Source organism: Ricinus communis, chromosome 3, assembly GCF_019578655.1.
Source record: "Ricinus communis isolate WT05 ecotype wild-type chromosome 3, ASM1957865v1, whole genome shotgun sequence".
Lineage (NCBI taxonomy): Eukaryota > Viridiplantae > Streptophyta > Magnoliopsida > Malpighiales > Euphorbiaceae > Ricinus > Ricinus communis.
The window spans coordinates 23,060,251-23,204,429 of record NC_063258.1 but is presented as its reverse complement, the minus strand read 5'-3'; the positions used below and the strand labels follow the sequence as shown (position 1 = coordinate 23,204,429).

The 144,179-nt window shown below is 29.7% G+C and overlaps 15 protein-coding genes and 1 pseudogene across 21 annotated transcripts; 6 read left to right on the top strand and 10 right to left on the bottom strand.

Annotated features, from left to right (window-relative positions):
• Positions 1–6,293: 6,293 nt before the first annotated feature.
• LOC8280401 (cinnamoyl-CoA reductase-like SNL6) lies at positions 6,294–10,436 on the top strand. The gene is made up of 6 exons (XM_015727933.2): positions 6,294–6,673; positions 6,773–6,930; positions 7,027–7,215; positions 8,568–8,721; positions 8,896–9,088; positions 10,168–10,436. The coding sequence occupies exons 1-6, from the start codon at positions 6,550–6,552 to the stop codon at positions 10,253–10,255; spliced, it is 906 nt and encodes a 301-aa protein (XP_015583419.2). The 5' UTR covers positions 6,294–6,549; the 3' UTR covers positions 10,256–10,436.
• Positions 10,437–22,062: 11,626 nt separating this feature from the next.
• Positions 22,063–28,761, top strand: LOC8259388 (ent-kaurene synthase, chloroplastic). Of its 2 annotated transcripts, none has more exons than XM_048372103.1 (14): positions 22,063–22,248; positions 22,530–22,579; positions 23,398–23,686; positions 23,844–24,024; positions 24,292–24,494; positions 26,012–26,132; positions 26,242–26,339; positions 26,520–26,734; positions 26,826–26,935; positions 27,012–27,110; positions 27,194–27,409; positions 27,513–27,654; positions 27,744–27,989; positions 28,101–28,761. In XM_048372103.1, the coding sequence occupies exons 1-14, from the start codon at positions 22,068–22,070 to the stop codon at positions 28,401–28,403; spliced, it is 2,454 nt and encodes an 817-aa protein (XP_048228060.1). In that variant the 5' UTR covers positions 22,063–22,067; the 3' UTR covers positions 28,404–28,761. The 2 variants fall into 2 exon arrangements, with proteins under 2 accessions (XP_048228060.1, XP_048228061.1); XM_048372104.1 differs by having other exon boundaries at positions 22,527–22,579.
• A 5,036-nt stretch (positions 28,762–33,797) lies between these two features.
• On the top strand, positions 33,798–34,810 carry LOC8259387 (class I diterpene synthase 2, chloroplastic). Its single transcript, XM_015728527.1, has 4 exons — positions 33,798–33,908; positions 34,026–34,078; positions 34,399–34,626; positions 34,738–34,810. The coding sequence occupies exons 1-4, from the start codon at positions 33,798–33,800 to the stop codon at positions 34,808–34,810; spliced, it is 465 nt and encodes a 154-aa protein (XP_015584013.1).
• Positions 34,811–41,858: 7,048 nt separating this feature from the next.
• Positions 41,859–47,649, top strand: LOC8259343 (ent-kaurene synthase, chloroplastic). Of its 2 annotated transcripts, none has more exons than XM_002534411.4 (14): positions 41,859–41,997; positions 42,507–42,556; positions 43,423–43,711; positions 43,869–44,049; positions 44,326–44,528; positions 44,921–45,041; positions 45,153–45,250; positions 45,408–45,622; positions 45,715–45,824; positions 45,902–46,000; positions 46,084–46,299; positions 46,429–46,570; positions 46,674–46,919; positions 47,028–47,649. In XM_002534411.4, the coding sequence occupies exons 1-14, from the start codon at positions 41,922–41,924 to the stop codon at positions 47,328–47,330; spliced, it is 2,349 nt and encodes a 782-aa protein (XP_002534457.4). In that variant the 5' UTR covers positions 41,859–41,921; the 3' UTR covers positions 47,331–47,649. The 2 variants fall into 2 exon arrangements, with proteins under 2 accessions (XP_002534457.4, XP_048227987.1); XM_048372030.1 differs by having other exon boundaries at positions 42,504–42,556.
• Positions 46,500–53,030, bottom strand: LOC8259345 (5'-deoxynucleotidase HDDC2). Of its 4 annotated transcripts, XR_007215144.1 has the most exons (10): positions 52,679–53,024; positions 52,444–52,568; positions 52,314–52,351; positions 52,101–52,211; positions 51,937–52,016; positions 51,194–51,230; positions 50,767–50,808; positions 47,962–48,046; positions 46,828–46,957; positions 46,500–46,758 (listed from the first exon to the last, which is right to left on the bottom strand). XR_007215144.1 is itself a non-coding variant. In XM_015728506.3 (9 exons), exons 1-8 carry the CDS (start codon positions 52,961–52,963, stop codon positions 47,976–47,978), a joined length of 789 nt encoding a protein of 262 aa, XP_015583992.2. In that variant the 5' UTR covers positions 52,964–53,024; the 3' UTR covers positions 46,500–46,957; positions 47,962–47,975. The 4 variants fall into 4 exon arrangements, 3 of the variants coding, with proteins under 3 accessions (XP_015583992.2, XP_002534456.3, XP_048227988.1); XM_015728506.3 differs by having other exon boundaries at positions 46,500–46,957; XM_002534410.4 differs by lacking the exons at positions 46,500–46,758; positions 46,828–46,957 and having other exon boundaries at positions 47,800–48,046; positions 52,679–53,023.
• A 1,301-nt stretch (positions 53,031–54,331) lies between these two features.
• Positions 54,332–56,341, bottom strand: LOC8259344 (vinorine synthase). Its single transcript, XM_048371659.1, has one exon. It carries the CDS (start codon positions 56,033–56,035, stop codon positions 54,668–54,670), a length of 1,368 nt encoding a protein of 455 aa, XP_048227616.1. The 5' UTR covers positions 56,036–56,341; the 3' UTR covers positions 54,332–54,667.
• Positions 56,342–65,374: 9,033 nt separating this feature from the next.
• On the bottom strand, positions 65,375–67,130 carry LOC8277256 (UDP-glucuronate 4-epimerase 1). The gene has a single exon (XM_002528176.4). It carries the CDS (start codon positions 66,942–66,944, stop codon positions 65,643–65,645), a length of 1,302 nt encoding a protein of 433 aa, XP_002528222.2. The 5' UTR covers positions 66,945–67,130; the 3' UTR covers positions 65,375–65,642.
• A 5,193-nt stretch (positions 67,131–72,323) lies between these two features.
• LOC125369583 lies at positions 72,324–73,268 on the bottom strand. Its single transcript, XM_048372361.1, has one exon. The coding sequence runs from the start codon at positions 73,266–73,268 to the stop codon at positions 72,324–72,326; it is 945 nt and encodes a 314-aa protein (XP_048228318.1).
• Positions 73,269–95,370: 22,102 nt separating this feature from the next.
• LOC112536320 (secreted protein C) lies at positions 95,371–95,978 on the bottom strand. The gene has a single exon (XM_025158975.2). The coding sequence runs from the start codon at positions 95,885–95,887 to the stop codon at positions 95,543–95,545; it is 345 nt and encodes a 114-aa protein (XP_025014743.2). The 5' UTR covers positions 95,888–95,978; the 3' UTR covers positions 95,371–95,542.
• A 2,893-nt stretch (positions 95,979–98,871) lies between these two features.
• On the bottom strand, positions 98,872–99,690 carry LOC8277253 (cell wall protein IFF6). The gene has a single exon (XM_025158974.2). The coding sequence runs from the start codon at positions 99,593–99,595 to the stop codon at positions 99,146–99,148; it is 450 nt and encodes a 149-aa protein (XP_025014742.1). The 5' UTR covers positions 99,596–99,690; the 3' UTR covers positions 98,872–99,145.
• A 9,901-nt stretch (positions 99,691–109,591) lies between these two features.
• Positions 109,592–110,295, top strand: LOC125369582. The gene is made up of 2 exons (XM_048372360.1): positions 109,592–110,186; positions 110,255–110,295. Exons 1-2 carry the CDS (start codon positions 109,592–109,594, stop codon positions 110,293–110,295), a joined length of 636 nt encoding a protein of 211 aa, XP_048228317.1.
• A 4,538-nt stretch (positions 110,296–114,833) lies between these two features.
• LOC107261979 (glycine-rich cell wall structural protein 2-like) lies at positions 114,834–116,500 on the bottom strand. Its single transcript, XM_015724805.2, has 2 exons — positions 116,446–116,500; positions 114,834–115,099 (listed from the first exon to the last, which is right to left on the bottom strand). The coding sequence occupies exons 1-2, from the start codon at positions 116,498–116,500 to the stop codon at positions 114,834–114,836; spliced, it is 321 nt and encodes a 106-aa protein (XP_015580291.2).
• Positions 116,501–121,021: 4,521 nt separating this feature from the next.
• Positions 121,022–123,603, top strand: LOC8277251 (protein FLX-like 4). 2 transcript variants are annotated; one of them, XM_002528171.4, is made up of 4 exons: positions 121,022–121,169; positions 122,042–122,640; positions 122,753–122,892; positions 122,991–123,603. In XM_002528171.4, exons 2-4 carry the CDS (start codon positions 122,102–122,104, stop codon positions 123,248–123,250), a joined length of 939 nt encoding a protein of 312 aa, XP_002528217.2. In that variant the 5' UTR covers positions 121,022–121,169; positions 122,042–122,101; the 3' UTR covers positions 123,251–123,603. The 2 variants fall into 2 exon arrangements, with proteins under 2 accessions (XP_002528217.2, XP_048228184.1); XM_048372227.1 differs by having other exon boundaries at positions 121,103–121,169; positions 122,027–122,640.
• Positions 123,604–124,441: 838 nt separating this feature from the next.
• On the bottom strand, positions 124,442–126,158 carry LOC8277250 (tetraspanin-15). Its single transcript, XM_002528170.3, has 2 exons — positions 125,492–126,158; positions 124,442–124,926 (listed from the first exon to the last, which is right to left on the bottom strand). Exons 1-2 carry the CDS (start codon positions 126,089–126,091, stop codon positions 124,618–124,620), a joined length of 909 nt encoding a protein of 302 aa, XP_002528216.1. The 5' UTR covers positions 126,092–126,158; the 3' UTR covers positions 124,442–124,617.
• Positions 126,159–127,214: 1,056 nt separating this feature from the next.
• Positions 127,215–128,645, bottom strand: LOC8277249 (tetraspanin-15). Its single transcript, XM_002528169.4, is given in 2 exon segments — positions 127,215–127,822; positions 128,388–128,645. Coding segments are annotated over 2 exon segments (543 nt in total). The 5' UTR covers positions 128,622–128,645; the 3' UTR covers positions 127,215–127,513.
• On the bottom strand, positions 127,475–133,046 carry LOC125369581 (annotated as a pseudogene).
• Between the last annotated feature and the right edge of the window lie 11,133 nt (positions 133,047–144,179).

The following is a 144,179-nucleotide window of genomic DNA, read 5'->3' as shown; positions in this document are numbered from 1 at the left end:
CAGTAGAAAGTTGTTAATAACATTCTAACTAACTATAAACATTGTAAAGTATGGTTCCTTAGACCATAGATTTGACAAGGTCCTTTAGTTCGTCTATTCACATTGTTGTTGTAATTGCTTCGATAGAAGTTATTTACTGAAGGAGTAGGAGGCGTCGACAGCAAAAGGACTTGATTTGGTTGCTTTATGACCATATTAGCAATGGGTAGATCTTGCGTGCTCTTAAGAAGAATTTCATATGCGACAAGCTGGCTATGTAGCTCATGAAATGACACAAGATAGGGGCGAAAGTTGAGAGCAGTAATGATATTATGAAAATTGCTATTGATATTTCAATAGATTATTGCATTAAATTCAGCTGAGGAGAGACTTCTACCTGTTGCATCTAGTTCATCAGCTAGGCTTTTTGCACGTTGTAGATACTGCGAGGTAATGAGATCATTATTCTTTGGCTCTTACAAATTCAGTGTGAATATGAAGTTGTCGGTTTTGGGAAGCAAAACCAGATGTTGTGGTTAGAGCTTGCCAAACTTTAAAAGAGAATTTTAATCCAATGATGTAAGGAAATATTTCTTCAATTAAAGAAGACAATATCCAATAAAGTAGCATTTGGTCTTTCTTGAACCAAGTTTTAAATGCAGGGTTTGCAATTTTTAGTTCTAGATTTGTTGAAGGAATTGTTTTTGATGGTGCGTAGAGTTACCATCTATGAAATTGAGAAGACTTTGATAATTTAGAAGGGGAAGGAATTGAGCTTTCCAAGCAAGGTAATTTTTGGGAGTAAGTTTGATAGAAAAGGTTTGATGAGCTGAAGAGGAAACAGATGAAGTATTTGCTGCTAGAACAATTTAGGTATTCATGGTGCGTTGAAGGATGTGATCCCATGTAAAGAATAGAGAATGAGATTATTCTTTTTGTATTGTAAAATCAATGGTACATCAGAAGTATTTATAGATAAAAACAGGAGTTGTTTATAAGATAATGACAAATAATTGAACTAATCCTGACTGATAAATACATCTAAAAAATAAATATAAGAATTGATAATTACTATTGATTAATGATGATATTTGTTACAAAAATAATAATAAGATGAGATGCTATTTATCCCTTAACAAGCATGATGATTTAGAAAATAATGCCATCCTTTTGGTAGATACGAGGTCAAGCTTTGTGATCTGTAAATATAGACAATTAGATACTAGACCGATTCAAAAATTTATTACTTATATATAGGGATGATCATAGTTTGGTTAACTGAACTATTAGCCATTTTTAGAAACCTAATCATATATATCAAATTTTAAGTTCATTAACCCTAAATATAAATCGTTAGTATCGGTTAACCGGCGTTTACAGTACGATTAACCGAATTTTTTAAATTTAACCATATTAAATTTTATAAATTTTTTTAAAAGAATTTTTAATATTTTAGTATATTTTTCCTTTTTTCAATTAGTCAGTAAATTAATAATAATAATGATAATTATTTTTTAAATTAGACTTATTTCTTAATAAGAATTTTTTTATTAATTAATATATTAAATATATTTATATAAATTAATGCTAAAGTAATTTATTAATCAATATTTTAATTATATTTATATAAGTTAATACTAAATATATAATGAATATAAACATTACACATATATAACAATTAGAGTAAATATAATAATTATACATATTTATATTATATATGTTAAAAGTTATATATATATATATATATATATATATATATATTCGAACGGTTAACCGAACCGTCGATTATTTTATACAAAAAACTAAAAAAAAAGAAATTAGATATTTTTTTCATAATTCTTTTTAGAATTTTTTGGTTTTCGGTTTTGTTGTTTTAGAAATTTTTGTTTTTTTTTTGAGTTTTTAGAAAAAATAAAACCGAAACTGTCGGTTCGGTTAAGCTATTTTATCAGTTTAATTTTTCAATTTTGGACTGATTTTTCAGTTTGATAAGTTTTCTTTATCACCCGTACTTATATAGTAATCAACACATGACTTATCTGCATAAGTTCGACTCTAATTTTGGGATAATACTTGGAAGTTTGAAACTATTGCATCTTCCCACTTGATCATAAAATAGAAATAGATATCATTCTTTTGTCCTCAAATCTTCTACCATAAAGACTTGTATGAAAGTGAATTAGAAGCATTATAAAAGTTTTGATGTGCTGACATGCAAAAACATACAAATGCACGACTTGTCCATTACTACAAGGATTTGTGCATGATATGCAGTGATCAAAACTTTGACGAAAGTGACTGCTGCTCTGCTTAATGCTTGGAGCTGCAAAATGATTTCCAAGATGTTAAGTTTCCTAGAGCTTCACAGGGTTCTCAGTCTCCAACTATGTTAGTTTCAACTAAAGAGAAAATTGTCGATATGGTAGAATATGTAGATACAGGTCCAAAAACTCCCGCGCTTAATAAGAAGAAAAAATGTATGTCCAAAACCAGTCAAGTTCTGGTCACTTTAAAATGGCATGGGCCAAAAAGAAGGGGATGGCTAGTGCTCTACAGGATATGGCAACTGCAGCTTCATCATTATCAGATAAAAGGAAGGATGACAATATAAATTCTATTTCTCCACCATTCATCAATAGCAACGCCAACTCCACCCATATTTCTTTTCCACATTGTTTACAAGATTTTAAAATGATTTTGAATTTTTTTGAATAGTGGATAGCGATAGAGAGCCAGCAGTTGACAGTGACGGAAACATCATTTGTGGTGGATGGTTAAGATACGATGGTGGTGGCAATAGATTAAGGATGGTAGACATTACTAAGACTAGTTATGTTTAGAGAGAGAATCTAAGGTTGAAGAAGGTGTGAGACCCATCAAAATTGCCACATCAGCAATATATGACGTTATTAAGGATACAGATATAAGGAGGGGTCTAAATGGCATAATTTGTGTGATTTGCAAGTTATTTGCCCAGAATTAGTTTAGGGACAAATATGCGCCTAGGGTCAAACATTAAGGGCAAAAATTGCACTTTCTCCCTTATTTGTACTACTTTCCCTTTCACCTGTTAGGAAAATTTCAAATTTAATGTAATGTAAGTACCTAAGTTTTAGTCTAATTACAACTTAGACCTCAATCGTTTATATTATTCTATATACTTGAATTTCGTAAATGATTTTGACGAGAACCATTTAAGAATGAGGGCGGTTAGGATATCTGCAATTAAAATATATTTAAAATTTAAATTAAAATATACATACGTCTCAAATCCATTTAAATAATTTTTTTTTATTTTCTAAATTCATTTTAAATTCGAATAGAAATACTCAACTATTATCCAAATTCGACTATATGGATTTAATATAAAGTTTTTAAGTTCTGTTTTAAACATGAATTACTAAATATATGGTTGTAATGCACAAACAAAGTTAGAGACGAGCCAAATGAACTTAATTAACAAAAAGAGCCACCACTAACAACAAACAACTAAGAAATTTAAAGAAACCAAATAATAATTTGCAGACACTGAGAAGTGATAGTAATTTGATGGATTGAAGATCAGGCAAATCAGGTAAGAAATGCTTCCATCATCTGAGCTAGTGGAAAATCTGATTTCACAAATTGAGCAATGTTTGTCATCCAAGTAATTCTTTGAAAAAACTCTAAATCCCAAGTTCTTGAATTTATTCATTTGCTATAATTTATCGTCAAGTAGCTTATATTTATGTACTGCTTAAAACGAAAAATTCATTTTCCACTTAATACTTCATCTTTGGCTAGTTGCGATGGATTTGAAGTAATATATATATATATATATATATATATATATATTAAGTGTTTAAATCTGCTAATTTATATATATTCTAGTATCGCTTGCCGGTTTAAAGATTAAAATAATAATTTAACTTATTTCACACATGAAATGATCTAAATATCATTATTCTTCATTATTTAAATCTTTTAAAAAATATTTAAGTTAATTTACTATTTAAAATAAGATACATAAGCATTTTAATTTATAAAACCGGTTAGAGATGCTATATTATTAGCAATATTCAAACAAAATAGAAAAAAATAAAAAAGTTAAAATACTAAATTTGTAATCTTTTTAATATATAATTTATTTTCCACCTCTTATGACTTGAGCTTAAGATTTAAAAGAAATTCTTATTTGTACTATATGAATACATAACAATGAATATGAAAGTAATATATATATATATATATATATATATATAAAGCGTATATTACTTCAAGAGTTTTAATGAGCTACACACTCAGGATTCGAACTATTGAATATATGGCAACTCTCTATCCGTTTAATATATAGGTGAAGATATATATCTAGATTAGTCAAAAAGGTTTCTAAAACTTAAAAGGCCAAAATGAGCTTTTGTCCTACAATAAAATAAGAGCACATAGTTGTTGGATTGCCTACCTTAACTAGACGAATTAATAAATAACAGCCACACAAAGCTCCCCTAAGTCCTATTCTTATAGTTACTTGTTGGTAAACTAAAGCAGCAAAAGCTTCTCTTTCTTCTCTAGGAAACTTGTTACCTGTTTATTCCCTTACGCAGTCCTTTTTCTTTCTTGTAAATCTGTTTTATATTTCTTGCTTAGCGTTTATCATCTCATTAACATTATGTTCTAAAGCTGGATTAGGAATGATTCCATGTCAATGCTAATTAGTGCTTTCTTTTCTTCCATGCATGTTTTTCTTATTCTTTTTTCTTTTGTTTTTTTTTAATTATATACGTTGCTTGCCCTTCAATCCAAATTTTCCTAAGAATGCCTTGGACATTTCCTAACTCATGCAACAAAAAGGCAAGTTAAGTATCAGGTAATTGGGATGCAACCCAAATGGTCTCTCATGCCTTGAGAATTTTTAAAAAGAAATTGAAGTGTTATGATTATAAATTCAGTATAAGATAGATATTCGATTATTAAACTAATCATGACTAATTTAATCATGTTGTTCTAATTAAGTCCGTTAACAGAAAAAGAAAAATTTGTAATAGAAATTCCAAAAGAAAGTTTCATTGGTGTTCTGGCTGCAACAAACAACTGCTAAACCCTGAGGAAAACTAGGCGGCTGATTAGAGGAAATTGTCATGTAACAAATTGGCAAGTAATTGGCCTACAAGATATTGAAATCAGGAAGTGGGCACAAATGTCTCTTTCTTCTTTTATTGTTTGTTTGTTTTCTGCTGCACAAAATAAGCAGGGACCCAACCTTTCATAACGACAAACAAAATACTGAAAAAGGAAACTGAGGTTGGCGGATGATTGAAGGAGTTGCTGTTGCCCCATAGACAAGAACTCATTTCACAATGTTTTCGGCATGAGTTTTGTCCCCAATTATTACCCTTCCATAATTATTGACCAAACCCCACTCTCTTCTCCCTTTCCTTCAAGTTTCTCTAATTATTATTATTATTATTATGGCACAGTAGAGTTCATTTGGTTAGTATGTTGAAATAAAAATATTTGATTAAAAAAGAGTTATTCTAATGTTATAAATTAATATTGAAATCTTTTAATAATACTTTTCTAAATTAGCCCAATTAGATATAATACTTAGCTATTAATTAATAAATAAATAATATATTATTTTGTGTGTTACCAGTTTTTATCTATTGTTGTAATTTAATCATTGATATTTAGCTACGGTGAAATTTATCTATTTAATCTTAATTCATAAAAATAATTAAAAATTATATATAAATTTACCGATAATATAAAATTAATAAAAAGACATAAAATTATTAAACTAATCAAAATAATACTAATATTATACTCTAACAACACTCTAAAAATTTAATTACATATCATAACTATCCATTTTTTTCTCAAATAAAAAAAAAAATTTATTGTTTATCTTTTCAATGACATTTTTATATATACAAAATGTGGCTCCTACAACAAAATTTTATAAATCAAATTTTATTTTTATTAAAGCACTTTCAAAATAGTCTCCTCTTACAACTAAATTCACCCATTCATTAAGAGATTAATTTATCAGGCATTACCTACTTAGCAAAATGTAATGTACAGAAATGATACAAATAAAATTCACAAGTCAAAACACAAATAATGGAAAGCAAGTAATAAATTTTGAGATGGGCAAAGAGTCTTTGGACAAAAAAGAAAAACCTGAAAGAAATTAAAGGCGACTCGTTTTGGTTAATGGAAAAGTATATTAATTACGTGTAGAATTGCCACACACTCTTGACACATGCATGCTGAATTTTTGGCTAACTTATCTTCATTTATTTTTTCTTTTACTTCTATGTACATACATAGTTAATTTATTTGATAAAATATTATTTCAAGAACCCAAAATCCCCTTTTCAACCCAAAGATGGTGAGTGAGTGAGTAGATGGGAACGTTAATCAAAATAGTTCACCAACTCTTCTTTCTGCTACCACCCATCTATCTCACCTACAAAATTTTCTCTCTGCTACTATATACAGAAAGCTCATTAGACTATCATTTGCAAGAGAAGTAGCTAATAGTACCAAGAAACCAACAAAAGAAGATAGTCAATAGAAAAAGGTTCGAGAATGGATGATGAATCCCTGCCTTCAGTCTGTGTTCTTGATGCATCAACTTATGTGGGCTTTTGGATTCTCAAAGGACTATTGAGCAGAGGATACACAGTGCATGCAGCTGTTCAGAAAAACAATGGTAAGTTTGTTGCCGTCTTTATAAAATATCTCTTCTGTATGTGTTGCTATATAAATCTTGTGTTATTAATCAGTTTTCCTGATCTGGGTTTTCTTGCAGGGGAGACAGAGATAGAGAAGGAAATAAATGATATGGAGAAAGAAGAGGAGAGATTAGTTGTGTTCAGTGTAGATGTTTTGGACTACCAAAGCGTTCTTTTTGCTTTGAAGGGTTGCTCTGCTTCGTTCTGCTGTTTAGATAGTGCAGATGGATATGATGTAACTAATTAAGATAATTGGTTGATTATATATGATATGATATCACCTGTAATTATTGGGTTTCTAATCAATCATTTGGGTTCATGGTTTTTGCAGGATTTAATGGTAGATTTGGAAGTTAGAGGAGCAATTAATGTAGTGGAGGCATGTGCACAGACTGATAGTATAGAAAAGATTGTGTTCACTTCTTCTATAACGGCAGCAATTTGGAAAGAGAATATCTGTTTAGAAGCAGATGTAGATGAGAGGTCTTGGAGTAATCAAGAATTCTGCAGAAAACTGAAGGTAATTTGATTTATTCAACCTTAATTCTTTTTCTTTTCCTTAAACTTTCTGTTTTCATTTTATAAGGTTTATGGGGAAAGGGTAGTTTCTTGATTTTTTTTGGTAATTATTATTTATTTTTCCATTCTATACTATGTGTTTCTCTGATATTTAAAAATTTTATGTTTTTATTTTATAATTAATTTTAATGTAATAAATATACTATAAAGTACAATTTATATATTACATCAAAAATTAAGAGACAAATAATATAAAATCAAATTCGATTAACATTGTTCAACGTAAATTACGATGATGAAATTCTTAGTATAGAATTATAAAAAATATATATTTTAAATATTAAAGGATAATTAGTATAATATGGACAAATACAGGACTAAATAGTAATTATAATTTTTTTTAGTCTCAATTAACTGAATACATTCAGTAATCTAGTTTCTTTTTTTTCTTTTTGGCATAAATTTAGAGTCCATAAAGCATCAGCACTTCTATAATGAGAAATTCTTTCTAAAATATGCATTGATCTGACGATATGTATAAGATAAATTAAACTGTCTTTGTCAAAAGAAAAATAAAACTTTTATTTTTGAGAGATAAAGAAAAAAAGAAAATTTAAAGCACACGTATGCAACACAATTTTTCAAATGGCAATTATTATCTTTGTTAGCAAATACATCCTTTTAATTGTACATATAATATATATATATATATTTTGAATAGAACCTTAACACAGAGGGGTATACATTGTCAATAATTTTGAATTTTCCCACCCAGAAAAAATAATAATAATTAATTTTTTATTTCTTGCTATCACCATGTTATAGTGGCTTAATAAATGGAAATATATTAAATATAATATTGAGATAGTCAAAAGGTGTCTTTGAGTGGTAATTAATATATTGTTTGTCGACATACGGATGAAATAGTGACCGGGTTCATTGCAGAATCAATTATTATTGTTATTATTATATCTTATATTTCTTTTAGTGGTAATATATATATTTTTTTATAATATACAATCTTTTTCGAATTTAATCAGATTGATATCTTTTTTCTATTTAATATTGGGTTGTTCCTATTCAAGTTATTGCTTATGCTGTCCGCAGCCACCTTAATAGAAACTAATACAAGTGTCAATGTATTTGAGGAAAGTCTTATATATTTGAGTAAAGTTTTATATATTTGAGTAAAATCTTAAGCTTGACTAATTCTCCTTTCACTTATAACAGGAAAAAGATGTAAATGTTTCTCAATTAAAAAATATTAAGCTATGTAACAGATAATCTCTCTCATTCTTGTAGCATATAATAAATGTTACTGTTAATGGGTGTTGATGAATTATGAATTTGCAGTTGTGGTACGCCCTGGCAAAGACACAGTCTGAGCAGGCAGCTTGGGCTTTAGCCATGGACAGAATGGTTAACATGGTTTCCATTAATGCCGGACTAGTTTTGGGCCCTTCCGTCACTCAACAAAACCCTAGAACCACTATCTCTTATCTCAAAGGTATTGGACCATACCATAATGTGGGTAGTAAAAAGTTTGGAGCATTGATTTTAGACTAATGGGGCGTTTTATTTTTTAAAACATTAAATAAAAAACTAATTTTCAACAAATTCCAAACATAAAGTTGATTTTCAGACACTTTTGTGCTCAGAAATGTATGAAACTGTGAAACAGGAGCAGCTCAAATGTATGAAAATGGAGTGCTAGCATTTGTAGATGTGAATTTTCTAGTTGATGTTCATATTCGAGCTTTTGAGGACCGGTCTACATGCGGTCGATACTTTTGCTTCAACCAGATCGTGAATACTGAGCAAGAAGCTCTCAAACTTGCACAAAGCTTGAGCCCTTTAATATCTTTGCCACCAAGGTAAAATAATTTGAACTTTTTTCTGTTTTTCTTATTCATTTTGAGCCTATAATGTATCGAAAGATTTAAAAATGAGAGGAATCTGAATGGATCGTTAACAAATAAATTTTACTTTAAGCTTAAGAATTAGCATAATTTAAATCAAGTTAATAGATTTGTATGTTATTATAAACTCTTTTATATTATTTTATTTTATACACTCAATATGAAATCTTTCTTCACTCATCTTTAAGTACATCTCGTATTCAATATATTACATAGACCGAGTTAGTTCAAAGGATAATTTAAGCTCATCATTCTAGACTAGTAATATACAATATACAAAGTAAACGGATTTCAGAATAAATTTATTCTCAAGTTCTCATATAATATAATTTTTTTTTTAAATTTATTAGTGAAATCATATAAAAATTATTTTTAAAATATTTATTGATTAATTCTAATATTATATAAATCATCAATATAATTGATATTACTATTCTTTTAGAATTAGAAATTATTATATAATTAAAAATTAATTTATTAGTGAATATAACATGTAAAATTATTATTTTTTATAATTAGAGTCATTATCTAATTAGAAAACTAATTTATCAGTTAAAATAATATGATATCTTTTAGAATAATCATTACCTATTTAGAAAAGTAATCATTATCTAATTAGGAAGCTAATTTATTATTAATATGTTATTTTTAAATATTAGAATGAGTGTTTAATTAGGAATGTAACTTATTAATTAATAAATTAATAAAAAAATTATAAAATTATACATAAGCTTGAATCCCATGTGTCAAAAATAATAAACATGTTAAAATAAAAATTTTATGTGCCAAAAATTAAGTATACGTGTCAAAAAGAAATTAGATTTTAGAAATTAGTATATATATATAGATATAAATTATCACATGAAGTAATTACCGCATATAACATATAGTAATTAAAAAATTTGAGGAACTTTTCATAATTTTATTTCATTAATTAAATTTATATTATTTTGAATATATAATTTCATAATACAGAAGTGAATCCACATCGGTTATTTTATATTATGGATTATGATTAATTAAATAAAATGCAGATATGAACACCAAGGAAGGGAGGTCCATGCTGATAGGTTAAGGACCAAGAAGCTAAACAAGCTGGTCGAAGGAACTGCCTATTTGTAGAACCAGACACTTAATCTGATTTAGTATTTGGCTTTTGGCTTTTACTTATGAATATAATTGGATGTAAATATTTATCCTTTTGGTTCGGAATGTCTGGTTTTCTTCTGAAGCATGTCAGTTAAGGGTACTTATCCTTCCTTTTTGGAATGAAATAATCTCACAAATATAATATGTTAATGAATTTTTCTTTGTTCTTTTTGAATATCCATAAATATCAAAGAGAAAAAATAGCAAAATTTTAATTCATTAATCAAGCTGATATATGTAATCTAAGAATATATATTGTGTGTGTGTGTGTGTGTTGAGAAGAATTTTCAAATCTAACATTAATCATAAGGATCAAGAACGCAATTAAATCTCCTTAGGTATTTAGGTTTAATTTTTGGGACTGCATAGAAAATTGAGATTGATTTTATTAGTGGATGCTCTTATTACATGAAAAATGAGAATTATAAATTTTCTTTTTTATAAGTCATGTGAATAGAAATATAAGATATTAAAAATCACTCCAAATTAAACTAATGGGTCACTAGTAGGAATGACAATAGGTAAGCTATGGGTAGAATAATATTATACTTTTTTAGAGTATTTCTAACAAGCTCTTAATCATGGTCTTTAAAGAGTATATAAGAAAATTAGGCTTTTAAGAGATTCATTAATTCTTTTTTTATAAAATGATTTAAAAGCCACACTTTTTTAATATTAAGAAAAAATAAAATAATTTAAATATATTTTATTATTTTGCTTCCTACTTTCGTTAATTTTGTTAGAGAGTGCATCTTTTCTTCTTACTCATTTTTCTCCCTTCTTATTCTATTAATAAAAATTGATTATGGAATAAAATAAAAACATTATAGAAATATTACTCACGTATTTCAAGATAAATTAAAATAGAGAGTTAATTATTTATAATTTAACAAGAAATCATGTAAAAAGTATTGTTAGAGATGCTACTCATATCCAAAAATATATATGTCTATCCATAATAAATACTAAATCTTATTCCCAATACCATAGGATTTCGGATTACCCACAAATAATCAATTACCAAATAATTATTAAAACACAATAAAATTTCTATAAATTAATATTATTGTGCCTAAAAAGTATTATTATGCATAAAAAGTATTATTTTGTTATAGTGGTTATTTATTTACCATTGAGTATTTTATAAATTTATTAATTTTGAATTATTTATTTATGTATTTTTATCAAGATTTATGTACGGATTATAAATAAAACAAATCGTCAGAATTTAGTGTTTACATAAAATTTAAAAATCATTGTTTATATATAGAAAAATAATAGAAGTTATATATATATATGCTAAAAAAATTTATTATCTTATGTATTTAGCGAGACTATTAATTTAGTGCATTAATCCGAATCGGGATTAAAAGATTTTATTACGTAATGAGATTATTAATATATTGATCATTTATTTAACAAGATTTTAATGTGTATATAGAAACCTGAGTAAACTAAAACATTCATTATAATTTTATTTAGCTAAAATAATATATAATATATTCAAATAGATTATATTAAAATAATAAAATAAAATACTAGGATATTAAGATTTTGAATAATTAAATAATTTATTTAATTCCTTAAATAAAAAATATTTTAGATATTAAAAAATAATAAGTTTAATTATAAATTTTTTAAAATATCATGCATCAAACTTAAAGAAAAAAAACATTTCAGACAGAGTATACTATTCGCACCTTAATCATATACCCAAAACAGTTTTTTCAGGTATTGTTATCTTTACCTATCACCCACAGCATTTCTAGTCATTAAAAAGGTTTCTAATTGGGATTTTTGTAGTATCATTGCATAATAATTTTAAATTTTAAAATACATGTTATTCTCTCATTTTTTAAATATAAACACTTATAATACATTTCATTTATCCAACAATGAAGTCCTTATTTTAAAAAGCATCAATTATAAGTTTTTGGACAATTGAAAATGTAGTACTCCAATGTCGAATAATCCATTGTTTTTAATTTGTAAAACCTTTAGTATGTAAATTAAACTCTATATAAAAAATAAGTTTGACTCTCTAAAGCAACATTAAAAGTCTCTAGAATTGATACATTTTCTGAAAATTAATGAAATTAGAAAATTCAGATCTTAATGAATTTTTAGTTTCACAAGTTTCTCTCTAATTTAGTGTACATATCATACTGATAAAATTTTGAAATACTTTTAAAATAAGAAGAAACTAATATAACCCTTACTTAGGCTGCAGTTTGTTGCATTATATGTGAAAAGATAAGTGTTTGCTGACAAAAAATCAATTGAAAAATATTTTCCATGTTTACAAATCAAATGTATATGTTTCACTTATTTTGTTGACAGTTAAAAAACTGTATTGAAATATTATGAAATTAATCTCAATTTAATAAAATAATTATTAAAACATAATATTTTTATTTTATTTCTTAATTTATATCAATATATGTTAAGGTTTCAAAGAAAAATGTCCATTTTCAAGTCAAACTTTACTTGAAAGTAAGCTATGAGGCAATTTTTTTTTAAAACTACGTCACGCCGGTTTAATTTAGCAGAGTTGATGTATTAAATACCATTAATTATTTTCCAACAATAATGAACAACAAAGAAAAGTAACTGGAATTCTATAAGTCAAATCGTCAATTAGCTCAAAAATAGCATAACTCAAGTGCATAAAAACATGGTATCCTAACATCCTAATAATATACATCATCAGCGATAATCATTTAAGACATATCCAAAATTCACAAGAAAAAGAAAAAAACATACAGTTTACCTACCCCATATTTGAAAAACACACTGTATTTAGTGTAAAACGAAAGGGTACCCCGCATGGAAAGTACAAATAAGAGATGTTTTTGATAGTAGACCTAGGAATAGCCATTATATAAGTCAAAAATTAAAGTACAGTATACGTTCAAATAGTGAAACTTTAATGAGGAAATTTCATTGGAAAAGATGATTTTTTTTAAAAAAATTTACCACTCTCTTTTCAAAAATAATTTTATGATTTCTTTAAAAAAAACTTCTTTATAAAGTTCTTTTTATTTTTTTAAACAAGCTTGATAAAAAAATACTAAAAGTATAGATAAAAAAATACCGAAAAAATAACATTTAACTTGCATTACTGTGAAACCAATTAAATGAAGTAGATTTATCATTTTTATTTTTTTTCAATCTTTATGTTTGGTATCCATAAATTGAAAAATATTACACGTTTCTAATAGCAGCTTGTGTGTTTTGAAGGCATGAAAATATTTTAAAAAATATATCAAAATATAATTAAAAATATATAAATATATAATTAAAATAAAATCAAAAAAATTATTTAAAAGTATCAAGAAGAATAATAATTTTATATCTATAGTAGCTATTTGAACTTTTATAATATTGAAAAAGTGGATAGGAATGAAGGATGAATATGATGATGTTATAATTTTATTAAGAGAAATTATACTAAAAGAAAATAAATATTAATAAAATACCAAAAGAATACTATAATGCAGTTCTAAAAAAATCACATAATAAAAAAAATTTAGATTTTAAGTCATAAAAATAAATAAATAATTAATTAATTAATCAAGCTGATGTAAATTCATATCTAGCAATTTTTTGTTGTTGAGAACAATATTGATCTCTAACATTAAGTCTAAATGGATATTTCTATATTCATATTAAATATAAATAATGTTTTACAGACTAATTTTTAAATATATTAATGAACTAATTCATGAATTCAAAAAGATAAAATTTATCTAATTTAAACTCAATTTATTTATTAAATAATACGAATTTAAGTGAGTTTTATTAAGTAAAACTTTGAGTAGCCAATAAAAAATTTATTCATTTAGAGTAATTGTAATTTTAGTATCCATAGAATTTCACAATGTAAGTGGAAGATTTATAAACATTTTCATTTCACAGGTTATTTATAATTATATCTATTTATTATTTTTATTAAATATATGATATTTTTTATTTTTTTATTTATATTGTGTTATAATATTAAAAATATAAACATCGTCATTAAATTGATAATTATATTGACTCTTAGTCAAATATAGCAAGTGTTATTAATTTTTAATTTTTAGTAATATTATTTAAAAGCGTTGTTAAATCACTCTAATAATAGACCCTTTTGGAGTTATTTGGAGTTATTCAAGGCCTCAAAGCTAATGATATACCAGAAAGAACATGTTCTTGAGAAGTTAGAGGCATGGACAGGTTCTTTCTTGAAACAGCAAATGATTACAGGTGCTATTCAAGATTAGAGACTGCGTCAAGAGGTAATAGAATCCATCAAGAACTGATTGCTAATGCTTCTTTTCTTCATGGAGGTAATAGGAGCATTGTAAATTGCCAACCCATTTTAATACAATCTTAATTTGTCAATGGCATTACAGGTTAACCATGCTCTAAAATATCGTTACGACAGTTTGGATTTTCTCGAGAGCAGGTGGACTATTGAGCAAGAGAAAACAGACTCCGTTGAACTTCTTAAAACATCTTACAGGTAATATTTTCTTGATTTTAATGACTTTCACATCTCATACTGGCGAAAATTTAACACACTTCCTTTTCTTGCCATTCCAGGAGTCTCAATGACAATAGTAGTGATATATTGGCACTGGCAATCCGAGATTATAACATGTGTCAATCTTTATATCAAAAAGAATATAAAGATCTCGAGAGGTACATACTCATCTCCAGGCTAACCGTTATTTTAGGAAAAAAGGAAAGTGGAAGCTGATAATTGAACCTTGGACAAATATGCAGATGGGTTAAGGCCTGTAGATTCGATGAACTGAAATTTCCCAGAGTTCTACTACTCTACTGCTACTTCCCCAACACTGCAGTCCTCGTTGCGCCTGAATCGGTAGATGCTCGCCTCTCCATTACTAAGAATTGTGTTCTAGCTACTGTTATTGATGGCTTCTTTGATGTTGCTGGTTCTCAGGAAGAATTGGAAAACATGACTGTTATGCCACATCCCCCAGTTCATATCAAGTTGGAAACTATACCAAAGGTACAATAGAAGAACATTGTTCACAACATATGTCGGTCATTTACCACTACTGAGAATATCATGTTTATGCCAAACCGTGACTTTCAATGAGAGAGTCACATACAAAACATTGACAATATTTGTAGCGGCTATGTAAGTTGGCCTACTGGCCAATTTAATTAAAAGAAAAATGACACTGACTTTCGAGCAATGGAACAATAGGAGTGGAAGCCATTGGTTAAAGTTAAGAAATGCAACAACTTCAGGCATGTATAAATTTTGGTTAGAGTTAACATTGATATTTTGTAATAAAAGTAGGCTAAAGTTTTCATTTTACAGTTCTTAGGCCCCATAAACATCGCAAAAAGCTCAGGTTCCCAAAGAGATTCAAAGATCTCTACAACCTTAACATATTTTAACTAGACACACAAAATCTAGAAGTCATTGCCCAGAATAATCTTTTGAAGCTATTTTTGCACGTTCATATTCCAACATAAAATCAAATGGTCACAGATCAATTCAATTTCGTTAAGAGTATTAACAATCGTGTATTTTCTCATTCATGGAAAATAAATTTATATCTTATCGGTCCAAATTATGTATAGATATTTAGAGGTATTATAAAGCTTTAATGATATATTTCTATATAAAAAATAGTAAAAATATGTGTTTTTACCTCACTTAAGTTTAATTGTCTATTTTCAGAAATATTAGCAAAAAGAAGAACATATGGAGCTAAAAGAAACTTGTTGGGACATGTTCGTGTCAAGGCCCAAGATTAAGACGCATGAACTGTTAATTACAAGGCTCAAAGGATATTTTAATCATTTTGTATAATTATTAGGATTTATATTAAAAGTTATTTATGGGATAGTATTTGGTGGAGATTAAAATACTTAAAGTCTTATCTATTAGATAGACTTATATTAGTATACTTATATAAATCCCTGCAAAATCTAATTAAGGAGGAGGAGAGTTTTCTCCTACCTGCTCTCTACACATGTCCACCATTACTATCTTCATAATTCTCTACAGTTCTTCATAAACATTTAGTTTTAGTTTTCATTACTCTTTTTAGGATCTAAGAAACTTTTCAAGAAGTGGAGAGTGAAGACCATTTTTCTTCCTACTTGAAGAAATTCTTGATCTAGAGAGAGTTATTTTTCTATTTAATACCATATGATCATTGGGTTAAATATATTAGACTAGTTTTCATAAGTGTTTAGTTAGTCTTTTTACTTTTGTATGAACCTTGTTATTTATTTATTTAATGAATGAGTTCTTTATCTTCACATCTTTATTAGTTTCAATTATTATTGTTAGTTAACCATCATATTAATTTAGCAATAGTAATTGTTATGAAAATCTTTAAGTTAAAAGTATTAGAAACATCATCTTTACTTTAATCTATGTGGGTATAAGAAACCTAGGTTGCATCATTAGCTTGAGTATTTAGGAAAAAAGGCACATCACCATCTCATTCATTAGATCTAGGCTTAAAGTAAAACAAGGAGATTACTAAGTAAATGGCTAGACTAAATACTATTTTTAGCATATAGTTTTAAATCATAAGCATTTGCATTTGCATTGCATATTTATTTTTTAGTTACTTTACTTTACAAATATAATCATCTTAACATACTGATTTAGAGTGTTTAGATTTATTTTTATTATTTTTTGTTGATAATTAATCTTTATAATAAGTGGCCTCATAGTTTATTGAGAGATCGACCTCGTTGTGAACTTACCCTTATTATAAGAACGGTTCGTGCATTTGCGAGTACTAAAAAAGACGAGTTTTATCTAATTCCAACAACTAAATTATATATATATGCAAGGAAAATTTATCACGATTATCAAAAAAGAAACTGATTTTAATAATTAAGGAATATATAAAAAAATAACTAAAGGTAAAATGAAATATACAACAAGAATTTAATAACTTTGCAGGTCTACTGTGTAAACATACTTTATATACTCCACACATTTCTTTTAGCCGTCCCACGCCTTATCTCTAAAGTTTGTATCAAATTTTCACCCTTAAAAGATAAATTAATTTGATAAATAAATGTAGGAACAGTAATCAAGTTGAATGGTTCTATATGTTATTCGTCTTAATTTCCACAACTAAATAATTAAATTTCCACCAAAAAATAATAAGATAATTAGATGAATAAAATCAATAATAATCATCAAGTAAAAGTAAGATCAACATCATTACTTTTATTTTAGAGCAAGTTGATTATAAGCTATTTGAATGCCCAAAATCTATCAGATTATTCACCCCAAGTAACCAAACACTTTGATAAATAAATCCAGGAATAGTCACAAATATAAGTTAATTTTTCTGAATATAATAATGAAAAATGTACCTTATAAACGCTCATTCCAAACTTTTAAGTTATATATTTGAAAATGTTATTGTCAAAGCTAAAATTATTCAATTCTTTGTTGTTCACAGGGGTTAATGGTCAAGAATATTTAAATTTAATTTTTTTTAATTTTTTAATAAAAATAATCTGAATTATAAATTTAATAGGATAAAAATAAAATAGAAAAATATATGAACAGTAAATTGAACTGAACTGAAATGCGATTTCATAGTTCTTTTTTTCTTTTTCATATGTCCAACCGTTTCTCCAACATGCTCAACCTCGCTTGCAGCACGCTAAGCAAAACGGCACCGTATTGTTAGGTTAGCAAGGTCTTTTAATATAAAACGTGAAATTATCTAATGACACTCCTCTTAACATAAAGTCGATGTTTTAACATTAGGCGTAGAAAAAAAAATTATGGATGGGCGAAATGACCCTCCTTTTAATATAAATATTCTAAAAGACGATGTCGTTTAGGCGTTGATAATAATAATAAAAAAATCCTCTCACCTACCTCAGAACATTTTGCTTCTCTTACCCTCCTAAGATTTAGAATCGTTTGCCTTTTTTATATCCATTTTCTTCTCATCCTGCCATTCTTATAGAAAACCTATGCCTCACTACTACTTTGCCATTTCGTTCTCTCTTCTATCTAAAATATGTTTTCTCGCACTCCTAAAATCTAGAACCTTTTATATCCTCTATGTCTATTTTTAATCTCAAATCACCAACATTATAGAAGCCCTAGATCCTCACTGTTGATTTTGCATTTCGTTTGCTTTCTCTTACCTGTCTTCTATCGATGTCGTTCTAATATTTCTTGCATCTATTTCGTTACCTAGGGATTTCTTTTACCAACATTTTTTATTCTTAATGATTTTTTAAAGGAACCAAGAATTTCCATAGAGAATTGCAATGATTATGTAGTCTGTTTTGAAGATATGATTGCTTGTAGAAAAAGGAAAAACTTTTAATATTTTTGAGTGATTTGGATGCACAATCTTTCTATTTGTAGTAATCCGTGACTATGTTTTCAAAACTTCAAATAGTTTTCTTCTCTTTTAAAAGGGAAATAGAGGAGGCATGAAAGAGTTTAATCTCTTCTTTTTTTTGTCTTTATTGCTTTACAAGATTGTTTATGGATATGCAACAACTATTATTCACATTAAGCCAAGTAGTGATCATAAATTTTCGCCATTACAGTTAGTTTCTGGCCATGAGCCAAATATTTTCCATTTGAAAATTATTGGATGTGTTGTTTATGTTCCAATTGACCCCCACATCGCACAAAAATGAGACCTTATAGGAGATTGGAAATATATATTGGATATAAATCTCCATCTATAGTTAAATATCTTTAGTCATTAATGGGGGATGCCTTTACTGCGAGATTTAATGATTGTCATTCTAACGAGGCTTGTTTCCTAAGTTGGGGGGAGAGAACAAGCAATTAGAGAAATAATTTTTTTGGAATGAGCCATAATTAAATCATCTTGATAATGTGAAGTAGAAGTTTAAAGGATCATTGATTTGCAAAGTATAGTAAACCAATTGCCAGATACATTTTGTGATCCAAAAAAAGTTACTAAATTTCATATACAAGCTGAAAATACTCCAGCTAAAATTAATGTCCCAGTAGGACAACAAGTTAATATTATAGCAAATGAGTCCATGACACGCCAGAAACATGGTACGCCACCCGATTACAAGGATAAAAATCCAAGAAAGAATAGAAAAGAAAAGAAACTAAGTGATAATCCTAAAATTGATGTTCCTGAAGAGTCTATAACAAAACATATAGTAGAACAAATAACCCCAGAAGACGTTCAAGTGCCTGAAGATGATGAAAACAATGAGATAGCAATCGACTATGTCACTTTAGGTAAGAGATGAAATCAAAGTGAAACTGTTGTCGATAATATATTTGCATATGCAGTAGCAATTGATATTGCAAAAGAAAGTGAGGAAATTGAACCTAAGTCTATCATTGAATGTCGACAAAGAAATGATTTGCCTAAATGGAAAGATGCAATCCAGGCAGAATCAAACACATTAAAAAACACAAAATCTTTGGGCCCATTGTTTTAACACTTGATGATATTAAGCTAGGAGGCTATAAATGGATTTTTATGCATAAACGCAATGAGAAAATGAGATTGTGAGATACAAAATACGACTTGTAGCATAAGGATTCTCACAAAGACTTAACATTGATTATGAAGAAACTTATTTCCTAGTGGTGGATGCAATTAAATTTTAGTTTTTTAATTAGCTTGGCAAGTTTAGAACAATTTCAAATGCATCTTATTATAGCTTATTTATATGGATCATTTGATAATGATATTTATATGATAGTTCCTGAGGGACGAGAAAAGCTTGAAGCATGTAGCTCAAAACCATGAGAAATGTATTCAATTAAGCTACAAAAATTCTTGTATGGATTGAAATAATCTGGACGAATGTGGTATAATCGCCTAAGTGAATATCTTTTGAATGAATGATATACTAACAATTCAATTTGTCCACGTGTTTTTATTAAGAAAATAAATTCTAGTTTTATTATAATTGCAGTATATGTTGATGGTTTAAACATCATTGGGACTCCTGAAGAGTTGATAGAAACAATAAATTATTTTAAGAAATAAATTTAAAATGAAAGAGTTAGGATGAACAAAATTTTATCTCGGCCTGCATATCAGACACTTATTTGGAAGGATTTTTATTCATCAGTCAACTTATATTGAAGAGATATTGAAACATTTAAATATAGATAAATCACATTTAATAAGTTCTCCTATAATTGTTAGACACTTGGATATGAAAAAGGACAACTTTCGTCTTTGAGAAGATGGTGAAGAAATATTTGATCAAAAAGTACCATATTTTAGTGCTATTGGAGCATTAATATATCTTACTAATTGTACAAGACCTGATATAGCATTTTCTATGAATTTGCTAGTAAGATATAGTTCCTCACCAACTCGAAGACATTGGAATTGTGTGAAATAAGTTTTCCGTTATTTACATGGTAAATCATATATGGGCTTATCTTATCCACAAGACTCTAAGTCAGAATTAATTGGGTATGCAGATGTTGGATAATTATCTGATCCACATAAAGCTCGATTACAAATGGGTTACTTGTTTACATATGGTGGTACTACTATATCTTAGCATTCTACTAAGCAAACTCTAACTGCCAGATCATCTAATCATGCTGAAATATTGGTAATGTACGAGGCTAGTAGATAATACATATGGTTGAGATCTATAATCCAACATATCAAAGAAATATGTAATCTCCCATTTGATAAGGAAAGCTCAACAGTGCAATATGAAGATAATGTTGCTTGTATTGCTAAACTCAAAGGATGATATATTAAAGGAGATAGAACCAAGCAGATTTCGCCAAAATTCTCTTTCACTCATGAGCTTCAAAAGAAAGGTGTTTTAGATGTTCATCAAATTCAATCTATTGATAGTTTGGCAGATTTGTTTACAAAAGCGCTCCTTACAACAACATTTGAGAAATTGGTGAACAAAATTGGCATGCGCCGACTAAGAGAAGTCATGTTTTCATGAGAGGAAGATTTGATGCACTGTACTCTTTTTTCCTTAGCTTAAGTTTTATCCCATTAGATTTTCCTAGCAAGGTTTTTAACGAAGCAATATTATAGTGCAAACTTCTACATAAATAATGTATTTTTTTTTTCTTTACTAAGATTTTTTTTCATGGGATTTTTTTTAGTAAGATTTATCGAGGCTTATTCATTGCAATGGACATTCAAAAGGAAATGTTATGATAATATTAAAGTGTTTGAGTTATATTGGATGTCTATCATTAATGTCTATAGATAGATTTCCTTATGTAAATAGAAGTCAATTTCTGTAATCCTTTACACCTATAAATAGATGTTACAATTAATGGAATAATATAAAAAAATTACTCTCTCTCTTCTTTTTATTTTCTCTCTTTTTATTTTTTTTGTTTATAATACTTTTTATTTTTTTATTATTATTTAATTCATTTACTATTTCAGCTTTTTTTAATTCTGACGGTCACGAATTTCAAAACTAAACACAATTGACCAAATTACTTTTTTAATTCTTAGAATGAGTCTTGAAATTATCCCAGTTAAAAAGTATTGAACTTCAATCAGAGTAATTATTATTATTATAAAGAATAAGAAGAAGCATGATTTCAGGAGCCATTCTTGTCCATAACATCTTTCACAGTCTACTGACTGATTTTTTGCTATATATATACATTATAATTTGATGATGGAATTCTTTAATTTGAATCTTCTACATTAACAGCAGAAGATTCAAATTAATTGTGTTAAATAATAAACTGAAGGATGGCGGCCACGACCAATTTTATTTTATAATTTTGACCGCTCACAAGTGCCAAATGTCTCTGTGTGTGTGTATATTTCTATATCTATATATCTATCTATCTTCCTTGTTCTTTTATCTCTCTTTTCAGTTGTCTACAACTTCACATAATCATTCAGTCATGTTACTCATCGCCATAAACACTGTTAGACTTCCCTGTTACAGCCAAAACATGCAAACCAAAATTCCATATTCAGGTTAGATTTTGGTTTGTCTTAAAACTAAATTAAGTTTATTTTCGTCAGTGATTGTACCTTTGTATCTCTCACCAAGTGTGCATGCATTGAATATCTTTCGTCCTAATGTTAATTTGAACTGCAAGTAATTCTTTTTCCTGGTCTTAAATGAGTTTTCTGTATTTTCTTCTCAAGCAGCCATTCTTTGTGTTAAACATCAGTATAACTAAACTATAACTTCTATTTTCTTTTTCTCTCTTTGATTGACAAAATTGTATCCGTGTGATTTCCTCTCAAAGCAGGCATTCGTTCAAAATTGCTACCACGTCCAAGTGTTGATAAAGTTTCTCTCGTAAGTTTCTCACTGTCAAGAATGCTTTTTTTTTTTTTTTTTATCAATAATTATTACAAATAGATTTAATTGCCAAAAAAGTTCTATACTTTGCACTGTTATCAAATTTAGCATGGACTGTTCAAATTTTTAATTTTACTATCAAATTTTGACATTGATTTCAATTTTAACCTCCGGTGAAATTATCAATAAAATTTATTGACATGGCATAAAGTCTGGCAACAGCAATAAAAAAGAGGAATTCAGTCAATACCCTCACTATTAAAATATTATTGTTTAAACACATAAGATTAATGAAACTCTAAAATTAAAAAAAAAAATATTTATGTACTTAAATAATTATATTTTAATAATGGAATAAATCAACAATTCTAATATTGACTAGGTTCTTTTTTATCATTGTCGGAGTTCACTCCAAGCTAGTAAATTTGACAGATAATTTTAATAAATACTAAAATTGAAATCAATGTTAAAGTAATGATGTTAAAATTGAAAATTTAAAAACTACATATTAGATTTAATATCAGAATTTTTTGACAATTAAGCCTTATAAATATGTGCAGAAAAATCGAACTTAAGATTTAGTTCAAATAGATATTATTATAAAATTAAACATGCGGTTAGTCGAAGGTGTTAATACTCATAATAGGTACCAATCAAGTATATTCACATTAGGAAGAACTTTTTCAAAATGAATAACTAACCTTAGTCTATACAGTGAAAATAAAGCTAAATTTAGATTTCGTTGATAAAAATTAATTATATTTCTATAAGAAAAAAAATGATATATATATGTATAATCGGAGTGAACCTTACAGAATGAAGAAAAGAAATTTATAACAAGAAGCAAGCTTCTTGAGAAAGCTAGGCTATCAGTTTCTTCCTATGATACTGCATGGGTGGCTATGGTTCCTTCTAAAGAATCAAGAGAGAAGCCAATGTTTCCAGAATGCTTGGAATGGGTTATGAAGAATCAACATCCTGATGGATCATGGTGCTCTAATTACCCAGGGCATCCCCTGCTTGTAAAGGACTCTCTCTCTTCTACTTTGGCTTGTGTGCTTGCCCTTCATAAATGGCAACTCGGGGATTCACTTGTCCAAAGAGGTAATCACTTCCACAATTATCTCAGTCATTTGACCATAGCTACATTAGACCTAAATCATAATTTTTCAAACAGATTAGCCTAAAACATGACTTAATTAATATTGTGAGCGACTCAATCTATTACATACTCGTAATTTTTCTTCCCATGATGATGTAGGACTAGAATATATTGAGGCCAATTGCTGGGCTGCTACCGATGAAAAACAACTCACACCAATTGGGTTTGATATTATATTTCCTGCCATGATCGAACTTGCATTGCAAAATGGATTAGAGCTTCCTTTGGACTCATCTTTGCTTGATGGATTGCAGCTAAAGCGAGACACTGAAGTTACAAGGTCTTCTTTTTAACTCCTATATTTTCTAGGAATAAAAGCCAATTCGGCACTTAAACTTTTCATAGAGAGTCAGATTCATTGAATATTAATTTTTATGGAAAATAAATATATGATTTGTAATTACATAATATAATGATGTAAGTATGTATCCAAAAGAAAAAAAGAGAGAGAGAAATTATTTATACAATAAACTCATTCTACTAGTGGAATTATTAATTAATTTGAACCCAAATATATTGGGAAATTGATAAATAAAATCGTATATAGATGTGATCTGAAAGCAACAAAAGCCTATCTGCTAGAAGGAATGGGAGGGAACTTTGAGTGGGAAGAGATAATCAAACATGGAAGAAGAAGTAATGGGTCCTTTTCCAATTCACCGTCAGCAACTGCAGCTGCTCTCTTCCACAACCACAACCAACCATGTTACAATTATCTCAGCTCCCTTTTGATGCAATATGATAATGCAGGTAATTGTTATTATTATTCTTAGAGATTCCACTTCAGAAAAAAAAGATAATATAAACAAATTATAAGAATTAAAATTCAATCAATCAAGTTTTTATTATAGTTATTTTGATTGTAGTTGGATTCGAACACGATTCTATTAGTGAGTATTATCTTTTGAATTTTAAAAATTATTTTAAAAAATATATATATGATAGATTGATGATATTTTTGTAAATAGGTTTGAGAAAAATAATTTATAATTTTCTTTAAATAAATATATTAAATAAGAAAGTTAAACATACTTTTCAACACTAGCAACAAACTTCAACACATTTTATATTCGAATTTTATCCAATTAAAGAATGATGTTCTTATCTTTACGTGCCACAGTCATTTGGGAGAGGGTAATAAACTGATTCAAATGGGGCCAAGGACTTTTTTTGGTGGCTTCTGGTGTTTGGATATAGAAATTAGCAGAATAGTGGGGCACGTTGTTGATTTTTATTATTTAACTATTTGTTTATACATTTTTATTATAATTTATATATAAGTTATAAATAAAAATAATAATATAGTCAACAGTTAGTTAGTGTGCATATACATAGAATTTAAAAGTTAATATTTATATACATAAATAGCACAGATTATACAAATATAGGATAAATAAATTTATTATTTTATGCATTAAGTAAGGTTATTTATTTAATATATTGGTAGAGTCGGAATCAAAAAAATTTATTATTTAACTGAGGATTTATTTATCAAGATTTCAATATATATAATAAAAATCTAAGTAAACTAAAACATTAAAAAAATTATTTCTTAACTTATAAATTCATTTAACTAAAACTATATATAATATATTCAGATAAGTTATATCAAAATAAAAAAAAATTAATAAAATGGTAAATAATTATATAATTTATTTAATTTTCTAAATATGGTATAGATAATTAAAATTAGTAAGTTTAATTATAAAATTTTTAATATTATGTATCCAATTTAAAAAGAAATAATATGGGTAGGATATAGATACAGATATGAATATGAGTATAGGTGGGACAATATAGTATTTGTACCCTATTCATACCTAATATGATTTTTTCAAATATGGATTACCAATGCTCCAGTGGGTGTCCATAAATTACTATTCGTATCCTACAATTGTTGGAAAGAAAAAAATTTAAATAAATTTTTTAGAGTCACCACGTGGTTATATAATTATTTTAAAAATATAAAAATAAATACCGAGTCAAATATAATTTAATTATTACATTGCTAATTCACTAACACAATTTTTTTTTTAATTAGATAGTCTATCATGTGATCATAGGCAAAGTTAATTTCATAGTGAACAGGTCTATCGAGAATCTTTTCACTAATACTCGTCTCTGGAATATTTACAGCGATACATTTTGCTGACTAAACTGAAAGTGTTTAAAAGTAACAAAAATTTACTAACATACAACTGAGTTATTAGTAGAAATTTGTAAAATATGTTTAGCTAAACTAATTGGTTATTTTCAATGGTTTCCAGTTCCCACGGTCCATCCATTAGAGATATACAATCAGCTTCGTACAATTGACAATTTCCAGAAGTTTGGACTTGATAGATATTGTAGAAATGAAATTGAAAATGCTTTGGATAACATATACAGGTACTTACAGTATCTTTCATAAAGGAATTCGACTGTTTTTTCTTTCACCACTGTTATTGGGTCTCTAGCTACTGCAATTTGAGCAGAATTTTATCTTTTTCATTGGCAGATATTGGATGCTGAGAGATGAAGAGATTTGTTTAGACATTAACTGTTGTGCACTGGGATTTCGTTTATTGCGAATGAACGGATATGATATTTCTTCCGGTAAAAACCTGACGCTTAATGTCGAAAATTAAGAGATTTCTCCACTTCAAATATAGTGATTTATTTCCCATTTTGTAGAAAATATTCCTCAATCTCTCTAACACTGAGATAAATATACAATTCAAAAATACAACAGGTATTACATTTCTAATAGCTTTTCCCCGCAAATCTTTGGTGCAGAGGCATTGTCACAATTCTCAGAAGAAAAACATTACTTCAGTTCAGTGAGTCCACAATTCAAAAATACAAACACAATCTTGGAGTTATTCAAGGCCTCAAAGATAATGATATACCAAAAAGAACCTGTTCTTGAGAAGTTAGAAGCATGGACAGGTTCTTTCTTGAAACAGCAAATGCTTACAGGCGCTATTCAAGATCAGAGACTACGTGAAGAGGTAAGGCAATAGATCTACAATGGGAGTGAAGCAAAGCAATATACATTACCAAACTACTTTACATTTTTCTGTTTGATAAATGACATTTCAGGTGGATCATGTTCTAAAATATCGTTACGACAGTTTAGATTTTCTTGAGAGCAGGTGGACAATCGAGCAACAGAAAACAGACACCGTTCAGCTTCTGAAAACGTCTTATAGGTAAAATTTCTCAAACTTTTATGACTTTCTCATCTCATCTTGAGGAATAATCTAATAGTTCTTTTGGCCATCTCAGGAGTCTCAATGACGACAATAAAAATATATTGGCACTGGCAATCCAAGATTACAACATGTGTCAATCTTTATATCAAGAAGAATACAAAGATCTTGAGAGGTAGAAACTTCATCTCCAGGCTCATGAATATTCTTGAAAATAAATAAAAACGAAAGATGATAATCATCTTTGCAAATACGCAGATGGATCAAGGATTGCCGATTCGATGAGCTGAAATTCGCTAGGATTCGTTTACTCAATTGCTGCTACGCCAACACTGCAATCCTCGTCGCGCCTGAACTGGCAGAAGCTCGCATCTCCATTGCTAAAAATTGTGTCATGGCTACTGTTTTTGATGACTTTTTTGATATTGCCGGTTCTCAGGAAGAATTGGGAAACCTAATTCAGTTGGTTGAGAGGTCCTCTGACTTTTTTCATTTGCTAAAGAAAAAAATTCAGGATTTGCGTTCCTAGCTTCCCCATTTTCATGATGCTACATTTTCCACTATGTAATGCTCACAGGTGGGGAGAAACTTCATCTGTCGGCTTCTATTCTAAACATGTTGAGATCATTTTTTCAGCATTGGAAGACATGATTAAAGAGCTTGATGCCATTGCATTCAAATATCATGGAAGAAGTGTCGAACGCCACTTAGTCCAAATCGTGAGTTTTGAAACAAATTGCTGACAACTAACTTACCACATATATTTCAACGTCCAGAACCTAACAATGAGTGTTAATGTTAATTGTAGTGGCATGATTTACTGAAGTCTATGATGAAAGAGGCTGAATGGGCTCGAGGAAATGTGATACCACCACTAGATGAATACATGGAAAATGCTTACATTTCGTTTGCCTTGGGACCTATCTGTCACATAACGACCTACTTTCTTGGGACAACACTGCCTGAGAAAGTGATGGCCGGGCCAGAAATCTATAATCTCTTTAAGCATGTCAGCTTGGTTGGACGACTTCTCAATGATCTGATATCTCTCAAGGTAGGATTCTCATACCTAGAAAATAGTTCCTTCCTATTGCCTGTGAATGAACTTGTCCTTTCCCTTTAGTAATCCAATATTTATACAAACTAAACTAGTGTAAATTTGTAGATAGAGCGTGAACAAGGTAAATACAACAGCGTACATCTACGTGTACTTCATAGTCAAGGGACCGTGACAGAAGAAGAAGCCATTGAAGAGACAAAAAAAGAAATTGAAAAGTATAGGAAAGAAATGCTACGGCTTGTGGTGCAAAAGAAAGAAATTTCACTTCCAAAACCTTTCAGGGATTTTTTTTGGAGGTTCTGCAATTTACTGCACTACTTTTACATGGACAATGATGGATACTCGAATCCAAAAACTAAGATGGCTAATGATGCAAAGGCAGTTCTCTGGGAACCAATCACTCCATAATTCTTAAATCAGCAAAAGTAGCAAGTTGATACTTGTCCGGTGTTTGTCTTGGGTTTATAGACTCACTCTCAGTTTAACTTTTTATCCCTGCACTTCACCTGCCTTATGTTCAAAGCAGGAAAAATAATTTTTTTTTGTGAGCAGCAGTAAGATTGCAATTACCTTTTTTTTTTTTATATATATATTTTGAAACATCAAATATGACTAAAAACAATTTTCTTTTAATTTCTTATAATCAATATATTCAAGAGGAATACTCTTCTCATCAGCAATGCCAATCAGAACCTATGGATATTTAGGATTCATTAAGTAATTGGAAAGTACATATAGAAATTCGAATCAATTTTGATTTCAATATTGAAAGTATCTAAGTTAGACAATCTATATAATCCAGGAAATGAGAACCAACATTTGAAAGATACCCAAGAAAGTTGAACAAAATTTTCAAGGCCTTATTTTAGGCTCTTTTTTCTTCTTGATGCTATTTATAAGGACCATGCTTTGCCCACTTCAGTCTGAAACTTTCCTGCACGGATTTGAACAAAATTTAATAAAGAGGGCAGTAAGGCTACCCTTCCTTCCACAGAATTTAAACGCGAGCTGTTGGTATTTCTCATTACTGATGCTAATACATAAAAACAGATTGAGTTGAAACATTCACTAGCTCGTCTGGAGGAAACTTGTGGTTCACCTGCATATCCAACCCTATAGCTCATCATCGTATGAAGAAAACTAAAGGAACAACTGAATTTCCATTTTTATGCCTGTTATGCCACATTCCCCAGTTCATATCAAGTTGGAAACTATACCAAAGGTACATTGTTGATAACATATGTCAGTCATTTACCAGTACTGAAAATATCATGTTTAGGCCGAACCATGACTTTAAATAAGAGATTCGCATGCAAAACGTTGATAATATTTGCGGCCGCTATTTAAGTTGGTCTACTGACCAATTTAATTAAAGAAGAAATTAGAAATTTGGTGTTTTTTTGTTTTTTTCTAATTTGGTATCCCAATTATTTTATTTTTTTCAATTAAGTGTTTAAACCTGCTAAAAGGTTCAATATATTATCTCTAGCCGGTTTTATATGTTAAAGTGTTTTTAACTTATTTTGAATAGTAACATTCTCTTAAAATAATACTATATTTCTTTTTTTCTTCTTTTATTTTTATTTTTATCCATTTTAATTACTACTAAATTTGTTTACCTTACTTTTCCACCCCCGCTTTAGGTTGATGTTGATGTTGCTTCCGGCACGTGCTTAATTATTACTTAACATTTATCTGCCCTTATAAGTATATGGTATTTCTTTTGGTATACATATATCTAGAATTAATCTAGAACATGCCCAGTAGGATTCTTATGGGTGGCAAAACCTCCTTCAAAAGTTTTAACGCAGCTGTATACCCAAAGTTCAAACTCAAAATCTTGGTTAAACTAGAAAAGATTTTTACCATCTCATCTATGCACTTCTAATAGCTTTGTGCTGCAAATATTTGGTGCAGAGCATTATCACAATGCTCATAAGAAGAACATTACTTCAATTCAGTGAGTTCACAATTCAAAATTACAAGCACAATTTTACACTAAAAGAAAATATATGTTAGCGACGCTGAAAATTTTATTTGAGAACGCTTTAAAATGTCACTATAATTATTACTGACGCAGTACTAAGCGTCATAAATTGTATTGCTAAGTTAGCCGTTACGATAATATCGTAATATAAATGTTTGTATCAGTAAAAATGATATTATGATATTTTTTCTTACCGTGTCATTAAATTAATATGACAACGCTTGTTTCTGTCACTATTGCAAAAGGAGTAATTCATTTTTTACTAAAACTTTACTGATACTATTAAGTAATTGGATCTCTAAAGTAATGGTGCTTTTTAGAATAAACGTTTTTAGATTAGAGACTCAGAATAAAATTTGTGTCGTTATATTAGCGACATTGACTACGATTTGAATCTCTAATTTTGAGACGCTCAGTAAAATGAGCGAACCTAAAACTAATGAAACTCTCTGATAAGCGTGCTAAAATAGGCGATGCTCTTTAGATTAGTGTCGCCAAATTTGGTGATGCTATTTAATATTTTGATTCTAAAGTTAGGTATGCTCTGCAAAATTTATGTCTAGAAATAATATTAATATTATATAAATCTCAATAATTTTACAGGTTATTCATCATTGATAATTGTGTTACACGCAATATTCATAATATTACTCTAAATAAAATCTAAAAGGACTATATAGTTCTATATGATAGAATATAATCAAAATTGATTACAAAATTAAAAAGCATACTAATAATAGCGTATAATATAATATCCATATCTCATAATTCAAAAGCACTGTATCTAAAAGCAATAAAAATGTCTTCACAACTTTCTGATATTTATTAACTTAGGAATAAACTCTGCAAGTGATGTCAAATCATATGCTTTTAGTTTCTTCTATTAGCTTCGAAGTCCCTATTTTTGAATGAATAAAAATAAATTGATTAGCTTATCTTTTCTATTTTAGGGTATAAAAAATAACAACTGAGATGAAAAAATAACTAACAAAGATATTAATTATATAAAATAATAAAATCAAGGATGAGCAGTAAAATAAAAGTATATGTCCAGGGTAAATTTAAAATGAAAAGAAATCAAATTTCAAATATCATAAAATAAAGATTTAAAATGTATAATATACTTATATTTAATTCAAGTTTAAGAATCTCAAAATTCTAAAGAATTTAGTTGATTTTGCAAAAACAACAATACCATAATGATAAATTAGAACTATTAACATAAAAATCAAGATTAGTTTTGCATAATTTATAATTTAATATGAATGCTTATAATATGTATTATCATATATCTGATATAAAACTTCTAAAGAAAAAAAAAATTCATTCGAAATATTATAATATGCTTTCATATTCGCCATTTTATCTTCATACTCATCTCTCAAGTTTGTTGTTTCATAATGTGCATGTATTTCACAAAGTTCTTTTTACATATTATCAATTGATATAATTACTATTTGCCTCACGTATTTTTTCAATATTATACTAGTTACTCCTTGACATTTATAAAATATATTTTTTTATCCTTCTATTTTCAATTGTATACTAAAAAACTCTTTCCGTTAAAACTTTTGTTAGGAAAACGTTAATTAGGTTTGATTTTATACTATTTACTCCCTAATTTTTTATGTAATATACAAATTGCCCCCTATATTTTATTTATTGTATTAAAATCCCCTTGCGTTTTGATCTTCAAACTTCTTATTATAGTTACAATTCTGCTGTAATAAAATTAATAATGATAATACTATCTATTTTATTTTAACAATATAAAATTAAATTATATAAATTTTTAATATTTTGATTAATATAAGTACTTTTAAAATATTTAAATTTTATTAGAATTTGATTATGCTAAATATTAGAGTAATTAAAGAACACTAATTAATTATTTTTGTACAAACACTAAAATTAATTTTTGTATAAAAATTGGATAATGGGGTTTTAGTATAATAAATAAACTATTATGGGCAATTTGTATATTACACTAAAGATAAAGGGGTAAATATATAAAATCAAACCTAGTTAACAGTTGTTTAACGGAAATTCTGATGGAAAAGATTTTTAGTTTAAAATTAAAAAATAGAAGGATGATAAAGAATTTTTTTTAAATGTGAGAGGATAACTAGTATAATATGGGCAAATAAAAGGGGTAAACAGTAATTACCCCTTATCAATTTCAGTCTGTCTTAGTTGTGATGTGTTACTCCTAGACCATATCCTTTAACCCTCCCATATTGATCTTGCCCTAAGAGCTCAGTAAACACTTCATCTTCAATAACATTTGTATCATGTTTCTCAGATATTGTTGTACGATCTATAATTATATTGGTAATTGTCTCCTATTAACACAAGTATTAAAGGATTTATTGATAATTATATTCACATGTACACTAATATAAGAGAAGAAAAAATAACTATATTAAAAAAAATAAAAACTTATGACAAGAACTAAAGGTTTATACCATTAAGTAATATGTTAAACCTTTTATCTAATTAATATTATACAAAACTTACCATTAGCAGGGCCTATAAAATCACCCACTAATTAACACTAATAATTGATTTCATATCAACTTATAAAATATATAATATATAATAAGTAACTAAATTACTAAATCCCTAAAATACCAAAATAATTACTCCATAATATTTCTGGAATTCTTAACTATGACAAAGAAAAATATTGAGCCACAATCTGTGACCATTAGCAGTAAAAATCACTATTAAAGGAGCAAACTTTATATACCAATTTATCTTAGACACTTAAAAATCCATTTAAAAAAACACAACACAGGTTTCAACACATGCTCTAAGAATAAATATAAAAGTCCATTAGTATAATAACAATTCTGAAGATTAATTTTCCATCATAAGAGTTAAAAGGAATAGTGAAACAGTAACAACGCAGTAGTATAAAAGAAGATGGGAAGGCAAAGTCTTGAGAGCACGAAGAGACGTGCATTGAAGAGAGATAAGTGGAAAGTGAAAAGTGTTATTATCACTTAAACTTCTAAGAATTTACGACGAACCAAGAGAAAATGATTTAAATTTGCATCCTAATATTAATGCCATGAAAACCATAATTAAAATTTACAAAGCTACGCACATATGAGAGTTCATGGATGATTCCATATATCATTTAGAAATTGCACAAGCCACATGTAAACTCTATGATTCCATATTCCATATAATTTAATTGAAGATTAAATTAAAATAAAAAATTGAAAAAAATATTATTATAATCACATACTTGATGTATAGTTTTTCAAATTACCAAAAGTAGATGCCAAAAATAAAATTATAATGTGTCGAGAATTTATATGACATGGAGAAAAAGAAAAATTGAGAATCAAAGAAGACTCCTTATTGTATTGATTGAGTTAATAAGCTCTTTTAATAAAGACATCTTTAAACATAGTCCTTATTGTAGTAGAACAATAACACGCATAATATAATGGATTGTCAATTTTAACAACTTATTATAGAGAACGTCATTAATTTAATTACGCTTTATAGTTTTCGTCCTTATATATTGATGACACTTCTATTTAACAGTGTTACCATTTTAATGACGTACCAGTAAGAGCACAAATATTTTTAGTGACGTTTTAGCAAAACCGTAGGTATTATTATATAAATAATGATGTTATAGTAAACATTGTCGTTGCTAATGTTTATAATTGGCAAACGGTTGGCGAACAGTTTTTTAACAAGTGTTATTAGTTTCTAATTTTTAGCGCCATTATTTAAAAGTGTTGTTAAATTACCATTATAATAGACCCCTTTTGGAGTTATTCAAGGCCTCAAAGCTAATGATATACCAAAAACAACCTGTTCTTGAGAAGTTAGAGGCATGGACAGGTTCTTTCTTGAAACAGCAAATGCTTACAGGTGCTATTCAAGATCAGAGACTGCGTCAAGAGGTAATAGAATCCATCAAGAACTGACTGCTAATGCTTCTTTTCTTCATGGAGGTAATAGGAGCATTGTAAATTGCCAACCCATTTTAATACAATCTTAATTTGTCAATGGCATTACAGGTTAACCATGCTCTAAAATATCGTTACGACAGTTTAGATTTTCTCGAGAGCAGGTGGACTATTGAGCAATAGAAAACAGACTCCGTTGAACTTCTTAAAACATCTTACAGGTAATATTTTCTTGATTTTAATGACTTTCACATCCCATACTGGCGAAAATTTAACACACTTCCTTTTCTTGCCATTGCAAGAGTCTCAATGACAATAGTAGTGATATATTGGCACTGGCAATCCAAGATTATAACATGTGTCAATCTTTATATCAAAAAGAATATAAAGATCTCGAGAGGTACATAATCATCTCCAGGCTAACCAATATTTTAAGAAAAAAGGAAAGTGGAAGCTGATAATTGAATCTTCGACAAATATGCAGATGGGTTAAGGACTGTAGATTTGATGAACTGAAATTTGCCAGAGTTCTACTACTCTACTGCTACTACCCCAACACTGCACTCCTCGTTGCGCCTGAATTGGCAGATGCTCGCCTCTCCCTTGCTAAAAATTTTGTTCTAGCTACTGTTATTGATGACTTCTTTGATGTTGATGGTTCTCAGGAAGAATTGGAAAACCTAATTCAGTTGATTGAGAGGTCCGCTAACTTGTATCTTTTCTTATTTCTTCTTCTTATTATTTTCTTAATTCAGGGTTTGCATTCTTTGCCTTTCCACATTTTCATGATGTTACATTTCCACTAATTATGTAATGCTCACAGGTGGGGAGAAACTTCATCTGTTGGCTACTGTTCTGAACAATTTGAGATCATTTTTCCGCATTCAAAGACATGATTAAAGAGCTTGATGCCATTGCATTCAAACATCATGGAAAAAGTGTCGAACGCCACTTAGTCCAAATCGTGAGTTTTGAAACATATTTCTAACGACTAGCCAATATATATTTCAGTGTATAGAGCCTAACATTGAGCATCAATGTCTTTCTTCTTCGTCTTCTTCTTCGTGCAGTGGAATAATTTGCTCAAGTCTATGATGAAAGAGGCTGAATGGGCTCAAGAGAATGCAACACCACTACTAGATGAATACATGGAAGCTGCATACATTTCGTTTGCCCTATGACCTATCTGTCACATTACAACCTACTTTCTTGGGATAACATTACCTGAGGAAGTGATGGCAGCGCCAGAAATTTATGACAACTTTATTTAGAATCTATAACTTTCTTTTCTTTCTTCGTACGATATTATTACTTTATTATTATTATTATTATTATTATTATTATTATTATTATTATTATCCGTACGTTGCTGTTATTATTATTTTAATTATAAAATTATTTATAGATATAATAATATAAAAATTATTTTATTAATTTATTTTAATATTATATAAATTAACATATAAATATAATTGATATTATTATTTTAAAATTAATATTTTATTATCTTCATCGTTGAATATAATAGTAAAAATACAATTTAATCTAGAATTAGAATTATTAGTTAATTATAAAATTAATTTGTTACTTAATATATATTAAAATATAATTAATATGCTAATTTTTAAAATAGAATTAGTATCATTACTTAATTAAAAAATTATTTATTAATTAATATAATATCAAAATATAATTAATATAAAATTTTAAAAAATAATAGCAAACTAACTATTCTTAAATATATTTACTTTTTAAAATTTTAAAAATTAATGTAAAAATATAAAAATATAATATAATTTTAATATCATATAAATGAATATATCAATACAATTGATATTATAATTTTTAAATTAAAAATTTATTATACAATTAAATATTAATTTATTTTTAATATAATATTAAAAATATAAGTTAAAATATTATTTTTAGAATTAAAATTATTATTTAATTATAAAATTAATTTATTAATTAATATAATATTAAATATAATTAATATGCTATTTTTTAATGTAGAATCAGTATCATTATCTGATTATTTTACTTTTTTTTTAACTTATAATAATATACTATTTCTTCTCTTTATTAATTTTTTTAGTTAATCAATTGTCAAATTAAAAAGAAATAACATGTATACCTCTTTAAATCCTCAAATGTTGCTTTATTATAATTAAACTACATTAGTCCACTAAATAATCTTGAACTACAAAATCTCATTGTTTCAATGTCTGCTTCTTCTTCTTCTTTTTCTTTCCTTTTCTAAATTATGATAATAAAATCTCAAGTTGTTGCAAATTAAATTATTTCTTCCTGTCTTTGTTTTTGTCTTTAAATATAAGTTTCTATCTTCTCTTTCTTTTAAAATCGAAAGAAGCGACCGATCAATAGGAAAGCAATAAAATTCAGTACCTCTTCTATTCAAGAAGAAGACGATTTCAACAATCAATGGTACTTGCAGCCGAGCTAGACTTCCCATTCATCTTCAATACTACCCTCCTTCTACATCTTTATGGTTGTTCTTTTGTCTCTTTTCTTTTTTCTTTTTCCTTTTTCCAGTTTGTTGAGCATTTCGAGTTTCAAAATCTATATTTCTTTATTTTGTTTCCATTTCTCAAATGAAATTTATTGACTTTAATAATTTTGATTTAACGTGTCAATTGTATGAATAGAAAAGTCTTGGTGCAGTAAATCTATACACTAAAATGATAGATTATTGACATATATTCATTAGTTTTAAATAGTTAAGTATTTATCAATCATCTAATATTAAACATATACGTGTCATCCTTCTATTAATTATTGTGTATACACCAAATCTAAGTAGACTTTTTCTATTATTAAAATTTAATTTGAGATATTATTGTAGTAAAGCAATGAAGATGGTTTTTTTCTGTGGAAGAAAGAGTAATGAAAATGTTAAAATCCGGCAATTTACTTTATATTTTAGGTTTTGTTTATTTGATGAATATTTTCTTGATATGTTATCTATTTTTACTTGGGATAAGTTTAATATCATACTATTTAATATTTGTATCAACTAAGAATTTAAGATTTAAAAAACATATCTCATAGACAATATGCCACTGATTATTATATGATATAGATAATTTTATAAGGATTTTAATTATTGTCAACTTTGGCTTTGGTATAAAATTCTAGGTTAAAAAAAGAACACGTTTTTTATTTAAAAGAAAAGCATAAAACTGATTTAAATTAATATTTATAAGAATTAGTAAAAGTAGAAAAATAAAAGGCAAGGATTAAAGCAATAAATTGATAAAAGAAAATCCAATAATAAAAAATCAAACTTTTGCGCGATGTTGACTTTGGTCCATTTAAATTATGATTAACATTATTATGATTGACATTAAATGTAAGTATTGCCCTTCGGAGTGTTTATGTGAACCTCATTTTTCTATAAAGTGACAAATTTGACTTTATCATTCTTCTTTTTCAATTTCAATGCTTTCTTTTTCTCTTCTATACTCAATACTAATAGAAAAGAATCTAATATTTTTGGATTTCAAGTGGTACATAGAGTTTTAAACTAAAAAGTTAACAAAATTAGTATTATATTCATACAATTGATATTACTATTTTAGAATTAAAAATCTATTATACAGTTAAAAATTAATTTATTATTAAATATATTAAAAATATTATATAAAAAATTTAAATATACATATAAAAAAATTTAAGTTTAGAACTTAATATTTATATAATAAATTTGTCCACAAGGAATACGTTCATTGGTCATTTCTCACTTTCTATTTTGATCGAGTGAGTGCTGTAGCATGAGAAGTCAAAACAAAAAGAATAAAAAGGCATGTAACAAATGAACAACTAACACATATATATATATATCATTATTATTACTTATGATTGACCAGCCATTTGTCAAACTTAAGAAATGCAAAAACCTCAGATTTCCAAAGAGATTCAAAGATCTCTACAACCTTAATACATTTTAACTACACACACAAATTTTTTTTAAACTATTTTTGCAAATTCATATTCCAACGTAAAATCAAATTGTCACTTATAAATTCAATTTTATTAAAAGTGTTGATTTTATATCAATCGTGTATTTTTTCATCAATAGAAAATAAATTTATATAATATAAAAGTTCTATCTAATTTCAACAACTAAATAATGTGCATATGTAAAAATTACTAATCATAATAACTAATCAAATTAATTTTAATAATTGAGAAATATATAAAAAAATAACTAAAAGTAAACTGGAATATACAACAAGATTTGGCTTGCTACTTGATAACTTTGTAGGTTTACTGTCTAAACTTACCCTTAAATACATTAATTTGATAAGTAAATCTAGGAATAGGCATCAAGTTGAATGTTGCATTATGTTATATATATATAAATTTTTGAGATTTAAATTTTTTTTTATACATATACTTAATTTTTAACACATAAAATTTTTATTTTTAACGTGTATTATTTTTGACATATGAAATTCAAACTTATGTGTAATTTTATAATTTTTTTCTATTAATTTATTGATTAATAAGTTACATTTCTAATTAAACACTAACTCTAATAATAAAAAATAGCATATTAATTAAATTTTAATAATATATTAACTACTAAATTATTTTAAATTAGATAACAATTTTAATTTTAAAAAATTATATCTTAAATAATATTTTAATATTATATTTAATAATTAATTTTTTAATTATATAATAAATTTTTAACCCTAAAAATAGTAATATCAGTTATAATATTAAGTTATATAATATTAAAATTAACTAATAGATATTTTTAAAATAACATTTATATTATTACACTAATAAAAATTTTAAAATTTTAAAAAATTAAAAGATATTTAAAAATAGCTAATTAGCTATTATTTTTAAAATATTATAAATTAATATTAAATATTAAAATGTTATTAAATCGTATTTATGAACTTAATTTTATAATTAAAATAATAACAACGGTCATGTAACGCATGGATAAACAACTAATTTGTCTTATTATACTAAATATCTTCAATTACAAAATTAAATTTCCACCAAAAAATAAAAAGATAATTAGATGAATAAAACAAATAATAATCATCAAGTCAAAGATAAACATCATTATTTTTTATTTTAGATCAAGTTGACTATAAGCTATTTGAATGCCCTACATCTATCAGATTATCAATCACTTTGACAAATAAAACAAGGAATAGTCATAAATATACGATAATTTTTCTAAATATAATAATAAATATGTACATTGTAAACGGTCATTCTAAAATTTTAAGTTTTCCTTCACCAAGTTGCATTATATATTTGAAAATGTTATCATCGAAGATAAAATTATTCAATTTTTTGTTGTTTAGAGGCTTATTATTTTTCTAATTTTAATAAATATAATCTGAATTATAGAATTAATAGTACAAGAATAAAATAGAAAAATAGATTGAACGATGAATTGGATGTGGAGCCGTTTCTCCAGCATGCCCAATCTCACTTGCAGCACGCTAAGCAAAATGACATGGTATTGTTGGGTTAATAACCCTCCTTTTAACCTCAAGCATTGAAAAAAAATAGTAACTCAATGACCCTAAAAACAATGGAAAACCTTGCCATGGGGATGTGACAACAGATGTTACTAGATATAGTGAGATGATCATAAACCCTGTGGTGTGCACCAGGCAATGCCATGTTCCTTGAACAGCCATATAATGCATGTGATGCATATAGCAATCCTCAACCGCAAGAGATATGGCAAATTCTTCCTCATCCTGCTTGGGGTGAATATGGTTATCCTACAAACAAGGGTCAGGGTTGGGTAGGAGATCCAAGATCTTGGGAACTTGATGTTGGGTTAATAACCCTCCTTTTAACCTCAAGCATTGAAAAAAAATAGTAACTCAATGACCCTCCTCTTAATATAAATACCCTAAAAATGATATCGTTTAGGCGTTGATAAAAAAAAAAAAAATTACAATCCTCTCACTTACCGTTTCTCTCACCTTTTTAAAATCTATACCATTTGCATTCTTTGTACCCATTTTTCTCACCCCGCCACGCTTATAGAAAATCTACGCCTCACTGCTGCTTCGCTATTTCGCTTTCTCTCCCATCTCTCTTCCACCCACAACGTGCTCTCTCGCATTCCTAAAATTTAGAACCTTCTACATTCTCTACGCCTATTTTTACTCTCAAACTGCCAACCTTATAGAAAATCTAGATCCTCACTCCTACTTTTAAATTTCATTTGCTTTCTCTTATTTGTCTTTTATCGTCATTGTTTTTTAATATTTTTCGCGTTTATTTCATTACTCAAATATTTTTTACTAACATTTCCTAAGTTTCTTAACGATTTTTCAAAGGAACCAAGAATTTTCATAAAAAATTGCAGCAATTGTGTAGCCTGTTTTGGAGATCTGATTGCTTGTAAAAAAGGAAAAACTTTAATGTTTTTGCACGGTCTTTCTATTTGTAGTGATCCTTGACTCTTCTTTTAAAACTTCAAATAGTTTTCTTTTTTCTTTAAGAGGAAAATAAAGTAGGCAGGAAAGAGTTTTATCTCTTTCTTTTGTCTTTATTGCTATACAATCGCAAAATTTCTTCTGTTCTCTGCTACTTTCCATAGAATCTACTCTCTCTTTTCTTTATCATTAACTAAGATTTTTGATATATATTCCATGTGGTGCTATTAATCCATTCTCATTTGCATGAAAAATAATGAGTATAGTAAATTCTTTTCCTAAAAGTTACTTATAAGCAAAGAGATAAGTTCTATTCTAACACGAATAAGGACCATCCAATCACTGTGTAAAGGAAGCTCGACCTATCTTATTGGTAACTTACATTCAACTCACTCTTCTATATTTCTTCTACTTGTTCATCAAATCTCTAACTTAACCATCAGAGTAGATTCAGATATCTCATCTCTAGTGTTCTATTGATTTGCTTGTGTTACATGTAAAAAAGAAAAGTTACCTATTTCCTCCCTTATGGGTGGTGCTCTTTGCTTTCACTTTCTTTCTATTAAATTTTTATCATTTCGTTTCTGGGGTTTATATATCTATATTTATATATATATACACACACAGAAGAGACATTAGGATTCCCTTCATTAAATATTTAATTAATTTGTTCATTTCTCTCTTTTAAAACTATATTATTATTATTTTATTTTTTTTAATGGCTAATGAATCTTTTGTAATAAATAAGTTGATCTTTTGAATTCGTCGAATTGCGGTCGTTGCTCAATCACAGTGGAGTTCATTAATCAATTTTGCAATATTTCAGCTTATAAAACAAATATTCTATTGAAATTTACTAATTATTATATGTATTAAATATATACCCTACATATATTAAAAATAGCAAAAGCTATTTTTCTCTAATCTATAATTAATATTTCAGGCTTTTTTAATTCTGATGCTCGTGAGTTCTAAGACTAAATTCAGTTGACCAAATTAATTTTTCAATTTTTAAAATTAGTCTTGAAGTTATCCAATTAACTATCGACTTGCTAAGTTTGAACTTCAATCAGAGTTGTTCGTATTATTATTATTGAGAATAAGAATAGGCATGATATCAGGAGCCATTCTTATGCATAACATATCCCAAAATTTCTTCTATTCACCTAAGGTTGCTAAAATCAGATTCAATAACATCTTTCACACTCTACTGACTGACTTTTTGCAATATATATATATATATATATACATTATAATTTGACGATGGAATTCTTTCATTTAAAAAGCTGCCATGTGACCAGTCCTTACATTGATAATAGAAGATTCAAATCAATTTTGCCACCTACCAATCTTATTTTATAAGTTTGACTGCTCACAAGTGCCAAATATCCTGAGTAGACAGGCAATCAAATTAATCAAATGTAGCAGTGGCATCTCTGTGTGTGTATATATATATATATGTATATATACATGTATCTATCTTCCTTGGTTCTTTTATATCTCTTTTCAGTTCTCTGCAACTTCACATAATTAAGCAGTCTGTAGAAACAAATATTCAGTCATGTTACTCATCGCCACAAACACTGTTAGACTTCCCTATTACAGCCAAAACATGCAAACCAAAATCCCATATTCAGGTTAGAATTTGGTTTGTTTTAAGACTAAATTAAGTCTATTTTTCGTCAGTGAGTGTACCTTTATATCTCTCACCAAGTGTGCATGCATGCATATTTTTCCACACAGATGCACACTGTTTTTCGTCCTACTGGTTTCTTAGGCTAATGGTAAAATGTCTTCAATTTAGAAGTAGGCATTAGTGATCAATTTTCGCCCATTAAGAGAAAAAATAGTCTTTTGATTTGATAGAGAGATAAACCTTTCCACTGTGCAAGCAACATTACAAAAATTTCTCACAATTTTCACTTTCTATAGCTAATAATGTACCCAAATAGCTTCTTTTCGGTGTAATTTAGGTTATTTTGAACCACAAGTAATTCTTTTTCCTGGTCTTAAAAGAATTTTCTGTATTTTCTTCTCAAGCAGCCATTCTTTGTGTTAAACATCAGTATAACTAAATTATAACTTCTATTTTCTTTTTCTCTCTTTGATTGAAAAATTGTATCCGTGTGATTTCCTTTCAAAGCAGGCACTCGTTCAAAATTGCTACCATGTTCAAGTGTTGATAAAGTTTCTCTCGTAAGTTTCTCACTGTCAATAATGCTTTTTTTTTTATCAATAATTAATAATTAATTTTTTTATATTACAAATAGGTTTAATTGCAAAAAAAAAATCTATACTTTGCACTTGTTATCAAATTTAGTATGGACTGTTCAAATTTTTAATTTTAGCATCAAATTTTAACATTGATTTCAATTTTAACTTCCGGTGAAATTATCAACAAAATTTGTTGATATGCCATAAAATCTAGTAATAGCAATAAAAAAGAGTAATTCAGTCAATACTCTCACTATTAAAATATTATTGTTTAAGCACATAAAATTCATGAAACTCCAAAATTAAAAAAAAGAATAAAAATTATGTACTTAAATAATAATATTTTAATAATGGAACGAATAAACAATTCTAATATTAACTTGGTTCTTTTTTATCATTGTCGGAGTTCACTCCAAGCTAGCAAATTTGACAGATAATTTTATTAAATACTAAAATTGAAATCATTGTTAAGGTAATGATGTTAAAATTGAAAATTTAAAAACTATATGTTAGATTTAATTTCAGAATTCTTTTGATAATTAAGCCTTATAAATATGTGCAGAAAAATCGAACTTAACATTTAGTTCAAATAGATATTATCATAAAATTAAACATTTGGTTATATCCATAACTCAGTCGTAGTCGAAGGTGTTAATACTCATAATAGGTATCAATCAAGTATATTCATAGTAGGAAGATCTTTCCAGAATGAATAACTAACCTTAGTCTATACAGTGAAAATAAAGCTAAATTCAGATTTCATTGATAAAAATTAATTATATTTCTATAAGTAAAAAAAATTATATATATATATATATATATATGTATAATCGGAGTGAAACTTACAGAATGAAGAAAAGAAATTTATAACAAGAAGCAAGCTTCTTGAGAAAGCTAGGCTATCAGTTTCTTCCTATGATACTGCATGGGTGGCTATGGTTCCTTCTAAAGAATCAAGAGAGAAGCCAATGTTTCCAGAATGCTTGGAATGGGTTATGAAGAATCAGCATCCTGATGGATCATGGTGCTCTAATTACCCAGGGCATCCCCTGCTTGTAAAGGACTCTCTCTCTTCTACTTTGGCTTGTGTGCTTGCCCTTCATAAATGGCAACTCGGGGATTCACTTGTCCAAAGAGGTAATCACTTCCACAATTATCTCAGTCATTTGACCATAGCTACATTAGACCTAAATCATAATCTTTCAAAGAGATTAGCCTAAAACATGACTTAATTAATATTGTGAGCGACTCAATCTATTGCATACTCGTAATTTTTCTTCCCATGATGATGTAGGACTAGAATATATTGAGGCCAATTGCTGGGCTGCTATCGATGAGAAACAACTCACACCAATTGGGTTTGATATTATATTTCCTGCCATGATCGAACTTGCATTGCAAAATGGATTAGAGCTTCCTTTGGACTCATCTTTGCTTGATGGATTGCAGCTAAAGCGAGACACTGAAGTTACAAGGTCTTCTTTTTAACTCCTATATTTTCTAGGAATAAAAGCCAATTCGGCACTTAAACTTTTCATAGAGAGTCAGATTCATTGAATATTAATTTTTATGGAAAATAAATATATGATTTGTAATTACATAATATAATGATGTAAGTATGTATCCAAAAGAAAAAAAAGAGAGAGAAATTATTTATACAATAAACTCATTCTACTAATGGAATTATTAATTAATTTGAACCCAAATATACTGGGAAATTGATGAATAAAATAAAATAAAATCGTATATAGATGTGATCTGAAAGCAACAAAAGCCTATCTGCTAGAAGGAATGGGAGGGAATTTTGAGTGGGAAGAGATAATCAAACATGGAAGAAGAAGTAATGGGTCCTTTTCCAATTCACCGTCAGCAACTGCAGCTGCTCTCTTCCACAACCATAGCCAACCATGTTACAATTATCTCAGCTCCCTTTTGATGCAATATGATAATGCAGGTAATTTTTATAATTATTTACTAGAGATGTCACATTATAAGATAATATATATATAAGTCAAACCAACCAAATATTTTATTCTAGTTATTTTCGTATTAAATAGATTCAAATTCAATTATAATAGTGGACTCTACACTTGGCTTGCTCATTCAACTCTCATCTTATTAAATTAAGTTAATTTCTAATATTAATATTAATATTGAAAACTATTATTGAACTCTTGCACTTAAAGTTATTTTGTCTTACCATTAGATCAGGATATTAATTATGGTCAATATAATATTAAAAAAAATTAAAATTCTAACATGCGAACTGAGTTATCACTAGAAATCCTATAAAATATGTTTACCCATTTGGGCTAAACAAATTGGTTATTTTCCAATGGTTTTCAGTTCCCACGGTCCATCCATTAGAGATATACAGCCAGCTTCGTACAATTGACAATTTTCAGAAGTTGGGAGTTGATAGATATTGCAGAAATGAAATTGAAAATGCTTTGGATAACATATACAGGTGTTTACGAAACACCTTTCATAAAAGGAATTCAACTCTTTTTTTAGCTCTGTTATCGGGTTTCTGGCTACTGTCATTTGACAAGATTTTATCCTTTTTTTGTTTTGGAAGATATTGGCTGTTGAGAGATGAAGAAATTTATTCAGACATTAACTGTTGTGCCTTAGGATTTCGTTTACTGCGAATGCATGGATATGATATTTCTTCCGGTAAAAAGTCACTTTAATATTTAGTCTTTAAATGCAGTGATTTATTTCCGACTTCATAAAGATTATTCCTCTTAACACACGGATATATTTCTAACATCTTACCATATCAGCAGGAATTATATTTCTAACAGCTTTTTCCTGCAAATCTTTGGTGCAGAGGCATTGTCACAATACTCAGAAGAAGAACATTACTTCAGTTCAGTGAGTCCACAATTCAAAAATACAAACACAATCTTGGAGTTATTCAAGGCCTCAAAGATAATGATATACCAAAAAGAACCTGTTCTTGAGAAGTTAGAAGCATGGACAGGTTCTTTCTTGAAACAGCAAATGCTTACAGGCGCTATTCAAGATCAGAGACTACGTGAAGAGGTAAGGCAATAGATCTACAATGGGAGTGAAGGAAAGCAATATACATTACCAAACTACTTCACATTTTTTCTGTTTGATAAATGACATTTCAGGTGGATCATGTTCTAAAATATCATTACCACAGTTTAGATTTTCTTGAGAGGAGGTGGATAATAGAGCAACAGAAAACAGATAGCGTTCAGCTTCTGAAAACATCTTATAGGTAAAATTTCTCAAGACTTTTATGACTTTCTCATCTCATCTTGAGGAATAATCTAACAGTTATTTTGGCCATCTCAGGAGTCTCAATGACGACAATAAAAATATATTGGCACTGGCAATCCAAGATTACAACATGTGTCAATCTTTATATCAAGAAGAATACAAGGATCTTGAGAGGTAGAAACTTCATCTCCAGGCTCATGATTGTTTTTGGAAATAAGTAAGACGGAAGACGATAATTCATTTTTGCAAATACGCAGATGGGTCAAGGATTGCCGATTCGATGAACTGAAATTCGCTAGGCTTCTTTTACTCAATTGCTACTACGCCAACACTGCAATCCTCGCTGCGCCTGAACTGGCAGAGGCTCGAATCTCCATTGCTAAAAACAGTGTCCTGGCTACTGTTATTGATGACCTATTTGATGTTGGTGGTTCTCAGGAAGAATTGCAAAACCTAATTCAGTTGGTTGAGAGGTCCGCTGACTTTTTTCATTTGCTAAAGAAAAAATTCAGGATTTGCGGTCCTAGCTTCCTATATATATTTTGCCCGGCCTCCACATTTTCATGATGTTTACATTTCCACTAATTATGTAATGCTCACAGGTGGGGAGAAACTTCATCTATTGGCTTCTATTCTGAACATGTTGAGATAATTTTTTCAGCATTAGAAAACATGATTAAAGAGCTTGATGCCATTGCATTCAAACATCATGGAAGAAGTGTCGAACGCCACTTAGTCCAAATCGTGAGTTTTGAAACATATTCCTAACGACTAGCCAATACATATTTCAATGTATAGAATCTAACATTGAGCATCGATGTCTTCCTTCTTCGTCTTCTTCTTGCAGTGGAATAATTTGATCAAGTCTATGATGAAAGAGGCTGAATGGGCTCGAGGAAATGTGATACCACCACTAGATGAATACATGGAAGCTGCATACATTTCGTCTGCCTTAGGACCTATTTGTCACATAACGACCTACTTTCTGGGGACAACATTACCTGAGAAAGTGATGGCTGGGCCAGAAATCTGTAATCTCCTTAAGCATGTCGGCTTGGTTGGACGACTTCTCAATGATCTGAGATCTTTCAAGGTAGGACTCATACCTAGAAAATAGTGCCTTCCTGTTGCCTGTGAATGAACTTACTCTTTCCCTTTAGTAATCCAATATTTATAGACTAAACTTAATGTAAATTTTTAGAGAGAGTGTGAAGAAGGTAAATACAACAGCATACATCTACGTGTACTCCATAGTCAAGGGACCATGACAGAAGAAGAAGCCATTGATGAGACAAAAAAAGACATCGAAAAGTATAGGAAAGAAATGCTACGGCTTGTGGTGCAAAAGAAAGAAAGTTCACTTCCAAAACCTTTCAGGGATTTCTTTTGGAGGTTCTGCAATTTACTGCACTACTTTTACATGGACAATGATGGGTACTCGAATCCAAAAACTAAGATGGCTAATGATGCAAAGGCAGTTCTCTGGGAACCAATCACTCCATAATTCTTAAATCAGCAAAAGTAGCAAGTTGATACTTGCCCGGTGTTTGTCTTGGGTTTATAGACTCACTCTCAGTTTAACTTTTTATCCCTAACTTCACCTGCCTTAGCATAGGCTGCTTGCTATTTTCATAATACACCTCACCGTGCCATATGTTCAAAGCCATCTAAGCTGTCTCTATACCTTGTATTATGGTATCCAAAAGCCAAAATGGAAAAATAATTTTTCAAATGGAAAAATAATTTTCTCCTATATATACACAAAAATCAGAAAATGGAGTGCTACTTACTACTAATATACAAGTAGCAGGCTCGCCTGGTCAGCTAGCTTGGGAGAACATTACATTTGTGAGCAGCAGTAAGGTTGCATTTCCCTTTTTTTTTTCTTGGAGGCTTTAGACCAAACATATCAAATATGCCTAAAAACAATTTTCTTTTAATTGCTAATAATCAATATATTCAAGATGATACTCTTCTCAACAACAATGTCAATCAGGCTCTATGGATATTTAGGATTCATTAGGTAATTGTTAGTCGGAACACATGTGGAGATGAGTTTTGGTTTCAATATTGAAAGTATCCAAGTTAGACAATCTATATAATCCAAGAAACGAGAACAGACATTTAAAAGATACCCGAGAAAGTTGAACTAGTGGCTCTTCTTTCTTCTTGATGCTATTTCTAAGGCCCAAGCTTTGCCCACTTCAGTCTGAAACTTTCCTGCATGGATTTTGAACAAAATTTAATAAAGAGGGCAATAAGGCTATCCCTCCTACCACAGAATTTAAATGCAAGCTGTGATACATCTCACTATTAATGTTTCAATCATGCTAATACATAAAAACAGATTTGAGTTGAAACATTCATCAGCTGTCTATAGGCAAGCATTTTCAATCTTCAAACACAATATTAATATCCAACATCTTGTTTTAAGTTTTAGTACTCCTTATTAGCAGTCAATCCTGTTTTAGCTAATCTCTCTAAACACATCTAAAACCTTTATTTCCTTCTCTTTCTTCTGGCATGAGACAGTTACTGTCTAATATAACAATAATGCTTAGCAGGCTATGCAAAAAAGTTTTCAAAGAAAGAAAAATGATATAAAATGAAGAGAAATAAACTGCTGTTCGGTGTGTCTATATTCAGAACCTGCGCTCCTATGTGCACAGCATTTATCAAGAACTTTCCATCCTTAATTCACCAAGTGATTCAAAGGTAAGCAATAGTCTCTAACCATTATCCGAACACAGAAAGCAGCAACACATGCACACATTAGATAACCAAAGTCTCTAAACTTTGAAAAAGAATGTTTTCATTACATCTTCCCACTCCTGAGCACAAAAATAGATTAGTCTTCGCCAGGAATTTCCCCATGCCTCCAACTCTCAAACATCTATTGAACCGCAGAGATGCCATACCCGCAAAGTGCTATGAGGCCATGACAAAAAGATTAGTTCCCACGTATTTATGACAATATTTTTTCCTCTCCAACACTACATGTAATCCCACTTATCCTTCCTTGAGACATTGTCATTCAGGTTTATTTAGAATCCATATGAAGAACAAAGGAATTATCACATTACCCTTGGTAATTTACAAAGAGTAATATCTGAAATTTTCGTGTGCAATTCTCAAGTTGCAAGGTACAGACCTCGAATGCTTGGCAATACCATCAGTCCCAACTATACATGAGAAGCTACTTAGGAAGTTTGCAGAAGTGAAACTTGGAGGTCATTTCTTACGATTTTATCACAAATATGTCTCTATTAGCTTTGAAATTGATTGCAATTTAATTTTTAATCAGAGGGCCATACTTTCACTCATAAAGAAGATTCTCATTAGAATCCAATTATGCCTCATGAGCCATCTTACCCCACTATGTTAGATGAGACAATTTTGGGTTGCTCCATCTTTCTAAAACTAGTACTATTGCATTACACTAAGAGAATAGCGTTTCTGCATACTTCTACATTTTCAGTAGCACCTTGATGACTGAGTATGCTCACCTTCATCTATACCAAACTAAATATTTGCAGCACCTAACCCAACTATGAATGGCTTAAAAGCACATACTCTCATTAAATGACTATTTCTTGAGTACATAGATTAAGAATAACAAAAAACATAGAGAAACACAATGAAATAAAGAAGGCTCTCACATCCTTTAATCTACTAGTGACTAATATCAATATCACAAGTTCTAGTAGAATGTGTGAACCTTTGTCCAATCCAATGAGACAGAAACTAACTTGCTAATCACCTTTTGAGAACAACCAAAGGCTAATGCATCAGTGCCTGGACTTTATTTGTTTTTCTCTCACACATCAAGTTTGCAAAGGGTAGACAATGGGGCAAAAAGAAAAGAGGTACCGAAAATGGGGAAACTTTTACCAAGCAAGGAAAGAGAAAGGAGGGAAAAGAAAAGGAGTACAAAAACTCATTGTAGAAGAAGTGCCCTAGGGCTCACAAAAAGTTCTCTGAATTGGTGAGAAAGGGAGGCCAACCTGTTCCAAATTATTTATTTGTCACTATAGTGACAGATTTCAAGAATAAGAGAAGGAAACATGTTATTTCACCTATGAAAAACAGCTTGCAATTCACTTGTATATCCTTTTCTCCTCTATATCTAAATAAAAGGAGGAGCAAAAAAATCTCTGCTTAAATATTTTTCTCTGCATTTTCCTTCCCCCTCCCTTTTGCCTCTTCTTTTCCAATTGAAGCATCGTATTTCAAGGGTCCTCAATTCAACTATTACTTTTACTATTTGTTTTCCTTGAATGAAGTCCAAAACATTATTTAGCTGGATCAAAAAATTGAGGTGGTCCAGATAAAATTAGGAAATATTGCCCAGCAAAATACACTTCCCTCTTCCTTAAAAGTAGTATAGGATCTAAGAGTCTCCTATGGAACAGTGAAATGGTAAATTCAGAAGGTCCACGACACTAGGTACAACATACACCTGGGAACTTGAATCCTCAATTTTCATAATGAATTACATAATCTTTAGAACACCTTATATTTTAATCCTATAGCAATTCTACTCCATAAGTTTTAAATGAAAAAGCATTTGTCTACAAGTAGTAATAAAATATTTCTTCTTAATCCCCAGGCTAGTAAGTTTTCATATGTACACAAACCTAATATGTTCAATCCACAACAGCTCAAGGAATATATAACCATTCCATTTTAAAGCAAGTGAAGAGTTCACTTTGAGGAAATCAAGGAGCCAAGAGTATATTATATGAGGTATCAAAAGGGACTTTAATTTACAGTAGATAGAGTGCTACTTATAAGTTCGCATTAGAAGCTTGTTTCAGTAGCCGTTAAGGTTATACTGGAAATATGAGAGAAATGTATTTGAATCTAGTGCTTCCATATAAATTGAATTAGCCGCAAAGGTCAAACAGGAAATATAACAGAGACTGAAATTGAAATCTTACCAGCAGTTGACTGGAAAAACTCGTCCAAATCCCTGTCTTGTTCTGCAGGATGCCAGAAACAACTTCAGTTGCCATTATTTCTTATCCACTGAGATTTCTTAGAAACGAAAGTAAGATGAAGATTAAAATAAGGATATATTATTTCATTTATCCCTCCATCATCCCAACCCAATGGGATTCAAAGTTTTGATGAATGAGGCACATCCCCTAGTCAAAAACATCCAGAGTATAAGAAGCGAGTCTCGAATAGCACAGATTCCTTTTCTTTTCCCCTTTTTCTCTTTGCAATGAAAATGTGACAATCCATAAACACTCAAATTTTAGGAACAACTAAGATTCAGTTCTCATAAATAACTAGCTCATATTCAGGCAAGCGTTCACTTAAACATACAGTGCAGGGAACAATGAGATCAGGAAGAGGCCTCACCATTTTCATATTCTAAGGCTTGAAGGATCATCTCCACCTAGATACAAAAAAGGAAGGAAAAAAAAAATCAGATTATCCAGTGTACTTGAAATAACCAAACAAATGTGAAGTATTTTTTATTACTGCAAAGTCAGCAGCATATCTTGTACAGCCACTTGCAGCCAATATTAAGCTATGCCCAAATTAAATTTGCAGCTATATGCTATCAGTACCAATTGCTCATCTGCCATTTACTTTTAGTTAAATTTCAGAATAGCACACTACAAAAAGGGGAAAAAAGAGCACGAGGGAAATGTTCACATCCAAAATACCTGCAATGATTAATATGCCATCTATTGTCAACTTAAACCATATTGTCCTAATAGCCTAACTAATTCATTGGAGAATCAAGCAAAGCTTATATCATAATCATAGAATCTTAATTTTAATCAAATAAGTTTTAAGCATTATTGCTATTGACAAATAAACAAGGTCAAGAAAAACAACTCAACCATATATTTTAGAGTGAAATCGTTGTGTTTTAGGAATTGTAAGATCCATCTTCAAATACTATTTTCAATCACTATTGTATGCATTAGTTCACAGCCCTTCTAAAGTCATACTTTCAAAGCAACAAGTCGAACAAAGAGAGAGTGTAAATAGGAGGATTTCATAGAAAAACATGAAACTGGAACTCACATTAACTATTATAGAGGTTAATCAATATTACAACAAACGTTCAAAATAGTTGCAAAAATAAATACCTTATCGAAGTCCTTCACAATTTTAGCTTCAGGTGATGAATTCTCCTCATACTCCATCCACAACTGGCTTATTTCCTTGGCTGCGATTCAAAAATCAATGCAGTTAGAATTAAATAAGACAAATCAAGAACCACATTTAGTTTTTTTAAATTCGATTTTCTAACCCCTGAGTCCTCCTCCAAGTAATTTGCACATGTGGTCTAATGCTTCCCGCTCTTTTCGACTTTTTTCTTCCTTAGGTATCCCATCCGATGGGGTTATATCACCAACAATGGCTGTTTTGTTTTAACCAAATATATACTTACATGATAAACCACAAAAAAAACTTAAAAAAAATTACCATGAATAAAACAGTTCTGATGATGAAATGAGTCTACCTTCTGCAATATCATGAACAATTGCCATTTTTACGCACCTGAAAGAAAAGAAAAATAACAACACTTCGATCAAATTCCAGGAAACTTCAAAAAGAAAAAAGAAAAAAGAAAAGAAAAGAAAAACCCTAACTTGTCACGATCAATGCCGGGAATATCGGGAGCAATAAGAGCCATCAATCCCATTCTATACATATGATCAGCTATTGATTCTGGATTCTTCACATCTCTTTTTATCCATCCTGCTCTTTTCGTTTTCTAATTCCAATTTAACCCAAAAAAAAAAAAAGCACAGACATTAATTGCTTTTGTTTCATTTTATTAATTAATTACTGAGAGAGTATTAATATAATATAACATTAGCATACCTTGAGGCTGTGGCATAAAGAGAGGAAGTCAATAGCAGAGGAAGAAGAAGAAGGAGCAGCGTCATTTGCCAAAGAGGGGATGACATTGTCACCGTCATTGACGGATGAAGCAGATGATGAAGCTTCCGTGGCCATGCGATGATTATGGTGAAGTCTAGAGTTGGTCGCCGGCGAAGAAAGGAGGAAGGATTTGAAAGAGAGGTGAGAGGCTGTGAAAGCTGCAGGTGCAAACAAGTTTAGGGAAGATGATGTTTTACACAGCACAACTCTGCTTCCACTTCCCATTTTGTGTTTTACGGCTTCTTTTTTTTTTTTTTTTTTGCAAAGTTATTTTTCTAATATTCAGATCAGAATTTTAAATATGGGTTTCAGTTAATGGCTTTTGGATTTCTGTAGATGCATCTGGATTGTCCACGTCCACCGAGTCTTGGGCACGGACGGTATAGATATATGCGGAGCATCAATTCATCCAAAATCATTGTTTTGTGGTATGGGTGTTTAATAAATTCTCATTGAAATGGCATATTTGTTTTGTGTATTTGATAAAAATAAATAAATTCAAATATACAATAATTAAAACATATATATATATATATAAACATTATTATTATTCTTATTATTATTAATATAGACATCTTCATTTACATATTTTTGTTATTTTTATCAGTTAAAACTTAATTAAATTATAAATATAAGAAATACGAAAGAGTTCATTTTGATGAGACTGGAAATAGATCAAATGGCTGAGATTTTAAGGGGTATAAGATGGATTTTTTTTTATTTTGAATTTTGATTTCAAACGGAATATTTTTTAAAAAATTAGAAATAATACTAAAATCAATAAAAAATATCATTTACTGTATAATTTTTAAAAAAAAATACTGTTTTTTAATTTTTTTTCCAAAAGTATGGTTATTTTTTATTATTTTTTGATTTTTTTAGTTGTTTAAAAAAGTGAAAAATAATTAAAACTGTAATTTTAAAAAAAAATAAAATAAATCGTATTTTTATATAAAAAAATTAATACTGCAAAAATAATAAGAAATAAAAAAAGCATAGATACTTTTGTCATTTTCTCAATACTTTTTATCATTTAGGCCCAAGTGAAATGAAGGCATAGTTAAATACTTGAATTGAGGAGGTTTTTTTGTGTTGTAGTATATAATAACATAATTCTTTCAGTTAGTGAAACTTCATAAATTTAAATTAAATTTACATAAAAAAATCTTAATACATAACTTTTATGTAAGATTTTATAAATGTTACAAACTAATATTCTTTTATTTAAAAAATTTTAAAAAAAAATTATGTAAATCTAATCTAAATTTTACATTTTTTTCTTGATAACATATAGAAGTAAAGGAAAAATGAACTCATTATAATTTCGTTCACTCTAGAATTCCATCTTAGATTGGGGAGAGGAATGAAATTGAAAAGACTGCCAGCTTTTATTTTGAAAAGGAGGCTGGAGCAAATGACGGGATTTGCAGGGCTCTTGTAAAATCTGGTAACCAATTTTCCTGTCAAAACAGCATATGATAGAATTTGAAAGATCTCAAGCAATTCTCCCATTTGTTCGGAGAGTTTTGTTTACATGGTCATTCTATAGTGTCCAGCATCTCTCTTGGGAGACTTTTCAGGTGACTACTTTGTTTCCATGGATAAATCCTTCATTCATATAATATATTAGTGATCAGTTGCTGGAGAATTTTACTTTCCTAAGCTCTGCATGCGGTTGACTGTAAACAAGGCCCATAGTTGTGGTTCCTTAATTGCAAGAAGCATATAATTTTCTTTCTTTACAAATGTATTATGCATCTGCTTCCTAGCGTACACAATATAAATTAAATAAAGCTTGTGACTGTGCCACCTATGACTTTCTCATTGTGTTTCCTGGTTACAGTTATGTCTTTGATCTAGCTAGTTCCTGCACAATTTTGATATTCATTTTAATCCAAGTGCATGCCATTTTCGCAGGCAGGATATATACTACAAACAGGATGTCAATGCAGGATCACCCTTGCCATCTCCACACTTGACACTAGGATTTATAGAAGCAAATGCAAGCAACTCTTGATTTCTGTCGAACAAGGTTGCATCTTCTTCACTCAAAGACATCCAAACTTCAACTCCTTTGCCATCCGTCGCATCGATCATCAGGACATAATTCTTTAGCACCAAATTGGTGACAATTGCCCATGTTGGCTTTCCCCACCCAAAATCAATCTCATATAATGGGAACCCACATAAACTTGTGAAGCTATACAAGTCTGTATCATCTCTGTTGTGCAGTTCTCCGAACTCCTTGGCAAACTCTAGCAATCCTGCCATGTCTATCGTTTGACCTCCTTTTGCTACATCATTAGACATCCTTTCTAGCCCTTCTCTTAAAAGGGAAACCAAGTCTGCCAACTCTAGATTACTCGTCGTGACCTTTGTTTCGACAATAAATTTGCCGGAAAGGTTTCCAATATAGTTCTGAGGCAAGGGCGGCACCAACCTTCTGCGGAAGTTAAGAGCCTGAGTAAGAACAGAAGATTTTGCACAGCCTGATTGCTTTGATCTTGATATGGTCATCAAGCATTTCCAAAAGAATGCAGTCACAGCTTCAACTCGAGTCGGCTGTTGCACGCATTTGCTTGCAGCTTTGGCCTTTAGAATGGAGACCTTAGAGGCATCAAGAACATACCTCCTTGTTTTACATTTTGTCAACTCCAGGATCAATGGTGGTGGTGGTGGCAGGAGTGACGGTTCTTTCATTGAAGGAATTATAGTGTCAGAGACAAAATGTGGAAGCACCACATGTGGTGGTGGGGATCCAAGAGACATTGTGGCCCAAGCCCCCAAGAAAGTGCCCAAAGAGGCGGCATCTGTAATCTTGTGGGAGAGACTAACTCCAATTACTAATCCACCACAGGCGAAGAAGTTACATTGAACTATAGCACCTGTCAATGTTGAACTTAGATCAATAGGCATCAATTTTTCAAGAAAATCATTATCGGGTCGTTCAAACACGTCTGAAATAGCGCAATTAACTTGAGCTTCAGTATACTGAATCCCACAATCAGTGCACTCCACGAAAGAATTGTCTGTAATTTTACCAGCTAGTGGGTAGAAAAGAGTAAGAGCTTTCGACAAGGATGATTTCAGTCGTTGAGATTGCTCTTTGATGTGATCATGAATATTACTAGTGTCACCTTTTGAAGGGTAAAAGAGAAGGATGGGCGTGGACATAGCAAAATTTAATTGATCAAGAAGGGAGAGCTTGATATATCTAAGGTGTTGAGGAGTCGGAGAAGATGGTCTGATGGTTTGTTTTGTGATAATGTCAATTCTCACTGCTTTAGCCATGTCCATTGATGAGGCAGTTGCAAGTTTTTGGCTTTAGGTATATGTCTTGTGACTTCTGTCACTTGGGTTACATCTATATAATATTAGAGAAAGCAATTCTAACATTAAATGAAAAGCTTCTTAATGGCCTATCCGTTTAATTTCTTTATATTCACTTTGTTTTAATTGCACATTTAGTTTTAGAATGACTAATTAATAAACAGTTACTCTAGTTTCTTCTTTTTTTCTTTTTTATTTTCATTTTGATCCGTCCCAAATTATACTCTATTTTCTTTTATAATTATTAATTTAATAAATAATTTTAAGAAAATATCTTTTTTTAATTAAAATAGAATGGGAGAAATTATTAGCTTCAATTTCATTTTAACAGTAAAAAGAATATTTATTTTTAAAATAATAGTAATTGTCTGAAAATATAATAATAAACGACTAGTTTAATTGATATGTCTGTCACTATATAATATAAATAGAGAGAGACAGAAAGTTATTTACTTTAATTATTTTTTTATGAGTGCAATTAAACTGAGTTTGAACTTAATTGTCTCTAGCTTTAACTTAATTTATTTATCATCAAGTTGATCCCACACCAATTTTATCATATTTTTATTGGCACTCTGAAGTTTTCCTAAGATCTGTTCTTTTTCTAAAAATTTAAATTTTAAGAATTTAAAATTTTGAGACTCGCAATTCTTAAAATGTATAATTCTTAAAAAAAAATTAAAATTTATTACTTTTAATAGATGAATTTGAAACTCTGTTTTTTATATTTGAAATTCCATTGTTATTTTTATATTAGAAATTACATAAAAATTCTATAATAAATTAAAATGATTTGTTAATACAATCTTAATTTTTAATTATTAAATTATATTTCTTTAAAAAATATTCAAAATTACAATTGAAGTACGAGTTAAGAATTTAATATAGAAAAATATTTTTTTAAATAAAAATAATTTTTTAAATAAAAATATTTTATTAGTAGAAATTTAATCAACTAAAAATTTAAATTTAAATTAATACATAAATTTTTTGAGTTTAAAGTGTCAGGCTACACAGTTTTCAGGAATTATCTTTTTTATTTAGGTGAAATTATCTTTTTCAAATTTAAATTCTTGTGAATTTAAAGTCAAGTCTTTAATATCTAAAAAACAGTAAAATTTTATAAATTCTTTATAAATTTTAATTCTATGATTATTTTCTATTAAAAGAATAAACCTTATTAACCTCCGATGCCGCTCAATTTTTATTTAATATATCATATACATCTTAACTACTATTTTTGACATATTTTGCTTTCAACACGGAGATTTTGTTTTTAAAAGGTTTAGTTGTCAAAGAAAATTTTATATTCTGTATTTATATAATATGTAGTTTTTAGATTTTTTATTTTAGTATCATATTTTAATATAATTTTAATCTTAATTTTCAGTAAAATTATCCGTCAAATTTACTACATAATCCGAACTCTAAAATGGTAACAAAAAAGAGTTGTCCAATATTATAGTTGTTAATTCATCCCAGTACTAATATATTATAGCTTGCGCATGTAAAATTATTTATTTCTTCTTAACTTTAGATTTTCGTTAATCTTATGTGTTTATATTAATATTTTAGTAATAAAAGTATTGGCTCAATCTCTTTTTTTTCTTTAATCAACAAGGCTCACGCGTATATCAATAAGGCTGATAATGAAAATTCAAATTGAAATCAATATTAAAATATGATATTAAAATAAAAAAAATTAAAAATAGATGCTAGATTTAATAAAATAATGCAAGTACTATATTTATTTGGCAATTAAGCCTTGTTAAAATCCAATACATGCTACAAAAGAACAACTGAGTGTATTTATACACAATCACAAAAATATTGGAAGTAGGTTGATGTTCTAAATAATATTATACTAGTCCTGGATCAGTACGTAACACGGCCTCTATTATTATTTTAATTATAAAATCAAATTTATAAGTAAATGTAATATAAATTTTAATATTCAATATTTATTTATAGTATTTTAAAAATAACAGTAAATTAAATATTTTAAATATTTTTATAATTTTTAATATTTTGAAATTTTATTAGTATAATTATATAAAAATTATCTTGATAATATTTATTAATTGATTTTAGTATTATATAAATTAATAATGTCAATATAATTGATATCACTATTTTTTACTTTAAAATTATTATAATATCAACAGATTAATTTATTAGTGAATATATGATATTGAAAAATTTTAAAATATTATTTTTAAATTAAAATTATTATCTAATTATAAGATTAATTAATTAGTTAATATAATATTAAAATATAATTAATATCTTATTTTTTAAAATACAGCTAAACCAAGTGGCCCAAAACCTAAGATTCAAAATTTTAATAACTTTTGTTCTCACAAGTAAGGATCTGCATTCAATCAGTTGAGTTTAAAATCAAATTTAATTAGATCTATCAAATAAATCAAACTATTTTTTAAAATAAATTAAATCAAATTAAATTTTTAAATAATTTAAAATAATCAAATTATATATAAATACAAACTGAATTAAGTTAAATAGTATGTAAATCACAATAATCAAATCGAATCTAAAATAATTTTAAACTAAAATAAAATTAATAAAAATAAAAAATTGATCATTTTAGTTAATTTAGATTTTTAGTATAAAACCGAACCGAACAGATATAATTTTGGCTTTTAAGAAAGCTAAACCAAATAAATCTAACTTACAAACAAAATAATCGAATTTACAAAAAAAAATAACTAAACCGAACTGCTTTTTTTTTTTTTGGAAATTTGTCCATTCTTTTATTAAATATGTTAAATATTGTTTATCATTTATGGTTTGATCTAATATATGAGTCGGTCTCTACATTATTTTTATTATATTAAAACTCAATTAAGTTTTAATAAAACTAATTATAACCCCCTTCCACGTTTGTCAAATGACTAAATTAGTAATTTAAAATTATAATTTGATCCTTAAATTTGTTATTAAGTATCAAATTTATCCAAAATTAATTTTATTATCAAATTAGAATAAAATTTTATTTTTAACATTAGTTAATTTTAGTGTCTAATAAAATTAAAAATTTACTATTTATTTTCTTATTCTAATTTTTATTTTTAATACAATTTAGTTCAAGAAATTTTAAAAATTTTATAACTACTTATATTTACACTAATATTATTAAATTACTATATAATTTAATTTTAATTATTAATATAAAATAAACGAAAGTGTAAAGTACATAAGTGAAATCACGTACTAAGCCTATTTTTATTTGGGGTAATTACTTTATACCTCTTATTTTTCTATATTACAGTTCTAACTATTAAATATTATTTAAAAATTATATTTTTTATTTTGTGATTTTATATTAAAAAATTCTTTCATCGGTATTTTTGTTAAGTAATCATTACTTATATTTAATTTTATACTATTTATTTTTTTATTTTCTATCTAAGATATAAGTTGTTCCTTATATTTTATTTATTACTTAAAATTTTTTTGCATGAAAGTCAATGCAACTAAAAATTAAGTTGATAAAAAGAAATTAATTTGATTTTTAATTTTTTATCAGAAGTTACTTTTTAATATAACAAAATTAATATTAATAATTTTATTTATTTTATTATAAAATTTAAAATCAAATTATATGAATTTTTGATAATATACGATACAAACTTTTTTAAAATTTTTGAATTTTTATTAAAATTAAATTATATTAAAAAATAAAACAAATAAAATAAAATTAATTAATTATTTTTATATAGATAAAAGAAACTAATAGTTAATTGATTAAAAGAAAAAAATTCTGATATAATAAATAAAATATAAAAGAAAACTTGGGTATTGAACAAAAAATTTAAAAAGTAAATAATATTTATCCAACTCACTTTATTAATTAAGTTCATAATTAGCTTCAACAAGTGTTTGTTGAAATCGAATTTCGAGTTTTAAATAAATGATAAGAGATTTAGTTTTGGTCGAATTTTAAATAAATAATAAAAGATTTAATTTTAGTTGAATCTATATTTGACATATAAATTTTATATTCATCTGATCATTTTAAATATTTTAATTTAAATTTTAGTTATTTAATTATTTTAAATATATTTAATTTTTAATAAATATTTCAATTTATATATTTTATAATATTTAAATGGAATGTAGATATCTGCTAGACTAAATTGAAGATTATTTAAAAATCTCTTAAATGAAAGTGGATTTTAATGATGAAAGATTTTGTAAATATGAATTTACCTTTAATTTTTATTTTTCTTTGAAAGGGAAATTTAGCTTTAATTTTGGTAGGCCAAATTTCTAGATAGGGATGCCCGTTAAATTGTAACCCACGTGACGCATATGTCCTAAAAATAGGCGTGGATGTTATTATCGCCACATGTGCTGCACATGGCTTGATTAATAATTTTCATTTCCTTTCTTTGTAAAATGAAAATAAATAATCTTTGATAAAGAAAAGAAAAAAAAAAAAAGAAGTCAAACAAAAATAAAACATTAATGGTTAATATTTGGATTCAGTTTTTACAGGGCAGGCGTACGTTAGGGCATGTGCAGTGAACTGAAACCAGTTTTTGGTAACCTCCAAAATCATTAATTCCCTCAAATTAATTGGGGAATATGTATATGATATCAAATCGTTCTGTAAATAAATAAATTGGATTTTTCTTCTGGCTTCCTTTTTTGAACTTACAGTTTGAACAATTCTTAAAATGAAAGCCAAATACCCTTTAAAAATAAAAATTTAAAAAAACTTTAAAACTTTATTTTTTTTCAAGTTTAGTTGATAATGCAAAGTTTGGGTTAGTTGAAAATTTTGTGCCTAATAATATAATGGCTTTTCTATGAGCAAATTTTGTGGTCTAAATCAGTATGTTTGGGCTTTCTTGCTTCCGTTTTAGATGAAATGGTTGTTTTATATTTAATAATTATGTTATAAATTTTTTATTATAAGATTTTCTAAATTTAATAAATATAATGAATTCTTAATTAATTATATACTTAGTTTTTTATATGATGTTTATTTAATTTTATAATTGTATTAATCAAAAAAATTTATAATTATACACTTGGAACTTAATATATAAAATCTCTTTTATAGTTTTATTTGATAAATATATTTATTTTTAATATATGAGATTGAAGTTTATGTGTAATTCTATAGTTTTTTTATTAATTTATTAATCGATAAGTTAGATTTTAATTAAATACTGATTTTAATTCTAAAAAATAGTCTATTAATAATACTTAATTTCTTAATTGAATAATAATTAGTTTCTTAATTAGATAATGATTATCTTAAAAAATAGCATTTTAATTATATTTTGATATTATATTAACTAATAAATTAATTTTCTAAAAATAATATTTTAAATAGTAAATTTACTAATAAATTAATTTTTAATTATATAATAATATTAATTTATATAATATTAGAATTAATTGATAAATATGTTGAGAGAAATTTTTATATTAGTACATTAATAAAATTTTAATATTATTAAAATTTAAGTAAAAGAAATTAAAAATATCTAATTTGCTATTGTTTTTGAAAAATGATGAATATATTATTAAATATTAAAGATTTTATTAAATTTTATTTATAAACTTGATAACCATGTGATAATAACGGTTATTGTCACGTATGGGTAAACGACTAGTAGCTATTAATAACTAACATATTTCTTTTATTAAATAATAAAAATATATTTTGGCAATGATTAAATTATAAATATAACAAAGTAAAATTAATTTAAATAATAAAAGATACTTATATATTTCAATTATACTTTATTTAGTGTCTATATTTAATTTTGGATTGACTCCTTATTGTATGAATATCAATAAAACAAATTAACATTATTGACATCTCATTTTTACTAAATTTCATAAAAAAAAAATTTAATATTAAAAAATATGATTTTTATAAATAAAAAGCATCTTAAAAAATACTCAAATATATAGAATATATTTTATTTAAATTCAATAGACTTTTAATATTTTATTTTTAGTTCCATAAACATTAATAATTTTAATTTTTTTTCTTTTTTAACTTTTGCTAATAGAAAATAAAAATTATGAATGTCAATTTAAAACCAATGCATAGAAAGTTATAGTACATTTATTAAAGATATAATAGAGAGTGAAGTTTAGCTCTGTATATACAGAGAGCTAAATTGACTCTTTATTTTACATTTAAGAATAAAAATTGTATTGAATTATGATATAGCTCTTTAAAATAAAGAGTTTGATATATATAAAGAGCGCATTAGAGATAAAAATTCTAAGAGTATCTCAAATAGTGCTCTTTATTTTAAAGAGTATATTTTATTTAATAAAGAATATCTTTACTTATAAAGAATAGAAAAAGAAATTAAGTCCAATACTCTCTTTATTTTTATTTTATTTTATTTTATCCAACAACTACTAATGTTTTTTTAAAAAAAATTATTTGTTTTAGATAGGAAAAGAAAAAAGTATTTTAAAGAAAATAATTTAAAATAGTAGATATTAATTAATAAAATGTATAGGATCTTGTAATATATTAATTACAATAAAGAATAAACGGTAAATTTAGCTTTCTAATATAGAGATTCAAATCCAATCAGTCTACCTTTTGCTGGCCTTCTCGAGTTATTATAAGCGGTGATGTAGACGAGAGAGTGTGTTGAAGTCTTATTTTATTAAATAATTTTTATAATAAAGAGTTTAGTTTATATATAAACAGTTATTTAGAAATGTTCTAAGAGCATATCCAATACACTCTTTATATATGTTAAACTATTTATTTTAAAAAGTTATAGTATAAAATGTCACTCAAATATATTCTTTATTCTTTAAATATAAAGTAGTAAGTCAGTTTATCTTTCTACATATGGAGATTCAAACTTCACTCTTTACTCTATATTTAATAAATGTATTACAAATTTCTATGCATTTGATTTAATTAATATTTGGTATTTTTATTTTTTATTGATAAAAATTAAAAAAAGAAAGAGAAATTAAAACTATTAATGTTATAAAAATAAAAATAAAATAAAATATAAAATATAAAGAGTTTATGGGACTTAATAAAATATTTTACTCTTTATATGTGAATATTTTTTAAAATAAATTTTATTATAGAAAAATATACTCTTTAAAATAAAAGGCACCATTAAAAATGCTTTAATATAGTATATTAAGTAAACTCTTTAAAATAATAAATTCATTTTCCAAGAAGGGTATGAAAGTAAATTTAATAAGATCTAAGAAACGAATAAACAAACTGATAAATTTATTATTATTGGATCATTATATGTGCTCTATATAAATGCTTAATTATTTATGCCATTCAAGTCCATATTGATTTAGTTTGTTAAGTTATTCTAAATTAATAATAAAGAAAAGGCAGTTAAATTTGTCGTCAACAAATTTGAACTTGTTAAGAAAGAATTAATGAATCAAATATACACATTATCCATTTAACATCAAATCAAAAGTCTTAAAACAATTGTTAGACATTTAACTAATCGAATCAAGTAGATTAAATTTTATTATAATTATTTGAAACAAATATTTTAATGAATGGTCCTTGTCGTTAATGGCCACGATCTGTCGGTGGATAAAATGTCTTTATAGAAATATACTTTATCATAGTTTTGAAAATGACTTGGCTCTTTATAATTAAACAAAATCCCCACTTCGATTCTTATATTCCAATCTATGTTTTGTTTTTCAATTTCTTTTTCCACTATTATTGGCTAATACCATAACTCCGCATGTTAACCAACCAAAACTGTCGGTGGCCGTTCTCTAATACCTAATCATTTTTTCATTTCATTTGCTGAATTTTGTGTGCATATAATAATATAATAAAATTTTGACGTGAACTTAAGTCAAGTGGTAAAATATTTTATTATTGAGAGAAATTGTGAGTTCAAGTTCTCTCCTATGCATTAAAAATTTTCAATTTTGCAATAAATATAAAAAAAAAATCACTATTTTTTATTATATTTTCCATAATTTCTTAAGTCTCCTTGAATAAGAATTTTTTGCTATATATATATATATATATATATATATAAATTAGGCTAAAATTTCTATTTTATTTTTACGACCTAAGACCTAAGATTTTTTACTAATAAATATTTTCTTTGGGATTGAGTTATAATATTCTTTTGATATTTTATTAGTATTATTTTTTTTTAATAAAATTATAAAAACATCATTCATCTCTATCCACTTTTTTATTGTCACAAACATTCAAATAGTTGTTGTAAACACAAAATTATTATCCATTTTAGCACACTTCAAAGACTTTTTTATTTTATTTTGATTATATCCTTATATATTTTTAAGTGTATTTTGATTTTTCTTTAAATTATGGTATATTTTTTGAACCACAAAACTTCATATCATCAAAACTCACTAATTACTAAAAAGATAAATATAATACTATTTAATTACTAAATATCAAACATAAAAATATAAAATAAAAATAAAAAATCTATTTCATCATACTAGTTTTGTAACAATACAAGTTAAACATAAACTATGTGACTTGAAACTTCTTGGATAAAATAATATATTGACAAGGAGACTAGAAAGAAAGAAGGATGAAACTAGAAAGCTTATATCAGACAAACTGATAGAGCCCACAAAAAAGGTTACAAACGGTACAGAGAATAGTACAAATGGGTCCACTAAAAAGGCCATGGGCCCATGATTGACAAAATCCTTCCGAAAACAAATAAATATTCTAAGAATTACACATAATTGTCGGCAAGCAATCCATCTCTATAAATAATAATCTCATGCAACAGTGACCAAACGCGCGATGCGTACAGCTGGATTGGCAAGATGTGATATTAGCCCTTCGATTTAGGCTCGAGTTTTGGATTGCCGTACAATTTTGACATTACTTTTTTTGTAATTTGACAAATATGGGACCCTCCTCCAACCGTATATCACCATTGTGCCGCCTGTCCTTTTCTATCTTAGCTGTAAGTTTAAGTTACCCATCCTTTTTTCTTTTTGTCTTTCTTTCTATTTGGGCTTTAAAATGTGTCCCCTCAATCAATCATTATATATATAATTAATTAAAAACTAAATAAAAAAGAAGCTTTCAATTTGAAAATGTAGCTACTAACATTACAGCTATTAAATGAATAATTGATATAGGAGTCGCTTTTAAAACCTAATTTTAAATTTTATATACACAAATATATTATAAATTTTTAAATTACTAATTTTAAAAAATAATAAAAAGATTTTGAAAATTATATAATTTTAAAATTGAAAAATTTTCGGAGTCGATAAACTAGAAATTAGCATATGTACCATCTGAAATATACCTTTTTTTTGTTCTTTTCCCATTAATTACAAAAGAGAAACAACAAAAGGAAAAGAGGATTGCCCTCCCAAGTAAAGAATATTGTGGCTTTCCTTTTTTTTTTTTTTTTTTACTTTCTTTTTCTTTTCAGTCTTAACAAATTTCCATTTCCCATTTTCTTTTTCCTTTTCTTTTTCTTTTTAAACTTGGGAAATAGAAAATTCCTAAAAAAAACAAAAAGAGATTAATGGATAAAAAAAAAAAAAAAACAACTTAATTTACAGCTTTTCCGTGATTGTAGCCATAATATGATAAATACCACCTAACAAACTTCTTCAACCCGGTTTGCAAATCGGTTGTCGGTTTATACCCAAGTTCTCTTCTGGCCAAACTAATATTAGCATGAGTAAACGGAACGTCACCGTTTCCAGGCATATCAACAACGTTCCTCTTAGCTTTCATTTTCAAATGCTTCTCCAGTATACTAACGAGTGTCGGTACAGTAACAGGTGACGTATTACCAAGATTAAAAATCCGATACGGAGCGGGTCCCCGTTTCTTCCCACCTGAACCCGTACTCTTACCCGCAGTATCCAAAGACCCAACACATCCTTTCACTATATCATCAATGTAGGTGAAGTCGCGGGCCAAGTCAACCCGATTCTTGCCCCGATAAACAGTGATCGGTTTCCCTTGTAAAATATTTCTCGTGAAAGAGAAATAAGCCATATCGGGTCTACCCCATGGACCGTAGACAGTAAAAAATCTCAACCCAGTAATTGACAGACCGTAAATATGATTATAAGTATGAGTGATTTCCTCACCTGCCTTTTTCGTAGCCGCATACAAACTCGCGGGCTGGTCCGTCCGATCAGATTCAGAAAAGGGAACTTTATCATTTAAGCCATAGACAGAACTTGACGAAGCCCAAACAATAGCCGGCTGAGGATTGGCCGATTTACAAGCCTCTAAAAGAGTGACTAAGCCGGCTATATTAGAATGAACATAAGAGTGAGGATTCTCCATAGCGTACCTGACACCGGCTTGAGCCGCTAAATGCATAACATGACTAAAAGCCACCACATCAAATAGCTTAGCCAAGAGCCGCGCGTCGTTAACATCGCCTTCCACGATAAAAACACCGTGACTGTTTAAAAGAGACTTGCGTGCTTTCTTCAAAGACGGATCGTAATAATTATTAAAATTGTCAAGTCCAACGACGCCGTCCCCTCTCTTTTTCAAAGCTAAAGAAACATGAGTACCGACAAAACCGGCTGCTCCGGTAACAAGAACCGATACGCCGCCGGACGGACGGTGGATCTGAGCGGAGTTACGCACTTGTTTTTCCCATTGAAGGCCGCCCCAAGAAGCGGAGAAATACTTGCTACCGGAATCGATGAAACTTTGAAAACTCAAATATGACGCCGTCAAAGCAATCAAGAAAAGTGCCCATAAGAACATGGTGCTTGTGGAGGTAAAACAACGGTAGAATTGTCTGTTCATTGCGTGGCCTCCGCGGTCGATCTTGAACTTTCCTGGTGTGGACGGGAATAACTCTTCCTCCAATGAGGGCATTTTCTTGAATCGTTTCTTGAAAAAAGAGAATGAAAGAAAAAGAAAGAAAGAAAGTTTTTTTGTTTTTCTTGAAGATAACAAAAGAGAGACTGAATATTATCAAATAAGAAAGTGGTGTACAGATGCAGAGAAAATACGAGAGAAAATGATTTTCCTGCACCTGCCAAATAAAGAGGGAGAAAAGAAGGGTTATATATAGTGGTAACCCACAGAGAAGCGACAAAGCATACGCGTGAACGCGTTAAAGGACGGCCAGATTGGAAGAGAAAGAGAAATTAACTAAATAACAAACAGTTAATATGTTTTTCTACAAAGATAAAACGGAATCGTGGTTTTGGACTTCTTAATTTAGAGAGAGAGAGAGAGAGTGATTAGTGGGAATTTGTTTTTTCTATTTTATCTTTATTTTCCTTTTTAAAAATTAGTTCCTCTTTATTACTAATTTTTAAATTCAATTGTTTCATATTCTTGGCCAAGGGGAGTGGACTTACGCTCAATCAACACTTCTGCCTTGAAAATGGCAAACACATTGAATTGGATAAATGCTTGGCTTTTTGAGTAAAATAAAAATATAATTATAATTTTATAAATCAAAATTATCATAATTTATATTCATATATATCTCTTTATTTAAAATAATATACTTAAAATTATAAAAAAGTATTATACTCTATAATTATGTATGAGACATACTTTTTAAAAAGATCACGTCTAAAATTGTTAACATTAAGTTAATTAGAATAAGTAAGCATGATGAATGTGATATAATATGTTTTGCATTATTATATTGTAAAGTATTAATCATGCTGAAGTTAATTATTTGCTTTTGTATTGAACAAGTCATATTGGGGATTAATTTAAGTTTTGCATCTTTTTGTGTTAAAATGTCAATTGCTTAATTTTCGTTAGAATAAGTGGCAATCAGAATTTCACATAAAATATTGCATCTTTCTAATCAATTGTTAATACATACTATGAATTTTAATACTATTGGACTAAGTCTGTAAAATTCTTTGAAATATACAAATAAAAGTATTTTTGTTTTGTAATATTAAAAGAGTAATAGTTGAAATTGTCTCGCTTTTAAAATAATTTCACATACCATTAAATAGATTAGAATTTGTCAATTGCACTATATTAAAAATTTGAAACCATAGATAAATTAAATAATTAAATAACTATTCATCATTGATTTTTAAATTTTATCAAATAAATTTTAAATTTAGTTGTTAAATGAAAATGATTTTATATGTATATTTTTTAAGATCCGATTCATAACATGAAGAGCCCACTAACTAAATTGAGGGTATTTTTTGAGTCTAAAATTTTTCTAAGTTCTGAATTATTTATTTTAGTCAATCATTCATAACATGATTATTTATAAAATCATCGTAATTGGGTGTTGATTTTATTTTTTTCCCTCTTTTATAAGGTGAGGTGTATATGATTTAGTCCTGAAATAAGAACATGGGAACCATGCCATTGTAAATATGGCTATATAATATTTGTTTTCAGAATATTAAAAAAAATTAAGAAAAAAACAATTTAGCAGAATTTGCCACCGGAAGAACCGGTCACGACTAAATGGTTGACGCGAAAGGAGCGAGTGAGTGACTGAAACTGAGAGAGGAAAAGCAAAAGAAAAGAACCGGGTGCAGCCCGCGTAGCAAGTAAATTCGGCTCTTGCCGCGTTGATCTGAGGCGAACTTATATTGACTTTAGTTTGTTTTATTTCTTTACTCGTTTTAATTGGCAAATTAATTTCTTCAATGAAATCAAAGGACAATAATTCTACAATCTATATAACAACCCAAATGACTGGGTGCACTGTTTCCTTTATTTGTTTTATTAAATTAAAACATTTTAATCGTATTTTTTTTCTATATTAAATAAAAAATTTATTATTATAGTGATTTAATTTTTTTTATTATTTATATTTATTCGATAAGAATTAATAAGATATATAGATCAAATTTATATAAAAGGAATATTTTTTGAGACATTTATATTAAATGTAAATTTATAAAATTTCATATAAAATACATGTCACTATATTTTCTGAAAATCCCATTTAAATTTTCTAAATTTATATAAATGAATAAATATTAAATTATTATAATTTACAATACACTAAATTTCGCATGAATTAAAATATCTTTTATTATTTATAATATGGAGGTGATAGAGTGGAAGTGGTAGGCATTTTGGAGACATAATTGATAGTGCAAGACTGGGTAATATTCCCTAAATAAAATAATATAAAACAGATTTTGTGTATGAGTTAATCACTCTTTTGTTTTCACTTTTCTATTTTTTTAATTCTCTTCTTAAAACAAAATGTACGTAAAGAGAAAAAGAAATATATTAAAAAAAACAGAGAAAAGACTGTGTCTCTCGGTGGAGGACTCTGCCTTTAAGTTTCTTAATATGCCAGCTGGACAAATGCGGTGATGGGCCCACCAGAAGTGAAACCCTTTTGACAGCTACTAGCTTTACTACTATAATCCGCATCTGACCCAGTTACGATGTCGTAGCTGTCTTGTCTCCTTCGATCCTGTCTCCTGGAAATTTCCAGGACAGTTACTTCTGCAAGTTTTAACAGAAAATGGAAAAAGAAAAAAAGAAACTATTTCTCAGTCTAATTTCCTAACTTATATTATTCCTTAATTACCTCTTCGTTTATTATTAGTTTAAAGTTCTTATGGGTTCTGTCTGTCACATGCCAAAAGAGTGATACGGAGTAGATGTCACCTCAATTGACTACTCCATATTCTTGCACTTCTAATTGGTTCCCTTCTGGTAGAAATTTAAGACAATTGGCAGAATTTTAGTTTGCATATTAATTTCAAATGTCAATTCTTTTTATTTGACTTTTTCGGATATTTTAGCAATATTATATAATATTTATTTATTTATTCTATGTTGGATTTGGTCTAAAGCCCCATGATCAAGAGTCATCTTAGTTTTGTTCTATTTTCATTTCTAGAAAGTTTTTGATAAGTTGTTTAAAAAATGCCAATAAATTTAAATATGCAGTTCTTAAGCTAATAAGGCTTAACCGACATAATTTTATCTTATAACTCGACTAAAATACTAGATTATGATAAAATTTAATATAAAATAAATTTTAGCTTTTTTATTGAAAGAAAATAAATTTTATTTTTTATATTACCAAGTAGTTTAATATATGTGCTTTCTGCATAACTTAATCCTCATGTTGTAAACTCAAGGCAGATGAGTATCCTCAAGCTAAAACCATAAAGAGGCACCTCGCCATGGGGGGTCTTTCTGCTCTTTTGGACCTCGATAGCCGAGTTAGCCCTTTTGGATCATAGAAAAAACAGATCGTAGCAACAATTAGTTCATTGCCATTGGATCGAGGAGAAGAGAAATGAGAAGTTTAGAATGCCATAAGAGAGAGAGAAAGAGTATAGATGAGAGGGAAGCTTGCTTAGAGGAAACTTGCTTGATTTTATTCAAAAATGACTTCTCCTTATGTAGGGAGGAGAACCATAACAAGAATACAAAAGGAGGCTAAGTGGGGATCCCACTCATTCTCCACTTACAAGACAATAAGGACGACTTATCATTCACTCACATGCCTAATAGGACAATATACAATAATTCACTCCACTCACATACAATAATACACTCCACTTACAAGACAATAAGGACGACTCATCATCCACTCACATGCCTAATAGGACAATATACAATAATTCACTTAAAGTAATAGGAGTGGTTGACAGCTTCACATGCTTAGAAAATATCGTCATATTGATCATCATCCATTGGCTGGGAATCTTGCATGAGAGCTTCTTGCTGTGCTCTGGTTAAGGTAGGATCATCCAGTGGGGTCGAAAGATCAGAGAATGAGAAATGTTCAATGGATTGTCCAGTTGACAGGTGTCCATTGAATGTGCATACTAATGGTGTTGAGACATTAGCCATCCTTGATTGATTTCTGTATTGCAAGGCCTGCTTTAAATCTTCCGTGATTGCTGGCGAAGCAAGATGTAGAGGACTATTAATTGTTCTCCAATGGTAACAGATATTCTGGGTTGCATATGTGTTTTCTGTTAGTCGGAGATAGGGCCTCTGTAATATGAAAATAGCATGGTATTCCGATGCTTTGGAATTGTTATCTGAGAATAACCGATGCTCATGGATAAGTTTAAGGAGATCTTCTGTCCATTGATATGGAGTTTTGAACCAGGTAAGGAATCTCCATGGATATGACCTTGAGTTTGCTTCATTATTGAAGAAGTGTAAAAGATTCATAATGGGCACTTCTATAGCATGATGACAGACTGTAGATAGGCACCATAGGAACCATAACTCACTTTCATGCTTTGGATGTTCAAGAGATAAGTGATAAATCAGACACCAAGGGTAGTCTGGAAAGAAGAAGTTGGGTTGTATTGGGAGTGAGAAGGTTTGTTGAAAAGTTGCCAAAAATGGAACATCATGTTCCGGGCAAAGTCAGTGACTTGTTTGGTTGTGAGGTTGTTGGGAAGATCTGGTGGTGAAGGAGGTTGCAGGTTGGTTCTGGAAGATGAAGAAGCCATAAAAATTATGGGAAGATTTATGGTAGAGGTGAGAAGGACTATAGGCTGATTCTGAGGTTTGGAAAGTTTGGATAAGAAATTCGGGATTAGGTTTCTTATCCCTTTTATATGCTCAACCTTAAAATCATATCTGTTGAACCATGACTTTAATCGCAGCAGTTGGGGCTCAGGCAAAGTCTTCTGGTTGGATTCAAGAATCTTTGGGAATGAGGAGTTGTCCATCCGAACCAGGAAGTGCTGTCCAATCAAGAAGAATTCAAACTTTTTTATCCCGTACTTGACCGCCAAAATTTCCTTATAGGTCGTGTGATAATGTTTTTCTGAAGAGGAAAACTGACTCGATGCATATCCACATAATTGTTCCTTGTCGTGGAGCTTTTCTAGGAGGATGGCCCCCTCATGCATAGTCAGATACATCTGTTTGAAGAATAAGTTCTCCTGTTGACGGGATTGTGAGAGGTGGCGGATTGTGAGCCAGCTCTTTTAGCTTTTTGACAGCTGTTGTTTGTTCCGCTCCCCATGGAGGAGGGTTCTTCTTGAGCATTTTTGAGAGGTGGCACGTGTAACTAGACATGTGTGGAATGGCCTCTCGAACATAGTTTAGGATTCCAAGGAACTGTTGAATTTGTTTCACTGATAAATTCTCTTCTGAAAAATTATCAAGTTCCTTCATCAAGTGGGGACCATATGTGTACTGGCCATTCTTGAAATGCATATCGAGAAATTCAATTTCTCGTCGGCCAATAGTGCTCTTCTTTTCTGACAGCATAATGCCATATTTCTAGATAATGGCAAGGAACTGTTGTAACAGTTAATGGTGGTCTTCTACTGTTTCTGAGAATAGTAGGATGTCATCGATGTAGATCAAAGAAGAGTAAAGGATAGGCCCAAAAATCTCATTCATAGTCTTCTGGAATTGAGATGGGGCCGTCTTGAGCCCAAAGGGCATAACAGTCCACTGGTATTGGGCATTAGGGATACAAAATGCAGTCTTGTATCTCTCACGGATACCGAGTTGCCAAAAGCCCGCCTTTAGGTCAAATTTGGAATAGTATTGGGCCTTTTGGATATGGACTTTGAGATTTGAGATCCGAGGAAGAGGAAATTTGTTATCTTGAAGGAAATGGTTTAAGGGCTTGTAGTCTATGACAAGCCTCTTTTTTCCTCGAATCCTTTCAGACCTTTTTTCCACATAAAAGGCTTGGCAAGCCCATTGTGAAGTAGTGGGTTCAATTAGGCCTTCTTTATGTGATGTCAAGCATTCTGATCGGGTAAGGGCTAGGTCTGTAGGTGACATTCCCATGTGTGTGGCTTTAGTAGGGTTAATGTCTTCATTAAGTTTGAAGGGGAGGCTGATATAGAATTGTGGATTTTTCCACAGAGGAAGAGGGTGTTGAAAATGTGAATGAGATTCTGGACAAAACTGAAGGAATTTTTTTGTGTATGGTAGGAATGGTGAAATTGTATTTGTCACAGAAAACAGATTTGAAGTTTTAGTGTATGGCCGGAACTGTCTCTTGAACTTTATGCCAGTTGGAAGAATTTGGAGCTTTTGAGCTTGATGATAAACATCAAAACCTATCAGGATATCCTTATTTGGAAGATCCGAACCAATGATATGCGTCCATACAATGCAATCAGGAAAGAACTGTATTCCGATCTTCTGTCTTGTGATCAAAGTGGTTTTGAAGGTTTGACCATTGGCTGCCCTAAAGAACTGATCATGGGGCTTCCAATACTCTGATGGGAGAACCATTGGGTTCATCATGCTTCTTTGTGCTCCAGTGTCATAGAAAGCTATTACTGGTACAGACTTTGAGTATTTTGAAGGTAGAATCTATATAGGAACATATAGAACTGGAAGGGGTTTTGTAGTAAATTGAAAAGTTTCAGGAGATGGAGAAGAAGCAAAGAAGGAAGACAATAGGGTTGGTGAAAGAGGATATTGCATTACATCTTTTAGAATATTCTCCTGACTTTCTTCGTGCAGACCAATCATTAAGATTGGTATCTCACTATCGTCTGAGTCTGAAGAAGTTTCTTGTGAGGACTCTGTGGAGTCTGAGAACTCGATTTCTAACCCAAATAAGCTTTCTGGGGTAAGATCCTCTTGCTCTGAAAGGAAAGATTCTATTTCTGCTTCAAAAGAGTCTGAAAAAGATAAAGACATGCTGACTTGTTGGATCATCTTTGCTGACTTTTCTGGATTCTTAGGATAATTTTTTGCATAGTGTCCCTTTCTTTTGCAGATGAAACATCTGTCAGACTTGTACCCCTGATTCCGTTTCTTATGGAAGTATTTGAATCTCTTTGGGTTCCTTTTCCTGAACTCCTTGTTGCTGCGCGTGTATTTCTGGAAATGATGTCCAGACTTCTTCTTATGATTTGAACAGACGCAGTTGGCGGCCTTGCACTTAATCTTGAGGTGGTTCTTGTTGCACGCCTTTTGGACTATTAAGTCCCTTTGAGATAACCTTTTGAATAACTCTTGTTGATCACACAGTCTCTTGATGGAAGAGAGAGTGAATTGCTAGATTTCGCCGAGTGTGATGGAGGTGACTGGTTTCTTTGTTGCCACAATCATATTGTTGACCTCAGGTTGTATTTCATCTGGCAGAGAGGTGATGAAGGTATACTTTAGTGTATCGTCACCATCATGTCCTCCAATGACATAATAGAGTTTGGACATAGCCGAATAGTGCTTTTCCATATCCTTCATTTTTAATGAACAACATTTTCGATCAAAAAACTCTTGTTTCTGCTGTCTTATGACAAGGTCATAACTCTCAAGGAACTGGTTATGGAGGATTGTTACTGCTGCTGATGGAGTTGGCAGTGCGACAAATTGAAGCCTGGTGTACTCAGGTTGAGACTGAAACCAATCTCTTAAGCTTCCGGTAAATCTTGTGACAAATTCGGCAAGGACCTTTTTGAGTGTGGCCCCCTTCAAGGGTCATCTGAAGATCAATCCATGCCAAGAACTCGGAAAGCTTGTCCTTCCATCTCGATGGGGGTAGGTCATCAAAAGTGCACTAAGGTCCCATGCCAGCTGGTTTTGACCTTGGGTTTGGAGCTCCAGTGGGAGTAAAGAATGACTGTGCATCCTCATCCTCAAGTTCCACTATTTCTGGACTGGGATCAGTAGGCAGAAGTGTTCATGAGAATCTCAGTGATGTCCTCCATCTCTGAAGTATTTGAAGAGGATTCTGAATCATACGGACTGATGAGAGATTGCTCTGGAAGTTTGTCTTTAGAGGCTAGAGGAGGATAGGTTTTCTTTTATTGGGTTTATGAGTTTTTCGGATAAAGGTGAGAGAAGGTGCCAAAGGGCTGATAAAGGGTTTCTTATGGTTGTTCTGGTTGTGAAAGAAAAGGGAATGAAGAATAGTACGAAAAAGCAATAGCAAATGATGTGGAGGCTGCTGAAGTAAAGGATGGAATTATGACAGACTGGTCTCTCCGAAGATCATGCTCAATTTGATCTATTTATTTCTTCAGCCGTGTGATCTCCTTTTCCTTTTGCATGAAGGCATGAGTAATGGGCTGAGGTATCCGAAGCTCTCTATCCAGAGCCTGATACTTTGCAGTGAGCGATGAATGGAGCTGGAGTACTTCTTGTGAGAAAGTATCCAACTTATGATCCAGTTTTTGAGCCAGGTGTAAAGCTTGGTCCAATTTCTCATCTATCTTCTTTAGATAAGTATTCTGGACGATCGAGTTGGAGGTTTGCCAGTTTAGCACCTCTTCTGGAGGTGTCAGGGGTTCTATAGATCTAAAGGGAGAAATCCTTGAAGGAAGAATTTCTGATCTCTTGTTCTCCGTTTTCCCTAAAGGAGGGAAATCCTCTGGCTGAAACATGTAGCACCCTTGAATTGATGGTTGTACCACTGGTAGATTTGGCTGGATCTCCTTTCTACAGGTTGCAGAAGGGGCTTTCCCAAATTCAAGTCCGAGTTGGGCCAATAGTACCTTCAACTCATCGAAAGAGATATCAAGGATTATTTTTCCTTCTTTTGCAAGGAGTTCGATAGCCTCATCAAATATTGGGAGTGGTGTTTTGCTCTTCTGTTGCTTCTGGGAACCATCTGGATCCCAGTCATCCGGCTTCGATCTTATTTCTGAACATGGAGTGTCTGGTGACATATTTCGAGGATTCTTCTTTGGATGCCGAAAGCAAGGTTCAACATAGTCTAAGTCATCATCACAAGTGCATCCCGGGCGGCACATCTGTGGGGCAACATCCCAGACGAAGTGTCCTTTGACCTGGGCGGGGTAGATCTGGTGTCTAGAGGACTGGAATGAATGAATAGGGATCTTTTCCTTTGGCCTTGATATTGGTTGTATCATGGATGCCTGAAAGATGGATGGAGCTGAAGAAGTTTCTCCAGTCTTTGTGAAGATCGTTTTAACAGTACCGTCTCTTTGTTGGATAAAAAGAGGGTCTGTAGCTTGAACAGGCTTAGTTTGGGATGCCTGAAGCTTCTCATAGTTAGTGACCCATTCTGTTGGGATCAGCTTTTGTAGATCTTCTTTTTCTAGTTGCTTGGGAGCCTGGACAATAGTAGGGATCTGGCCAGAGTCGGCCATATTGAACAACGCATCAGAGGAGGCTTGAAAGTCTGGGATCTGCAGATTCAATGCAAGATCCTGTAGCCTATAGACTATCTGATGGTGTAGGGTTGCAGAAAGAGCGTTATCGACTTGATTCACTCATGTTATCTGGACTTGAACTTTTAGTGCAGTGGAAAGATAAGGATCATTGAGGGATAGGTTGAAATTAGGAAAGAAGGTCAAGACAACACTTCCTGTGTTGAGTGTTGTGACGATCGTTTCGATCACTGCATGCTCATACTTGAAGTATCTTGTGTCCAGTAGCGACATACGGGCTGTGACCGGTAGACCCATCCTTCCATGATAGGATAGGACTAGTCTAACTGCTCCAAGATGGAGGTGTGTATAGCCCTGTTTTCTCCATTGTTCTATGAAGGAGGTTGGGATTTCGAGAGTAACGTACTGCTCTTGTGTGGTAGCAGTGAGAGAACATTGAGAAAGGGAAGAAGATTGGACATATTCTTTTACAGAAAGGGGTTGTTTATGGATAATCTGGTTAAAGGTTTTTCTGACAAAGTTTTATTTTTTAAAGATATTATATGGGTTCATAATAGGTACAAGGGTGTTTTCTATTTGAACATTCTCAGGTATATGAGAAATTTCTACAAGATGGTCTATCCTGTTGGATACGGTTTTCTTACATGAAGGAGAGAGTTGCAGGGTTGAAGTGTGGGTTGTAATTTCTGAATTCATTTTGGTTGGGTTTCTCTTCTCTGTCACTAACAGGCTCTGATACCAAAAAGGAGCCGAGAGCTGTTCATTCTATAATCCTCATGCTGTAAACTCAAGGCAGATGAGTATCCTCAAGCTAAGACCACAAAGAGGCACCTCGCCATGGGGGGTTTTTCTGCTCTTTTGGACCTCGATAGCCGAGTTAGCCCTTTTGGATCATAGAAGAAACAGATCGTAGTAACAATTAGTTCATTGCCATTGGATCGAGGAGAAGAGAAGTGAGAAGTTTAGAATGCCATAAGAGAGAGAGAGAGTATAGATGAGAAGGAAGCTTGCTTAGAGGAAACTTGCTTGATTTTATTCAAAAATGACTTCTCCTTATATAGGGAGGAGAACCACAACAAGAATACAAAAGGAGGCTAAGTGGGGATAATCTCTAACATAAATTAAATAGCTAATAGAGCATATATGTTAAATGTTACTATTGATTTTACTGTGTATATCAAATATAAATATAATAACTATCATAGCATATATAAAAAGTAGACTTTATCACAGTAGAGTCGGCCAGTTTTGATTCACAGTTTTGGCTTTAGCAGATTCTAACTAATTTCTTAAAAAAATTAAAATTAATTAAAATAAATTATTTCAGTCTCTTAGTTTTGAGCCAGTTCCAGCTCATTTTAATTAGTTCGATTCTATTTATCTAATTTATAAATCATTGACTTGAATATTGAAAACTAATATAAATAGTATTAGAATCTATAAAATATAAAAAGAAATAAAAAGATCATGCTTAAATTCTAGATTTATTGACAATATAAAATATATATAAACAAATACAATCAATTATTCTATTACTAACTAAATCTTAATAATATAAAATAAAATAATAATATAAAATAAAATTAAAGTATTGAAGCACAAAGAGAGTAAAGTTGATGTAGTTTAAGAAAATTTAAATGGTTTCAATATCTTATAAATTTTATTTTTATTTGTACTTTTAAAGGTTGGTTGTAGGTAGAAATTATAAAATATTATAAAATTATATAATGTTTAGATTTTTTTATATTTAAAAATAAAACTAAAACATATAAATAGATTAAATGAGTAAAAGCATAAAAGAAAAGATAACTAAACTATATAAAAAAGAGAATATTAAAATCACTAATGTAAGTTAAATTATAAATAAAAAATAAAATTAGAGAATATATCAAATCTAATATATATATATATATATATATATATATATATATATATATATTGTAAAAAACTAAAATTTTTAAAATTTATTATTATTACAATTATAGATTAAAAGAGAAAAGAATAATTTTTATAATTTTTATAAATTAGTAATGTCATTTCTTAAAAATTCTATGTAGCAAGATGTGGCTAAACTATTCTTTTTGTTTCAGTTTCAAAATATATATATAGCTATGAGTTTATATCGATTAATCAATTTAATATTTTAATTTTTAATTTAATCTAACAAACGTCTAAATTTGACTTTTTTAATAAATTTTTAATTTAATCTAATATGCACTTGAATTTTATTTTCTTAGTAATATTTTAACACTTTTGTCTAATACATGTGGATGTATTAAATGAATACATATATCAAAATGTGTTAAAATATTGCAAAAGAGAAAATTTAGATGTAAACTGAATTAAATTAAAAATTAAAATATTAAACTGATTAAATAATCAAAATTTAAATATAAATATGCATTTAACCTAAATTATTTAGTCAAAAATCGTTTTATATTGCATATCACCTTATATCAAACTGTAACACTGCGATTGAGGTTGGCTTTTATAATCTTACATGGCAATAAAACCGGTTGATTGTAATTTTTTAATAAATATCACTTTTTTCTTCATTATTTCATCATCTTCTTCTTCTCATTTAGGGTTCTTACTAGTTTAGTACCCTAACTTTGTGCGCTATTTAATTAAATATTTTATTAATAAATTATATATATTTATGCATTAATTTTATAGTCATATCTTAAAGCTAAATTTAGTATATTTTATATAATAATTATATTAGTATTCTTGTAAAAATTATTATAATTTCTAACATAAACTACATAGTTAACATAGCATATATGTCAAGTATTTTGTATTAATATTAGTTTAATATAAATATACTAACTATCCAACATATATAAAAGTGGAAGTTGTGGAAATGAGCTGGCTAGTTTCGGTTCATAGTTCTGGTTTTAGATGGTTCCAACTAATTTAATAAAAAATTTAATTAAAATGAATTATTTTATTTTTGAGTTTGAATTGGAAATGATAGTTTTGATTCCAGCTGAGAGGAAACCGATCTTAGATTGGTATCCTAGTCTTGAGTCGATTCCGTTTTAACCAAATTAATTATATTTATCAAATTTATAAATTATTGACTTGAATATTGAAAACTAAAATCAATATATGAGAATCTATGAAATATAAAAAAGAAACAAAGAAATTAATACTTAAATTCTAATATTGTTGACAATATAAAATATGCATGGAAATACAATTAATTATTCGTCACTAGTTATATTTTACTAATATAAAATAAAATAAAATAATAAAAATAAAATTGATGTATAAGAGCATAAAGAGAAAAAGAAAAGTTGATGTGATTTAAGAAAAGACTTAAATGGGTTTAATATCATTTTATTAAAATAAAATTTTATTTTTTTCTTTTTTAAGGTGTTTATAGATAAAAATTATAAAATATTATAAAATAATACAATATTTAGACTTTTTATAATTAATAAATAAAAATTATTGATGAAGAAAAAAACATAGATGAATGTAAATTTTAAATTCAAATGAGTAAACTCAAAAGATAAAAGTAATTAAACTAAAAAATATATAAAATTCATTAATAAATTCAAATTAGTAAATAAAAAAAATGTATCAAATGAATAATTAAGTTTAAAGTAAGATTTTGTAATATAGCAAAAGATACTATATACAAATATAATTATTTAATTAAAATAAGAATTAATTTTTTTAAAATTATTATCCTTACAATTATAGATTAAAAGATAAAAGAATTATATTTTATAAATTAATATTTACAAAAAGAAGTGACAAATGTTATGTTTTAACAATCTTATATGGCAAGTTGTAGTTAAATTATTTTTGATTTATTTAAGCTTATATATATATATATATATATATATATATATATATATATATATATATATATATATTAATAGTCTACTAATTCTAAGCATGCTAGCAGGTTAATTGTTAGGAAAATCATTGTTTATAATAGTATGTTTTCATCTATATACTAAATTAGACGATTAATATATATAATTTTAAATAAAAAATATATATAAATTATCTAATACTAAAATATAAAAATATATCTCTTATTTTTTTATTAATTATAGTATAATATTAATTATAGGATATACAAAATGATAATGATTATTCTAATTTTTTTTAAAAGAAGAGTTCTCTTTATAGGTTGAACATATTTCGCGAGACTATAACTCTTGAAACTTTTTATTTACGTGGAGGTGGTTTTCTTTCCTTTTTAATGTTAAATTATTGAATTGAATATTTCCTTTGTCCTATTCTAATAATCCACTTTTAATTGATATAAAAATTAAAAACTTATATATTTTTTTATGTTAATGCTATTAATGTCTCTTATTTTCTAAATGAAATTTTTTATATTAGTTAATAAAAAATATCTTTACCAACTAGCTATTGAATTAATAATTGATATGTATATTTTAGGCAAATGTATGGTTATGTTTTTAATACATTTATTAGTCACTTTAATTTTTAATTTAATTAAATATATTTAAAATTTTAGTTTTTAGTATTTAAATATTTAATTTAATTTAATATATTATTCTTTAATATATATATATATATATATATATATATATATATATATATATATATATATATAGCAATAGCGTGAAAGTATTAAAAAGACATATATTAAAAAATAAATATACTATAAAAAATGAATTAAAGGAACTAACTATTTATTATTGTGTATTAACTGTTATTATTATTTTATAAAATTAAAATTATAAATATAATTTAATAATTTTTATATTTCTTACCAAAATAATAAATAGACCATTATCCCTTTTTCTCCACTTCATTAACTTATAGCTTTGGAATTTTATTTTTTATTAGTCAACAAAAAAGAGAGTTAAATATGACATACTCTTAAAACTCCATGAATATATGATTTTTTATTTTATATAAAAAAGCCATTGAAAATTAAAGATGTGATATTGCTAGTTTTAATATTATTAATGAGATGCATTTAATAAAATAGAGGAAAAATCAGTCTATTTTTCAACCATTACATACTGAATTTATTTTTCTTAAGAAAACAAAGTTTTAGTAAAAAATCTTTTTTTTTTTTTTTTAGAAAAAAAAGTGGACCATATTGAATTGGTCATTAGTAAGACTAACTATACTTCATTTACTAGTGCTTGGAAGTTGTAGGCGAACTTGGCTTAATATAAGACCAACCTTTTGTATTAATTACGTATAATAAATTTGACCTTTCAAAGCAAGGTGACTTTAAGAAAAAAAAAAGGTAATTTACATATCAAAACATTTATATTATGTTGCCTTAAGGTAATAAATAAATAGCAAAAGGTAATTAGAGGTACTAGCTTTTTGGCTTAATTCTAATATCATATAAATTAATGCTATCAATTATTGATATTATTATTTTTTAAAATTAAAAATTATTATAATATTAAAAATTAATTTATTAGTGAACATAATATCTAAAAATATTATTTTGTATAACTAAAATTATTATCAAATTATAAAACTAATTTATTTATTAATATAATATTAAAATATAATTAATATATATATTTTTTGACACATAAAATTATTATCTTGACATGTATTTACATTTTACACATAGAACTCAAATTTATGTGAATTTTATAGAATCTTTTATTAGTTTATTAATTAATAAGTTATATTCCTAATTAAACACTCATTCTAATCCTAAAAAATAACATATTAATAATAAATCAGTTTCTAAATTATTTTTATTATTTGCTTATCATATTGATATTAGTTAGATATACAATTAATATTAAATTATAAATTATTGAATAACTAAAAAATTAATAAGTCAAATAGTTAATATTTCCATGCAATGAATATTAATAAAAAATTAATTAGTTTTTTTATTTTTATTTGGTTTTTCTTTTTTTACAAATTTGTTTTCAAGAGTTATATATTTTTTTAATGTTTTTTGAAACTATGAGAGTAATTCATAAGACAAGTTTCTTATTTCATTATTCAGTTCCATTAATGTCTATTCAGTTTGTTTGAAATTGCCAATGTATAATATAATATTATTTCTCTTAATCAGATTAGATTTTACAGAATCAACGCAATTAAATCTCTTAAGAGAAGCCTTGAAATAAGCATGTCGGTGTCATACATGTGCGATGAATAACCAACTATCCTTATATATATATATCAATTAATATATTTGGATGGGAAAAGAAAAAAAAAGATTGCTATTTTAGATTTAAAATATTAATGACTAAACTGATAAGAGGAATTAATGATTAAAATATTCAGATAAATATGTAAATATTGTTAGAAAATGGGCATTGCCATTTGCTCTTTAGGATTGAGGATCAAGATTGGGCGGCTTTCCCGAGAAAGATAAATATGTAATGGGTTGGCATTGAAAACTAAAAATACGGTACTGAAGGATAGAGGGACTTTGTGATAATAATCTAAAAATTAAATGAAATGTGGAATTTATATTTAAGTTTTTCTTATTATTCATTAGAGATTTTACTTTTAAGAGAATCGAACATCTACGTTATAGTTAATCTTTTTTAGTTCAGTTATATTTATTATTTAAAATATTTATAAAAATTAATTGAAAATAAAAATAAAAATTTATATTATATCAATATAAAATTTTAAATATTATAATTTTAAATGTTATAATTATTTAACCGTTAAAAATAATTTTAAAATAATAATTATTTTATAAATTATACATATTTAATTATATGTTAATTATTATTAATAATTTTTTAATAAGGATAATATTATTCAAATAAATAAAATAACCAAATCAACTATGAATTAAAAAGAAAAAATTTTTAAAATAAAGCTAATATAATCAGCAGTTCAGTTGGACTAGATCAACTATTACTTGTTGTTTGTTAAGTCTTTACCAAATGATTCAATATAATTGTTCAGTTACAAACAACTATTAGTTGTATCAGACTTTTGAACTAAATATCCTTTTAATTTCCAAAAAAATAATATTTCAAACTATATTGTATAAAAAACCTCATATTTTTAGAGTAAAAGAGATTTAGGTGGAACTAAACTAATATATGTATATACACTGTGTGATTATTAAAAAAGTTATTGGAAGTTGTCAAGTTCTTATCTCCATATTTGGTTGGTTAACTTTGAAAAATTTTCTTCTATTTTTTTTCTGATGATCATTAATGTAGTTAATTCCTACAAGCTACAAGAAGGTTTCATCATCCTCTTAAGCAAGTAACCATGTTTAAGGAACATTAATTAATTAATTATGACATCGTTCATAAGTTGACTATGTCTAATTTTTAATGGTCCCAAATGTCTATTTTACTTTGTTTTAGTCCTCTGGAAAAGTAATAATACTTATTCTGTTGTTGTTTTCACTTATGAGTTATGACATCTGATCATCTAAAATGTCTATTCGTCATCCTATCATGTCTCTCTCTCTCTCTCTCTCTATATATATATATATATATATATATATTAACATATGGGAAGACTTCTGATAGTGATTTACTTAAAATAGAATTACAATTAGACGTTAATATATGTTTTGACAAATCAATCTAAGTTATGGAATTTAATTACAAATGAATTCAATTGTGTTTAGAAAGATATAATTTTAAGTAGAGAATTCAATTAATTCCATCTCACTCTTCTGCTAGATTATGATGAACTTTTAAAGAAAGATATACACAATAACCCTGATAATATCCTGATAAGAAGAAGAAAGTGAAGTTGGATTTCTTAGTTATGTGGACTTATTGGAGTTAATTAATTGCTCTTGAAAAGTGAAGAGAAAAAGAAAATCAAAGGAAGGAAACAGAAAAAATAATAAAAATAAAGAAGCAATAGAAAGTTTGTAAAAATAAAAATGGAAAGGAGAAAGAAAGAGCAAAAATCAGGATAATTTTGATAATAGAATTATTCTATTTTGTTAATTTGTGGAAGTAATTTGCAAATTTCACCTATTTTAGTTATAACCAATTTCGTTGAATTGAATTTTTTTAGATTTTTAAAGGGACATTCATTCATTGAATCACAAATAAATTCCACTACATTTTATGGAATTCATCTATTCTAATGAGCTGCAATTATTTCTAAATTTGTTCTCTAAAATTGAGTAGTTCATCATGTTCAGATTAAGCAATTGATTTATAACTTCTCCTTGCTAACTTTTACTCTAGAATCAAAATTTCTTTCATTCACATAACAAAAGCAGTTAACAGAGAAATTGGGTAACTCACCAGGATTGGCTTTAACATGTGTATGACTTTTAATGCAAATTTAAAATTGATCCTTTTCTAATATTAATGGTGAAAATAAAACTAGAGATTGATCACTTGACGAATGTGAAATGGGTCTGCAAAATTTTTCTAATTATTGTATTAATAATAACTTGGTTTGTCAGACATCATATCATTCTCCTCTAATCATCAACTGGATTGGCAAGGAAAAGAGAGAATCACAAAAGGAGAATGTCAGATATGAAACCATACGGCTTCAAGACGAATCTTGTACATCTGTTGTTGACAATGCTTGGAGATGTAATTTGGGTATTTCTAATCCAAATGTGTTGAAAGGAAAGATTGCCAAATTTGGGCGGAATTTAAAGTTATGGAGATCTACAAATTTCGACAAAGTGAAGCATAATTTGAGAATGTGGTACCAGAGGTCTGATAAATTGGTTGAGAGATGGAGATAAAAACACTAGGTATTTTCATGGCAGGGTTGATAGCAAGAAGACTATGAACATAATTAAGAGAATTAAGGATGGTTTGGGCATGTGGGTGGATGATCCTAAAGAACTAGGGCTTATTTTCCCTACTTTCAAGATCTATTCACTTCTTAAAAAAATTTAGAGACGGTGGAAGCTATTGATGCCGTTGAAATAAAGATTGATTCACTAATGAATGATAACTTGTGTGGACCTTATACAAATGAAGATATTATGGAAGCTCTTTCTCAATTGCATTCCTCGAAAGCTCTTGGCCCCGATGGTATAACTGTTATTTGTTTTTTATTAAAAGTTCTAGTATATTTTGTATTATGATGTTCTTAATTAGGGTATGTCTCTTCAAGTTCTTAATAGTAAATTTATTGTCTTTATCCTTGAAGTTTAGAATCCTGAAATTACTAAAGTTTTTGAGTCATTAACCTGTGAATTACAAAAACTATAGCTAATAGATTGAAAGAAGTGCTTCCTCAATCAACTTTTATTCTAGGTAGACTTATTACTGATAATGCCCTGATAGCTTTTGGAATCTCTCATACTATGAAAAATAATAAATCTAATAGGAATGAGTCTCTTCGCAATGAATAAAGCCTATCGTGCATACCATATGTTTCTTTAATAGGTGATGCTCAAATTGGCTTATGTGAGTCTTGGGTGGATTTGATTATAAGATATACTATTTTTTCTGTCATATTCTAATCTGATTAATGGGCAGCATGGCAGAGGACTTCGTCAAGGTGATCAATTATCTCCTTGTAATTTTCTTTTTTGTACCTAGGATTTTTCAATTTTTATTAGAAAAGTTGAAATTGTAGGTTGCATCCATGGGACCGAAGTTTGTAGAAGAGCTTCGGTTATTAAACAGCTTTACTTTGCGATCACAACATAATTTTTAATAGAGCTAATATGAAAAGGTGCAAGTGGTTCAAGACATTCTCAAGGTTTATGAAAAAAGTATCAGGATAATTCATGAGCATTAACAAATTAGAAATAGCTTTCAATGCAGGGGTGAGAGACTCATATAGTTCGAATCTTATTAGTCTTATCGGTGTTAAAAGGGTGAACATGCATGCTACATATCAAGCCTTTCAACAGTTACTGGCTAATCTAAGAAAGAACTTTTCAAGCTTATTAAGGTTCGGGTGGAGAAAAACCTTGAAGCTTGGAAGAGACATTTTCTTTTAGTTGTAGATAAAATGATTCTCATTAAATCAGTAGCTCAGACTATTCGATATACATATATATATATATATATATATATATATATATGATGAGTTGTTTTTATTTCCTCATCATATTTGTCATATAATTAATTAATTCTGTTACTCCAATTTTTTGTGAGGTCAGAAAGACGATGAGCAGAGGATGCAAATCCAAGATGAATAATGGTCTTAGTTTTTGAGACATTGTTTGTTTCAGTAAAGCTATGCTCGTAAAGCAAGATTAGAGGCTTTGTCAGGATTTATATTCTCTTTTGGCTTAAGTATTATAGTCAAAATAACTATAAGTTATAATGTAAGTTATTCTTGGCGAAGTATAATTGTTGGAAAAGAAGTTCTCTTAAACAGGTTGAGATGGTGTATAGGAGATTGAAATAGCCTTCAGTTCTGGCAAGAAAAAATGATTGCCTGCTTGTTAGATGTCCAAGGCTCAAAGATTCGACAAATTTAAAGGTAAATGACTTGTTTAATAGTGACCAAAGTGGATAGGATAGAAACAAAGTTATCCCCATGTTTAATAGTGTTGCAGCCAAGCAAGTTCTCTCAATTCTAGTTCAGCGAGTGAAATATATCGCACAGTTTGGCATCATATGACAACGGTATGCATTATGTTCGCACATGATATATAATTATTAAAACCATAAGTGATGGTGCTAAGAATGTTTCATCTAGTTCAAGATCCAATAACCATACGTGGGAATGGATTTAGAATCTTTCTATCTTGCCGAAAGTTAAGTTTCTTTTTTAGAAATATTTTATGGGATTGTTCTAATCACTTGTGGCTCTTGTAAGGAGATAGACTTATATGGACACAGTATGTCATACGGTATAGAATGGCTAGAAAGACAATGGAACAGGCCTTGCATGATTGTTATTGGAGTAGAGCGGAGTGGCAAATAAGTCCTCTTCGAATTCGGTTCTTCAGGGAGCAACATTATCATCCATAATTCACTACAAGAAAATTAATCTACGACGAGAGAAATTTCTATCATTAAATGATTAACTACCAGCATTAAAATATTTTAATGGTGGTAAAATGCTCATTATAGCCTGTTGTCATTTTCTTTCCGGTTAAAAGTAATTAGTGACAGAAATGACTTCCTGTCATTATATGTCGGAGCAACAAATATGTTTACCATCATTAAATACCATTTTAAATAATGTAATAGTCGTCGTTAATAATACTTTTAACTGTGAAATGCCCCGTCATTATTGATGTTTGTAAATTTATACTCACAAGAGGTCGATCTCTTAAGGAATTATGATGCCACTTATTATAAAAACTAATTATCAATACAAAACAATAAAAGTAAATCTAAACACTATAAACTAGTATTTTTGAGAAAATAGAATACTATTCATAAAAAAAAGTATAATGAACTATAAAGTAAATATGCAATAATATGATGTATGAAAACTATATATTAAAGATAGTATGTAATCTAGCCAATTATTCTTAGTAATCTCCTTCTTTTACTTTAAGCCTAGATCTAATGAATGAGATGATGATGTGCTTTTTCCTTTAATTACTCAAGCTAATGATGCAACTAAAGTTTCTTATACCTACATAGATTGAAGCAAAGTCGGTGTATTTAGTAAATTCAACCTAAATATGTTCATAAAAATTACTATTGCTAAATTAATATAATGGTTAACTAACAATAATAACTGAAACTAATAAAGATATGAAGGTAAAGAAACCATTCATCAAATAAATAAATAACAAGGTTCATACAAAAGTAAAAAGGCTAAACTAAACACTTATGAAAACTAGTCTAACATGTTAACCCAATGATCAAATGATATTAAATAGAAAGACATAAAATAATAAAATAAAAGCTTCATCTAGATCCAGAATTTCTTTAAATAGAAAGATGATTGGTCATCACTCTCCATTTCTTGAAAAACTCATTAGATCTTGAAAAGAGTAATGAAAACTAAAGCTGAAGTGTTTATGGAAGAACTGTAGAGAAATAATGGTGGACAGATACAAAAAGCCGATGTGAGAAACTTCTCCTCCTCCTTTAAAAATTAGGTTTGTAAATATATATATATAGAAAAGAGTCCTCCTCTATGCAAGTCTCCTTATAGATAAGTATATCAATATAAGTCTATATGATAGATAAGACTATAGGTATCCTTATATCCACAAAATATTATCTCATAAATAGTTCTTAATATAAATCCTAATAATAATATAAAATGACTAAAATGCCCCATTGGGCCTTCTAATTTTCTACTAGGCCTTGCAAATCTCAATCCATGCATCTTAATCTTGAGTCTTGACACGAACATGTCCAATTAATCTCATTTTTTGAGTATTTTTCTCCACATTTCTCTCATGGCTAATATTATTTGAAAATAGACAATTAAGCTTAAGTGAGACATAAATGCTTAGTTTCACCATATTATATATATATAAAATATATTATTAAAACTCTATAATATCATAAATATCTATATATAATTTGGACCTATCAAATAGTCTCACATTTAACCTTTACTTGTCCTCAAGTAAATAACAACTTAGGAATTAATCTTTGCAAAAACAATGAAGAACATTCATACTCAATTTCAAGGTATTACTCAAAAGAATCTCACTAATACAAAGATCATGTCAACCCAAGAACACTTGAATCATAATAATTTTCTTTAAGAATATAAACTCAATCATTGTTAATCAAAAGACTCAAGCATCCCTTCGTACCTTTCATTATAAATAACCTAACTCATATTCAAAGGATACAACTGTAATGCATAATCCAAATTATTATAGCCCTACTAAAAAAGGTTAAACCTTCATTTATAATAAGAGATCAATAAGCATTTATACATTTTTTATATCACTTGCTTTTCAAGCTCTTATATTTTGTTCTTCTTTTCTGCACAACCCTTAATCTTTGATACTTGGGATATATCTTTCTTTCTTGAGATGTTATGTCTTTTAATGCAAATACAAACATGGGTAATGAATGCACCTGGTTACTCAACAAAATATTTATCAAGATGCTTTGCATACTTATAATCTCAATTGCCTTTTTTGACATTGGTCATGAAGATTTTCGGTACTAAGCAACTAAACTTAGCGGAGTAGAATTGTTAAACTTAGAGCTTTTACTTACCTATATCATATCTCAAAAACTTAGGCAAGCCAATTTAATAACAAAGAAATCATAATCTAAATCATACACTTCTAAGGATACCCAACTCAAATTTGCCAAACCACTCATCATGTCCATATGCAAAGAATGGATACTTGATCATTTAAGTGTAAATAAACTCATGAGTTCATATATACTTGTCAAAAACTAACTCAAGAGTTCAAGAAATTTGACATAATAATATTCTTTCATTGACTCTTATAAAGAATAATAACAAATAGTTGAGTAGAAAAATAAAATATTAAAAAAATTAAACAAAGTTGCTAATCATCATGGCATATAAAGTATAAATGAAGAGATATTCTATTTTCCTCCCCCCACACTTAAATTTGACATTGTTCTCAATATCATTGAATATATAAAAATAAAGAACAAGAAGGAGCGAGAAAATATAAGACACTCTCCTGGATTATATCGATGCATAGAAAGCTATGAACTTGAATTCCAATCTCCATCATCCATATCTTAGAAGCGCACTTGAACACACATTATTGATAATTATAAAAAAATAAAAAAATAATAAATAATAAATAATAAACTATCCTATATATATTCTAAAGATTAATTCTTAAGATAATTAAAAGCTAGAAAATAAATAAATATATATCCAAGAATAAAATCTAAAATAAAGTTCTAAATCAATGATATGACTATCTATATGGAGGAAATTAATATGTATTTAATATTTAAAGAGAGTATTTTAGCTTAAAAATAACTCTATTTTTCATTATAATTAATCTTTATCTTTTTGGATTTAATTATTTTAATTTTCATAGGAAAATAGTCAAGAACCCAAAACTTTTGCGTTTTTCAACGTTCCTGCGGACTATCTTGTCAAGTCATTTCGCCATGCCACGGGCCCGTCCGCCTGCGGCCTCCGTGACTCTGCTGCTTGCAGGACCGTTTGTGCTGTCGTTGATCCTCCTCTCGGGCCGTGGCTACTGCCACTGATTCTACTACGGGCCCGTGTTACTTTGCTTTGCTGCAACTTGGCTCGCGCAATTTCTTTTAAAGATTTTTTCAAATTTTTTTTCTCAATTTCACACTTGTAATTAACTTTTATAATAAATAGTTAATGAAAAATATAAATTTAAATATAAATATAAATTTTAAAAATAAAAAAATTAACAATTTAAACTAAAATTTGAACAAAACAAAAATTTAAAATTATGACTAAAACTAAAAATAATTAATATTAAAAGAATTAACTAATTCTTAGTCCTACATGGAAATGAAACATGCCTAAAGCTAAATAACTCTTAACTTAATATTTTCATACTAAGCACACAATCTCCACATAATAACATAAGATCAATTAGACATGAAAGTATAATATTAAATAAATCAATTGATATGTTACCACATAGAGAATATTGCTCTTTGAGAATCAAAGAAGATAGAAATACTCTCTTTTCCTTTATAGGCCTACAAAAGTAAACATAAAACACTAAAAGATAAAAAAGAAAATAAAAAATAACTTAAATGTAGAAAAATAAAATATAATTGCTAAGTTTATTGTCTATAGCTAGATATTCCTGATTGTGCTTATAGTAGGCATTTATCCACGCACTCCACCTCTTGATCATAAACCATTCATTTCAAGTATGGCTTTATACTTTTAATGTGAACATCTAAAATATCACGAAAACTTTTATAAATTAAGAATGGAATATCATCATATAATTATTTATAAACAAGATAATTTAAATAATTATATGAACACTTATCAATAGTAGATTTAGAAGATAAAGTTAAAGAATCAAACACTTTAAATTCCACACTTTTTCCTAAAACTGTCATGGTAAGTTTTTCATATGCACGTCAATCACAGTTCTAGTAGTTTCCATGAAAGGTCTATCAAGGAGTATAATTTGCTCTTTGTCCCTTATCGGTGTGTCTTCTATAACAAGTACTAAAAAATCAACAAGAATTATTAACTCACCTACTTGAATTAGCAAGTTTTCCACTACACCTCTAGGATATTTTATTGATCTATCAGCCAATTGAAGAGATATAGTGGTTGGCTCCAACTCTCCCAAGCCAAGTTATTCATAAACCGAATAAGGCATCAAGTTGATGCTTGCTCCCAAATCTAACATGAATTTTATAACCTTTTTATCACCCATTGTAATATCAATGGTGAAGCTAATATGATCCTTCATTTTAAGAGACAACTGATGTTGAAGCATTGCACTTGCTACTTGTACTTTTTTATTATTCGTATATCGCTTTTTGTTGGAGTTCAACTCTTTAAACAATTTTGCATATGATGGCTTATTTCTTATAACATCCAGCAAAGGTCAATTAGTGTTGATTTTAGAGAGCATCTCAATATTTCTAAAAAATTACTTGCTCTCTTTTAGTCGGTTGGAAAAGGAATAGGTGGCCTATAAGGCTGAGCTGTCTTACAGAATTTAGGTCCAAAAAATGCTTTCTTTTCTTTATTCTCAAGTCTAAGATTAGGCTCTACCTTTTTTTCCTTTTGCATGCTCTCCTCATTGAATCTTACTTCCACTAATCTATCATCTTTAAGTATACCTACATAAGAAGAAGAATCTTTTTCAGTTTTCGTATCAAACTTATTATCAATAATGTCACCCTTTTTTAATAATGGTAATAGAATTAACTTGTTCAGGTTGACTTAATAGTTTCTCTTTTCTTGAGCTTTTGAACAGCTTCAACAATTTGGTCAATTTGAGCTTTTACACGTTTCATTTAAGCCTCAATGGAATCTGTCTTTTTCTCATTCCTATCCATCCTATCGTGAGAAGCCCTCATAAATTATTGAAGTGTTTCTTCCAAACCTGACTTTCTTTACTTATTAGATTGAAAAATTTGTTCTTAATCTTGAAAGGAAGGATTAGAGTTCCTTTGGAATTGAGAATACTGGTCTTGGTGTTGATTTAGATTTTTTAATATTTATGGTGGTTTTTAATCATTGTATCTCTAAAAAAAATTTGGATGGTTTCTCCTATTTGGGTTATATGTGTTGGAATAAGGGTCATTCACAAGATGTATGGGTTGGTAAAAATCCATCAAATCTACTTGGTCATACATATTTCCTCAATAATTATCAAAAGATAAACAAACATTAGCACCATAACACCATAAAGACCATAAATACCACATATCTCATTGCTTGGTGCATTTTTTTGGTGAAGTAAACATCTTAACTTGCTTTATCAATTCAACCAATTTCATGGCCATCGCACTACTAATCACTACTTTATTTACTACTACTCTTTTTATCCTCACACTCTATTGTTCAGAATTAGCTCATAACATCTCAAATATGTCATAAATCTCATCAACTGTCTTTTCTAGCATAGCACCCCCACCTGTATTATCAACCATATATTAATATTGTTGTATCAACCCATCATTGAATAATTAATTGGTTATTGAAAGTGGGTATTCATGGTAATGGGTATTGCAATAGAAGTTATTTAAAGTGATCCCATGTTTTATGAAAAGTTTTAGTATCCTTTAGATAAAAATTAGAAATTTCAGCTCTTAATTATTTGGTCTTTTGATGTGAGTAAAATCTACTTATAAACTATTGATAAACTTCATTCTAAGTTCTCAAAGAATTTGGAGGCAAGGTCATTGACCAAGCCTTTACTTTTTCAGTGAATGAATAAGAGAAACACCTCATTCTTAGTTGATTCACATTAAGTCCAAATGATGAAAAAATATGAACTATATCATAAAACTCTCTAATGAATGTTAATGCATTCTCACTAGGCATACCATAAATGAAGAGAGCATATTAAAATGTATGTTCATAAGTTTATAATTTCTAGATGCATCACCTAGAACTATACATGAACTAGTATTACTAATTATAGCCATTCGCCTTTCAAGTCCTAGTTCTTTTGGTGGGCTTCCCATAATTTCAACTTCTTCTTTTGATTCATCTTCAATCTTTTGAGTTGATGAATAACTTGATTTAATTTTCCTTCTTCGCATACAAAATAAAAGAAAATTTCAGATTTAAAAACTTAAACATAAAATAAAAATACATAAACAAAACACAAAACACAAACAAACAAACAAGCAAACACAAGACACTTTTGATAATCAATTAATATAATGAAATTTGGACATAGTTCTCCGACAACAGTGCCAGAAACTTGATGTTTGTAAATTAGTACTCGCAAGTGCACGAACCGTTTCTATAATAAGGGTAAGTTCACCACGAGGTCGATCTCTTAAAGAACTATGATGCCACTTATTATAAAGACTAATTATCAACACAAAACAACAAAAGTAAATCTAAATACTCTAAACTAGTATTTTTGAGAAAATAGAATAATATTCATACAGTAAAGTATAATGAACTATAAAGTAAATATGCAATGATATGATGTATGAAAACTCTATGCTAAAGATAGTATTTAGCTTAGCCAATTACTTAGTAATCTCTTTCTTTTACTTTAAACCTGGATCTAATGAATGAGATGGTGATGTGCCTTTTTCTTTAATTATTCAAGCTAATGATGCAATTAAAGTTTCTTATACCTACATAGATTGAAGCAAAGTTGGTATCTTTAATACATTCAACCTAAATATGTTCATAACAATTACTATTGCTAAATTAATATGATGGTTAACTAACAATAATAATTCGAACTAATAAAGATATGAAGGTAAATAAATCATTCATCAAATAAATAAATAACAAGGTACATACAAAAGTAAAAAGGCTAAATTAAACACTTATAAAAACTAGTCTAACATGTTTAACTTAATGATCATGGTATTAAATAGAAAGACATAAACAATAAAGTAAAAGCTCATTCAAGATTATCAAAGATATTTCTTTTATTTTTTTAATTTTGTTTTTTATAATAGAAGGATATGGAGGCTTATTTTGTTAGTATTGGTAGCAATTGAAAAGAAAATATTAATTCATATATAATGAGTGAGCCTAAAAAATGATTGAATTACAAAATAAATTATTAAATAAAAATAAGTTCTATGATAAAAATATATTTATTAAAAGTAATTTTCTTAAAAATATTAAAAATAATTAAATTAATAATAATTGGATAAAAATTTATAAAGTTATATGAGTTTAGATATCATATAAATTCTAAATGGGTAAATGAGTAACTTAAAATTCAATCTATTTATATCCAACCACACTCACCCAAATCCATCTATTTGCCATCTATAGTGATACTCGAACCGTTTTCACTAATTTAATTGTTATAGACAGTATGCAATAGCTCAGTTCTTTAAATAACTTTTAGAATTTATATCATACTTTAATATTTTAATTTTAAAATTAATTATACATTTTATACACTTAATTGTAAACTTTAATTATATTTTAAATTTATGAATTTTAATACTATGGAATATTTTTACTAACTATGTATGAAAGATGTAATTAGTTGCACAAGCAGGAGATCATATATCTATTATTACTTTAGATTTTAAACGAATACCTTGACACTACATTATATATGTGAAATGAATTTGCATGCCAATTAGATATCCAGATTTACGGGTTATTTTAGTATACATTATGAAGGTATGATACTTTATAAATTTATAACAATTAATATTATTTTAGATTTAATATTTCTTTATGCAGCTAATTTAAAATGTATCCAATAGAATCTTTATGAAAGCATTCTTTTAAGAATCAGTAATAGTTCCTATTAGTAATAAATTATAATAATTTATTAATCAAATTAGATACTATCTGGCAAAGTAATTGAATACTAAATTAATTTATTATATATAATAATTAGATACCAATCAATAAAATAGAATTTTTTATTTGTTGCAAACTTTTTGTAAATTAATAAAATAGTATTTAACAGCTATAAAACTTATTTACATAATTTAGATTCATATAAATAATTAAATATCATATATAGATTGCTGACAATTAAAATTAATAGGATGACATATAAAATTAATAAATTAATTAAAATAATACCGGTTAAATATCTATAATATTGAAAGATAGATTGTATTATAGTAAAATACCACAATGGTAAATACATCCTATGCTTTTGGTACAGTACAAGAAGTTATAGTAAAACTCATTTTCCAAACGGACTCAAAAATGAATTTGAGATGGAATGGGACAATTATGAGTCAGGTAATTTCAGAAATAGTAATAACTAAAAACTAAAATCATATTAAAACCACAACTTATATATTATTCAATGCAATCCAAATGTTAACAAAGCACAATACATAGGAGATATATGACATAAAAATAGAACTTCATAGGATACCACTAATCACCATCTACTTATGCTAGTTATGCTTGTAGATGACACTTAATTTCTTTTTTCAATTATAGAGCTTATTTTCCATGCCCGTTTGAGCCTGACCCAGCCCTGGAACCAGCGTAGGATCCAGCAGATGAGCCAGCTTCTGAACCTGCAGACCCACCACCATTAGACCGTGATGTAGAGGAAGAACTAGAGCTTGAGCTAGAACTAGAACTTGACCCAGATCCAGAGCCAGACCCAGCTCCTGCACCTGAGCCTGACCCACTACCACCAAGTCCAAGCCCCAGTCCAACACCTAACCCAACCCCAACTCCCCCAAGGTCAATCCCTAGGTCCTTCCTTTCAACCCTACTTTCACTCACTGCTAAGGCTGAAACAAGTAAACCAAGAATAGCTAAACACTTGAAACTGGCCATTTTTTGAAGTGAACAAAACAAAAGCTCCAAATATAACAAAGACTATGAAAATCTTAGAGGTTTCTGGTGAGATGGGTAATTGAAAGATATACCTATATTTATACTAGTAGATAGTGAGGTTTGGTGTAACAGATATAGTAGTGCCTACAAAAAGTTGCAGGCGTGTAGACTGTAGCGAGAAGTAGTGGGGGTACATGTGGTCTGGTTTGCTTTATGTTGGGAAATGTGAACTGGGTTATTGCCAAAGTTTGTGGTTGGAAAGGCTAAAGAAATTGCAGGCTGAGATGATGATGATAGTGATAATCATTTTGCAGTCGCTAACGTTGGACACTACATTATTGATGGAAGGTTGCGATTGCCGACCCACGAATTCGCACTAACTATAGATAGTGGAGTATGATTAGTATATATTATTTATTTAATTGATCATATGCTCGTAATGGGGAAAAATTTAAATCTTTCATTTGCTTACTCATGTAAACATATTAATGGTGCTTTATAATGGGAGAATAATTAAGCTAAAATTGTACTAAGAGGAAGGTACTGGAACGTTCAGGACTTGGAACCAGCAGAACAATTTAAGGATAATGGTTATGAATGTACAAAAGACTTAAGACTCCTATCAGTTGAAAGTATTTGTTTAAGACTGAGTTACTATATCAAGAGGAATATATTTTATTTGGCAAAACATATAATATTGGCATCAACTTTAGAAGGCTTGAATGGGTTTACAATCATATTTTGAAGCCAAATGTACATAAATTAGCTAGTTAGATCTACTGGAGTATTTGAATGGAAATGTTATCATTTAAGGATTGGATGCATATAAGTTTAGCCGATAACGAATGCAAGTAAATGTCTCAACTTGGTAAATTTAATTTAAGTTTTAGTTTTTTGATCGTAAAAAGCACAAGATTATCAAGTTTAGATAGATAGATGAGATGGGAAATAATCAACAAATGATAAATATTTGTTGATATTTATTGTTGAAGTATAAAATACAAAGGACTTGCTCATCCAATAATTTTATGTTTAGTACATCAAAATTGTTAGAGATATAAAACTATTTTTAGAATCCAAAAATCTTTTTTTCTCATATTATGCTAAATAATCATTGCATTCAAAAATTCAAAATATTAAATGAAATTATATATATTTAATAGATAGTGACCAAATTCTTTTCTCCCAAATTATATATTATATGTCAAACCAACCCACTTGTGTGGGATACAAAATCTAATCGTTATAGTTAAGATAACTACCCATGCACTAACAGTATAATCATTCTCCTTCTGTCAACTTCACCGGTGATTCTGGACTGTGAAAAATGCACTCAAATGTGATAAGAGTCTTGAATCGTAAGCAATAGTACTGTTTACTTTTGCATGCCGCAATTCTTTTATATGATTGAATTTGTTCTATCAATTCCAACCACGAATATTGAAGTACAAATGAATGATTCTGGAACTACCACTTGGATTGCATTATGTCTTGAAATGGAGAAATTATGTAATACATTAGGTATTTATATATTATGTCAAAGAAATTGTTCACACTTGTGAAGTTCTTACAATGCCAGATTTGGTTTTTATGGTAAAGTTTAATGAGGCAAGTGTTAATATTAGGGTTTACTTAGTAAGTCACCCACATCTTACTAGAGCGATAACTAAGATTTTTTTTTTGACGCATGTATATCTAGAGGTAATATAATTTGAAGCATGTTGAGTAGAATCTTTATGAGTGACAAAACATTATCTTAAGAGTTTTAATATATCTGCATATTTAAGGCTAGAACTCGAGATTTTAATTAAATTAAAAGAAATTTTTGTTATTTCATTTACATACTTGTGAATTTTATTTTATTTTTTTTATTTTTAAATAATTTGGCATTGAGATATGATCTCGATGTGTTGAAATATTCCATTTTCAAACATTAATGTTAACAAGATAAAGGTATTATCACTTTCTTATGTAATGAAATTTAATGGTTTAACGAATTTGATGTTGGTCTAGTGACACTATGATTAGATTCTAAGGCGTTTTCTAGCCAAAACTGATAAATTTGAATCTTTGAAGTGTCACTTATGAGGAGGGCTTACCGTTTACAGCTCCAACCTGAACAAGAACAATTAAAAGAAGAAAAATTAAAGAATTATTACTTTTTAGTTTAGTACTACTTTTAATACAGATCCTATATGTTAAAAAAAAATATAAAAATATTAAATCTCCGGCAGTCACATTAGTAAAATTTAAAAGCAATTTTCCAATTTAGTAATTGAGAATAAATTTCTTATATTTGATATCCTTTTTATACAAATTCTATAGTTTGGGTACCACATTTTTTTATGTATGAACATTTTCTGACTCAAAATACATAAGTTATACTGACATTTTTTTGTCTTCTGAAAATGATAATTTAAAATTTTAATTATTACGTTATTATGATTTAAGCTTAATCCTATAGGAGTTCATTACATAAATATATACGCTATTTAGATGAGAGAAATCAATCCAGCTTTTGCATATAGTCCAATACATACCCGAATAAGGTGAAGTAATTAAATTACGAAATGAAGTTACATCTCATATATCAAACAAAGATATGTTGGTAATTCTTATCTGAACTGAATATATAAATCGCAATGAATAAAAAAATAACGCATGTATATAAATATTTTATATTTTAAAATTAAATGATTGATACATAAACATATATTAATTATTTATTATTTAATATATATAAAGAGATATTCACCGGATAAAGTAAAATTTAATAATATTTAATTTAAAGTAAAGCTAAAGGAAATTAGCATAGAAAATTACATTTATCCTTTGATATATATGCAGGGATATCCAGCGGGTAAATATGTAGGTTGATAATCTTTTCCTCCAGCTTCAAGTCTATGGAAAACACGGTCTCTTTTGCCAAAGTTTTGAAGGTATCTGCAAACTATCAACTTAAGCAGGCATAAATGGATTATTTGTTATATAAAAACAACATTTTTATTGCTATTTCTAACAATCATACATGATAAAGGAAGCTAGCATTGCCATAAACCCAGACACATTCTGATAAAAAGAAAGACCAGCGTGAACACAATAATAATGGAGAACACGCAGAGGATTGGTGACCACAAACAACCCTTTTTTCCATAGTCTACAAACACTCACATTTAACTACTTCATTATTTTTACACAAAATGGTGACTGTCTTCTCATTCTCTTACTTTAACTAATTAAGACTCGTAAATTCTCAACTTAATTTCCACCGCCACCACCACTGCCATAGCCTGACCCTTGCCCGCTGCCTGAACCTGACCCAGCTCGAGACCCAGCACGGGAGCCAGCGGATGAACCTGCTTCTGAACCTGAACCTGAACCTGAGCCTGACCCAGCTCGAGACCCAGCATAGGAGCCAGCGTATGAACCTGCGTCGGAGCCTCCAGAACCTGAGGAACCTGACCTAGATGATGATGAGGAACTTGATTCCGAACTGGAACCAGAACCTGCTGAACCTGAACCGGATCCAGCTCCAGCCCCAGAGCCGCTGCCACTACCGCCTAAACCTAGGCCTACTCCTGCACCAACCCCAACTCCTACACCACCAAGATCCAGTCCCAAATCCTTTCTTGCGACTCTGCTCTCGGATTCTATAGCTGATATGGCAACAAGCAAAGTTATAAATGCTAGAGACTTGAATGGAGTCATGTTTCTGCAGGAATGAAGGACACTTATAGAGAGAAGGAGAATGTAAATGGGGACTGTTGTTCTCTTAATTATGAGGAGAGATTGTAGGGAGATATGAGCTATTTATACTTGTTGATTCTGAGGGTTGTAGAAAACGTGTGACTGTTGAACAAAGTGGAGAAATATATATTATTCTAGGAAAATGATTGCAGTTTTGTGAAAATCTGGTACCATTATATTTGTAGGTGTTACTAAAGGTATTTTTCTGCTTTAGTTAAGTGAAGAAAGGACATTCTAAGAAGAGAAATTTTAATGCCAATAAAAATGGCTGGTTAGTAGTGAGAATTGAGTCTTCGGCAAGTGATAAAAGATTATTTTTATAGGGCCAAGCCTAATATTATAACTAAAATAATAAAGAAATCTCATAAAAAACACAATACATAATATTTCAATATATTTATAAACAGTATATAATAATATTTTTAATATGTGTATTTATTTCTGAATATATACGTATAAAATTTATTTAATATATATATATATATATATATATATATATATTTTATTCATAAATATTATATTGATGTATACTTTTTATATTTTTTATAATTAATCTATTAATTAATGGACTGCTTGTTTAACTAAACAGTAATTCTAATTTTTATTGTATTAATTAGTGAATGAATGACTTCTAATTCTAGATAAATAGTAATTAATAATATTTATAGCATTAGTTTTATATATAATCATATCAGTTAATAAATATTTTAAATTAATTTTTATATTTATTGTATTAATAAATCTAAAAATATTATAATTTTTATTAAATTTTTTTATTATTTTCTAAATGTGCAAAGTAATTATAACTAATATATTGAGAATTATATTATATTTTTTATAAATTTATTTTATACTATTGTTTATAAAATAATAAAAATCGTAGAGCTTTCAAATAAATGATTAATAAAAGAGTAATTGTTTATGCTGGGTAACCTATACTTATTCAACTTTTAACAATCGTTACAAAGTTCAGCCTTAATACATAAAGGGCCTATTTAGTTGGACTAATAGTTGGTAGTTGATGGCTAATAAATTAAATTATTTAATAAAATTTTATTAACGATTATTGTTAATATTTTAAATGACATTTGAAAGTATATTTTAATATATTATATTCAACAATACAAATCAATAAAAATAATTTATAATAATTAAAAATATATGAGTTGATTTTTTTTAGCTCAATCATATTTATTACCAAAAATATTTATAAAAATTACTTTAAAATTAAAATTAAAATTAAAATTCTACTAATAAAAATATCTAAATTTAAATATTCTAATTATAAATAATATATATATATATATATAAAATAGTCTCCTTTTTCTTCATTTTTTTTTCTTTGTTTCTTTCTTTTTTGTATTTAATTTTTTCAAAATATTTTTAACTGCCATCGGTGAATATTGATGACAGTCATCTTTCGTGTTCAATTTTTCTATATTTTTATAATTTATTTTATGCTAAAAATAGTCATCTTTCGTGTTCAATTTTTTTTATATTTTTATAATTTATCTTATGCTTAAAATAGATTTTTAGACATCTTTTATTGTTGATATTTAGTATTTTTTTTGTTAAACTGTAAGTTTAGTATTTTTATATTATAATTTGGGTTGAAATTAATAATCCTTTTTTTTTTTATAAAAGTACTTATAGTTTTTATTATGATTGTAAGATATTTTCAGTCTTTCAGTATGTCTAATTCGGCTCATAAAAATTAATTGAGCAGATGTATTATATGAATGTCGTCCCTATCAATAAACTTGAAAAAATCCAATAAATTTTGTTCCTTTATTTTTATAATTGTATCTAAAATATTTACACATACTAAAGATGTAGAACATAAATTCTTTATAAATAAGAGATCTATATTTTCTTCTAAAAAGAAAATATAATTTAATAAAATATTAATATTATTTTATAAAATCCTTATGTACTATATATTACTCTAAATAAATTGATTTTATTTTTCAAAAAATTTTACTTTATAAATTCTTTTATTTTATTTGTGTTAAAGCCTGTCGGACTGAAGTGGAGATGGAGACGTGGAAAGTGTGGGATATTCCTGGACAGCAATTATGTGGTAGAGATGGCTTCATTCATGGGACTAACTGTGGTCTCGGACATAGTGGGACTGCACCCACCACCAAAAATTATAGTGGGATAATAATGATTAATTCCCTGTTTGGCCTCTCCAGCGGAAATGGGCACTTTGCATTCCCCCTGTCCACTTCAAAAAAATAATTCTCATATTTTTTCTTTTATCATCATATCACATTCTTCTCCAGAAACTTCTGAGCCAACATCTTTAATTTAATTTTTTTTTAAAGCCATTTTTATTGTGTCTCCTGCCCTTTCTCTCTAATGTGCTCAATTGTAACATTGCCTTTTTCTTTCTTTCTCTCTCTCTCTTATTTTTTTCTTTTCTTAATATAAATTCTGGTTTGGAACATAAATTCATTGGGTTTAGAACATAGAAATAGAGATAAATGGGAATAAAAATAACTATTTTTATTTATTATTTGATTTAATATAAACTGAAAATCAAATTATCATTAGTCGTAAGAGTAAGATTAAAATATTGTAGTAAAAATAAAATAAATATAAACAATAAGATATTATTTTACTCATTTATTAATTTATAATTAATTTAATTTAATTTTATAGAAATAAGAAATTTATTCCTTAAAAGAGAGGGAAGATGAATGATCCAGACTTGTGATAAAATTCCGTTCCAATTTAAAATAGTTTTTGCCAGCAAAATGAATTACTCTAAAAATTAAATTATGATAAATAAAATACTTTCACATTAATTAGGATATAATGTTGTATCAAATTAGCATTTCCTCTTCCTATATATAATGGGGCATATAATTTATACTCTAAAATTTATATTGATTAGCCAATTTAATAATTTAATTTTTGGTGTGATCTAATTGATATTTAATTTCTATTTTTTAATATTTAAATATTTTTACTTTTTAATTTGATATATACTTAAATTTTATTTTTTAATAATATTTAAATATCTCCACACAATACATGTGAATATATTGAATGAGGACATATATCAAAAACTGTTGAAATGACAAAAAAAATTTAGATATTTATTAAATTATATCAAAAATTAAAATGTTAAACTGACTAAATGATCAAAGTTTAAAAATATAAATATGTGTTTGACGTATGCTATCCTTTCGTTAACTTTGAGAAATGTCTTATTAGTTTAAGTTATCCCTTGATAATTTATTGCATGATGGTACTAAATTTACAAAGTAATCAATTGATAAGTCCGCAAAGAATTAAAATCTTTCAGATTTAAAAGACAAATGATGAGATATGTAGCATAAGGAATTTTATTTCAATAAGGAATTCTAATTCCACTAAATATTCTAATCCAGCAAGGAGTCCTGATGACATTAGAAGTTCAAGTGACAAAATGAATCATATTTTCACTGGAAATCCTAATCCAACTAGAAGTCCTACTGAGATTCAAAGTCTAAGTGAGATTGAACTTAATTAAAACAATGGGCCTCAAGATATTCTTATCAACTTAATCCAACATATGGAAGCATGGTTAAAGACAAGATAAGCCCAAGATAATCAAATCAAACTATTTGGAGTCCAATACTTAAAGAATGGACCGCTTCTCACATGTTACTTAAACCCAATTGTCATTGGACTTTAAATCTCAGTATGACTCCTAGTTGGATTAGGATTTCTAATTATACTTATTTCTTCTTATCACCTTCAATTTTAAAAGGTCTAATTACTAAATAATTTCTAAACTTTACAACTTTTAACAATTTTAACCAATTGTTACAAAATTATAAAATAAATACACATGGTTTTAATTTTTTTCAAATATATTTTCCAGTGAATTCTTTTAAATTTTTACGGTGATATGGCTGACGTGACAGATCGACTAAAAAATAATAATTTTGAGTCAGCAAATTGATGTTGACTCACCCACTCCATTAAAACGCCCCATTTTATTAAAAAAAATGGAGGAACTTTCTTCGAGTTGATTCTTAACTTCTTGCCTCTTATCCCTAAATCTTAAAGAAATCGATTGTAGCCTTAACTTAAGCTTTTTAACAGACAAGAAGACAAGAGAAAGGAGTTGTTTAATGAAGGTGGAGTCCACTTCTTTGAAAGCTAGGGTTTGCGGTCCCTTGACTTCTTTCAAAGCTAATTGTTGGATTAGAAGAAGAGTGCATCACTACCGTTCATTGCAGGACAAGTGAATCTCTGTACATTGGAAGCACATTGTTTGACTACTTTGGATAGGTATCGTGAAGCACATGCTTCTATTTCGTTCACATACAATATAAAGTAGCTAGTGTTTTAAAATATAGAGATTTGACATTTGGGTGAAAGCATATTATTTTAAAACAGCAGTTAAATAACTTAAATAAGAAAAAAAAGTTTTAAAATTTAAGAAACTGATTTTATTTTGTATTAAATATGCAATATGGATTGGTTTACTATTGGACTACATCATGGAGGAGTATTTATTGAGAGAGAAATGGGTAATGCATATGAAGGAGGGCATGTAGAGTTTTTTGACAACTTTGACCCATATAGGTTAGGATATTTTGACATTGTTGACATGATAAAGAGGGTTGGGTATGGTAAGATATTGAAGGTTGTATACATGCAACCTAAAGCCAATATTCTATGTTTGTTTTTTTGATGTGGGTCATGGGTACGATGCAGTATGTAAGTGTAATACCCAAAATTTTTCTTTAATAAAGATAATATTAATAATGATTAATAAATGAGTTTTTATTTAAATTAAATTAATTTTATTTTTATTTGGTTTAATTTGAAATGATTTAATGAAAATTTTAATATTAGTCAATTAAATAAATTATTTTTCTATACCCAATTAGTTTGAAATTTTAAGAAATTATTCAAGTAAATTATTTGAGAAATAAATTATATTTTTAGTTATTCAAATTTTTCCCAAATGTATATATATATATATATATATATATATATATATGTATAAATAAAATTATATATATTAGAAAATTTTGGTAGAAATTGTAAGGGATGTTTTTATAAAAGAATTTTGAGAAAATTGGTATTTTAATTGATTAGTGGTATTAAATTTTAAGTTGAAAATTTATTATTTAAATTAATTTTGTGTTAGGACTAAATTGGAAAATTTATTTGAGAATAAGGATTGAAAGTATAATTTTATTTTTATGGGGTTTTAATGGAAATTTGTGAGTTTGGTATTTTTGTAAATTAAATATGTTGGTCAGGGGTATTTTTGTAATTATGTGTTTTCAATAATTCTAATTTGGCCCAAATTAAATAGTTAGGAGCTTAATTGAAAGGCTAAAGAAAAGTTTAGGGGTTAAATTGGAATTCTGCAGGATGAAATTGTAAGTAATTAAGAAGGTTAAGGGACCAAAGTGTAATAAGAAAAAGTTTGGGGGCTTAATGTCGATATTGAAAGGAAAGAAAATTGAGGAAGAAGAGAGAGAGAGAGAGAGATGAAGGAGGAGCGGGTGCTACGTCGTCCGTGGTGGCGCGATCTTTGGCGCCGGCGTCGGCCAAGAATCGCAAAGAGAGAGGCAGCGGCTTCCGAGCGTCGTTCCGGCCATTTCCATCCGATCTTGGTGGCTATCGGTTCCCCTCGAAGAGAGCTTCATTTTGGCGGTGGCGGCGTCGGTTTTGGTGGCTGGAGGAGAGATTTTCGGCGAAGTGGAGGCAGCCGCATTTTCAGGCTTTTTCGGCGAGCTCCGGCGGAGGATTGACGATCGGAGAACGTATCCCGACTCTTCTCAGCTCAAGCTTCGTAATGGTACCGGTTTCGTGGCGATCAGACTTCATTTACAAATCGACGGCCGAGATCGTCTGTAAATCTCTCCGGCGGGCGGAGGCGAGTTGACCGAGCGATCGAGCGTCTTGGTAATTTTCTCTGGCCCGTTGATCTTGGAAATCCTTTGATTTAGAATTGTGCTTATTGTTTTGTGTTGAGTATTTAATATTTGTGAGTCAAAAATAATTGTCTGTCAGTTTGCCTGCCTCGTATTTTGTGCTGTGTGGCGGAGTCGGGAAATAGTGAAGTCTGGGGACCCGACTCCCGTTGTCTGGATTGTTGGATATTTGAAGTGTTTTTCTGGTAGGTCCTAGACCCGTTTTTACGGGGGGTAATGTCCGTGTTGTAGAGGAGGTTCTGCCGGATTTTCGGTAGAACTCTCCCGAGTCGCGATTCTTAGACAGTCAGTCCTAGAAGTCTAGACCTAGGATTAATGATCGATTGTTTTAGCGTTTTGATAAATTGTTTTCCGTGACTAGATAGTCCGTTTGTTCGGCTCGCTCCAACCGAGACACCGGAGCAGAGTTAGGAGGTCGCCAAATCTGTGAGTTAAAGTCATATATCGCTTATGCACGTGTCATGCATAAAATTTGATTTGTTACTGTGATTATTCATTTGCAATTTCAATCTTTCATTTAATTATTATTATTATTTGCATGATGTTTTTAATTACCATTTAAATATGTTTTTCCTTTATCACCAATTTTAATATTGCATGATGACTCGGGATGGGACGGCAGTAGAACATAGGAGTTGGATGAGTGTTCCAATATAAATCTGAGAGAGATAGGGAAAGGATAAATAGGTAAAATTTTAAGAAAGAAAGATTAGGACCTGCCCTGGTCGAGCATCGCTCTCTAGGCTTAGTTGAGTGTGGTTGCCGTAGTAAAGGTCCCTAATTGAGCAATGCTCTCTGGGCGCCGGCTTATTTGAAAATTTAAGTGACTAGACTGGAGGTAAGGTCCCTGATTGAGCTTGCTCTCTGGGCGCCAGTCTTATTGGATAAGAGAGCCGAAAGGTTAATGCTGAGAGTTAAGTGACCAGGCTGGAGGTAAGGTCCCTGATCGAGCTTTGCTCTCTAGGCGTCAATCCTGTTGGAATGAGAGAGTTGAGATATAAATGACCAGGTTAGAGGTAAGGTCCCTGATCAAGCTTTGCTCTCTGGGCGCCAGTCCTGTTGAAATGAGAGAGTTGAGATATTAGAGTTGAGCTTAGTCGAGACGTAAGTTTTGAAATTGATCGAGATGTTGAGTTGGGATTAGGGTTCTACTGAAGTACTCCGTTCCGTTGCGTGTGGAATAATTTTTGTTCAAGCATGGCATGACACATATGTTTTGACATGACACGTATGGTTAGTATGATTTATTAATTATTTTAAAAATTAAATATTGAGATGTTTGAAACTGTTTTAGATTTATGATTTTAGTTCACTCTTGAGACTGACAGTCTCTATTTACTGTTTTTCAGATTCGTGACTGTTAGTCTTCCCGCGACTCTTATTCAGTAACCCGACTTCTTCATCATCGGGTGGTTTTTGATTTGGTATGTCAAATTGTAAAAATCTTAGATTCTCCGCAGTAGTAATAGTAGGGATATCAGTGGTAATTTTCTGTAGTTTCGGGTCTCGCCTAATTCTTCGGGCACACTGATTTAATTGTGTAAAATTTAATGTACTGTAAATTGTGATATTAATAATAGTAAAATTTGAGTTGAGATTTGATTGAGTTAGTGAGTGTCAGGCTTACTACGGGATTCGGTGGTCTTAAGCCTACCCATTCCTAGTGTTGGTCACGGGCCCTCGGGTGGGGTCGTGACAGTAAGAAATAGTAGTGTATTTGTGTATTGTGAATGAGCTTATTGTTGGATTTATTAGAGATAATGATGTTTCAGGTGATGGGGTTGGTAATAATATATAGAATTACATGGAAAATGCTAGTGAAAATGGTGATGATGTTTCTGCAGTTGGTGGTCACATGCTAGATAATGAAAATTTAGTGCTGGTAGTGAATGTGAAAATGAAAGTGATATTGAGGATCTTAATTATAGTCTTGTTCAAGTTAGTGACATAGATGATGGGATGGAGGTTGGAGACTTTAGCTTTGATGATAAACAATATATTGAAGCAAGAAAGAACTTGAGATGGGCTAAGGTTCATGAAGTGGAGTCAATTGATGATGATAATGAAGCAATAAGTATTTGGAAGAGAGTGCTATTAGCTAGAAAAGGGAAGAAGACAACAGAAAAGGAAAAGAAAAATGAAACTGAAGAAAATAAGAAGACTGAGGGACTTGCAGAGATAGACTAAATATTGTTCTTGAAGATCTCCCTTAAAAAGATGATTCAGGTTATAAGACTGAGTACCCCAGCTTAGACGATTCTGTCATGACACCATTGTCAAATGATGAGGGAGATTTTCACCCCATAGGAGGAAGAGGGTGATACCAAAATCTTATGCACCCAACTGTAACCACAAGGAGTTAGTGTTGCACCTTGGATTAAGATTCAAGAATGCTTCTGAATGCAAAAATGCGACCCAAAGATGGGTTATAGTAAATAGGTTGGAAGAGAAGTGGTAGTGGAAAGTTAGATGCTATGTGTAAAAGGCTGCCCATGGAAAATGTATACAAGCAAGTTACAAGATGAAGACACATTTAAAATCATAACCTATATTGGTGAGCACAAAATAGAACCAAGAAATAAGCAAGTTAATTCTGAGTGGCTGGCAAAAGAGTTTTTGAGCTTTTTCAAAAGAAACCCAAACTACAGTACTAAAACAGTGCAAGAAGATGTGAAGTTGACATATGATGTGAATGTCAACTTAATGACATATTACAGGGCAAAGTGGAAAGTATTAAATAATTTGAGGGGGTCTTTTGAAGAACATTATGCCAAGTTAAGGTCCTACCAAGCAGAGATGAAGAAGATGGACAAAGAAGGCAGGTTTGAGCTGAAGACTGATCTTGATAGTGAAGGAAGGCTAGTGTTCTAGAGGTTGTACATTGACTTTAGTGCCTTAGTTAGGGGATTTTTATCTGGTTGTAGAACTATCATGGGGCTTGATGCATGTTTCTTAAAAATATTTTTAGGTGGAGCTTTGGTTGCAGCAGTTGCCAAAGATGCTAATAACAAGATATACCCAATGGCCTGGGCTGTTGTTGAACGTGAGAACGAGGAGACATGGACATGGTTTCTAGAAATCTTGTTTGAAGAGCTAATTATTGGAAGTGGATTTGGTTAGTCATTCATAAGTGATCAACAAAAGGTAAATTGTCTTCTTTCTATTTATGTTATTTAATGAATTTTTATTTTAGGTATATAGTGTTATTAAATACTGATAATGTTGAATGCTTTTATTTTTTTAAGAGAGTCGATCATGTAATCAAAATACTTATTGAGAAGTCGATGTCTTACTCCATGACTTTTAGGGAACATGAGAACAATAACCTAACACAAAAGGTTCAGTCCAATTTAGGTGCATTTGCAGACACCCAATAGAACCCATTATTGATTTAAGACCTTGACAAGGTGAATACCCAGTCTATTCAATGCTAGACATAATGAGTATAATGACTTCAAAGAATTCTCTTTTCGTCCCATCCTATGAACTTTAAAGCGTATAAAGTTTCATATTTGATTCTTTAAGCAGAAACGAGGCGATGGAGATTCCATTTAACTTAGGTTAATCTAAGCCAAAAGCAGACTTATGTCAGGATAACCCTTCTTTGAAATACTTTAGTAGTGCTTTATAGGGTCTACTAAATGCTGTAAAGAAATTGCCCCTTAATGCAGAACACAGAAACTGTGCCAGGCATATTTGTGCTAATTGGAAGAAGCTGTATAGTGGACCAAAATACAAGAAGTTATTCTAGGATGCAACAAAAAGTACCTGTGAAAGTCAATTCCATAGTAGATTAAAGGATTTGAAAGATGAGTCTATAGATGCTTATGAACATTTCCTAAGTGAGAACCCTAATGTATTATATAAGTCACTTATCTCTAGCTTTATCAAGTCTGACTGTATTACCAATAACATATGTGAGACTTTCAATAGTTACATAGTTAAGTTTAGAACAAAGCTTATAATTGATATGCTAGAGGATATTAGACAACATCTAATTATTAGAATGCATGACGGTTACAAAGAGATAAGTACTAACAAGGATGACATAAACCCACATATCAGGGAAAAGTTGGAAAAGACTAAAAAGCTTGTTAAATCTTATACTTTGAAGCTTGTTGTGGGTAATAAGTATGAGGTGAAGTTTTTTAAGAAAAGCTATATTTTGGATCTTGTTGGTCAGTCTTGTACTTGTAGGGCTTGGGAGTTAACAGGTCTCCTTTGTTGCCATGCAATCATATGTATACATTATAAGAGAGAGGATATAACAAAGTATGTGGATGGGTTTTATTTTAAAGAGCCATATTTGCAGTCTTATCAAGATGCCTTAGCCCCACTTAATGGTTCAAGAAAGTGGCATGAAGTCCTTGAAGCTCCTATTCTCCCACTAGTGTTTGTAAAACAACCTGGCAGGCTAAGGAGAAATAGGAGGAAGGGTCCAAAAGAGGAAAGAAAAAACGCACACAAGATGCCAAGGAATAAGATTAAAATGAAGTGTCAAAGATGTTTTATATTTATGCATAAGAAGAGATTGTACGAGGCTGTTATTTCAAAAGAAGCTATTGCTCCAGAAAAACCTAAGGTGAACTTTAAGATCATTGGTAAGCTTTATCTTTGTGGAGATTATGCTACTAATGGTGATTTTTTTTATTTTTTAAATCTTATGTAGGGCAACAGAGAGGCCAAGAAAGTAAGGCACCACCAATGTAAAGAAGTCCAAAAGAGCAGCTTCAAGAAATGCACAACCACGAAAGAAAACCAGGGAGCGCAGTTGATCCAGAAGTTGTAGTAGAGTTCAAGGAAAGAATGCAGACTAGAGAAGGATATGGAATGAGGATTTTTGCTTATTCTGGCAATGTATACATGAGAGTAATGCTATTTTTTGTTTGTACAAATGAGCTTTTCAAATAGCATGAGTAGGTTAATTATTTTTCCTGTTTTACATTGGCTTGTAGATATCTGGTCAAACTAGGGTCAATACTGTTAGTGGTGCTTGAGCAATAGCTATTGTTGCAGCATCCACATCTGTCCCACTAGCTCAATAGCAAGGTGGTAGAGGGCAATCAACCTTCCGACCACCAACATAACTGGCTAGACAATTATTTCCAGCTTAGGAAAATGATGGAGCATCGTCAAATTAGCATATTACAGTTAATAACTTTATTAGCAGTCAACGATCTGTGTTGACTAAGGAGGGAGAATCTGGACCTACTAATGCTAAATGATTTGTGCAAATATATGAACTCTGGTTGCTAGGTTTTTTTTGTGTTTAGTTGTACGATTATTTTGAGGCATGCTTGCCTACTTTTATTTATGTATTAGTCAAAATAATTAGAGTGGGATTGTGACTACTACATGAAGTAACTTCAGGGCATCTTTGCCTTCTTTTGTCACTTTGATACATTATTTTGGCCAATTTATATAAGTAAATTTATTTTGTGAATCTGTCTTTTAACTCATTCAATAACATACTATAAACATAGGTTTCAAAAACAACTTTTATTTGCTCATAGCATAAATAATACATTATGATTTGCTCTTTCTGGCCTACCAACTAAAAAACCAAAAAAAATTATTGCTAACCCAACAATTATTATTTTAGCTAGAACTGAAATCCTCCTTATTTTCTCCAGATTATACATTAGGTCCATGTTTTCAATGACCAATCTCTATCGCACCTTTTGCTTCATTTGCAGTGTAGATTTCAAACAGTTTTCTTTCATTTTCAACCTCAATATTCTTCAGTTCCTATTCTAATACAAGATTCTTAGCTTCTTCAACCTTTAATGTTTCATCTAAAACAAGCTTCTTACTCACGAGCTCCACTAATGCTTCTCTTGCCCTACCAATGCAATTGTCTTCAACCCATTCAAAGAAGTTACAGTCTCTAGCCTAGCAATATTAGAAAAAATGTCATTCATAACTAGAAAATGATAACAAAATATTTTCAACTCATTTCAATTTAATAATAATGTAGCAAACACAAGGACCATCTTGGACATCGAAGGAACCTGCGACTTGGGTTTTCTATTTTCCAAGAGGTAAGCAAAACACAAGGACCATATTTGCAGAGAGTTCTAGGTAATGACGACACGAAAGAAAAGCTACGGTTTGTATTACTTCCTCTTGACACGATACTGCTTCCTTTCAATGTTCGATCTATATTAATTCTTAAATTTCTGAAACTCCTAGAAATTCAGTTTTCAAGAATGAAGAAGAGTGGAAGGAGGAAGATAGATTTAAAGTTCCTCCCTTTTTTTTAATGAAACGGGGCGTTTTGATGGAGCGGGTGAGTCAGCATTTATTTGCTGACTTAATTTTTTTTAGTTGATTTGCCACGTCACCGTAAATTTTTTTTAAAAAACTCACCAAAAAGTATATTTGGAAAAAAATTGAATCTATGATTTTGCAACAATTGGTTAAAATTGTTAAAAATTATAAAGTTCAAAAATTATTTGGTAATTAGGCCTTTTTATAATTACGTTTCAATATTTTCACATTCTACGGGCTATATACCACGTGGTTAAAGCAAAAGAAAAAGAATTTAGTCCTTTATTTATCTTTTTTCTCAAAAAATTTACTATTTTAAAACTTATTATTATTCTATACAAATTATTCAAGATGTGTAGTTATAAAATTATTAGTATACGAAGACAACCTAATATCATAACACTATTAAACTAAAATTAAAATTTTAATATTTAAAAAATATTTATTTGATATAAAATATTAAATAATTAATAATTGAACATAGACAATTTGAGGTTAATATAATAACACAATAGATATTTTAATTCAAAATTAATTTTTAGCACTTTAAAAAATTAATAGATAATAGAATAATACTAACTATTCGTATTAGGATAAGTTTTATAGATAATAATATTAATATAATTATTAAGTATTAGGAATTACATATTTTTTTAAAAATAAGAGGCTACTATTTATCTTTCTAAATATGTATTTTTAATAATTTTTGTATCGAGTAACCAAAAATGAAAGAAAATATAACTTAGTTTTAAATTTTAAATTTATAATTAAAAAAGTCCTAGAATGGAAATATAATTTAAAAAGAAAAGTTAAGGAGAAAGTCTTCCCTTTGCGACTTCCCCTGAGCTTTTCCTGGGAGAGGTTTGAAAATCCTGAGGGAGAGGCACTTTCTTCTTTGAGAAGTCCCGAGGGCCTATGAAAGCTTAAGACCCGAGTTATAAGTATTGACAAAAAGAATTTTTATCTATGCCTGTTGCAGATAAAAAAAAAAATCTAAAAATTTGAAAATAAAAGCATATGTTTTAATAAAAAATTAATGTGATTTTAAAAAATAGATATAATTATCTTGTAACTTAAACTGTTATTGTCTAGTCTTAACAAATTATAGTGCGGCCTTAAAATCTCTCGATACTTTTAAGTATAAAAGAAAAACCTAACAAATCAATAATTTGAAGAAAAGAATTTGCATTAGGTCTGTCCATAATTAAAATAAAAGGTTTTCGCAAATTTTGGATATATCTTTGAGAAAATTAGGGAAAATACAATATTCTTGTATAATGTATATAGTACTAATGTTTTCTTCTCTTAAAGCATTATAAGCATACATCAAACTCTTCTGTTTCATTTCTTTACTTTCTCTACCTTATACTGCTACTACTTTCTAGTGCTATTTATACTATTTTGATGTTTAAATTATTATGTTATTTAGCTAAGTGTTTAAACTGATTAAAATTATTTAATATGGTATTTTTAATTGATTTTATAGATTAAAGTATGCACATGATTTATTTTAATATGTAATTTAACTTATTTCATATTATTTTTTTTAGATAATTTTCGTACTTTTTTATTCTTCAATTCTTCTTTTGGTGTTAGGGCTCAAAAGACAGATTGAGCAGCGGAAATGACTGACTTGACTATTGTCTCGGTGGAATAGCACAGGGAGTTTATCCATTTTTTAGCTCCATTTTTATATTTTATTTATTTCTCAATAAATAAATAAAATTAAAAATTAAAAATTAAAAATAATAAAAATAAAGATACTCAAGTCATTTTATATATAAAATAAATTAGTTATTATGCTAATTTATAAAATCTGCAAGTGGCGTTATAATAAATATAATTTAATTGATTTAAACACTAATTAAATGAAAAAAAAAAAACTAATTGAAACCCTAAAATAGAAAAATTAAGCTACTAAAGCTATAATTTTTCCTTCGTTATATTATGGAGATAAATTTGAACTGATTTGTACAAAAACAAATGCATGAGAGGAAGAATAGAGAAGGAGATAAATTTATAATTAGAACATCTAAAATAGAAAAGAAAAGTGATTGCATAAATTTATAAAAGCTGAATTCATTTTGTTTAACTGGTTTTCACTATTTGTGGAGATATTTTTTATAATATTATCAGTATAAAAATAAATTTTATTTTTATTTTATGATATTTTAGTTTATTTTTATATTAGTCTTTATAAAAATCATGTATACATTCTTATGAAATTTTTGTGTTTTATATGCTAAGGTAAATAAACATGAGAAGTATATATATTTATCAATTTTACTTTTTATCTATTTTATTGCACTAATAAATTTTCATACATCTAAATAATAATTACTAACAAATAGAACTTTTAGAATTTTTACTATCTATTTATTATTATTATTTTTTGATATCATATATATAAATAGATTAATACTTTTTCCTATATATTATATTGGATTAATAAGTTCTTTAATATGTCACAAGTTTCTTTAACTATTTTTATGATCCAATTTTTAAATTCCTACTCTTTTACTATTATATTAATTCATATATATATATATATATTATAGAAAGATAATAAAATCTATTATTCATTTATAGTAGCTATAATAATTATTATACTATATAACAATTTTATATTTAAATAAGTCATAAATACCATATTCATTATTAGAAGATCACATTTAATTCTTTTATAAATATTCATAACTAATATTTTTATGAATGTGCCATGTGTCATTTTCTCATCAAAAAAATAATATGATATGGCTTTATACAATTTTACCATATGAAGTTTCATGAAAAATTTTGCCTTCTTTATATATGTATATTATAGATATAAATGTGTATACACTACTATAATACAGCTTAAAAAAAAGGGAAATATTACATGATCATTTGAATTTATATGGCTAAGGTAAAGCAACCCCAGATGACACATTAATTAATTATATGATCATTTGATTAGTAGGAACACACAAGCATATCAATTAAATTTGGTAGCTGCCATAACCTTCACCATACCCTTCACCTTGCCCTGACCCATTTCCTCCACCTGATTCCCCACCACCTCCAGGACCACCACCATAGCCACGGCCCTGGCTTTTTCCCGACCCACGTCCTTGGCCTCCACCAGAACCTGACCTTGCCCGTGATTCTACAGAAGACCCAGCATATGATCCTGCATCTGACCCAGAACTTGAATAGGAGGAGGATGAAGCTGAGCTCGAGCTTGAACTTGATCGAGAACTTAAATCTAAACCAGCTTATAGGTTCATATTATGTATATATATTTAGAGTATTTTAGTACTTGAATTATATATTTTACAAGTATAATATATAAAAAATATATGTTTATTATCTCAGTTTAGTTTTATTATCTAATTTCAGGTATTAATAGCCAAAAAGAGAAAATATGTGCTAAATATTCAGAAATAGGCTTAAATATAGATGTTGCTGCCAAGACCCAGAATTGAAGGCGCGTGGACAACTAATTTTACAGGCCTAACCGAATATAACAAGATCCAAGGGAGGGATTAATTAAGTATTTATGTAACTATAGATCATTATCAGTTATTTACTTAAGTTAGGATTGTTAAGAGTTGTAGAGACAACTCCTAGAATTTTTGTATTTAGATGAGGACTTTGCAAAAGAAATTTTCACAAGTAGTGGAGCCTAATTACACAACAGGGATATACACATTTAATATGCATCTATCCATAATTCCTCTCTCTATAGCTCATCTTGCACAAATATTTTAGTTTGAGTTTTCATTATTCTTTTAAGATATAAGGAGCTTTTCAAGAAGTGGAGAGTGATGACCAATCATCTTCCTATTTAATTACAATGACCATTGGATCAAATATGTAAAGTTAGTTTTATAAATATTTAATTTTTTTACTATGAATGCACCTTGTTATTTATTTATTTAATGAGTGATATCTTTACATTCATATCTTTATTAGTTTCAGTTATTATTGTTATTATATTAATTTAACAATAGTAATTGGTATGAAAATATTTAGGTTATATGTATTAGGGCTGAGCATGGATCTCGGTGATTCCCGCCCGAACCGAATAACCGTACCAAAAAATACCAGAACCGAAATAACCAAAATTTTTTTATAACCGAATTGAACTGATCCGAATTTTTTTACTATTACGGTATGGTACTGGTTCTTTAGTAAAAAGCGTACCATAATCGTACCAAAACCGATCCGTCTTGTACTGATCCGGACCAAACCGTATAACCGAATTTTTTACATATATTTATTAATAATTTTTTATATTATATAAATAATACCTATTAAAAATAATTATAATATTATAAAATACTTTATACACTATAAAAAAATTATTTTATATTTATCATTTTATATAATTCAAGCAATTATTATCGAAATAAGAAAAAATACTACATATTAAAAGTAACTATAATATTATAATGTACTTTATACTCTATAAAAAAAATATAAGTTAAATATTAGTATATCATATAGTATACTGATACTAATATACATTACTCTAATACTAAATTTATAATTCACTATCTACTAACTTAACCCTAATACATTTTCTTACCACATACTATAAGCCTATACCTAACAATTTGAACACAGTGTCTTCTTCTTTAGAACACATCGCCGCACCTCCCATTTTGCAATTCAGAAAGATAAAATCCCTAAAGCAAATCTCTGGATAGAAAATCAAAAGAAAGAAGGAAAAAACTAGCTCGCATAGACGTCTTCCTATTTAGAACACACCGCCGCACCTCTCAATTTCAATTCAGAAAGACAAAATCCCTAAGGCAAATTTTTGGACATAAAATCAAAAGGAAGAAGAAAGAAATTGGCTCGCCTAGACGTCTTCCTCTTTAGCACCACACATAATTGGCTCGCAGAAAGGCAGAAACAAGATTGGCTCGCGTAAACGTCTTCCTCTTTAGCGCTCTCTCTTCCCATAACTGTGCCACTATTGCTCAGTCTCAGATATTTTTCTTTTCTTTTTTACTTCTTTACTTTTATTTTTATTGGGTAGATTGTTGACTGCAACTGCGAAAAATATTTTGTTTTAAGGATTGCCATCTGCAAAATATTTTTATGCTAGCAGTAACATATATTTTAATGGTTTATATTTGAACATTGAAAGAATTATTATATTTACAAGTGACTGAATTGCAAAATATGTTGTTCAAGAATGTGATTACAATTCTAATTTAGATTTTCATGCTACTTTCTTTAGGTTGGTGATCATATTTTCTATAAATATATTTGATTAAAGATGAGATTAAAGTTATATTTTTAAAATTTTTTAGAACCGAAAATAGCATTGAACCGAACTGTATTTAATCGTAAAAATTTGTACAATACGGTACGGATCCTTTTATGTTTGGTATGGTACTGGTACCTTCAACTTTAAAAGAACCGAGGTTTGGTATGGTACTAGTGATTTATAGATAACCGAATTGGACCGATCCGCTCTCAGCCCTAATATGTATTAGAGATACCATATTTACTTCAATCTATGTTGGCATAAGAAACTTTAGTTGCATCATTAGTTTGAGTGGCTAAAGAAAAAAAATACATCACCATCTCATTCATTGGATCTAGGCTTAAAGAAAATAAAGGAATTACTTAGTAAATAACTAAGCTAAATATTAATTTTATTATATAATTTTAATACATCATAATTATTGCATATTTATTTTATAGTTTATTATATTTATTTTATATTTTATTTCTTTAAAATATTGATTTTAAGTGTTTAAATTTATTTTCAGTGTTCTCTGTATGATAGTTAGTTTTTATACTAATGCCGCTCTATAATTTTTTGTGAGATCGATATTGTAATGAACTTTTTATTACTATAAGAATAATTCGTACACTTGCGAGTACATATTGATAGATACCACCAGCATTAGCTCTTTAACCGCCGCCACCACCACCTAAACCAAGGCCCAAATATGCTCCAACACGAAGTCCTATGCCACCAGGGTCTAGACTCAGGTCCTTCTTTTGCACTCTGCTCTCAGATACTGTTATTGAAATCGCAAGAAGCAAAGCAATAATAGCTAGGGAATTAATGCATCCATTTCTTTTGGTGATGTTGCAAGAAGAACGTAAAATTGTAGCTATAGATTTTAGTGCAAGTTATAAGAATTAGCCTCAGGATTTATGCGAGAAAGAAAGCAGGCAACTGAGCGATTTATAGTTGAGAAGCAGTGGAATTTGCATCTAGTGGTATGATTGATTATTAAATGGAAGCCAGAAGTGCAACTTAGTTTTGACAATGTATTAGGAGGTTTTGGAGGATACTTTTGACCCTTGTCCAAATATAACCTATTTTGATTCCACTAACCTCAGTGGAGTATGATCTTTTCTTTTTAATTTCATAAAATTTATATGAATATTATTATCTCAAATTTTTTATCACAGTTAATATTTAAATGTTGAATTTAAAAATAAAAAAAATATTAATCGCATATAATTCTTCTCTATGATATTAATGCCCTGCTTGATGTGGTTCAGGTATCTAGCTTTCATTTTGGAAAAGTCTCACAGAGCATTGATATATATTTCCATTTATATACTAAATTGATAAATAATTAATATATATTTATTAATTTTAAATAATAAAATATGTATTAATAATTAAATATCAAAGTATAAAATATTAATATGTATGTGTTATTCTCTTATTAATTATGGTGTATACACCAAAACTCGATAAGAGTCTTTTTTCATTTTATAAAGAGAGGTGCTAATATAGTAGCGCATTCTTGACTCATTTCATTAAATAGATTAATGATGAAAGAATTTACATTGTAGAAGAACCTCCTAGTATTGAAATTCTTAGTTTTTTAGTATGTAAGACATTTGTCTTTTATCAATCAATAAAATTTCATTTTAGATTTCTCTTGATTTGAATTTAAATTTCTAATTCTGTACTAGATGAGATTTCGTTTTTATGATGAGTGTAAAAAGATGACTATCCTAATTGTGTAGCTCATGGCTATAAGGCTTTTTATAGATAAGAAGAATAAAATTTTATTTTCTCCTAAAAAATAATCGGTCCAAATTACGTATAGATATTTAAAGGTATTTTAGAGATTTAATGATATATTTCTATATGTAAAATGGTGAAAATATATGTTTTTATCTCACTTAAGCTTAACTGTCTATTTTCAGAAATATTAGTAAAAAGAGAAAAATATAGAGCTAAAATAAGCTTAATTGGACATGTTTGTGCTAAGGCCCAAGATTAAGAAGCATGGACTGCTAATTATAAGGCCCAATGGACATTTTAGTCATTTTGTATAATTATTAGGATTTATATTAAGAGTTATTTATGTGATAGTATTTAGTGGAGATTAAGATACTTAAAGTCTTATATATTAGATAGACTTATATTAGTATATTTATCTCTAGAGCGATTTATTTAGAGGATGACTTTTTTCTATATAAATCTCTACAAAACCTAATTGTAGAAAAAGAATAAGAAAAAGAAGGAGGGGAGTTTTCTCCTACATGCTCTCTACGTGTCACTATTATTCTCTCCATAATTCTCTACAATTTTCCATAAATATATAGTTTTAGCTTTCATTACTCTTTTTAGAATCCAAAGAGCTTTTTAAGAAGTGGAGAGTGAAGAACAATCTTCTTCCTACTTGAAGAAATTCTTGATCTAGAGGGAGTATTTACTTTTTATGTCTTTTTATTTAATACCATGATCATTGGGTTAAATATGTTAGACTAGTTTTTATAAGTGTTTTGTTTAGTTTTTTTATTTTTGTATGAACCTTGTTATTTATTTATTTAATGAATGATTTCTTTACCTTCATATCTTTATTAATTTCAGTTATTATTATTAGTTAACTATCATATTAATTTAGCAATAGTAATTATTATAAAAATCTTTAGATTTAAAAGTATTAGAAACATCATTTTTACTTTAATCTATGTTGGTATAAAAAATCTAGGTCGCATCATTAGCGTGAGTGACTTAGGAAAAAAGGCACATCACCATTTCATTCATTAGATCTAGGCTTAAAGTAAAACAATGAGATTACTAAGTAAATGACTAGATTAAATACTATCTTTAATATATAGTTTTAGATCATAAGTATTTGCATTTGCATTGCATATTTATTTATTGTTTAGTTACTTTACTTTATGAATATTTCTCTATCAACATATTGATTTATAGTGTTTAAATTTACTTCTATTGTTTTGTGTTGATAATTAGTTTTTATAATAAGTGGCCTCATAGTTCCTTGAGAGATCGACCTCGTGGTGAACTTACCATTACTATAGTAATGGTTCGTGTACTTGCAAGTACTAAAAAAGACACATAAAAAAGAATTAAAATTTAAAATATAGCAAGTCAAGTTAAAAAAGGTTTGGAAAAATAAATAATAATCAAGTATAATAAAAATTCAAATTAAAAACATTGCCCTAATTTTTAAATCAAAAGAGAATCTATAATTAATTTATTTTAATAGAAAATTTCAAAATTTAATTTAAAATTCTATTAAATGAAAAGATCTTATTCGATACTATATTAGTCTATACTTACTTTCTAAATATCGTTATTACTTGTTTCTCCAAAAAGAAAAATTCACATCTTTTAGTTCATATAGTATTACTTTATTAAATTTTAGTCTATTAATATATAATATCTTTATAAAGTTACTATTTAATTTTAAAATATTAAAAAATAATTTAACAAAAATATTATATATCACATTATTTGAATAAATACGAAAGTAAATAAAAATTTATTTACAAAAGATTTTATTTTTGTTGAAATTTCTAATGTTATATTAAATTAATTAATTTTTAGTTTTAAAATAATTTCTATATTATTACATAAATAAAATTATAAAAATTTAAAAATTTAATAACATATAAAAACAGTTAATTTGCTATTATTTTTAAAATATTATAAATTAATATTAAATATTAAATTTTTTATTAAATTATATTCTATTAAATTAATTTTATAATTAAAATACTAATAATAACGAGAGTCTTGCAATTTAAAAATAGACAACTAGTTTTTAATACATGTTTGTGGTTCAGTTTCTGAACTCTCAATAATTAATATATTTTAAATTATTATTATTTTCTAGAACATATTAGCCTATAAAAACTCAATTCATAAAAACTCATTGAATAATTTTTTATTTTCAAACAAAAAAGATTAAGAAAATATATATACTTAATGCAATAACAAATTCGTAGACAACCAGTAATTTATAAATAGTCTCACCGTAGCCACCTCTGCCCAGACGCTCCACCTCAACTTGTCGCTTCCTCCGCCACCGGTAACCTTCTTCTCCTTAATCTAATATCTATACATTGTTTTGGCATTTGAATTTGGGCTAAAAGATTCATCCTTTGAGTTTCACGCGGATGTGGCTATTAACACCCCGATTTAAAATTAAGTTTGGCTGTTTTCCTTCATCGTGTACCAAGCTTGACTTCGAGATTTTGCTCGACTGGAGTTGGGTATTTTATATTTAGTAACCAAATTGAATGTTAGTAATCAATTATGAATGCTACCCATTTTTTTATTGGAATTTTAGGATTTTCTTTGAGTTTTATCGAAATGTTGTGTATGCTAGTGAGCAAGGATTTGATAGTGTTTTTTGATTTTTATCTGTCAGTTTTTTAACTATTGAAATTAAAACCATGAAAGGATGATGAATTCTCTACCAAAATATATAAATAACTGAATGGGAAACTCAAAAAATATTGAAAATTGGTTGTCAAAGAGTATGTATATTTGATCTTGTATGCATGATTGAATGACATAGCCAAGGGGAGCAGTAATGAGGTTGCTTTGTTCTTCAATGGGTCAGTATTATTGACTGTTCTTACTGATATTTAGTAGTCTGATAGTGGCCCTTGTAAATTGTTATATTACATTAGCAGCTAAATTTGTTTGTGGTAATTCTGTTAATCTGTCTACTTTACAATTTGTTTTAAATTGGCTGTATTTTTGAATTCTTTTGTTATGGCAATAGGAATTAGGAAATGCCTAATTTTGGAAGAGGTTCTTTTAGAACGTTCGTGAGGGTTGCTTAAATCAAGTGGTTTAAGTGGATATATCAAATATATTTCCTACTTTTATTGATTAGCTAGTTCATTGCCTTATGGTTCTTGTCTTGCTTACAACAAGATTCTAAACATCTAGGTTCTGATTGTGCAAATCAAAGCGTAATCTTTGTTCTCACTTCATTGAGAAATCAACTTGATGGCTGGAAAAGGGCATAATCCACCAGGTTTAGAGGGACGTTATCTCCGGAGACCTGAATCGATACGACATGGTCTATTTCCTCCCAGCCATCGACAATTGGACCGACTTCCTCCTTCAGATCTCTTGGAGAATAAGATTGCTGCACAGGCAGCTGAAATTGAACAACTAGCAGGGGATAATCATAGATTGGCTGCTATACATATGGCCTTGAGGCAGGACCTTGTTGATGCACAACAGGAGGTGAAACGACGCAAGGCCCACATTAGAAGCATACAGACTGAAAGTGATATCCAGATGAGAATGTTACTAGATAAGATTGCAAAAATGGAAGCAGAAATTAGGCTTGGTGATAATGTGAAGAAGGAGCTGAGACAAGCACATATGGAGGCACAGAGCTTGGTCAAAGCCGGACAAGACCTGACTACCCAAATCCAAGAAGCCTCTAAGGAGTTACAGAAGGTTCGTACTGATGTTAGTATTATACCAGATTTGCAAGCTGAGCTTGAAAATCTGAGGCATGAATATAAGAGACTGCGGTGAGAACTCATATTTTCTTTGTCTGACTTTTACATTATGAAAAGGAGGTTGTTTATTCAAAAGGTCTAATTTTTTAAAAATATTTTGTTCAATATGTTGTTTGGACAAAAGAGCAATGTTTGAGTATGAGAAAGGTTTAAACATAGAGAAGGTGGAGCGGCTGCAAGCAATGGAACAAAATCTAATCAGGATGGCCAGAGAACTGGAGAAGTTGCATGCTGGGGTTTTGAATGCTGAAAAAAAAGCCCATGGTAACTTCCTTTGTCTGCAAATGCTGCTATTTAAATTTATGAAACTTGCTAATATTTTATTCTTTTCTAGTACTTATGCTTATCCCGTGGCTTTCTAGCACCAAACCTATATGGTGGTGGCTATGTGACTCGTAATCCTTCATGCTCATTCCCTATACAACGCGGTGCTGCCTCTGTTGATTCATATGGAAGGCATCTTGTTCATACAAGAGTTGGACCAGCAGTAAATGGGACAATACCATATGATAATGGTAATAATGCAGCAATCATTTGTGGGATTGGCGGTTCAGCTGTGTCTAGTGCTGGTGGTGTCGCTCCCTTGGGAGGTTCTTGTGATCCATCACTTGCTGAGAAATGAACTGGATATGTTTCCCATTAAAGGCTGTTAACAGGTTTTGTACCTAGCATCATGGGCTTATTAATTGCAGTCCTTGTTTCTCCATAACTTGCTAGGAGGTGAATTGGATGAAGCTTCATTAGATGCTGTTTTAATACTTTTTTGACTTTGTCCAATGCTCTCATTTCTAAGATGCATTTGGTCGAGGTTAATAGTTTTGTGTAAATGAAAGGTTAGTTGCTTTCTTTTCATTAGTGCTAGTGACATACACTGAAGAAATGTTATCAGTGAAATGTTTTGGCTCACATTTGTATCCCATAGTATATCAACAGGTTATTAAGAAATTGGAGTGGAACCCTTTGCTTTGACTATCACTAGAGTTGCATTAGTCGAGAATGACTTGGTTTCTGAGAGTATCTATGCATGGCATATGTGATGCGTGTTCTGCTCTGCCTTCCAGCTCCATCAGCATCTTTGCTTATTGATCTCTACTTGAATTATAGAAGAGAGTTACCTGCTAGGTGGAACGAAATTCGTGAGATGGGAAAAACAATATGAAAAGGAAAAGAGAAGAGGTTATGAAAATGGAGTGCAATAATAATTCTCTGCCTTTTCTCACAGTCTTTGTCTTATTGCTGCTTGACTTGTTCTAAATAGCTAAGCTACGTTATGAAATTCTGAAGTTCGTAGTCCAACTTCTTTTATTCTTGGACAGTCCTTATCATATCATACTTGAAAATCAGTCTAGTGGCACAAATGAAGGGATGAGTTAGTTTTCTGTTCAAGCAAATTCACATTGTATTCCCCATGGTGTCGCTTGCAAATTATGTCAGAACTATTTTGTACAAGCTGGGTATGCCCCCATTTTAAAGTGATATCCAATGATCAGAATCAGTTCTTATGATGGGTATTATTATTGTCTGCTTTTTTTTGGTCTGTTCATTTTTATTTTTAATTGTTTATTGAAGCTAAACCCATGAAGATTAAAAGGGTACATTAAGTAACAGAATCAGGTCCAGTTTCCATTCAGATATGTAGAGGCAGAGTTACCAAATGATGAACACCAAAGAACTTGGAAAACTATAGCCTCTTGGCGTATTGTATACTTGAATTTCAACTGAATTCAAGTATTTGGGGAAAAATACATGGAAAATCCAGACAAACTAAACTATACAAACAGAAAGAACAAAAAAAAAAAAAAAGACAAATAAGGAACAAAAGAAGATCCTATGATCTTTATTGCAGAGAAGAAAAAGCAAACTATCTAAAAGAAAAGGAAGAACTACAAAAAATACTTATATAAAGGAAAAAAAAAGGGTGGTAGCTAGTTCCGCTGTCTCAGGTCTAACCTATTTATGCTCTTTAAGGTCTAAAGTGTGTTTCTTTTTCTATGATCCATTGTAGTGCCCCCACATTACAGCAATGAATAATAGCATATGAGCAAGGATGAGAAGCAATGCCATTAAAATGAGGAAGACACCTAATCTCCACCATTTGCTTTCAAGCATTTCAACAAACCCTCCTTTGCAAGATTCACAGTCATAACATAGGGCGGTTCTGCTATTATTCCATAAATCACAATCCCTATTATATACTTGAGCTTTTTCCTCCATGTCCCCAATCTTGTCGGCCTTCGTCCAATATGTTGCATTTACATACTCCATTTGACATGAATTTGGTGGTTTGCAGCATCCAGACTTCATCCAACAAACAAGAATTTTAAATTGTTAGTTAACAAAGATGATTAAGAATTTCAGAATCTGCATTTATAAGTTATAGCACCTAAGCTCGGTTCTTCATGCCATTCTTTATAAATATTGTACATATGAAACTCATATGGTGAGATTTAGACATATTGAAATTATAGATAGGTTCAGTATACCACATCATTTGTAAACAAATTGGATTAAATATTAACATTTGAGATTATATATTAAATATTGCACTTATATTGGCTGATTTTTTTTTACCACCATTAACCAATATAAATACAACAATCATTAAATAATTTTATATGTTACTGTACAATTGATTTTGTCTACAGATGGCATATTAGATTAACTCGCTCTCTAAGTTTTTCTTAAATTAGAAATTTAGATTGTAATAACATGAATTATTTTCATTTGAAATTTCATTCTCCCCCGCCGGATAACTAATTCAGAAATTTAATCAATTTTCCACTACATGTTGAGTAAATTAAATATAATATCTGTTTATAGAAAAAGAAAATGAAACAACAAGAAAAGGAATAAAAATAGCTACCTCAACAGATGATAATTTTCTTGTACTGAAATCAAATGCTTTGACAGCCAGTGATCTATATGCCAAGTCATCGCAAAGGCCTTTGCTATAGATACAAGATTTGATATTTGTCCAGTAGCTTTCATCACGAACTTTTTCTTTGAACCACATTGGTGTAGCCATTATTCTTCTACTCTCCATCTTGTAACCTCCCACAAGTGCGAGTCCCATTGTAAATATAACAATCAAGGGTACCATAACTATAAAAAAACCTGGCACTGGAAATCGCCTGCTTAGGAAGACAGCAGCATTACTAATCAAGAAAACAAAGACCAGGCCGACTCCTAGCCCAATCTGTAATTTTGGTAAGGTCAAGAGCTTCTCACAATCATAATCTTTCATGTAGAGTAGCCATATAACTGAAGCTAGGATTGGAAGAGAAAGAATGAAGGTTATTATTGAGATCAAGCCAGCAATGTTTTTCACTTGGATTGCTTTATCTGTCATCTTTTTCTCTGGAACTTCTCTATTAGGTTTAGCTTCTTCTTCGGTGACTGTTACAGCTACTGTTTCCATGGGATTAGGGTTAGGGTTAGGATTAGGGTTAGTGTTGTCTTCCATGTGAATGAAAGGATTTGTGTGCTTATACAAGGAAGGAAGGAGTGGAAAAATTATGTGCTTAGAAGAAAGGAGTGATATGGGTTAAAAATGATTAGTGTTAAGTAATATAATTAGTGACACGTGTTTACTTTACTTAGTCAAATTCTGTTTAAGTGAACTTAGGAATGAGTGGGAAGAAAAAGTACAATGGGATAGAGAGTTAAAAGAGTCAAAATTGCTTGAGAGATACAAGGAAGAACTAGCAAATTACTACATAAGATTCTTACCATGTAATTAAGTGGTGGAATATTCATAAATCTTGAATGTCTTAAAAGTAATTTAGTTTAGATTGAGTTACCCACGAGTTTCGTTCCAATTTTAGTAATCCATAGCATGCTTGGTCTTTGCATTAAAAATTCATCATTTCATACTTAAGAAAAGGTTATTTCAGTTGGCAATAAATTCTTTTATCAATAGGGACTTGATCTCAAAATTGATAAGAGATAGTGTTTTTAAGATTGTTTGGAAAGAAATAATCAAGTGTTAATGCCCCCGAAAGAAAATAATAAAATGTTAATCCTAATTATCTTTACTAATACCAGTATCATACCATTATAAATCTTTATAATTTTTTCGGTCTAATTTTGCTAATGTGGCCATCAGAGATCGAATATTCTTAGTTATTCGCTAGATCAAAATACTACCTCTCTAATAACTTATCTTACTATGCATATTGGGTCCATCCTCAAATATGTATAGTTTGAAAAAAATTAAAAAATGGACCCACATACTTAGTGAGATTAGTTATTATTGAATTGACATATAGCGTATCAATTAAGAATAATTTATTTCTAATAGACACATCATTAAAAATATGCTGAAAAAGTTGATAGATACCCTAAATTGAAGTAGAAATAGAAGTATTGGTAATTGAAAAGAAAAAAAAATATTGGTACCAATTGGATAATTAGATCCAAAAATTTAGTACTAAGAGGGCAATTTATCCCATTTCTATTGCAATGGAGAATAGAGGATTTAAACTGCCGCATTTGAAAAGCAAGAATTTAGAGAGGTTAGGTATATATATATATATATATATATATATATATATATATATGTGTGTGTGTGTGTGTGTGTGTGTGTGTGTGTGTGTGAATTTGTCCATAATTAGAAGAAAGTTGTAAGAAAAAAATTATAAATTGAATATTTTTAAGCTTGTAAAATTTAAATGGAAAGAGAAAACAAAAATAAGAAGTAAAGTAAAATAACGCAACACAAATGAATATGGGGGCCAAAATAACAAGAAAAAGACATTTTACATGATAATGTACTTAAGGGCAAATGTATTCTACAGAGTAGATATTAGGGGTACAAATACACCTTCTCCTAACAAAGTTAATCAACCTATTTATGCTCTTTAAGGTCTAAAGTGTATTTCTTTTTCTATGATCCATTGTAGTGCCCCCACATTACAGCAATGAATAATAGCATATGAGTAAGGATGAGAAGCAAGGCCATTAAAATGAGGAAGACACCTAATCTCCACCATTTGCTTTCAAGCATTTCAACAAACCCTCCTTTGCAAGATTCACAGTCATAACATAGGGTGGTTCTGCTATTATTCCATAAATCACAGTCCCTATAATATACTTGAGCTTTTTCCTCCATGTCCCCAATCTTGTCGGCCTTCGTCCAATATGTTGCATTTACATACTCCATTTGACATGAATTTGGTGGTTTGCAGCATCCAGACTTCATCCAACAAACAAGAATTTTAAATTGTTAGTTAACAAAGATGATTAAGAATTTCAGAATCTGCATTTATAAGTTATAGCACCTAAGCTCGGTTCTTCATGCCATTATTTATAAATATTGTACATATGAAACTCATATGGTGAGATTTAGACATATTGAAATTATAGATAGGTTCAGTATACCACATCATTTGTAAACAAATTGGACTAAATATTAACATTTGAGATTATATATTAAATATTGCACTTATATTGGCTGGTTTTTCTTTACCACCATTAACCAATATAAATACAACAATCATTAAATAATTTTATATGTTACTGTACAATTGATTTTGTCTACAGATGGCATATTAGATTAACTCGCTCTCTAAGTTTTTCTTAAATTAGAAATTTAGATTGTAATAACATGAATTATTTTCATTTGAAATTTCATTCTCCCCCGCCGGATAACTAATTCAGAAATTTAATCAATTTTCCACTACATGTTGAGTAAATTAAATATAATATCTGTTTATAGAAAAAGAAAATGAAACAACAAGAAAAGGAATAAAAATAGCTACCTCAATGATGATAATTTTCTTGTACTGAAATCAAATGCTTTGTGACGTTGATCTATATGCCATGTCATCGCAAAGGCCTTTGCTAGAGATACAAGATTTGATATTTGTCCAGTAGCTTTCATCACGAACTTTTTCTTTGAACCACATTGGTGTAGCCATTATTCTTCTACTCTCCATCTTGTAATCTCCCACAAGTACGAGTCCCATTGTAAATATAACAATCAAGGGTACCATAACTATAAAAAAACCTGGCACTGGAAATCGCCTGCTTAGGAAGATTGGATGAATGAAAAGACACTCTTGGTCCTCAATAAACTAAGGCAACTAAACCACAATTTGGAGATGGTTAATAGAAAAGTCACCACTGATGTACCAATGATTGAAAAAGAGTGCTTGGAAAGGAAATGGCAAACTGAAAGCAAAGATTCAAAAGATGTTAGACGTACACCACTGCAAAGACAAAGGCCAAGAAGAATGAGAACTTGGAAAAGTTGAAGGGGGAAATTACTGAGGAACTCAAAAATAAGAAGGCTAGTGTGAGTTTTTATAAGGTGGGATTTTATAGTGCAGTTGGTGTGTTGATTTTAGGGTTTAGGATAAGCTCGAATTTTGTGCTCCAATTGTGAAATTTATAGGAGCTGCATGCAGAGGTTTGTAGGTTTGTAGTGTTTATGTTTCTTTTAGTTTTAGGCGATGAGGTTTAAACAGTTGTATTCGGTAGTAGTGTGCTTTATTTGTTATGGAATGACTCTTGTATTGGTTCATTCCCATAAACTATATTTTATCATGCATTCAAATTGAAGTTTGTATGTCATTTTCAAGTTTTGCAAATAATGACTCAACAGAGAACATGTGGAACCAACCTCCATAATTAATAAGTTACAAAGTCGTCCTAATTCATATTATATATGTCATTATGACCCGATTTGTGGGCCAGTGACCGGTACTAGAGAATGGGTAGGTTTAAGGCTACTGAATCCCGTAGTAAGCCTAACTAATCACTAACTCAATCAAATTAAAATCTGAACTCAATCTAGAGCACTATTTCCATAATTAATCTTAAATCAACCGGTACCATAAATTAAATTCGGTCCTCCAGCATAATTAGGCTAGACTTGAATTAATATAAAATTAAGAACTGATAAGTCTACAAATTTCTACTGTGGAGAATCTAAAATTTTACAAGTCAAACATACTAAAATCAATTACATCAACCTGATGATGAATGAGTCGGGTTGCTAGATAACAACTGCAGGAAGACTAACAATCACCTGAAAAACAGTGAAATTGAGACTGTCAGTCTCGAGAGTGAGTTAAAATCATATATCTAAAAATAATTTTAAACACTTCAATAACACATTTATTTAATTTGAAATAAACATTAAGTCATGTAAGAATATACGTGTCATGCCATGCTCAAATAAAAAATAACTTTCACATACTACGGGATGGAGTACTTCAGTAGAACCCTAATCCCAACACTAACATCTAGACTCTCTCATTCCAACAGAACTGGCGCCTAGAGAACAAAGCTCGACCAGGGTCCTTAACTCCAATCCGGTCACTTAATTATCACTATCAGTCTTAGTCTTTAGGCTCTCTTACTCCAATAAGATTGGCGCCCAGAGAGCAAAGCTCGATCAGGTTCCTTAACTCCAATCTGGTCACTTAGGTTTTCAAATAAGCCGCTGCCCAGAGAGCAATGATCGACCAGGGACCTTTACTCCGGTAAACTCACTCTACTCAGTCCAGAGAGCAATGCTCGACCAGGGCAAGTCCTAAATTTAACTTTTAAAAATTTATAAACCTTTACCCTTTTATTTTCTATCTCTGATTCATACCGGTGCAACTCATCAAATAGCATGTTCTACAGCCGCCCCATCCCGAGTTAACACGAAAACACTAACCGTAATGCAGTAAATGAAACATATATGAATAATGATTAAATAAATAATTAAAATTTTAAATTATTTAATCAGAACTATCACGTAAAAATCTTAGCATGACAGGTGAACAGATATATGACTTTAACTCACAGTTCTGACGACCTCCTAGCTTTGCTCCGATGCCTCGGATGGAACGAGTTGAACTGACAGATTATTTAATCACGGAAAATAATTTAATCAATAACATTGAAATATTTGACAATTAACCCTAGGTCTAGACTCCTAGGACTGACTGTCTAAAAATTCGACTCGGGTAAATTCTACCGAAAATTCGGCACAACCTCTCCTAACACACGGACGTTTACCCTACGTAAAATGGGTCCAGGACCTACCAGAACACGCTTCAAATATTTCAATGATTTATTTTAGCGGGAGTCAGGTCCCTAAGACTTCATTATTTTTCCTAAATACACCACACATCACAAATCACGACTAATGGCAGACAGTCCGACAAAATATTTATTTTAACTAATAAACTTCACATAATTTTTTCTAATAATCAACACCACAAATAAACATATAACCAATGAATTACTGAGACGCTTGATCGCTCGGTCGACTCGCCTCCAGTCGCTGGAGTCCGATCGACGATCCGAGCACACCAACGGACTCAAATGACGCACTGATGACGATCCCAGCTTCCGATCTTCCGACCCGACCTCCAATCATCTGGAGAGATTTATGGACGATCTCGGCCGTCGATTTTCAAACGGAGTCTGATTGCCACGAAACCAGCGCCATTGTAAAGCTTGAGCTAATGAGAGTCCAGATATGCCCTCTGGTCGGCCATAGCTCGCCAGAACTCGCCGGAAAAGTCAAAAAATGCGGCTGCCAACATCTTGCCGAAACTCCTTCCTTCGGCCACCAAAGCTGACGCCACTACTCCCAAAAGGAAGCCCTCAACTGACTAGTCAAAACAAGACTGACCCTGCCGCCATTGGACGCCGGAAATGCCCAAAACGGCGGCAAGAAAGCCGCTGCCGCTTCCTCGCATTCTTCTTCCGTCGCACTCTGACCTCGCCACGGATGCCCCCTTCTCTTCCTTCTTGTTTTTCCCTGATCCCCTCCTTCTTCCTTTCTTTTCTTCTTTCTTTCCTTGTCAGCATTTAGTCCCTAAACTTTTATTCTTTACCATTTAGTCCCTTAACTTTTTTAATTACAATAATTTCGTCCTGCAAAAATTTCTGATTGACGCTTAAACTTTTCTTTAGCTTTTCAATTAAGTCCCTAATTATTTAATTTGGGTCAAATTACAATTATTGAAAATAGAGAATTACTTATTTACCCTTGCTTTTAAATATAAAATTATCAAAAAGCCCTTGCCGATATATTTAATTATAAAAATACCAAATGTACAAATTTTCATTAAAGCCCCATATTAATAAAATTATATTTTTAGTCCTTATTCCAAAATAAATTTTTAATTTAATCTTAACACAATTAATTTAATTAATCAATTTGCTAAATATTTTTCAATTAAAATTTAACACCATTGGCTAATTAAAATGCCCTTTTTCCCAATAATTCTTTTATAAAATATCCTTTACTAATCTTTTCATAACTTTCAATATATAAATTAATTTATATATTCATATTGGAAAAAAATTGAATGACCAAGAATATGATCCATTTTTCAAAGAATTTACTTAATTAATTTCTTAAAAATCAAACTAATTGGATATAGAAAATAACTCTCTTATTTGCCTAGCATTAAAATTCCATTTATATCATTCCAATTAAACCAAAGAAAAATAAAGTAAAATTAATTTAAATAAAAACTCATTTATTAATTATTATTAATATTATCAATTATTAAAGAAAAATTCTGGGTATTACAATATATATATTGTACACATGCTTCGCGGATAATTTCATTACCCTCACGAGCAAGATCACGTCCCTCATTACGAGCTTATACATATGCTTCTAAAACTACTCGATTAGCTACGGCACCGGGTGCATTTCCCCAAGGGTGCCCTAAAGTTCCTCCACCGAATTGTAGTACGGAATCATCTTCAAAGATCTCGGTAAGAGCAGGCATATGCCAAACGTTAATACCCCTTGAAGCTACAGGCAGAACACCGGGTAGAGAGACCCAATCTTGAGTGAAATAAATACCGTGGCTTTGATCTTTTTTAATAAAATCATCACGCAATAAATCAACAAAGCTCAGAGTGATGTCTCTTTCCCCTTCAAGTTTACCTACTACGGTACCAGCATGAATATGATCTCCACCAGGCATACGTAACACCTTAGCTAGTACACGAAAATGCATACCATGATTCTTCTGTCTATCAATAACTGCATGCATTGTACGGTGAATGTGAAGAAGTAAATCATTATCTCGGTAATAATGAGCCAATGTAGTATTTGCAGTGAATCCCCCTGTTAAGTAGTCATGCATTACGATAGGAACTCCTAATTCTCTGGCAAATACAACCCTTTTGATCATTTCTTTGCATGTACCTGTAGTAGCATTCAAATAATGTCCTTTGATTTCACCTGTTTCAACCTGGCCTTTATAAATTGCTTCTGCACAAAATAAGAAACAGTCTCTCCAACGCATAAATGGTTGGGAGTTCACGTTCTCATCATCTTTGGTAAAATCAAGTCCACCCCGTAGACATTCATAAATTGCTCTACCGTAATTCTTAGCGGATAGCCCCAATTTAGGTTTAATAGTATAACCCAACAGAGGGCGATCATACTTGTTTAATATATATATATATATATATATATATATATATATATATATATATGTATGTATATATGTATATATATATATATGTATGTATATATGTATATATATATATATATATATGTATGTATATATGTAATGCTTTTCGGATTGAAAAATGCTCCTTCTGAATTTTAAAAAATCATGAACGACATTTTTAATCCTTATTCAAAGTTTTGCATTGTCTACATTGATGATGTGTTAATCTTTTCAAATTCCATTGAACAACATTTCAAACACTTAGAAACATTTTTCTATGTTGTTAAAAAGAGTGGTTTAGTGGTTTCAAAAATCAAGATATCTCTTTTTCAAACAAAAATAAGATTTCTTGGACATTATATCTCTCGGGGCACCATTACCCCAATTGAAAGATCTCTTGCATTCACTTCAAAGTTTTCAGATAGAATTTTGGAAAAAACCCAATTACAAAGATTTCTTGGTAGTTTAAATTATGTCATGAATTTTTATCCAAATTTAAACTGTCTTGCAAAGCCCTTCATGATAGGCTAAGGAAAAATTCCCTCCTCGGACCGATCGACACAAAATTGTTCAAAGCATAAAAAAGCAAGTTTTAGAAATTCCATGCTCGCATTTACTGATCCATCTGCATTCAAAATTGTTGAAACTGATGCATCAGAATTAGGTTATGGTGGGATTTTTAAACAAATCCAAAATTCCAAAGAATGTATTATCCAGTTTACTTCTGCACACTGGAATGATACGCAAAAGAATTACTCAACTATCAAAAAGGAAATTCTTTCGATAGTTTTGTGTATTTCCAAATTTCAAAGTGATCTTTTAAATCAAAAATTTCTTTTAAGGATTGATTGCAAATCTGCTAAAGAAGTTTTACAAAAAGATGTTCAAAATATAGCTTCCAAACACATTTTTGCTAGATGGCAAGCTATTCTTTCTGTTTTTGATTTTGAAATCGAATTTATTAGAGGAGATTCGAATTCTATCCCAGACTTTCTAAACAGAGAGTTTCTTCAAAAACAGGAGTGAAAAATGTCGCGAAAATCCAAATCCAAAGAAGAAAAATCAACGGTAAGTTCAAAGCCGGCTCAAAGCCCAATGAGGGAATTTCTCCCATCATCTTCAAAGCCTATCAGGACCTGGACTGAAATTATCCAGGAGAAAACTGATCAACCAGATCCAGTTCAACAACAAATGGATCGTTCCAAAGCTGATCAAGCCCAATAAATTCAGGAATGGCTTGCTCAGCAAGACCCTGAATTCCTTCAAAGAGTTGAAGAATATAAAAGGCAGATGGTTCAATCCCTATCCGAACTATCTTCAAAGCAAATAATTCCAAAGCCAGAAGCAACTCCAAAGTCGTCCTCCTCCTCCATCAAGGGTAAAGGTATACTCTCTATCCCTTTTCAAAAAACCGAGATAGAAATCTTCTCTCAAAGTCTATCTCAAAGTTCAAATAGTATTTCAAAGCCAAATTCTCAAGAAATTATTTTGTCTCAATCAAAACGTTTTAAATCCAATGAGTATTTGGAAAAACAAAGTTTTCAAAATATTTTAACAGTTGAGGAAGGATTCTGTACAGAAAGCCCCTCTAAACTGGTTTCAAATATTTTCCCTCCAGGATGGTATTTCAAACCCTGGAATGTTTCAAAGCCTCAGTCTTACAACCAGTCTATCCTTGAGATAACTGGTTCCGCCAAATTCAAACATTTCAAAAAGAACAAAACCCATAAAGATCCTGCATACTCCACATGCACCATTCAAAGAATCCTTCACCCTTCTGATTGGGGAATGGATTTACACTCTCCCAGATCTTTTCTAACATCCCTTCAAAGAACCTACCCTTCAAACCTAAACACCTCCTTCAACTATTGGGATTACCAGCAAGCCTGGTTTAATACCTTTCTCCTCCAAAACGAAGGACAAAGCCACTCCTGGCTTTTCTACTTCGATACAAGCCTCATTCAAACTTCAAAGATCCCCTACTGGTTCAAACAATGGTGGAATTATTATGGTAATGTCCCTGAAACCATAATTCCAAAAGTCTTGCCCTTGTTTAACCTCTTCAAAGCTAATTACAAACCTAACAAAATAGAAAGGCGTTTTCCCCCGCTACTCCTATTTTGTTCAAATTTCTTTCTCCCCTGGGTATGTGTCTGGTATTTTCATTTCAACCAATCTCCAGACGGTGAAACCATCCTTACCCGGAGATTCAAAGTAAAATGGTGGGATAAATTTAACCACCAAGATAAATTATCCCTCAAATCTGTCCAAAACTTCCTTACCAAAAATAGCTTCTTGCCACCTCCAAAAGAACAAACTACGTTCCTAGCACAGAAGTCTTTTTTAATTCCAAAGCTTGCTGCAGCCCAAACAGAAGAAGATTTCTTGAAATTAATTAAACAATTGTCAGAGACTGCTTCTTCTAAAGGCAAATCAAAAGCATCATCTTCCTCCTCTAGTGCCAGTACAGTGGCAATAGACCTGGACGGTGATTCCAACGAGGATGATTGTTTTGGGATTTTCAAGCCCATAAAATGATCTCCGTGAAAAGTCCATGGGTTGAAAACCAGAAATGGCAGCCCAAGGTTCCTTGTGTTGGGCCAAAAGCCCGAGTCCAAAAAGAAAAGAAAAAGAAAAAGAAAAGAAAAGAAAAGAAAAAGAAAAAAGACAAAAAGAAAAAGTCAAAAAGAAAAAGCAAAAGATTCTTTCAAAGAAAAAGCAAATGATTCTTTCAAAGATATGGCCGACATCTTTCTCCAAAGGCGTGAAGCATTATTGAAAAACTCCAAAGAAAAGTGGAATCATTTCTACTCCACTAACAAGAAGAATCCAAAGCCCTGATGAAGGTATCCAAAGCTCGAAGACCTCTATAAAAAGAGGAGTCCTCCTTAGAAGATCTCAGAATGCATAATACGAAGAAGAGCCTCTTCTATTATACAAGTCTCACTACAAAGAGAAGAAATATAGAGTGAAAATAGTGAGTTTAGAGAGAGAGAGTTTTCCTCTTACATTCTTGTACTCCCCTTGTAAGTTTATATTTTCTTATGTTCAAAGCTTTCAAAGTTTATTTCAAAGATTGTATATTTATTTCTTATTTATGTTCAAAGTCTGTTATTATCAATAAAAGTTCAAAGTTTATTTCCCTATCTATCATCTTCATTATCATCAAGCGTATGCTCTGTGCTTGCCTCGTCTGAGGATCCTGCACATCAGAAACTTGTTGATCTTCTGATCTATTTCTAATTTTTGTTCTAATTTAGTATCAGAGCCAATTGGGTTCCGGGATTAGAAGCATATCTACGTAAAAAAGATTTTAAACTCATTTTAAACTGCATCATATTTCTGATTTTTGTTCTAATTTGGTATCAGAGCCTATTGGGTTCCGGGATTAGAAGCATATCTACATAAAAAAGATTTTAAACTCATTTTAAACTGCATCATATTTCTGATAAACAAGCATTGTTCATTTTATGCGCAGTAGTAAGTCCCGACGGGTATAGGGCAGTAAATCTGAGAGCTGTGGTTCATGTTTGTTTAGAAAGTTATTTTGGCTTATTTTAAAATGAATTTAGAACCATTTTTCTGTAGATCTTCTTCTTTCTCAAACTCTTCTGCCTCTGAATCATCGAGGTACAAAGGTCTAGTAAATAGTGAAGAAATCACTATTGAAGATTTTTCAAGCATATAGATGATTGGGAAATACCCAAAGTTCAAAAGAAACAAATTTATGAGTTTTCAAAGTTTCCTCTCTTCAAAACTGATTTTACAATCAAAACTGAAGAAAGAGACATTCAGATTTCAAAGCCCTTTGAAGAGATTTATCTCTTAAATCCAAAGACCCTCCAAAATCATATGGAAAAGGATTATAAGTATATCCACATAGGCCTTGTCCAGGTAGGAATAAAGCCCCTTACCAGAGAAGGTTTAGATACTTCCATTTTAGCAGTCCTTAGGGATGCTAGGTTTACAAATTTTTATGATTCCTTGTTAGGTACTGTTGAGTCGAGCCTCAATAAAGGACCTATTTCTTTCAACTGTTTTCCAAATATCACGATTTCTTTAAACAATAAAAATATTTTAAAGAGCATCGTTCTTCAAATAAAGACACACAATTACAAAATGCTTGAAGGATCTATTCCGATAGCATTAATTTTCAAAATTCATTACAAAGCTATGATTTCTGCCTTTGGTTCCAAACACAAGCTTCACTCACCAAAAGGAGAAACCCTGTTCCTACAAACAGATCTATCCAAATCCAACACAACCATTCCAAAAACCATTCAATGGAAAGACATCACTCTTCCAGAAGAATGGATCCTTGAAGGTGCAACCCAACCTACATCTCCAAAGCAAACAGAACCGAACACAAACCTCAAACACATAGCCCAATTCCCAGATGGAAAGGTAAAGATCACATTCAACAGAAAATCATCTTCCTCTAGATTTTCTGATGATGGTTCTTCAACATCGACCATAGATATTGGAAGGGTATCCAAAATACCTTCTGTTATTTATGCTCCTTACAAAGAACCAATTCCATCTCAAACACAACCCCGATTTTCAACATCTGATGTTCCAAACAATATACTTCAGAATGTTGATTACCAAAGCAATATCCCCAGACCAATTTACAATGATCCAAAGAAAGATGACGAAGATATCGAGATTACCTCTACCCCATCTTCACCATCACCATCAGCTATAACCCAAAACCTTGAAGCAGAGATCAACATGATTTCAAAAGATTTTCAAATAAATAAAAAACTATTGCATGAAGATTTCTATTCAAAGAAAAATCATTCTAAAAAACTCTGGTTTTTTAAGAATTTTTTGCAAGAAAAAGATAGTATTCAAGAAAGATACTATCAATTTTGCATTCAAAACAAAGCCCAAATCAAATTTTTTGATTGGTTTCAAATCTATTGCAAAGAAAATGGTATCCTTTATCCTTTCAAAGAAAAGCTCATTAGTCCTGTCACAGTAAGGAATAAAGCCCCTGAATGGAAGGTAGGAGAAAACCTAACCGTCTAGTCTGATCATCCTCCCCTTAGGAAAATAACTATTCCCTATGGAGAGAGTGAGATAGAAGCTACTCCTTACAAATTGGTAGGAGAAGACCTAGACAAGAATGTCAAGAATATTGTTCAGCAGAACAATTTCTCAAACACCTGTCTTAACACTATAGGAAAACAGCTGGTTATAATAGAAAACCAGATCCAAAAACCTCCTATAGTCTTAACCTCTCCAATCCCCAGTACTGGTCATCCAAAAGAGTCAAACCAGTCAGAAAAGCTCAAAAACCCAGTCTTCAAACCATACCAGATTACAAAGCCTAGCCAAGACCATTTCCAAAAGCAAACTGAGTTTGCTAAAGCAGTCAGAGATCAGCTAAGCAAATTAGCAACCTCTGAGTCTTCCAAAAATCTAGTACCAGATACTCCTCAAAGCAGTAGGAATATCAGTGCTTTAGATCAAGCCCAAAGCGATGAATCCAATGATTTAGACCTTGAAAGCCCTATTCAAAAACCCTTCAATATTAACAGATTGGGATTACAAGCCCCTAGATTGTCCTGGCATACTCCTAGGAGTACTGCTCCAGATCTAGGAATTGAAAATAGGAACAACATCCTAACCCAGTCTAGATTCAATGCCTCCTCCGTCTATGAATGGAATATAGATGGAATGTCTGAATATAATATCCTTGGTCTCTTACAGCAGATGACCATGGCAGCCAATGCCTACAAAACCCAAAGCGGTACCTCTGATAGAGCCACTGCTGAGTTCCTGATAGCTGGATTTTCTAGCCAGCTTAAAGGATGGTGGGATTACCATCTCACTCAAGCACAACAGCTCCAAATCCTAGGTGCTATCCAAACCACAGTGGAAGGAACTCCCATATTAGATGAATTAGGAAATCCAATTGAGGATGCAGTATCAACTTTAATCCTCACAATTTTCCTTCATTTCATAGGAGACCCTTCTCTTTTAAAAGACAAAAATGCTGAGCTCCTTAGCAACCTAACCTGCAAAAAGCTTAGCAATTTCCAAACCTACAAAGACACCTTCCTAACCAGAGTCATGCTTAGAGAAGATTCTAGCCAACCTTTCTGGAAAGAGAAATTCTTAGCCGGTTTACCTAAGATTCTAGGTGAAAGAGTTAGGAATACCATAAGAGAAGCACATAATGGTCAGATCCCTTATGATTTCTATACTTATGGTGAGCTAGTTAGCCTTACCCAGAAAGAAGGTTTAAAGATATGTCATGACCTTAAGCTCCAAAGACAGCTCAAATGGGAGATGAAAAAGACTAGGCAGGAACTAGGTAGTTTCTGTAACCAGTTTGAGTATAACCCATAGAGCCCTCTTCTTCCTGCAAAGGGAAATGCAAAGAAAATTTTTCAAAATCTTTTAAGAAAAAGCGATTTTTCAAAAATAGAAAGACTCCTAGAAGCAAGGAGAATTTCTACAAAAGACCATCTTCTTCCAAATTTCCAAAAAAGGATTGCAAAAAAGATTTTTTCAAAATTACATGCTTTAAATGTGGTAAGAAAGGCCATACTTCAAAGTATTGTAGATTTTCCAAAAAACTCCTTGAGCTCCAAATAGAAGAAGAAGTTTTAGCAAAAATTTCTGCTCTTCTAGTCGATTCTTCTGAATCAGAATTCTCAAACAGTGAGAAAGAATTTCAAATTGATGAAATCAAAACCTCATCTGAGTCTTCTGAAACAGATTCCGAAAGTTTTTCAAAGAATATTAATATGCTCACTAGGCAACAAGAAGCTCTTCTTGAAGCTGTTAAGCATATTAATGATCCTCAAATCCAAAAATAAGTTTTGAAAGAGATTTTAAAAACTGAATCCCTTGTTCCCTCTTCTAGTAAGAACACTTATGATTTTACTATGATTTTAGACAAAGGGAAGAAGTTGAAAAACCCTCTTCCTACTGTTCAAGAACTTCAAAAAGAGATTAAAGCCATCAAAACAGAACTCAAAGAGTTGAAAGAAAAACAACAAAATGATTCTGTTTTGCTTCAAAGCCTGATCCTCAAGGAGAATAGTGATTCCGATTCTGATGAGGAAAATGATTTTCAAAATCTTGAAGTTTCTGAAAATGTTCCTGAAGACTTCATCAATGTTTTAAAGGAAATTACTTTAAAAAAGTATTTGATTCAGATAAATCTTGTTTTCCCTGGTGATTTCCAAATAGAAACCATCGTCTTGTTTGATACAGGAGCAGATCTCAATTGTATCAACTGCGAGTTGGTTCCTAAAAGGTATCATTAAGAAATCAAAGAGAGGCTGAATTCAGCCAATTCTTCAAAGATTAAGATTGCTAGAAAACTGAAGCCGCAATTCTTAATAACAACATTGCTTTAAAGAATGTTGTTATTCTTACAAAAGATCTTCAGCAAACGGTTATTTTGGGGACTCCTTTTATCAATTTGATAACTCCCTTTAAAGTGACTACTGCTGGAATTATTTTCAAAGCTAAAAATTTCAAAGATTGTATATTTGTTTCTTGTTTATGTTCAAAGTCTGTTATTATCAATAAAAGTTCAAAGTTTATTTCCCTATCTATCATCTTCATTATCATCGTATGCTGCTTGCCTCGTCGAGGATCCGCACATCGAAACTTGTTGATCTTCCCGATCATTTCCGATTTTTGTTCTAATTTGGTATCGGAGCCTATTGGGTTCGGGATTAGGGCGAGGCAAGCACAGGCATACGGCGATGATAATGAAGATGATAGATAGAAATAAACTTTGAACTTTTATTGATAATAACAGACTTTGAACATAAACAAGAAACAAATATACAATCTCTGAAATAAACTTTGAAAGCTTTGAACAGAAGAAAATATAAACGTACAAGAGGAGTACAAGAATGTAAGAGGAAAAACTCTCTCTCTAAACTCACTCTTTTCTGATAAGCAAATCCCTACTAAAGCCAGACCCATTCAGATGAATGAGTCTTTAGAAAGCCATTGTAGAATCGAGATTAGAGATCTTGAGTAAAAAGGTTTGATTTCAAAGTCTAGATCACCCTGGTCTTGTGCAGCTTTCTATGTCAATAAGAATAGCGAGATAGAAAGAGGAACTCCTAGGCTAGTGATCAATTACAAACCTTTGAATAAAGCTCTAAAGTGGATTAGGTGTTCTATTCCAAACAAAAAAGATCTTCTTCAAAAACTTCATTCTGCATTCATCTTTTCAAAGTTTGATATGAAATTAGGATTTTGGCAAATCCAGATTGATCCAAAAGATCGTTACAAAACGGCTTTTACAGTTCCATTTGGCCAGTATGAATGGAATGTAATGCCTTTCGGATTGAAAAATGCTCCTTCTGAATTTTAAAAAATCATGAACGACATTTTTAATCCTTATTCAAAGTTTTGCATTGTCTACATTGATGATGTGTTAATCTTTTCAAATTCCATTGAACAACATTTCAAACACTTAGAAATATTTTTTTATGTTGTTAAAAGGAGTGGTTTAGTGGTTTCAAAAATCAAGATATCTCTTTTTCAAACAAAAATAAGATTTCTTGGACATTATATCTCTCGGGGCACCATCACCCCAATTGAAAGATCTCTTGCATTCACTTCAAAGTTTCCAGATAGAATTTTGGAAAAAATCCAATTACAAAGATTTCTTGGTAGTTTAAATTATGTCATGGATTTTTATCCAAATTTAAACTGTCTTGCAAAGCCCCTTCATGATAGGCTAAGGAAAAATCCCCCTCCTTGGACCGATCAGCACACAAAAATTGTTCAAAGCATAAAAAAGCAAGTTTTAGAAATTCCATGCCTGCATTTAGCTGATCCATCTGCATTCAAAATTGTTGAAACTGATGCATCAAAATTAGGTTATGGTGGGATTTTTAAACAAATCCAAAATTCCAAAGAATGTATTGTCCAGTTTACTTCTGCACACTGGAATGATACGCAAAAGAATTACTCAACTATCAAAAAGGAAATTATTTGGATAGTTTTGTGTATTTCCAAATTTCAAAGTGATCTTTTAAATCAAAAATTTCTTTTAAGGATTGATTGCAAATCTACTAAAGAAGTTTTACAAAAAGATGTTCAAAATATAGCTTCCAAACACATTTTTGCTAGATGGCAAGCTATTCTTTCTGTTTTTGATTTTGAAATCGAATTTATTAGAGGAGATTCGAATTCTATCCCAGACTTTCTAACCAGAGAGTTTCTTCAAAAACAGGAGTGAAAAATGCCGCGAAAATCCAAATTTAAAGAAGAAAAATCAACGGCAAGTTCAAAGCCGGCTCAAAGCCCAATGAAGGAAATTCTCCCTTCATCTTCAAAGCCTATCAGGACCTGGACTGAAATTATCCAGGAGGAAATTGATCAACCAGATCCAGTTCAACAACAAATGGATCGTTCCAAAGCTGATCAAGCCTAACAAATTCAGGAATGGCTTGCTCAGCAAGACCCTGAATTCCTTCAAAGAGTTGAAGAATATAAAAGGCAGATGGTTCAATCCCTATCCGAACCATCTTCAAAGCAAATAATTCCAAAGCCAGAAGTAACTCCAAAGTCGTTCTCCTCCTCCATCAAGGGTAAAGGTATACTCTCTATCCCTTTTTAAAAAACCGAGATAGAAATCTTCCCTCAAAGTCTATCTCAAAATTCAAATAGTATTTCAAAGCCAAATTCTCAAGAAATTGTTTTGTCTCAATCAAAACGTTTTAAATCCAATGAGTATTTGGAAAAACAAAGTTTTCAAAATATTTTACTTGATTGAGGAAGGATTACATGAAAGCCCTCTAAACTGGTTTCAAAGATTTTCCCTCCAGGATGGTATTTCAAACCCTGGAATGTTTCAAAGCCTCAGTCTTACTACCAGTCTATCCTTGAGATAACTGGTTCCGCCAAATTCAAACATTTCAAAAAGAACAAAACCCATAAAGATCCTGCATACTCCACATGCACCATTCAAAGAATCCTTCACTCTTCTGATTGGGGAATGGATTTACACTCTCCCAGATCTTTTCTAACATCCCTTCAAAGAACCTACCCTTCAAACCTAAACACCTCCTTCAACTATTGGGATTACCAGCAAGCCTGGTTTAATACCTTTCTCCTCCAAAACGAAGGACAAAGCCACTCCTGGCTTTTCTACTTCGATACAAGCCTCATTCAAACTTCAAAGATCCCCTACTGGTTCAAACAATGGTGGAATTATTATGGTAATGTCCCTGAAACCATAATTCCAGAAGTCTTGCCCTTGTTTAACCTCTTCAAAGCCAATTACAAACCTAATAAAATAGAAAGGCGTTTTCCCCCGCTACTCCTATTTTGTTCAAATTTCTTTCTCCCCTGGGTATGTGTCTAGTATTTTCATTTCAACCAATCTCCAGACGGTGAAACCATCCTTACCCGGAGATTCAAAGTAAAATGGTGGGATAAATTTAACCACCAAGATAAATTATCCCTCAAATCTGTCCAAAACTTCCTTACCAAAAATAGCTTCTTGCCACCTCCAAAAGAACAAACCACGTTCCTAGCACAGAAGTCTTTTTTAATTCCAAAGCTTGCTGCAGCCCAAACAGAAGAAGATTTCTTGTAATTAATTAAACAATTGTCAGAGACTGCTTCTTCTAAAGGCAAATTAAAAGCATCATCTTCCTCCTCTAGTGCAATAGACCTGGACTAAGAAAGGAAAAACAATCTTTGAATCTTTAGCTTTGAAAATAATTCCAGCAGTAGTCACTTTGAAGGGAGTTATGAAATTAGTAAAAGGAGTCCCCAAAATAACCGTTTGCTGAAGATATTTTGTAAGAATAAAAACATTCTTTAAAGCAATGTTGTTATTAAGAATTGCGGCTTCAGTTTTACTAGCAATCTTAATCTTTGAAGAATTGGTTGAAGTCAGCCTCTCTTTGGTTTCTTGATGATACCTTTCAGGAACCAACTCGCAGTTGATACAATTGAGATCTGCTCCTGTATCAAACAAGGCGATGGTTTTTATTTGAAAATCACCAGGAAAAACAAGCTTTATCTGAATCAAATACTTTCTTGAAGTAATTTTCTTTAAAACATTGATGAAGTTTTCAGGAACATTTTCAGAAACTTCAAGATTTTGAAAATCATTTTCCTCATCAGAATCGG

What these genes read in the sequence shown, in the direction of transcription:
- LOC8280401 (XM_015727933.2), top strand. Translation starts at nt 6,550, where the DNA reads ATGGATGATGAATCCCTGCCTTCAGTCTGTGTTCTTGATGCATCAACT. An exon ending in AGCTGTTCAGAAAAACAATG is followed by an intron (nt 6,674 to 6,772) that starts GTAAGTTTGTTG and finishes GTTTTCTTGCAG; the next exon opens with GGGAGACAGAGATAGAGAAG. An exon ending in AATTCTGCAGAAAACTGAAG is followed by an intron (nt 7,216 to 8,567) that starts GTAATTTGATTT and finishes ATGAATTTGCAG; the next exon opens with TTGTGGTACGCCCTGGCAAA.
- LOC8259388 (XM_048372104.1), top strand. Translation starts at nt 22,068, where the DNA reads ATGTCTCTGTGTGTGTGTATATTTCTATATCTATATATCTATCTATCT. An exon ending in CGAGACACTGAAGTTACAAG is followed by an intron (nt 24,025 to 24,291) that starts GTCTTCTTTTTA and finishes AATCGTATATAG; the next exon opens with ATGTGATCTGAAAGCAACAA. An exon ending in ATGATCTGATATCTCTCAAG is followed by an intron (nt 27,990 to 28,100) that starts GTAGGATTCTCA and finishes GTAAATTTGTAG; the next exon opens with ATAGAGCGTGAACAAGGTAA.
- LOC8259387 (XM_015728527.1), top strand. Translation starts at nt 33,798, where the DNA reads ATGATATACCAAAAACAACCTGTTCTTGAGAAGTTAGAGGCATGGACA. An exon ending in ATCAGAGACTGCGTCAAGAG is followed by an intron (nt 33,909 to 34,025) that starts GTAATAGAATCC and finishes ATGGCATTACAG; the next exon opens with GTTAACCATGCTCTAAAATA. An exon ending in ATTGAGAGGTCCGCTAACTT is followed by an intron (nt 34,627 to 34,737) that starts GTATCTTTTCTT and finishes TAATGCTCACAG; the next exon opens with GTGGGGAGAAACTTCATCTG.
- LOC8259343 (XM_048372030.1), top strand. Translation starts at nt 41,922, where the DNA reads ATGTTACTCATCGCCACAAACACTGTTAGACTTCCCTATTACAGCCAA. An exon ending in TGGATATGATATTTCTTCCG is followed by an intron (nt 45,251 to 45,407) that starts GTAAAAAGTCAC and finishes TCTTTGGTGCAG; the next exon opens with AGGCATTGTCACAATACTCA. An exon ending in CTAATTCAGTTGGTTGAGAG is followed by an intron (nt 46,300 to 46,428) that starts GTCCGCTGACTT and finishes TAATGCTCACAG; the next exon opens with GTGGGGAGAAACTTCATCTA.
- LOC8259345 (XM_015728506.3), bottom strand. Translation starts at nt 52,963, where the DNA reads ATGGGAAGTGGAAGCAGAGTTGTGCTGTGTAAAACATCATCTTCCCTA. An exon ending in CTTTATGCCACAGCCTCAAG is followed by an intron (nt 52,569 to 52,678) that starts GTATGCTAATGT and finishes AATTGGAATTAG; the next exon opens with AAAACGAAAAGAGCAGGATG. An exon ending in ACTTGGAGGAGGACTCAGGG is followed by an intron (nt 52,017 to 52,100) that starts GTTAGAAAATCG and finishes TTTGAATCGCAG; the next exon opens with CCAAGGAAATAAGCCAGTTG.
- LOC8259344 (XM_048371659.1), bottom strand. Translation starts at nt 56,035, where the DNA reads ATGGACATGGCTAAAGCAGTGAGAATTGACATTATCACAAAACAAACC.
- LOC8277256 (XM_002528176.4), bottom strand. Translation starts at nt 66,944, where the DNA reads ATGCCCTCATTGGAGGAAGAGTTATTCCCGTCCACACCAGGAAAGTTC.
- LOC125369583 (XM_048372361.1), bottom strand. Translation starts at nt 73,268, where the DNA reads ATGGTTCTCCCATCAGAGTATTGGAAGCCCCATGATCAGTTCTTTAGG.
- LOC112536320 (XM_025158975.2), bottom strand. Translation starts at nt 95,887, where the DNA reads ATGGCCAGTTTCAAGTGTTTAGCTATTCTTGGTTTACTTGTTTCAGCC.
- LOC8277253 (XM_025158974.2), bottom strand. Translation starts at nt 99,595, where the DNA reads ATGACTCCATTCAAGTCTCTAGCATTTATAACTTTGCTTGTTGCCATA.
- LOC125369582 (XM_048372360.1), top strand. Translation starts at nt 109,592, where the DNA reads ATGCATGACGGTTACAAAGAGATAAGTACTAACAAGGATGACATAAAC. An exon ending in GGTGAACTTTAAGATCATTG is followed by an intron (nt 110,187 to 110,254) that starts GTAAGCTTTATC and finishes AATCTTATGTAG; the next exon opens with GGCAACAGAGAGGCCAAGAA.
- LOC107261979 (XM_015724805.2), bottom strand. Translation starts at nt 116,500, where the DNA reads ATGGGAGGTGCGGCGATGTGTTCTAAAGAAGAAGACACTGTGTTCAAA. An exon ending in CACTGTGTTCAAATTGTTAG is followed by an intron (nt 115,100 to 116,445) that starts GTATAGGCTTAT and finishes AAGCTGGTTTAG; the next exon opens with ATTTAAGTTCTCGATCAAGT.
- LOC8277251 (XM_002528171.4), top strand. Translation starts at nt 122,102, where the DNA reads ATGGCTGGAAAAGGGCATAATCCACCAGGTTTAGAGGGACGTTATCTC. An exon ending in CATGAATATAAGAGACTGCG is followed by an intron (nt 122,641 to 122,752) that starts GTGAGAACTCAT and finishes TTTGGACAAAAG; the next exon opens with AGCAATGTTTGAGTATGAGA. An exon ending in TGCTGAAAAAAAAGCCCATG is followed by an intron (nt 122,893 to 122,990) that starts GTAACTTCCTTT and finishes GTGGCTTTCTAG; the next exon opens with CACCAAACCTATATGGTGGT.
- LOC8277250 (XM_002528170.3), bottom strand. Translation starts at nt 126,091, where the DNA reads ATGGAAGACAACACTAACCCTAATCCTAACCCTAACCCTAATCCCATG. An exon ending in GAAAATTATCATCTGTTGAG is followed by an intron (nt 124,927 to 125,491) that starts GTAGCTATTTTT and finishes TGTTGGATGAAG; the next exon opens with TCTGGATGCTGCAAACCACC.